At 32.5% G+C, this 121,896-nt stretch overlaps 12 protein-coding genes across 16 annotated transcripts in view; 11 read left to right on the forward strand and 1 right to left on the reverse strand.

Moving 5' to 3' along the window:
* Positions 1 to 5,133, forward strand: part of LOC134232876 (MRG/MORF4L-binding protein-like) — a 9,553-nt gene extending 4,420 nt beyond the window's left edge. Inside the window, exons 2-4 of the mRNA XM_062714850.1 lie at positions 1 to 103; positions 3,598 to 3,736; positions 4,721 to 5,133. The exon at positions 1 to 103 is cut by the window's left edge and continues 19 nt beyond it. Of these exons, the coding sequence (XP_062570834.1) occupies positions 1 to 103; positions 3,598 to 3,736; positions 4,721 to 4,902 (424 nt within the window). The 3' untranslated portion in view covers positions 4,903 to 5,133. The remainder of the gene's footprint in view (positions 104 to 3,597; positions 3,737 to 4,720) is intronic.
* Positions 5,134 to 9,033: 3,900 nt separating this feature from the next.
* Positions 9,034 to 18,991, forward strand: LOC134232897 (elongator complex protein 3-like). Its single transcript, XM_062714892.1, has 17 exons — positions 9,034 to 9,133; positions 9,287 to 9,395; positions 11,040 to 11,130; positions 11,648 to 11,695; positions 13,102 to 13,172; positions 14,618 to 14,639; positions 15,139 to 15,207; positions 15,505 to 15,659; positions 15,787 to 15,867; positions 16,019 to 16,099; positions 16,348 to 16,474; positions 16,799 to 16,871; positions 16,980 to 17,100; positions 17,284 to 17,440; positions 17,713 to 17,940; positions 18,369 to 18,450; positions 18,897 to 18,991. Exons 1-17 carry the CDS (start codon positions 9,112 to 9,114, stop codon positions 18,971 to 18,973), a joined length of 1,614 nt encoding a protein of 537 aa, XP_062570876.1. The 5' UTR covers positions 9,034 to 9,111; the 3' UTR covers positions 18,974 to 18,991.
* A 2,030-nt stretch (positions 18,992 to 21,021) lies between these two features.
* On the reverse strand, positions 21,022 to 30,308 carry LOC134232877 (nuclear transcription factor Y subunit gamma-like). Of its 4 annotated transcripts, none has more exons than XM_062714851.1 (10): positions 30,058 to 30,307; positions 29,572 to 29,710; positions 29,186 to 29,257; positions 28,815 to 28,928; positions 28,492 to 28,587; positions 28,152 to 28,377; positions 27,941 to 28,006; positions 27,617 to 27,765; positions 23,447 to 23,596; positions 21,022 to 22,056 (listed from the first exon to the last, which is right to left on the reverse strand). In XM_062714851.1, the coding sequence occupies exons 2-10, from the start codon at positions 29,698 to 29,700 to the stop codon at positions 21,964 to 21,966; spliced, it is 1,095 nt and encodes a 364-aa protein (XP_062570835.1). In that variant the 5' UTR covers positions 29,701 to 29,710; positions 30,058 to 30,307; the 3' UTR covers positions 21,022 to 21,963. The 4 variants fall into 4 exon arrangements, with proteins under 4 accessions (XP_062570835.1, XP_062570837.1, XP_062570836.1 ...); XM_062714853.1 differs by having other exon boundaries at positions 30,054 to 30,307; XM_062714852.1 differs by lacking the exon at positions 30,058 to 30,307 and adding an exon at positions 29,812 to 29,949.
* Positions 30,309 to 31,115: 807 nt separating this feature from the next.
* LOC134232898 (mediator of RNA polymerase II transcription subunit 8-A-like) lies at positions 31,116 to 35,744 on the forward strand. Its single transcript, XM_062714893.1, has 6 exons — positions 31,116 to 31,252; positions 31,897 to 32,041; positions 32,869 to 33,009; positions 33,300 to 33,384; positions 34,851 to 35,018; positions 35,418 to 35,744. Exons 1-6 carry the CDS (start codon positions 31,116 to 31,118, stop codon positions 35,498 to 35,500), a joined length of 759 nt encoding a protein of 252 aa, XP_062570877.1. The 3' UTR covers positions 35,501 to 35,744.
* Positions 35,745 to 38,060: 2,316 nt separating this feature from the next.
* On the forward strand, positions 38,061 to 42,584 carry LOC134232879 (uncharacterized). 2 transcript variants are annotated; one of them, XM_062714857.1, is made up of 3 exons: positions 38,061 to 38,107; positions 40,947 to 41,092; positions 41,221 to 42,584. In XM_062714857.1, exons 2-3 carry the CDS (start codon positions 40,993 to 40,995, stop codon positions 42,414 to 42,416), a joined length of 1,296 nt encoding a protein of 431 aa, XP_062570841.1. In that variant the 5' UTR covers positions 38,061 to 38,107; positions 40,947 to 40,992; the 3' UTR covers positions 42,417 to 42,584. The 2 variants fall into 2 exon arrangements, with proteins under 2 accessions (XP_062570841.1, XP_062570840.1); XM_062714856.1 differs by lacking the exon at positions 38,061 to 38,107 and having other exon boundaries at positions 40,908 to 41,092.
* Positions 42,585 to 43,527: 943 nt separating this feature from the next.
* LOC134232903 (uncharacterized) lies at positions 43,528 to 45,561 on the forward strand. The gene is made up of 3 exons (XM_062714897.1): positions 43,528 to 43,683; positions 44,140 to 44,365; positions 44,461 to 45,561. The coding sequence occupies exons 1-3, from the start codon at positions 43,660 to 43,662 to the stop codon at positions 45,528 to 45,530; spliced, it is 1,320 nt and encodes a 439-aa protein (XP_062570881.1). The 5' UTR covers positions 43,528 to 43,659; the 3' UTR covers positions 45,531 to 45,561.
* A 14,628-nt stretch (positions 45,562 to 60,189) lies between these two features.
* LOC134232878 (uncharacterized) lies at positions 60,190 to 72,595 on the forward strand. Its single transcript, XM_062714855.1, has 21 exons — positions 60,190 to 60,551; positions 61,880 to 62,043; positions 63,986 to 64,082; positions 64,395 to 64,549; positions 64,647 to 64,834; positions 64,993 to 65,194; positions 65,402 to 67,413; positions 67,601 to 67,658; positions 67,842 to 68,092; positions 68,230 to 68,287; positions 68,400 to 68,668; positions 68,755 to 68,833; positions 68,971 to 69,176; positions 69,643 to 69,691; positions 69,788 to 70,032; positions 70,137 to 70,203; positions 70,294 to 70,517; positions 70,700 to 70,763; positions 70,862 to 71,036; positions 71,735 to 71,826; positions 72,056 to 72,595. Exons 1-21 carry the CDS (start codon positions 60,483 to 60,485, stop codon positions 72,243 to 72,245), a joined length of 4,914 nt encoding a protein of 1,637 aa, XP_062570839.1. The 5' UTR covers positions 60,190 to 60,482; the 3' UTR covers positions 72,246 to 72,595.
* A 1,253-nt stretch (positions 72,596 to 73,848) lies between these two features.
* LOC134232881 (uncharacterized) lies at positions 73,849 to 99,795 on the forward strand. The gene is made up of 31 exons (XM_062714858.1): positions 73,849 to 74,035; positions 77,839 to 77,932; positions 78,129 to 78,326; positions 79,229 to 79,359; positions 79,941 to 80,049; positions 80,153 to 80,313; positions 80,441 to 80,569; positions 80,678 to 80,789; positions 80,953 to 81,143; positions 81,361 to 81,471; positions 81,773 to 81,856; positions 81,942 to 82,077; positions 82,714 to 82,878; positions 82,966 to 83,193; positions 83,640 to 83,749; positions 84,530 to 84,569; positions 84,672 to 84,769; positions 86,634 to 86,745; positions 86,886 to 87,064; positions 87,396 to 87,506; positions 89,827 to 89,907; positions 91,137 to 91,260; positions 91,447 to 91,626; positions 94,172 to 94,396; positions 97,117 to 97,235; positions 97,359 to 97,419; positions 97,606 to 97,842; positions 97,945 to 98,187; positions 98,359 to 98,595; positions 98,941 to 99,030; positions 99,412 to 99,795. Exons 1-31 carry the CDS (start codon positions 74,030 to 74,032, stop codon positions 99,621 to 99,623), a joined length of 4,314 nt encoding a protein of 1,437 aa, XP_062570842.1. The 5' UTR covers positions 73,849 to 74,029; the 3' UTR covers positions 99,624 to 99,795.
* Positions 99,796 to 101,431: 1,636 nt separating this feature from the next.
* On the forward strand, positions 101,432 to 103,065 carry LOC134232904 (uncharacterized). Its single transcript, XM_062714898.1, has 3 exons — positions 101,432 to 101,615; positions 101,921 to 102,233; positions 102,687 to 103,065. Exons 1-3 carry the CDS (start codon positions 101,480 to 101,482, stop codon positions 102,829 to 102,831), a joined length of 594 nt encoding a protein of 197 aa, XP_062570882.1. The 5' UTR covers positions 101,432 to 101,479; the 3' UTR covers positions 102,832 to 103,065.
* Positions 103,066 to 105,725: 2,660 nt separating this feature from the next.
* Positions 105,726 to 107,106, forward strand: LOC134232882 (uncharacterized). The gene is made up of 4 exons (XM_062714859.1): positions 105,726 to 105,896; positions 105,982 to 106,137; positions 106,332 to 106,629; positions 106,755 to 107,106. Exons 1-4 carry the CDS (start codon positions 105,785 to 105,787, stop codon positions 106,945 to 106,947), a joined length of 759 nt encoding a protein of 252 aa, XP_062570843.1. The 5' UTR covers positions 105,726 to 105,784; the 3' UTR covers positions 106,948 to 107,106.
* A 1,224-nt stretch (positions 107,107 to 108,330) lies between these two features.
* LOC134232905 (uncharacterized) lies at positions 108,331 to 109,737 on the forward strand. Its single transcript, XM_062714899.1, has 4 exons — positions 108,331 to 108,499; positions 108,731 to 108,889; positions 108,976 to 109,159; positions 109,362 to 109,737. The coding sequence occupies exons 1-4, from the start codon at positions 108,445 to 108,447 to the stop codon at positions 109,639 to 109,641; spliced, it is 678 nt and encodes a 225-aa protein (XP_062570883.1). The 5' UTR covers positions 108,331 to 108,444; the 3' UTR covers positions 109,642 to 109,737.
* A 7,631-nt stretch (positions 109,738 to 117,368) lies between these two features.
* LOC134232899 (uncharacterized) lies at positions 117,369 to 120,337 on the forward strand. The gene is made up of 5 exons (XM_062714894.1): positions 117,369 to 117,447; positions 118,929 to 118,955; positions 119,349 to 119,486; positions 119,588 to 119,738; positions 119,934 to 120,337. Exons 1-5 carry the CDS (start codon positions 117,369 to 117,371, stop codon positions 120,136 to 120,138), a joined length of 600 nt encoding a protein of 199 aa, XP_062570878.1. The 3' UTR covers positions 120,139 to 120,337.
* The last annotated feature ends 1,559 nt before the right edge of the window (positions 120,338 to 121,896 follow it).

Here is a 121,896-nt window from a genome sequence, read left to right on the forward strand (position 1 = left end):
AATGTTGTTCATTCATGAAAAGCTGAACAGCTCTTCCAGTAGAAAAATTTCATCAAAAGACATCTGGGATCACCTTAGTTCTATGTACGACTTACAGGCACTGGTAAGACATTACTTCTATGCATGACTTACATGTATAGGCACTGGTAAGACACTACAACTATGTATGACTTATAGGCACTGGTAAGACATTACTTCTATGCATGACTTACATGTATAGGCAATGGTAAGACACTACAACTATGTATGACTTATAGGCACTGGTAAGACATTACATTTACAACAGTTACTATGTACCTATGACTTACAGGCACTTGTAAGACATTACTTCTATGCATGACTTACATGTATAGGCAATGGTAAGACACTACAACTATGTAGGACTTACAGGCACTTGTAAGACATTACTTCTATGCATGACTTATATGTACAGGCACTGGTAAGAAAATACATATACAAGTAAATATGAGTTACAGGCAATGGTAAAAATGTTCTTGGGTTCACAGTTTAAGATTTCTATTAAGATCAAGGATTGTGAATTTGATTGTTTGAATTTTGGAATGATAAGTCATATGTTCTCCCTTGATATTTGTCTTATTGTGCGATGTTTAATTTTGTTAGCTCTTCTGAGCCAAAGGCTCAAAGAGCTAATGCTATGGCCATTTGTGCGGTGTGCGTCGTGCGGTGTGCGTTAACTTTTTAGAAAATGGGCCATAACTCAAGAACGCCTTGGCCAATCAGTGTCAAATTTGTCACAGGGTATTCTTGGTCCAAGGGCTACCATTTATACTAAAATAAGGGTTGGGACCCTTAATGACGTTCGATCCTGATATTTAAAGTCTTAAACTTTTTTTGCCAAGTATATTTTAAGTTTCTACATACATAGCTTAATTAAAATTCAAATCAAAAAATGGGGGTCAATATGCTTCTTTTGGCGCTACAGTACATTTGATATGACCTTCTTGCACTGAAATTTGTGTCTAAGTTAAAAATTACACCTTCGACGTTTTCCCTGCAATATTTTTATCCAATTAAAGCAATAAACAAAATGAACTCTAAGTCTGTTTATAAAAAGACATTTTAAAATTGTAACTAAGAAAAAGTTTCAACTTACTTCGCATAATCAATTATTTGACCTTTCTGCACTAATAAATTGTAGTTTTTCTGGCATTGAAAATTTAATAAGCAAGAAAATTATTTTAAAGTCTTAAACTTTTTCTGATTTTAAGCAAATAGGTCAAAGTTACCTTGAATATTTAGAAAAGAACATCAAAAGTGGGGGTATATGATGTTAATTTTCAGTTATTACTAAAAAAGTGTAAATTTTACGTTAAAATTGACTAAATTTTTTCCCCGGTTTTCAGAATATATTTACTATATTTGTCAAACTCTGTTGAAAGAATTCATACGAAATGATTTAATAGATATTTCGGAACCAGCATGACACATTTTGTTGCAAAAAACAGCTTTGTGTGCAACCAGCATGGAAAAATAGGAATCCAAAATATAGGGTACTGTTTTAGTTCAAAAGGGAAAAACTGATGATTTTCGTCTAAAAAACCTTCCGCCACAAAATATAGTCCCTAGTTTAATTCAACTTGAACGAATTTAATCGCGGTTTTTTCATTAAATATACTTCAATATGCATTGTAGAATTCAGATTTTATGTTAGAATTTAAAAATGATGCAGAATTTTATAAATAAAGGACATGACCAAAATCCACTAAAAAACTCAGGATCGAACGTCCTTAAATAAGGGGAGATAATCAGGAAAACAAAACCAAAAGTACTGGTTGCTAAAAAATCTTCTTCTCCAGAACCACCTGGCAGATTTTCACCAAACTTACACACAAGGATTAGAATATGTTGAAGATTAAAAATTGTTCAAGGCATGACCCTGGGGCAAAGGGCGTGGTCTCAAGGTCACTTCAAAGTTGACCTAAATTTACAATTGATAAAAACGTTTATATTTTGCTTACTATAAGGACTAGGATCATCAAATCTTGTAAGTTGATGCATCTTAAGACTTCACATCATATTAAATCAAAAGTAGATCACAGTGACCTACTTTTCTAATTTTGCGGGCATTTGTTTTCAAATTGATTTGAAGGCATATTTTGGACACTTTAAGGCCTATGATCATCAAACTTTGTTAGTTGATGCATCTTGGGTCCTTGAACAACGTCAACTTAAAAGTAGGTCACCTTGACCTACTTTTTGAACTTGATGACTTATCCTTTTTAAAACATTTAATCCCATTATTGCAGACACTGAGAGGGTTAGATTCATCAAATCTTGTAAATTGCTGCATCTTGGGACCTTAAAACATATTTATGAAAAAGAAGGTCACTGTGACCTACTTTTTGAATTTTGCAGGCATATGTTTTCATATTGTTTAAAAGGCATATTTTGATTACCTTCAGACCTATGATCATCAAACTTGGTCAGCAGATGCATCTTGGGACTTTGAAAAATGTTGACTAAAATGTAGGTCACGGTGACCTACTTTTGACATTTTATGGCATTATTTAAATATCTTCGGTATTTATTGGCTAAGAATCATCAAACTTTGTGAGTTGATGCTTGGGCTTTCGGAGAGTGACGACCAAAAAGTAGGTCACGATGACCTACTTTTGACATTTTATAGCTTTATTTAAGTATCTTAGGTATTTATAAGGTTAGAAGCATCAAACTTTGTGAGTTGATGCATCTTGGGTTTTCGGAGAGTGACAACCAAAAAGTAGGTCATGGTGACCTACTTTTGACATTTTGTACTTAGAATCATCAAACTTTGTGGGTTGATGCATCTTGGGTTTTCGGAGAGTGATGACCAAAAAGTAGGTCACGGTGACCTACTTTTGAATATCTCAGATACATATTGGCTGAGAATCATCAAACTTTGTCAGTTGATGTATTTTGGGCTTTCGAAAATCGCCTACTAAAAATTAAGTCACAGTGACCTACTTTTAACATTTTATGGCTATAATTAAGTATCTACAGTACTTATTGGCTTGAAATAATCAAACTTTGTCAGTTGATGCATTTTGGTTTTTCCAAGAATGTGGATGAAAAAGTAGGTCAAGGTGACTTACTTTTGAATATCTCACATACTTATTGGCTTAGAATCTTCAATCTTTGTCTATAGCTTTATTAAAATATCTTCAGTCATAATTGGCTAAGAATCATCAAACTTTGTCAGTTGATGCAACTTGGCTCTTAGAATACTTAGGGTTAGAGGCTTCAAATAGAAATGATAGGTTGTACAATTTATCAGAAGAGCGATTCAAGGCCCTTGGGCCTCTTGTTTGAAACAAAACCTTTTTATATAAGGTCCTCAAAGTGAAAATCTCCACTAAAATGATAGGAGTCCTGGAACATCATCAGTGTCAATGACCATTTAGAGCTTGTGTATTTAATCCTATGAAAGAATATACATGTATATGAAGGGTGAAAAAAAATCTAAGAGTACACAAAATGGTTGGGTGAAATTTTGATTTTGACAGACATATTTTATGTGTAGCAATGTTATTGATCAATAAATATAAATTTAGGATTCATTTGAATTTGGAACTGTACCCAGATTTTATTTATTTTCAGAATGAATCAGAAATAATACCATTTCCAAACAAAGAGTCTGATTTTGACCTGCCTGGAGATGATTTCAAGGTTAAAGACAGTTCCAGAGTCACCACAGAATCCTCGCAAGAAGAGAAATCCGATTCAAAGTCTGAGTCAGGTAAATGTTTACTTCTGAATCAAAGTTTAACTCAAGTAAATGTTAAATCTGAATAAGTTTAACTCAGGTAAATGTTAAATCTGAATCAAAGTTTGACTCAGGTAAATGTTAAATCTGAATCAAAGTTTGACTCAGGTAAATGTTAAATCTGAATCAAAGTTTAACTCAGGTAAATGTGAAATCTGAATCAAAGTTTGACTCAGGTAATATTAAATCTGAATCAAAGTTTAACTCATGTAAATGTTAAATCTGAATCAAAGTTTAACTCAGGTAAATGTTAAATCTGAATCAAAGTTTGACTCAGGTAAATGTTAAATCTGAATCAAAGTTTGACTCAGGTAAATGTTTACTTCTGAATCAAAGTTTAACTCAGGTAAATCAAAGTGTAATTTAGATAAATGTTTGAATCTGAATGTCTGAAATGGCTTGGTTCAAGCTCCTGATGATAGCAGATAACCTGGCAGCTAGGTGATAAATATCAATTTCTATTGAACAAACAGCTAGCCTAACCTTTAAGACTGCTAAGTCTAACATTTGGGATAAAAATATATCGCTAAAAACTTATTTTGAAGCCAGAAAAGTTTATTTCAAGCAAAAATATATACATGTATATAAATTTACATTTCATTTACTTATAATTCACATAGAAATAATTCCCTTTTTGCTTTAAATCAACGGTGCTGTGAAGTTGTAACTTAGGAGGCAATCTTCCATTGGGTATTTAGCACTAAATATTTATGCTAGCTCTCCCTATGTAGCGGCTAGGCTAGCCAGCATAGTTTCAAAAAAGCAACCACTCTTTTGAATGCACTCCTGGTAAATGTTTAAATCAGCATCAAAGTCTGGCTCATGGAAATGTTTGAATCAGAATTCTCACTCAGAATTTATGTCTTTTTCCCTCAAATTTAATGTATTGAAATTGAATATTATCATTGAATTATTAATTGTGTTACCAACTTATTGCATTATTTATTACTTTAATAGGAACAAAACATGGAAAATCGGACAAAAATGAATCCAAGCAAATTGAAAACAAACACACGAGCAATGTACTTCATGCCAACACACCAGAAAACTCCCCAAAGAGGAAACGAACGAGAAATACTCCATCAGCCAATGCCAGTCCTGCTACTCCCGATGTCCCGCCTCCAAAGCGAAGACGATAACAAATAACTGTGTTCTGACAAACGTGAAAGTGGCAGCTGAAAAGATAGACTTAATTTCATTAGTTAGGGGTTATAATCTCTTAGCATGAAGTTACATGAAGTATATAATTGTAGAGCTAACAGAGTTTCAATGCAATTTTCATCTCCCATTCCAGTTCACTAGATGTCAATTTAGGCTTTTTTATCATGATTTTCTGTTTCTCTTTTTACTGATAATGAAATTTTGCTTATTTTCTGACTTGGGGTTGTTTCTGGTAGATAACACACCAAAAGATACGTTATATGTGTACAAGAAAGAATGATGCAGTCTGTATGTACAACCCTTAATATACTGGGCAGAAAAATATCAAGATTTTTAGGAAGTCATACTTCTTGGGAATTTGATACCCCCTGTATGTAAAAGGAAAATAGTACATGTGTATTAAATGTATATTGTTGTTACATATTTCACAGGTACTGGTTATACCTTGAATTATGTTAATGTTCCAACTACAGTAAAATAAATTTATAAAAAAAAAAATTTGTGTCTCACATTTTTTAGAACCCATTTCCTAATGAAAAAGAGAACCAAACAAATGACAAGAAAAAAACAGAGCAGATAATTTACTAATGTACAGCACTTTTTCCTAAAGCGGCTCTTAGTGTTAAAGGAACATAAACACAGTTTCAAATGAAAGTAAAGCAAAATTTATGAATTTCACCATCTTTTCTTGTATGGACATGAGTCAAAATTATCAAAATTTGTGTAATGTCCAAATGTTTTTAGAGAGAGGGACTTTAAACAATAATGAATTACAACATTATTATAAACACCTCATTTTAGATGTCAGTGCATGCGCGGATCTAGAGGGGGGGTTGGGGGGAGGGTCAGGACCCCCCCTGGAATTTACCAGGTTAAAAAATGTATATACTAAAACAAGAAAAAAGTTACCATGGACCCCCCCCCCCCTGGAAAAAGCTGACCCTGCCTGGTAAATGCGAATATGTGTGAAATGGGTATGAAAAGTGAGATCTGAGGTAATAGAAGTCACCACTACCCCACTACAAAATTCCAAACTATTACTTCATTTGGCCATATCTTTTCAACAGTTGATACCGGAACTTTTGTACTTCGTATATGTATTCTTTGTGGAAAGACCTTTCATTAGATACCAACAATTTTGACCTTGACCCTGGATATTTACATACTAATGAAAAAACTTTAACCATAGCCATAACTTTTGAATGTTAAAGGCTAGTGCTTTCATACTTCACATATGTAATCCTTGTAAAAAGACCCTTCATAAAATATTAGAACTTTGACCCTTTAACTTTGGAGTTTGACCTAATTTTATAAAACAAGCCTTGGCGATAACTTTTAAAGGGACAGAGCTAGTGCTTTCATACTTTACATATTTAATCCTTGTGACATGACCTTGCATTTGATATCAAGAACACTGACCCTTTGACCATGACCTTGGAGTCTGACTTACATTTAAAAAACAAACCTCAACCATAGTTTGGAGTTTGACCTACTTTTTAAAATTTTCAACCTTGGTCATAACTGTTGAATGGTTAGGGCTAGGGCTTCCATACTTCACATAACTTTTAAACGCTAAGGGCTAGTGCTCTCATACTTCACATATGTAATCCTTGTGAGAAGGCCCTTCATTGGATAATAAGAACTTTAATCCTTTGACCTTGTAGGTTGACCTACTTTTATTTTTTTAACCTTGGCTATAACTTTTGAAGGGCTAGGACTTCACAAATGTATTCTTTGTGGCAAGTGACTTTTCATTGGATACCAAATTAAATTGACCTTTTGACCTTGGAGATTTCCATACTTATGAAAAAACTTTAACCTTGGCCATAACTTGAACGCTAAGGGTTAGTGCTCTCTGATGCCTCACACATGTAATCCTTGTGAGAAGGCCCTTCATTGGATACCAAGAACTTTGACCCTAAAATTGACAATGACCTTGGAGTCTGACTTACATTTAAAAAACAAACCTCAACCATAACTTTGAAGGGTTAGAGCTAGTGCTTTCATACTTTTCATATTTAATCCTTGTGACAGGATCTTTCATTTGATATCAAGAACTTTGACCTTGGATTTTGACCTACTTTTAAAAACTTTTAACCTTGACCATAACTATTGAAGGGTTAGGGCTGGGGCTTCCATACTTCACATATGTTTACGTGTGTGGCAAGACCTTCATTGGATACCAATTAAATTGACCTTTTGACCTTGGAGTTTTCTGCACTTATGAAAAAACTTTAACTTTGACCTACTTTCATATTTCACAATGGCATGCATTTCAAGAGAATACCCTTCTTTGGATACAAATATATCAAATTGACATATAGGGGCATCAGTGTTTCACAAACACATCTTGTATTTAATAACATTTTGCTTAAAATTCCAGGAAAGTTTCTTGATTTCTCTTTTGTCATCTTTATTCACTTTGCAACAGTGGCAATTATATTGCATTTCTGAGCAAGAATAAAAAGAACAAACTGGAAAAGGTAGGTATTTATTTTGAATATAACTCTCAACCCCCAAAAATATGTTAGTTATATTACAGAATCGACATATTTTTTCAACATGTTAAAAATTTGATGTTGATATTCAAGTATATATAATTTATAGCATGGGGTCAAATAATAGGAACATATCATTCCACCCACACTGAAATATTTACAACCCGATTTGCTGGAAGTACTAGCATCTGGCAAAACATACCAAAGAAAATAGGAGAAAAAATGTGAAACCCAGCAAATATTTGATGCTACAACATTATTGCAATTAAATTAAATGTATATGCATGATATAGAAAATGATTTGCTACAATCTGACAGTGGTTGTACATTATATGTGCATTATTTTTAGAGAAAAATTTATAAATTGTAAATTATACATCTTGATTATTGATAGAAAATTTCTCAATGATAATCACAGCTTAAATTGCATTGGTTTTAATGATGTATTATGAACAAATCACCAACATGACCACAATGGTTGGCATAAGCAAAGAACTGGCAATGAAAAAATGGTACAAAAATGACAACCCTTCACACATCAGATGCGATCAAAACCATAGCAATGGGAGATGTCAAATGCATGAGATGTGCAGTGATAACTTTGAAAAAAAAAATCAGGTATCCTTTATGGCAAGTGGCTTTTTCATGATATTACAAGCAGGAAGCAGTCATAAAGTCTTCAAAAAAAGTTACAGGAAGAAAAAATATGTTGCATACATTTCTGTAGCAGCTTTATGCCATAACTGATAAAATTTTAGAAACTTTATCATGCATTGAATAAAGATGTTTTCAACATCTGTAAAACTAAACAAAATTCAGCATAAGATAAATGTATAGTTTCTCCAGTTTTGAAATGCTGGAACATCTCTTCATATCCCCACACTTGTACACTCTGTATCCCCACACTCCTCCTCTGGACACCCCCAGAAGATGCAGTTCCCCACACAGTTATAACAGATAAGGAACACAGCAGCAATGAAGACGATGCTGCATATCGTGCAGGGTTTTCTCTCCAAGAAGAACCCTGTCAGATATAGAACCAAGAACATGGCATGATTATGAAGCAGTGCTGGATTCAGGGGTTTGGGAATAAGTAACACGGGAATCAACCACTGAAGACAATACATTTTTGTGCTTCTTTAAGTGATGATATTTGATTTCATGATGATCTTCTTTGCAATCATGGAATTTCCCTCATATTACGCATTACGCCATATTATTTACACAGCTGTGGTACAATGTCGTTTGGAATATCAATATTTCTCAAAGTAATATTTCTTAAAAAGTTATTCTTTCTACACAGTACTGTTTTTTCCGTTGTTAAATGTACGAAACAGCAATATTTTCTGTCATTTCCCAAGATAAATAAAGAATTTTCACAAAGCTGTCAAACAAGAAATCTACTTTCGGTTTATGACGCATCACTCATATTTTCGTATTTTGACGAAATTAAAATAATATCATTTATCAAAGTTTATCAAAGTTAAAAATTATTAAATTAAAAGATGTGTATTTTATTACAGCATTTAGGTGTTGAAAAGATTAATGTAACTATTAAAAATTAAAAATACGAAATCATGAGTATAGCTTTATTTGAAGAATAGGGAAGGTGAAGGACATGGGACATGATAACACGATGATGAATGAAACGTGAAATATATTTGTGAAGAGGATAAAATAAGAGAAAACATGGGGAAGAATAAACCCAAAAGTAAGTAATAGAACGTTGTAATTATTTAAAGTTTATTTAATTATGCAACCTAAATTATTTTTGATCATGTTGATTAAATCTTTTTAAAAACAAACAGACTGACAGAGCTAGACCTTACCTGCTCAATAAAATTAAATAAACCATGTGTTTCAGCAATTATCCCCGGATCTACGCGTGAAGAGTTGCTTGTAATGACAGTTACAGAAATTGTCAACCAATTAATCCAAGCTCACAAACAAGGAAAAGATGTTAACCTTAACAGGTAAATTTAGGTATTTTAAATCATGATCAAGGCAAAGGTAAAGATTCTGAATGGTAATCAACATAGTAAAACAACAAACTAATCAAAGTAAACTAACATCAACAAATACAGTGCTAACCTCAGTGAGAGATCGATTGAGACTAAAAATATTCAAATTGGACCAGCGTCCTCTTCCCGAATCTCAAACAAGTGCCTCTGAAAGTGATTCTGGAAATCTTGTCCAGGCTTTGACTGTTTCAGTGTTTGTTTCAATCAATACAAGCTGAAATGAATTCTCTGCCTGCTTTAATTTTTCACTTTACTCCCACATGACCTACTACTATGAAACTCATTTCCTACCTTTATGAGGTTTTAAATTCAACCAAAATCAAAGTTGTTGAAATGCACTGACATAAACATTAATACCTCTGAAACAGAAGTCTTTTTCAAATACTTCACAACATGGTTCATTTCTGTAGGAAATAAAAGTAGAATGAAGTTTTTGATACTCTGCCCATCCAAAATTTTTAGCCTTGAAAAAAAGCCAACACCATCAAGTGAAAATTGTCAAAAGCCAAAAGGGGGGAAATATGTATCAACTTAAATTAATATATCTGATCAACTCAATCAAGAAAAAGATGTCAACCTCAACATTAATGTCCAAAGAACAGATGAAAAATGGAATCTGCATTTATTTTCTACAATTTTGGACATCTGCTTTTGCCTTTGGTCATTGTATGAAATGCAAGTCTTGTTTCAAAGAAGTACAAACTAGTATTAGAACTGAATAATATCATGATCATCTTCTGCAATTATAGTGCTTCCTGGCTGTGACAATAAAGATTATATTGTTTAAAGGGATAAGCAACTATTGAAAGCTTTATTTATGAACATTAAAATATTCTTTGTATAATTCATGTTTCTGTCTACTTCATTGCAGTTTATATCGGTTTTGACTAGTCTATTGGTCATTAGATGGCATACCGTATAATCCCTATTAACGGCCCCTACCCCTATTAGCACCCCCTTAGGTCTTTTTCAATTGTCAGGAAATAAGGGCCCACTGTACAGTGATGAAAATCAACTAGAATCATATCAACAAATTGAAGAAAGTGAAAATGAAACTTGTCTATTATCCAATTTCTCAGTGGAAAATGAATAATTTAGTACATATGGGTGGATTATCTTCACTTTAAGTTAGACATTATTTTAGTGGTTCCTTGTATTTTTTTTTTCAAAATATTTTTTGAAGTTAAAATATGACATTAAATATCAAAAAGAGAATACAAAAATAACCGCCCCCTTTTTGCTATTATCTAGGCGCCTGGGGCGGTTACTAGGGATTATACGGTATATGGTATTTACATTACAAAATCAAATTGTAAACTAACTGCAAAGCTCAGTTTACCATTTTTGATGTCTTAGTCTTCCTCTTCTTTTTGTCACAGTAGGTTACCTTCATAAAACTTAATGTTTAAAGTAAAATGAACAAAAGTAATTCACATTGTCCTCAAAATTTATTTTTGTCAGCATGACCATTATTAACATATTGTGATTTTAAAAAATATGCCAAATCTTAAAATAGTACATACCATTTACATTATGCAAATGCTCCTTTAAAATTAAGTTTGTAAAATCTATTTCTTTAAATTAAATTCTTTACAGAATCAAAAGCAAAGTTTCCAGTAAATATGGACTATCTAGTCAGCCTCGATTGGTGGATATTATAGCAGCTGTCCCACAGGAGTACAAAAAGGTCAGCAGGACAATAAGACTTGTATATTGGTCACCTCATGATTATGGGTTTTTGCAGAATACAGAAAATTAAATTATTCCTTTATTATTTAAGATATTTTTCACTGATTGACATGATTAATCTTTTGAATCTAATGACAGAAAACATTTAATAAATGTACCTTCAACTTTAAACAATTACTTGTTCTTACCTCATGTAAACAAACATCATGGCTGCTAGATCTATGTATCAATTATTACCTCCCCTCGCTTCAAGTCACTTCTGTTACTACGGTTGTATTACTGCGCGGTAAATTTAAACTTATAAAAAGCAACACAATTTTACATCAAAAGTTATTTAATTATTTTAAAATCAAATTATTATATTGAGGGTGGTGGGTTTACGCCTTTTTTTCCGTCGGTGATTATGTGAATTTGTTATTATAAATACATGTCATTCCTTAAATCATTTGAGATATTTTTCACTGATTGACATGATTAATCTTTTGAATCTAATGACAGACATTTATTTATTCTAGATTCTTCTGCCAAAGCTGAAAGCTAAGCCTGTTCGCACAGCCAGTGGGGTAATTATCTATATAAACTTAGCTTATATTGAGGGTGGTGGGTAGGTTTTTGTTTTTGTCTATTTGTCATTATAAATACATGTGTACATGTGTACATGTGTACAAAATACAGAAGTTGGAGAATATTTGGCAGAGGTTTAGATATACTTGCATATCAGAGCACTCACCATTATTATTTTTTTTTTATCAAATTTTCAAATCATATAATTTTCTGAGGGGAAAAATGTAAATCAAAATTAAATGAATCGTGATGGGTATTCTTGAATTCTATTAAAATTATACACAATGATAGGAAAGGTACGGATGTGTTAGTTCAGTGGCATAGTAGATTAGTACAAATGAGTTGAAATTACAAACAATCATGTTCTTGATTTCAATCATTCACCTCACCACTGAGTGCCTGTTACTATGAGCATGTAAGTGGTATACCAGTATAAATAACATTTTTGAAGAAGTTTTCCCATAATATCACAAATATAATATTTTTATCAATATGCCCTGAAAAACTGCTTAATCACGCCGGATATAGTTATATTTCACCGGAAACAGTTATATTGCCCTCCTGAACACAGTTATGTTCCCTCACGTACAATCATTCTGCATATTAAATACGTCAGGTTCGAAATTCACAGAGGCAGTTGCTAAGCAAATGTAAACAGTTCCACAAAAATTAAAAAGTTGGGACAACGTCTGTGATTTGTTTGTTTGAATTCAGAGGAAATAAATGATTAAATTGTGGAGAAAAAATCCTTAAATACAACAAAGGTTATCAACACAAGTGTCAGTATACTGAATGCCATGAAACAGGATGGGATATTTCGGAATTATACTCAGCGTACATGTGTACAGCTGTGAGCATAGTGTTCAATAAATATGTTCAATGATCGATTAGGGTTCAATGTTAAAAAATATACCATATATTACATGACTTAATTCTCGGGCAGCAATACCAGAATATTTGCCCCTCGGTAACAGGAAAGCCTTCGGCATCGGGCGACATAACACTCCAGGGCTTTCCTGTTACCTTGGGGCAAATATTCTGTATGCTGCCCATGAAGCCATATAATATATGTATAATACTGTACACAAAGAAGTTTTTGCCCAATTAATTTTCACCCCTTTTGTATATGTCTCATAAGGCAAATTAAAAACAAGTGAATTCAAGGAAGACATCGTGATCTTTTTAATACAACTGTGCCTGCATGGGCAAATTTAAAGTGGGGACACGGGCAAAATCATTTCCCAGAATAACAAGACAAAAATAAGGTGGGGAAAAAATAACCATGTATATACTATACAGTAATGTTTGTTCTGTGGAATTTGTACATTGAAGAAACCTAATGAGACTGCTATGAACATGTTGCTGGTATACTGGTATATAATGTATATTCTGTTGTTTATTGTAGATAGCTGTTGTGGCTGTGATGTGTAAACCACATAGATGTCCACACATTGCCATGACAGGAAACATCTGTGTGTAAGTATTTAGCTGTAAATTTTTTATAAAAGCATATGTCTTTTTAATATATCAAGACGATTTGTAAAGCAAAGATCGGAAAAGGAAAAACCAAAAGTTTCTTAAACAGTACTTGCAAGCATTTTTCTGTAGGTATATATTGTGTGAACTGCTATTTCCCGTGTCTATAGTATATTAAGAAAGTCTGTAATCATGTATATCGCGCATATCAGACAGAATAGTAGTCTATATATTGTGTCGATTATTTGAATAATAACAAAATCCTGTCTGTCAAAATAATGGTTTATTTCCGGGTCCAAATAGAAAATATATACCGTAGTAAAAATGTTGAATTTTTTCATATAATTGGAATTAATTAATTGTTTACCCTGTTTAGCTAAGTAAATGCCTTGATTAAAGGTAATGACTCACTGAATTGAATATTGCTGAAATTAAAAAATGTTTTATTGTATTACATTATAGATGGCAAAATTAGTTTAGCTATCGAAATGAATTAAACAATTAATAAGCTTTAAAAACAGCAACAACTGTTTTGTAATTGATCCATGCACTCGCATAATTACAAAGACAGTCTACATCTAATCACAGAAAATAATAAAATTTCAATTTATCTTTATAAAACTTTTTAAAAGAATTATTCACTGTATGTTCTTAATTATATAATTAACTGATTTCCTGCTGTACAGTATGTCATTTTAATATATCAAGACAGTAAAGAAGATCAGCCAATTTATCCAGCCTGTCTATATTTGTTAATACTGTAAATGTTTTATATATTCAGGAGTATAATACGAACATTATTTGAATTTCCTGTTTGTGTAAGGTTTAGTAGATTACCGTATAAGCAGAATTTTTAGTGAGGATTTAATTTTGGCATTATCAGCGAGGGTCATGAGATTGCACAAATTGAATATTGCTAAACATTTATTGTGTTTTATTTGTACATGTAATAACTTCTTTTGTGAGCATTTTGAAATTGCTAAAATTACATCTTGTTAAATCGCTAAACTTGTGTCTCATTAAAAATTCCAAAGATATGGTATTAGTTATATATTAATGAGATACAAAATTCAGGTGGTCCAGAGATTTTGTTCCACACAGCTTATACAGGATATAGGTAATTTTTTTAGACAAATGTTCAAATATATCATCTGTTAAACATAAAAATCAGTGAATTAAGACCCTTGGCTAGTAAAGATGCACACCAGACAAACTGGACTAAAATCTTCACTGATATTGAAAAAAATTATGCAAATTACGGAGAAAAATTAAAAGCAATTACTTCTTGCTAATTATTTTCCTGATAATGGTTTTAATGATATTTACATAAACAAGAGATCCATGTGTTTACTGTAAAACTGTGTCCTAGAATACAAGCTGATTGTATGTACTGGACACTATTATACCACTAATTAAGTGAACAAATGAATAAATTACTTTAATAGATACACTTTTCACACCTATAAGGTAATCCAAGAGGACTGTCTTTTAATTTTGTACAAACTTGATTCAATTTCTAATAAAACTTGCCAGGTTTTTCTCTCTTTTAAATGCTTGTACACTTAAAAACGAAATTTTTATTTATCTAAAGGACATGCTTCTATTAGACTGTAAGATGACATCAGTGAATTAAGACCCTTGGCTAGTAAAGATGCACACCAGACAAACTGAACATTCCTTATTTTATGCAATTACTTAGTATGTAAATTAAATAAGGTGAACAGGATTAACATATTTCAGGAATATAAAATATATATCTAAAGTAATGCTTCTTGTTCAATTTTCTGATAATAAATTCCTCACTTATATGTAGGAATTTACATTAAATATATCTTCTTCTAATATCCACATGAATATTTGGCTTACCATTTACACAAGATAGATTTTCAACAAGTCAAAAGAAAATTAGGTATATTTTAGTATTGACATTGATTAATTTATACTTACTTGATCTATTGAATTGTAGCCTACTTCTATGCGAGCAATCAGAGCCAGGTACAATCCCTATTTACAGACAAGACACAGAGTGGAACAGGTACTTATTGGTTTACAATTAATTATAAAAGCAACATAAAAACTAATCTTTAAATTTCTGTCTTCAGATTTTTACATACACGTGTATGTAGATTGCAAAATCTGAAGGTGGATGCTGTTAAATCAAAAACTTCTTTATTCACATTACAATGAAGATATTTCATATTAACTGTTGTCCGTTTGCTGATATACAAGTAAATGTGTGTGCTAAATGCTTAAATTGATTTGTTCAGTAATATGAGTTGTTTCATTTTGTGTAAAATTCTTGAAGCTTCAAGCTGGTAAATTTTTTTAACAGTTAAAACAACTGGGACACAGTGTGGACAAAGTGGAGTTTATAGTGATGGGTGGCACATTCATGAGTTTGGCGGATGAATACAGGGACTACTTTATTAGGAACTTACATGACGCATTATCTGGCCATACAAGCAGCTGTGTAGATGAGGCAGTCAAGTAGGATGATGATTATGATTATGATTACATTTGTATTACATAACATTTAATCTATTTGTTTCAGGAATGGATAATGAACATTAAGAATGAAAGTTTGCATTTACAATTAGCTTGATTCTAATTTCAGATATTCAGAGAAAAGTATGACAAAATGCATTGGTATAACCATAGAAACTCGTCCAGACTATTGTCTTCGTAAACACATCAGGTAGTATCATAATGCATCATTTTTATAAACAGTGTTTGAGTTTCACATGTAGAAATATACATACATGTATATATTTCTTCACTTTGATGATTTATCTTTTTCCTTTACGGTTCTTATTAACTTTGTACGACATAATTTTTTTTGGTTTTAGTGACATGCTTCGTTATGGTTGTACGAGATTAGAGATAGGAGTTCAGAGTGTGTATGAAGATGTAGCCAGAGACACAAACAGGTAAACAAAACTTGGCTATAAAAAAAAGGAATTAGTCTATAAGTGGCAGAAAACAGAATATCTATAGATAAAGTTGATGATATGAAATATTTCAAACATTACTCCATTTGGGCATTTCATACAAGAGATTTCAATTGCAAATAGAACCACATAGTCATTTAGTAGTTAACAGTATATTGGCTCTTGTATCTGAAATATTAATGCATGCATTACAGAAAAGATCCTAAGTGTTGTGTTTTATCTTATAGAGGCCACACAGTAAAAGCAGTAACAGAGTCTTTCCAGATGGCTAAAGATGCTGGATTTAAAGTGGTAGCTCATATGATGCCTGACCTTCCTAATGTGGGCTGGGAGAGGGATGTGGAACAGTTCATTGTAAGTCAACTGAGAAAAAAAATATAGGAGGTTATAATGAGTTTTGGAAAGCAGAGTTAATGAGAGTATTGCTATTGCTTTCTGAAAAGATTTGTAGAGTTATTCTGATATTCGTGATTAACATACATGTACCATGTATCATTACTGAGAAAGTAAAATGAGTTGTAAATAATTGAATAATTCACTAATGATCACAAGTTTGCTTGATTTTAGCTGTGTAAAATTTTATCTATGACTTCTAAAGAAAGTTGTTGTCACAAGCTAAATGTTATATAGAATGGTGTAAATTTAAGTAAAAAATCACATGAATTTAATTTCCTCCAGGAGTTCTTTGAAAATCCTGCATTCCGAGCAGATGGTCTCAAAATTTACCCTACCCTAGTCATCAGAGGGACTGGTATGCTCATTGTAATGATAGCATCCTATTTGTTGATCAAATTGAATTTTTGTTTTTCCAAGTTCTAAAACGTTTGTCAAGCAAACCTTTTGGTTTTATATACTTCAGGTTTATATGAATTATGGAAAACTGGTCGCTACAAGAGTTATCCCCCTAGTGGTTTGATAGATTTGATTGCCAGAATTCTAGCTCTGGTTCCACCATGGACCCGGGTTTATAGAGTTCAGAGGTAAGTCATTCTCAATGATTAATGCCAAAAAAAAAGAAACAATGGAAGGAAAAATGAAACTAAATCTAATTTAATTTAGAAATTAAAAAAAAGTAAAACTAATAAGTACAAGTTAATACATTTTTGTGTGTGTTCTTATGATATGAAATACTTTGTAAATAGTGGAGGTTTTGCTGATTTCAGAGATATTCCTATGCCATTAGTAAGTTCTGGGGTAGAACATGGAAATTTACGAGAGCTTGCTTTGGCTCGCATGAAAGATCTGGGGACAAGTAGTCGTGACGTCAGAACACGAGAAGTGGGGATTCAGGAAATTCACAACAAAGTCAGGCCATATGAGGTGAGATTGTCAGTTTCTTTCTTTTTGGCTAGCAATCATAAACTTAATGTCTGTAATACACTTTTCCTGATTGTGGTTATAAATTCAAAAAGACTGAGTTTGGAGTCTTGCACAATTATGACCAACCAACATTAGATATGATAAGTGACTTGTAAAAATGTATGATCTTTTGAAATGTTGTTAATAGTAACATGAGTTATAAGGTTTCTTGTTGAAGTTCCTCTACCAGTTCAGAAATTGTACTGAAATATTAACAAAAATGTAAATCGTAGGCGGAGTTAATCAGAAGAGATTATTGTGCTAACGGCGGCTGGGAGACATTTTTATCGTACGAGGATCCAGAGCAGGACATTTTGATTGGGTTACTGAGATTACGCAAGTGTTCCCCTGACACGTTTAGACCAGAACTCCGATCTGGCTGCTCCATCGTTAGAGAGCTCCACGTCTACGGCAGTGTGGTACCAGTCCATGCCAGGGATCCCACCAAATTCCAGCATCAGGTAAAGTTACAGTAAAACTCGTTTCAAGCGATATCCAATATTGCGAATTCACAGATATAGCGAAGTTATCTTGGATCCCCAGCTATATAAATATAACAAATTCCTTATACGGATATAACAAATTACGGATATAGCGAAGCAATTTCATAGGTGACTTCGTTATAAACAAGTTTTACTGTAAACAAGTGGAATGCAATAAAATTGAGAAAACTTGATAAACAGTTGTAAACTTCTCTTTAAAAAAATATTTCACCAGTTGATAAAGGGTAGGGATTAGTTATTGCAGAAAAATAGGGTTCATTTTCATGAGAATTTCCACTTCCATTTCGACCTTTCAACATAAAGATGAATTATTTCTTTTCTAAAAATTTCAGTTTTGTTATGAAATTCCAGAGCTTTGAATCCATCATACTAAAACTTGTTTGCAGGGTTTTGGTATGTTACTTATGGAAGAAGCAGAAAGAATAGCCAGAGAGGAACATGGTTCCTCCAAAATAGCTGTAATATCTGGTAGGTTAATGATCTCTAACGGTGAATAGAGAATTTCAGTATTGGTGTATTAATAAACAAAAGTTTGATGAACTGAATGATTTTTATATAAAAAAAAAAACAAAAAACTAAACCTGAAAAATTTAATAGAAAAATATATTAGATTTAGTAGATCTCTTAGGTTAATTACTTTCAACAAAAACCTTGCAAAAGAGGTTGTTTATGCAAGAATACACAAATGGTTTGAGATTCATTAATGTGCATGTGCATGTGCATATATTATAAATACTCTGTATTAAAAATAGTTCTGTATCTACCACAACTGGTGTAAGTTACATGTAAATTGTATGTACAGCTAAGTGTACAATCTCTGCTATAGTTCTGTATCTATCACAACTTCACAAGTGAATTTATTTACATGCTCTTTAGTGTACATAATAAAATCATCTCCTCTCTCTCTATTGTAGGGGTTGGAACAAGGAATTACTACAGAAAGATTGGATATGAACTGGATGGGCCATACATGTCTAAATCACTTGTCTAAATAAACCATGAAATTATTTGTAATTTTTCAGTTTGTACAAAGAAATACCTGTATCTCTGAAAATACTGAATATAAACAGATACATTCAGAAAAAAAGTAATTTTAAATTCTCCTTACACCCTCAAGGAAAAAAAAAATTAAATTAAGATTCATATAGAGTTCAGGTATGTCAATGAGGGAGTCAGCAAGAATCCAGTTCCCCTTGAGGAAGTGCGGGGACCAATTTGGTCATATATGGTTGAATTTGCTGTCTCAAATACATGTACAATATTGAGAATCTCATGGATATTTTTAAGCGATTGTGAGGTCCAAATCCCATATTCTCAAAGTATTTTTGAGATGCTACGGACACGTGTATCTTAAATTCTCAAGTATCTGAAGTTCTTTCCTCAGTCCGACTGTATTCAAGAAAACCTTAGATTTGACTTTTTTGTCTGTTAATGTTCTTAATGTGTCGCCTGTTGTTCATTTGAAACTATAAATGTTATTACAATGAGTAAACCAACATCCTTTCTCAGTAAATTATGCTACATTATGAAATTAATAATTTGCCATTCTTTGGATCCTTTATAGGGTTTTTACAGTATCTTTAGTTGAGCATAAAGACCATTAAATCTAGAGTTTATCCCACCCAGTACAAACATTTGCTGCAACAAGAGATGTTTGTAAAACACTTATGCCCCCCTCCCCCAAGAATTTTTCTAAGTCCAAGGGACATAACTGTCAAAAATGGCTGGTACCCATAGCAGAACTTGACTGATATTCAATGGATAAATCTGTGTATAAAATTTCATTTCAATATATGCAACCTCTGCAAAGAGAATGAATGGAAACTGCAAATAATTGGAAATTTTTGGAAGTCCAATGGACATTCATTGTCTCAAGCCACCGTTCGGAGTCCGCATATAGCTCTCTCCTACCCGTGGCTGCTCACAAAAAGTGTCATAATCTTGAATATTTACGCCTCTCTGTTGTGACATCATATTCACTCAGTGGCAAGTTTTGTTTCCATCGCAATTGAAATCAACAACTGACGTCAACAGTATACAATAAATATTTCCTATACTGTGATTGGACATTGAAAGGTTGCGATAAAGTTCATTATCCGACTATGCTTTACTCGCATTGGTCAATTTTTTGATGAACTACGAAGAAATCTCCCCTCGTTCAACCACGGCCAGCGTGGGAGAGGATCGTACATTTTGGCCGTGGTTTGCACCGAGGAGGGACATTACTCTGTTAAAAATGGTCTGATAATACTCAAAACAGAACTTGAGCTAGATATTCTTAAGATTAATCTGTATACCAAATTTCACTCCAATATGTGCAACCTTTGCAAAAAAAATAAAAAATAAACCAAAACTGCAAATAATTGGTATTTTTCCGAGTCAAAGGGGCATAACTCTGTCCAAAATGGTAAGATCATACCCAAAATAGAACTTGACCTAGATATTCTCTTGATAAACCGACCTGTATACCAAATTTTATTTCAGTACCAGGGTATGTGCAACCTCTGTGAAGAAAATGAATGGATGGTGGACTGACAGACAGCAGCAAATTAAAGGAATATATCCTTTCTTCAAAGATGGCATAAATATCTCCCATTTTATAATTATCTACACGTTCTTCAAAGTCATTCAACTATATACAACTGGTTGCCCATGGTGGTCAGGCAGTTTAAAGATTTTCAGTTCATATTACAGTGTATTACTCATTCAGAAAATTGTCTGATCAATATCTTGGAAACCCTTTGCTGTACTTCATCTGTAGACCGACTTATCATAAGTACAGTAGATAACTTATATCAGATAATACATTGCTTTTGATTGATCAAATAATCTTGCTAGTGATAAAAATGATCCAACTCACACCACCTTATTAATATGGATTTGTAAATTTGCAACATAATTTTATAGCCCAATGAGAGATTTTGGAAATTTTTAAGTTCTTTAAACTTAAGATTAAATTTCAGCATTAACTGAGTCGGACAGTATTTTTTTTTTATTCCAAAAAATTTGAAATTCTATCTCAATATAACAACAAATGCATCTTCTGCAACGGTCTTTATTAACATTAATTTAATACAATAAATAATCTTATGGGCTTATGAGAGAGTGAGGGGGTCATTTTGCTGCAAAACATTTTCAAACTTCTATTTCAAACTTAGAAGTTAGAATATATTGAATATTGTAATTTGTAAAATCTAAAATTATAATATATATAGTTCACATCAAACAAATGCATAAAAAAAATTCTCAGCAGAAATGAAAAAATGGATTAACTGGCTGACTTTACAAATGACTCATTGAAAATTGCATTTTCCATGACATCTACAATGTATTTAATGTAGGATCTACAATTTACAATGCAGGATCTACAATGTATTTCGGTAATCCTAAATAGGACAATGCAACCTATCAAATGATCTACCTGAGCCAATAACTTTGTATAACTTCTCAACATACAAGGAACACATACATTAAATTTAAACATGATTAAAAACAATCATTAATGAGTTTTTCTTTTTCAAAATGAATGAACAGACTTTTCTTTAGTGACACTTGGAAAATATCAGCTTTACATTTTGACTGTGTACCAGTATACCAATAACAAAGGACCATAGTATATGGTCTTACTCATGTAATCAAGGACATGTTTAAGAAAAGCTTTAAACAGCTTAAAACAATCTCAACCACTTAAACACGAAATTAACTTTTATCAAGAAATATTCATTGAAAGACTGCACAAATGCAACTAAAATGCATATTGTTGAAAATGCAGCACTAAAATGACTGTGAAAGGTTCCCATAAAATAATGAACACACATTTGTCAAGCTTGCCCTTGTGTATCTAACAACCTTTCACACATTAGTTAAAAAACACCAGATTAGATCTGGAGTTATAAAATATGTAGATTAGATATGAAACTCAGTCTTTGCTTGAGTAGACCAGGAGATCCTTTAAAACAGTAATCCTGTATTTGTCCAGTGCTAGGATCCGTCCTGTCCATCTGTGTGGTCGCCCTCCGTCTGTTGTATATACACTTGCTGTCCATTTGGTAACTGTTGTATCTGATAAACACCCTGTCAACAATAAAAATACAATGCCTTCTAATAACTGTAGATTTAGATATTTTTTTATACGTAAAGTCACTACAGTGTATTTCTTTCAAAATTGTGGAACCCCTTTGCATCCAATCTGTCAAAAATGAGAGGTTCACGGGCCACAAGGCTCACATAAGTAACTTTGGCCTTGCTGTTCTCCACCAGATTTTTTTTCTTTTTACTCTTGTAGAACCTAATGTTGCCACGTCCTAAACATCCCCCCCCCCCCCCCCCCGAACATGATTTGAACAATTTAAATCCACACTACTGCAAGATGCTTTCACATAAGTTTCAGCTTTTCTGGCCCAGTGGTTTGTGGGAAGATTTTTTTTATATACTAGTACATGTATTTCAGTGTACAATTTTGATTCCCTGTTATGACTCCACCCTACTCCAAGGGGTCAAAAATTGAACAATTAATAATCTACATTATTCCAGGATGCTTCATATAACACATATGTTTCAGCTTTTCTTTTTAAAGAGTTTTACCTATACATTGTCTATTTCTCTATTTTTGTGGACACTTGGTACTTTCATTTTCTATAATAAAATTTGAGAATCCACATATTGGAAAACAGGTTTGAGAAATTGCAATGTTCTTGAAATTTGCTGAAAACATGCGTATTTGACTACCTTCAGCAAAGAATTAAAATATGAGCACAGCCCACGATCCAAAAAATAAAACATGTTTTTCCCTGACTTTCAAAAGAATTTAAAGGATGTGGCCCCATCCTACCCCCAGGGAACATGTTTTGGACAATTTAGAATCTACACTACCAAAGGATGCTTCCACATAAGTTTCAGCTTTTCTGGTGCAGTAGTTTTTGAGAAGAAGATTTTTAAAGATTTTTTCAATGTAAAACTTGGATTTCCTATTGTTGCCCCGCCCTACCCCAGGGGACATGATTTGAAGAATCTTTAACAACACCATCCTTTCTTTTTCTTTTATTAATCATCTCCCTTGTAAGGGGGCTTGGCCCTTCATTTTAAAAATTTAAACTCTTCTTCACAAAAGGATGCTTTGTACCAGCTTTGGTTAAAACTGACAAGTTGGTTCTTGAGAACAAGTTGAAAATCAAAAATTTACCACGGGACGGATGAAAGACAACAAGTGATCAGAAAAGCTCACTTCAGCTTTCAGCTCAGGTGAGCTAACAAGAGACCCATGGATCACAATATTCCTTGAATAGCATTAGCCCTGCTGTTCTTAAGCTTTTTACAAGAGAAATCTTTCATGTAAATTTGTGACCCAATATTAAACAAATCCACGTTACAAGGGGATTCTTCATTATCAATATGAGTAACATTGCTTCATGAAATATTTAGTCTATCCTTAAGATAACTTGGACTATTTCTGTGGTTTTTGTACCTGTCCAAACTGGGACTGGTCTGCCTGTGTGACTGTCTGTATCGTCTGGACAGCTGGCTGCTCTGAGGACTGGATGATGATGGGCTGATTTCCCTGCTTTCCTTGTAGCTGCATCTGAATGGCTTGTAACTGGGCTGGTGTCAGCTGAATCTACAACACACAGTTATCATCAGATTGCATGTGTCTTAGTGACCAACTAGGAGATCCTCATCTACTATATGTAGTACAAATTATTATACTACATTCAAATCATTTACATGTAAATAAAAATAGCTATGTTCTAAACAATTTGCATCTTAATATTTATACTGTGTTCAAACTTTTTCAAGAAAATAATTACTATTCCAAACATTAAAATGTAAATATTATTCCAATCATTTCCATATAATTTTTGTATGCTATAATAATGATGTAAATAATCATACCATTACATGTGAACAGGGTACCAAGTATTAATGAAGAAATAAATGACAAATTTCAAAAACTTCACTGAACTAGAATATGTACTGTTTCACTTCATTTCCTAGTAAAGTTGTTCAACTTATTTATGTCACAAGTGGTGAAAAGTCAAAACCGATACTCAAACTCAGGGCCTCTGGCATACCGTGCTAGCGCTCTAACCAATTGAGCTATTGAGACCCGGTATATTGACTGACTTTCATGCACCTGTGAACCTGGTGACATATCCCCCCTCTTTGTAGAAATTTGTCTTCGAATTTTATGAGTTAAGGAAATGTGTGAAGCATATTCCAAGGGAACAGTGGGTTTTCTACATTGGGTACCAAATGTCAAAGGTGGGGAAAAGTCAAGTCTCAATCGGGACTCGAACCCAGGGCCTCTGGCGTACCGTGCCAGCGCTCTATCCAGTTGAGCTATTGAGACCTGTTATATTGACTGACTTCACGCAGAGAATCCTGTGAACCCGATGACATTAATCTTATTTAATATACAGTGAAATCAATAATTTTGTTGGGGTTTAATATCCGTCAATTTCGTAGTACGGAGAGAACAACAAATTTAAACCACCCTTGAAATGTTTAACATTTGGTACTACAGTACTGTGGTTCTCCTTTAACCATGAATTTAAATCCCATAGAATCGGTAATTTTTCCTTAAACTACAAAAATCTGACCCCTCAAAAATAAGTGATTTTACAGTATACATTTGAGAAAGACAATTGTCTATGAATATTGCACTAATTGCTCATCATAGATTTGGACCAAAATGTGCCAGGTAATTAGGTAAGAGGTAACACATATTTATCAGCTATGTTTAAATTTGATATTTAGAACATGATTTAATGCAACTCATTTTGAAATTCACACTTCAGTTTCTTTTACAAATTAAGATTTGGCTCAAAATGTTTAAAAATCATGTCAATACAAAAATAATTTCTCATCTTGGAATGTATTCTGTTGACAACTGATAAGCAAAATATCAATGTTACTTATAACAGCAACATTATGTTTCCTACTGTAAGAGTGCTGTCCATAAAGTTAAAGGACTATGGCGTTAGGAATCAGGCTGCGAGTCTTGTACATGTAAATATACAAAGTATTTATGCCAAAATCACTTGTAAAATAGTGCATTGCTCTGACTTTTTTACATTTACTTATCAGGGTCTATATATAATGAATTTAATCAAATGGTAGTGTAATTACACAAAATTCCAGCAAACCGATATTTTTTCCTCCATTGAAACACAACTAAAATATTAAAGGTAGGTGTTTTTTCACAGCATTATGAATTTTGGCTTTATGTCAGACTGGGTCATGCATCTTGTAAATCTACTTAATGTTTATGCTGATAATATTAATTTCTAATCTACATTCATCTAATTTTTATGCATTTAAGTGATATATTTTTTATCATAATTGCACATATTAGGCAAGGTCTTGAATGCAAACAAAAAAATAGCATGTACATGTATCTACTTTTTTTGACAACCCTTGCATATGCCGTAGTATGGAGCTTAACTGACATTTCAAACTTAATCAATATTTCTAATTTGGATATGCTTCCAAATTTTCTGCTCCTATAGAATTATACAGGGGTAAGATGCACTATGCCATACACCCCTTTACATCTCAAGTCTCAACTAGTATAATGCTTCTGGTCCCTAAAGCTACATAATCTTCTTGCACTGTGTATTTTTAATTGTGTTGTCTTTATTATTCAGTGCAACTGACATGAAACTATCAACAAACAACAGTGTACAGGAAAAGAAATAAACTAAATTATAAGTCAAAAAACTTTTATTTGAATTTTTATTTCAAGTCTGGTTCTTAATGTCACATTGCAACTTTAATGCAAGAACACATAGACAGAATGTTACTCGGTTTCCTTGGAGTCTTGCATTGTTGGAATAGTTATTAACTTGATATTATACATTTAATACATGTATATATGGGCAATGACCTTTATTTATTTATGTATGTTCAGTGAAATGCTTTTTGTGAAAACTGATCCATTTTCAATATTTCACGTTTTTGTACTTTCATTCTTTACTTAAACTAATTTTCTTTATTTCAGATATTCTTCAGACATGTTTCTGCATAGATAACACATATACCTGGTCTAGACTTGTGTTTCCACAGAACACTGGTTATTATGTTATCTTTATTGTCAATCATGTTTGGCCAACACAAGAAGTACTGTCCTTAACATATACAGACACATAAGATTCAAATAACATAAATTCCGTCTCTTAAGGTCAGAAAAGACGTTCCTCTGTATCTGTTTTGTATATCTTCGTGATGTGTGAAAAATATTCAAAATTTTAATTACATTCTGATTTCTAAACCAGTTTCTTAATGTCTTTAAAAAAATCCAAGCACTAAAAAATTTGAAATAGAAAAATTATTTTTCTTCCCAAAAGGATTATATAAGAAAAGCTACCCCCTGGTATCTTGCACAAATGCCTGGTAAGGTACCTCAATTTTTTGTGAGTAAACATGTATAAATAGCAAAACTTCAATTACAGAATCTTGGAAAAATTTATATAATGTATTATCAAGGAATGTATCGTCTGTCCTTAAAGCTTCTTGTATATGTTTTATGTTGGCTTTAATTTTCATTTTATTTTATTTATATGTAAATTTAGAAACATTTCAAAAACCAATTTTTGTGTTTTGATACCCCCATGAAATATGATCAATCAGGAGGAATTGTCTGAAATATCTCTTATTCACGATCATATATTAACGTTCTTTAAAATGGTTGAAGTTGCGAAGCACACAAAATCTGCTTAAATATACTTTGTCTAAGATAAAATAAAATTTATTCAAAGTCGGTTAGGCCAAAAAAAAAATAAAAAATAGTTTCTCAGGCACCGCCGCATCAGTTCAAAAACGGCCACATTGATCAATTTTATTGACATAATGAAAAGGGAAATAACTCTATTTTCTATTTTTGCAAGTTGAAAAAGAAAATCGAGTTATTCCCCTTTTCATAAATGCTAAGAAAAACGTTTTTATTAGAAAAACAGTACATTTCTTCTAAATCTAAAGTATTTTATCAGTTAACTTTTAAATAAATGTTTGGAATAACATTATTTAACCTTGAATACATATCATAACTAATTTCAGAGAACAAACTTAAGAATTAGTAGATACATGTATTATCATTTTACTGCACAAACGACTTGCAAAAAAAATGTGTAAAATCACATTGAATCTGTAATTATTTTCAACAAAAAACATTTGTTTATTTTAGGAGGGTGGAAGACATCAAGTGATTTGGCCCTGAATATACTCTTTATATTGAATAATAATAAAATAATATTTACATTTTATTTCAAAGTACCAAAGATCAAGCAATTTTAAAAATAGTTAGTGGGAAGCTATTTTAATTCATGTGTCAGTATACCCATGAAACTCTGCAGGTTTTAAAATACAGTGCATCATATACATGTAAAAGATCAAAATTTCTACTGGCTCAAGGATAACCATTTGATACACTTTAAATCCTTGTGTCAATTCACCCATGGAAATTTGTAGCTGTCTGATTGCCACCTAAACTCATGGTTTACACAGCTAGATCAGTATTTCTTAGGACAGCGGCATCACAGTGATCTATGATCTACCTGACTTGATTTGGACTTGGTCAGATTTATTTTGCTGAGGGAGCTACCTGACCCAATCAATATTTCCTTGGGTAGAGTAAACTTACAGGGACGTTTTGGACTCCGTTGGGTGTGATGACCTGTTGATACACTTGTGTCTGTTGTTGGGGTTGCTGAATTTGAACTTGTTGCACTTGAGCTTGGCTTGTCTGTATTTGTTGATGAGGAGCTTGGATTTGTATCACCTGAGGCTGTGCTACCTGAAATTGTGAATACTTTTCCTTTTAATCTGGTTAAGGTATGTTTACAGGTGATTACTCTAGACAAATTTAATATTTACATCATAATATTTATAAATCTTGTAATTTATATCAGGATGAGGTACCATAGAAAAACTTCAGAATTACAAAAATGCATTGAAATGTTAAAACCTACCACTGGATTTGGAGCAGACACAGGCTGATGGATCTGGAAGGGCTGCTGAATAATCTGACCTCCTGGAACATTGAAAATAAACATTTAATGCCTCAAATGACCAAGACTATCCAGATAGTGACCTTATAAATTAATTTTCAATTCTTTACAAAATACAAGTGAATCTGATCCTCAAAAAAACAGAATTGAATTTGTTAAAAAATGTACCAGGCAGTTGAATCTGTGTTGCTTGGGGTTGCTGTTGTGTGATTTGTGTCTGGACAGGTTGTGTCTGTTGCACTGTTTGTTGCGGTGTGGCTGTCTGCTGGACTGGTTGCTGCTGCTGTTGCTGTTGTTGTTGCTGCTGCTGCTGTTGCTGAGCCTGTTGACTGGCAAGTTGAAGATAATACTGTATCTGATCTGGCAGCATTGAGGTACTTCTTGTACTGTCATCCTGTTCATATAGAGAGAAGATATGACAGTAAATCAGGGCATATGCATTAAACCTGCATGTCGTAACATTTGTAATGACTTTACATAGCATACTGATTTTAAAACAGTAGTTTACCTGTCTCTTTGCAGGTTTGAGTTCATCTCTTGGTACTATGTCAATGAGGAAATCAAACTGGTCGAATTTGGTAATGGCCATGGCAATATCATTTCTCTGCAAAATGCAGTCATATATGCACAAATGGACATTCAGTGTTAAAAATAGGTAAGAGTCATTTCAATTTCTAACATATTTTTTTTTTCTATTTTATTTTTAGTATATGTTGTGGTAAACAAACAAATTATTATAACAAGCTACTTAATGTGTGAACAAAAATTAAATGTATGCAGAACAAAAAGTTTATTTCTTTAAGACACTTCCAAATTCTATTTTAAGAATACCTGTAGCGTTCTCCTCTTGTTGTCCTCTGTGTGGATCCAGGCTCTGAGAGACAGCTCACTTATAAAGATTTCAGCAGCCTTGGCAAATAACACTGGTGCTTCTGCACTGATCATCTACAGAAACAAAAGCCATAAGTATGATAGGGAATCAATGAAAATGTGCATACTGCTAGTTAAGTTCATACAAATTGATAAAATAAAGAAATATAGTGCAACTTTACCTTGAACACATTTAAATGAAATTAAAATGTCTTGTACAAGGTTATAAAAATGTAAACTTTTTTAATCTATTACTATCTTCACTAGCCAAGGGTTTACGACCCACTCCACTCTAGACGTCAACCCTACTCTAGCAAAGAGTATATACCCACCTTCACATCCTCATCAAGTTTCATTATTTTCTTAATTCTGGCCAAGGGTAACTCTTGTTGCTTAAAATCATCCTGAAATATTTAAAATCATTACTGCAGAGAACATGTATCATCATCAGCGTAATCAAATACTGTAATTTGTACTGCGTGTGATTTATAATGAGTATGTATAAAAGGAAAAATATGAAGTGGTCCAATCATTAGATATAAAACACATCAAAAAATAGTTGAAAATTGTCATTCTACAATCAGTTAGCTTTTTAATAGGCTTTATCATCCTTAAATTAAATGATTTTATCTAAAATGCCACCGATGAACTGACAAGTCACAACCACATTATTTTTACATCACATGGCCTAAATACAATATGTACAGTGAATAGCTACCTGCTTAAGACCTCTAATGTTGCTGATTGTCTTGGGCCAGAATTGCTGGAGCATCATGTTTGCCTCCCCACTGATAGTAACTCCCCCTGAGGGAGAGGATCCACCTGGGGTGTAGTTAGGATCAGACATTCCTCAAAACCTAAAAATATACAATAAACTTTTTTTCACTCTGATTGTTTATTTAAATTAATATACAACAGAGTTATTACATTCCAACAACTAAAATAAAATGATACTAACCATACTTATTAAGTGTATAATGTCTAAAGACACACTTTTCAACAGTGCTTAAATCTTTTAAAACAAATTATTTTTATACTATCATTTTTCAATTAAACTATTGTGTGACATTTTATAGTTTTGTAAATTGCAACAGAGTAAAACTACTGGCTGGCCATCTACAATACGATTGATTGTGGCATTTGGACCAATAATTTGGTCAGAATTTACATACCCAATCAACACATGAACCAATGACCTACCCACCAATGAGAGTGAAGAACTATCTAGTCCAAATACAGGTGCGCGAACACTGGAAATGGGATTAAAAAGATGACTTTTGAGAATAACTGGCACTTATTAACAAAAGTTTTATATTATTTTTCAGAGGATTAGAATAGAAAACATAAATATTGTTTTGTTTCCTTCTTTATGGGAAGAGAAAAATGGCGGATTCTGATTGGAGAAGTAGTGCGCATGCGTCACATACATAAACGGAGCACACAGTTTCCGGTAGTTCTGTAAGATGAAAAAATGCAGGTAGGCCCCTAAATGTGAAATGAGATCGATGAATTTACAAAGTTGAATTTGTTAAGTGTAAATGCATTTATTCATATGAATTCGAAAATATATTTTCTGTCAAACTATTCAAGACGGGTCTTCAAGACAATCAATGACGCGACATAATGGAAGATCCGAGTCTGACTCTGACAGGTCTAGCACAATACCCTGATAAAGGTACCTTGATCAAGGTATTTTATGTAATGAAAATTCAAAAAAAAATCTTTAAAAATTAGATACTGAAAGTCGAGTTCTGAGTTGTTGTCAGTACATTCACTCATGCATGTAAAGTACTCAAACACAAAGAAATCAGTATAAAAGCATGTCCTGTGAGGAGACGTTCTTTTGTGCTTTCTTTTCCATACCAGGTGCTTTTCATGCACGAGTGGACACACTGACAACAACTCAGAATTCGACTTTCAGTATCTAATTTTTAAAGAATTTTTAAAAAAATTTTCATTACATAAAATACCTTGATCAAGGTATTTGTAATACCTTGATAAAGCTATATAGTTTTATCAAGCTATATACCTTTATCAGGGTGTTGTGCTGGACCTGTCTGAATCAACATGAATACTTCAATAGCTTGATATATTGAAAATATTAATATAGAATGATTTGGGATGGATATTATATGGTTGTCCGTCCAATTTTTTACCAGTCAACTTAAGATTCGTAACTGGATGCCAAGTCGACTGTTTATTAAAATAAATATAAAATAAAAATGTTTAAAAAGCACACTATTCAGATTTCAATAACATTTTATGCATTCTAAATTTCAGAAAGAAGAAAAACAACTGGAACAAACTGTGGAATCTCTTATCCAGAGGGTCCAAGATATAAAGAATTCCATTGCAAATTTTCTATTGAAACTGGAAAATGAATACAACACTTTACATTGGTATGAAACATGTTTTAAAAGAGATTGATACATTTCATTTGTAATGGTTTGGATATTGGCCCGGGTAGCCTAGTGTTAGAGCACCTGACTAGTGATGCAAGGGTCCCGGGTTGAATGGTCTAGCCATACATTTTCTCCTTTCCTGTTACAGACTTGTTATTGCTGACCACCCCTGAAATTTCAGGTGAAAGTCCTGCCAGGGTACTTTAATAATGTGGAGGTCAGTCGGGCTTGATCGCCGTTGGCCAGATAGTTCAGTCTGTAGAGCACTGGTGATTCAGGGGGCCTGGGTTTGAATCCCAGTGTGCTTTGCTTGATTTTTCTCCTCTCCCATTACAATAAGCACTAAGGCCAATAAAGGCTAATAAGAACTTGGGTTGTGTCTTAGAGGGTAAAGACAATTCAAGTAGGGAGGAATGCAATGGTTTGGGTCATAGATACTTGCCTGGATAGCTCAGTCAGTAGAGAACCTGACTAGTGATGAAGGGACCCTGGATGGATTTTTGGTCCAGATATTCATTTTCTCCTTTCCTGTTACACATTATACTCATATATTTATAAGCTTAACTTATGAAATTGAATGTACTTGTATTATTGCAACTTTGGAATTAAATGCTAATCTTTTTATATTGCTTTTTAAATAGGCCCACAATGCTTGATAACTTTGCTCTTCTGTCGGGGCAGCTGAATACTCTTGGGAAACTTCTCAGAAATGAAAAAGTTCCACCTTTGAGAAATTCTGTGCTTCTCCCAATAGCTTTATCTGGTGACAGAGACCAAGAGCTAGAGGTGAGTGGAGTTAGTTATTTTATGTAATAAATGTATTCATTGTGATCATCTTTGAAAAAAAAATGTTTGCTTCTCTCTCCTGACAGACTGGCCAAAATGACACAACTGCTTTCACAAAACATGTCTGGTTTTGTTCATCTCACAACACCCTGAAAATTAAAAGTTCTTTACCAAGATAAGATAGCTAGATGAAAAGTTAATTAAATTAGTATAAAACATGCAGAACAGCAATAAACATTGCTGAAATACTGTATCTGATAGTGACACTTAAGATTGTCTCCTCAGAAAATATAAGTCAAAAGAACTGCAGCAGCTGATAATACAGATCATGACAGATATCTAGATCTATACTGTAGATTCCCTTTTTTTCGCGAGTACTTGTTATTGCGAATGAGCTCTTCAACGTCAAATTGTGAGATTAATAATTCGCGTATGGAAGGTTGGTTAAGAGATTTTACATAGATTTCAGCACCATAAAAATAAAGGCGAGTAATTTTATTTCGCTTGTGGTGCTTCTGGCGAAATTGCGCGATAATTAATTCCATGCGTACATTTAGGATTCTACAGTAATCATAGACAATATTCCATCTTTAGGATAAAAACATTAATTCATACAGAGCGTTCTGTAAACCTATGATATCTAAACTAACAGATAAGCTGATAGCTACACACAACCCAGATCATTTTGAATTGAGTAGCATAGACAGTTTACTTTGTTCAGCAACATATAATGTCTAAGGTAGAATGAAACTTGGATTCCAAAAAAATATTCTGTGTAATTGACAATAGTAATTCAACAGAAATTTTGAACTTGTTTTTATTTTTAGAAAGTAACAGAGAGAAGAGTAATTGCTTTCAATGCCGATGTTGTGCCCCATTATCTGAGAACCAAACCAGAGCCTGACGTAGAGGAACGGTTACAACCGGTGTTAAGCCGGGCCTCCACCATGTCACCTGAAATGGCTCAGGTATAGAGTTACTATCATTATCACCTGAAATGGCCCAGGTATAGAGCTACTTAGAGTTTTAATTAGATGTCATTCAGAGCAATTCTGCTTGTTTGTAACATTTCATGAACAGAAAAGAATTTATTTCAATGAATTGTAAACTTTTTTATTAAAAAAATGTACACACTTAAAGCTGCATTTTGGCCTATTAATATTAGCTGCAGTAATGTAGCCCTCTCCAATTTTTTTTTATCTGAAAATTCCTTGAGGTGTGGCTTGAACTGAAAAATGTGACTATATACATTATACAGAAACAGATCAATAATATGAATAAGATGACTAGTAACATTGTGGACATCATCAAGTCTCACCAGGAAACCATGGAAAAAGAAGCCAGTGAGTCACAGATCCTCAAGCTTTCATTTCTGAATCAGTGCTAACATTGTATCCATTATAAATTAGATTATCATTTGACTGAATGTGTGCACATAGATGTACATGTATATAACATAGAAAAATAATTCTATGCACATAACGCACTAAAATAAGATAGAAAATTCTTTCATTTATGTTTTTCTTTTGAAAAATTTACTTACTTTGCCATATTTATTATAGATTTAATGTGCAGTGTCCTGCTTTAACATACATGCCAACTTTTGAAAATTCTCATGGGGGATTTTGCGCGTGACGACAATTTTCAAAGCTTTAAATTCGCGACATTTTGTCGTGAAAATAAATGATTATGAAATACTTTTTTTTTTAAATTATAATATTGATAGCACTTATTAATACAGCACAAATAAAACAATACAAATTAAAGTTTTATTTTTCCAAATTTAAATATCTTTGCTTAATAGTTGTCACTCTGTTCTATCAATTTACATTTTGTTTCTGGTATGTACCCTTAAAATCAAGTGTCACTTTATTCCCTAAAAGTAAGTATATAGACAGTGCATGATTAATTTTATCTCACACACAAAACAATTTGGAGAAATAGGCCTAATTAAATCATGATTTTTTTAACACAAGCTCCACCCCCCACCCATCCCAAAGAAAATTAAAATTGTAAAAGACTACATCATGAACATGATGAACCTTTTGCAGTCTTGGTAATGCCATATGGGTCTCTGGTATTTCCTTGACATATATGTAACAAAGAAATACAATGTACAATATGAGTATGATCTATGGGAGAATGGGGGGGGGGGGGGGAGAAATTCAGTGTACCTAACATGAGAGTATTATTTAATCTAAATTATTTTCAATATTTTTTTAAATTGACAAATTATACAGTATTTTTATTATTAGCAGTTAAAATCAGCAGCTATATATGCTTTGAAATTTTCTACTTTCGTTTTCAAAAAAACGATCTTTTTGGATTCCAATTTTATTGTTTGATTATCATTTTATTGACTTTAATTTTTTTTTTTAATAAAATGACTACTAATTAAGCCCTTAATCTATGTGTTTCACTTCGCATACCCCTTCAAACTAGTCCCCTAACTGCTCCAGGCTATAAGCTAACCTGGACAGCAGCCTGTGCGTTCAAGCGAGAAGTGATTTCCTGTGGCTAATTAACTCTGCATGCTATGTAAACAATGAGACTTGTCTGTGTGCATTGAATAAACAACTCTGATATTCTTAACTGACAAAATTGCAGGGAAACTGAAAATCTGAATTTTTTCAAATCGGGAAATTGGGGCAATTTTTCTCTCCCGATCGGGAAGGCGGGATGAAAGGGTAAAATCGGGAGAATCCCGCCTAAATCGGGAAAGTTGGCATGTATGCTTTAAGAGTTTTTGATACATACAAACTCATCATTATCTGTTGAAGTTGCCCCATGTCAAAATTTTCTTCCACAGATCAAAAATCTTCACTCTCACAAACCTCATCACAGGCAGATACAAATACTCTTCTGTCAGCTGTTCTAACGGGGAAGGGGTTCAAGTCGGCCAGTATGCGACGAGCAGAGATGTCACAGCAACAGAGCATGCAACCTCAGCAACAGGCAGCACAGCAGAAACCACAAGGTGCTTGTACATTTCTACATATTACAAATACTGTAAATCACTTTTTATTCACGAGAACTTTATTTTCACGTAATTACGCGAGACGGTATGCTCGCGAAAATTTCATTCTCGCGTATTATCTAATTCCTTAAGATTATATAGAGCAATGACCACAATTCGTGAAAATTTTGTCTCGCTAATAAGGTGTCAATGACTATTTCGTGAAAATAAGGTGTTTAAGGAAAATTAAGTGATCTACAGTAGTCTGAGCCTATTTAGATCAATATCAGCAGGTGTTTTTCCCCTTTGAATGTTTTGTAATGTTTTTTTTTTTGGCGGATTTATTGAATACTTTATATTTTCATTTCATTGATTAATTCTGAAATTTTGTCTATATACTTAAATATGTTTTAATTTTAGGGAACAACTTAGGAAAAGTTCACAGTTCAATAAAGACTAACATTAAACAGGGCTCAAGTTCTCATCCTTACCAGAGAAACTAAGAACTGTGAATCTGATGAGTGGTGACACTATTGTAATTTCTGCTGGTGTTGCTTGCTTGTTAAATCGATGAACACTAAGAAAGCAAACAAAGGAAAATTCTAAGTGAAAGTAGGACACATGGAAATGGAAGATATTGATGTATGGTTGATCAAAAAGTTAAACAAAAGGATGGAAAAAAGGAAAACATAACCTAAATGTATTTCTAGTGGATACTAAAATAAAAGCCTGAGAAAATACGAGTAATATGAAGTACTTCTAAAATACTTCAAAAAATAGAAATTTAGATGCTGTCATTCAGCAGTAATACATGTGACTCATGTTATCTCTAAATGCAATCTCCATCGGGTATCTGCAAATTGGTATTACCTCATAAGTACTAGGATTCCACAAGGCAAAGGTTTGTTTATAATTTGCTAAAGAAAATATTTTATTAATTTATTATGTGGTTAACTACTGGTGCAGATAAGAGTTGATACACCTGTAAAATATGTTTAAAATTAAATGAGGAACAGCACTCTGAAGATATCAAATGAAACTAGAGGTACTGTGAGCACTGAGCTTATAAAATGATACCCATGCCTCCCTTATGATTACTATGAAAATAGGAGTAGAATAATTGCTTTAGGTATAAAAAATTTGTAAAAGTATCAATTTTTATAGTCCCTGCTCGAAAAGCAGGAGAGTATACAGTGATGGAGAATCCCTCTGTCTGTACGTCAGTCCGTTATGCTTTGGGGTACCCATCTCTTTTATTGAACTCCTCTTATAATGAGACTTTCACAGTATCTTTTTTACATAGTGCCATTGTGCACCTCCTATTTTACTTTTTGATCAGACACGTATTTTGGGTTTCCCATAGCAAAACATTAAGACTGTCATTCTTTTGATAATAATGAGGGGTACCCATCTCTTATTTGCAACTCTTCCTATACCACTGAATAAAATTTAATGATACTTTTACAGATTCTTTATTACAGAATGCCATTATCATGCACCTTCTATTTTACTTTCTGATATTTGACATTTTTCAAGTCTTCCAGAACGAAACATGGAATTTGACATTATAATCATATGGGAGGCGGGGGTATCATTTAGTGGGCTCAGTGCTCACAGTACCTCTAGTTTTTCAGTGGTCTAGGAGGAGTTGCAAATAAGAGATGGATACCCCTCAATAATGTAGAAAAATGGCAATGCCCATTATTTGCTATTATATATCTATTCAAAAAGTAAAGTAGGAGTGCACAATGACACTATGCAACAAAGATTCTTTGAAAGTCTCATTAAATTTCATTCAGTGGTGAGGACCTACGGATAAGAGATGGGTACCCCAAAGCGTAACAGACAAATCTACGGATACCCCAATCACTATTTACCCTCCCAAATTTCAAGCAGGGGGTATACTTGGGTCACAATGGCATTGTGTTATAAAAAATCTCTGAAAGTTATAATTTTTTATTCAGTGTTTGCATGGGAGTAGTTGCGGATAAGTGATGGGTACCCTTCAGTATTATAGAATGAAAGACAGTGTCCATGTTTTGGTCTGGGAATTTCCAAAATATGTGTCGGATTAACAAGTAAATAGGAGAAGCACAATGGCACAATGTAATACAAATTCTGTGAAAGTCTCATTAAATTTAAATCAGTGGTGTAAGAGGAGTTGTGGATAAGAGATGGATGCCTTAAAGCATTATAATATATGGACGGACGGATGTACATGTACTCTTATACCAATGAATGAAATTTATTGAGGCTTTTAAGGAATCTTTTGCCATTATGCACATCCTATTTTACTTTTGGATTGGACACATTTCGTATTTCCTATAACAAAACATGGACACTGCTATTCTTTCTGTAATATTGAAGGGTACCCATCTCTTATTTGCAACTTCTCTCATACCACTGAATCATATTTAATGATACTTTCACAGATTCTTTATTACATAATGCCAGGTCTCCCAGAGCAAAACATGGACTTTGCCATTATAATCATATAGGAGGCGGGGTGTCATTAAGTGTGTCCAGTGCTCACAGTACGTCTCGTAACATAATGCCATTGTGCATCTCCTATTTTACTTTTTGATCTGACACTTTTTCGGGTCTCCCAGAGCAAAACATGGACTTTACCATTATAATCATATGAGAGCGGGGGAGGGGTATGTTTCGGGTCAAAAAGTAAAATAGAAGGTATGTAACAACGATTCTTCAAAATTCTCATTAAAATTTTATTCAGTGGTATAAGAGGAGTTCAATAAAAGAGATAACGGGTACCCCAAAGCGTAACGGACACGTACAGACAGACGGACGGATTCTCGATCACTATATACCCTCCCACTTTTCAAGAGGTTGTATAAGAAGTAAATAAAGTGAGAGAACCTTTTGCCTCGAAGGAGACCTTTCAATTAAATACAGTAGTGTTATATTTGCAACGTACCACAATGTACAGATTATCAAGAATTCCGATTACAGTGAAGATGTGATAACCGTATTTGTTTTGTTAGTCAACGTTCAAAATAGCATCATGCATAACTGTACATGCATATCAATGTTTAACAAATGTAAAACCAGTTCATTAGAGGCAGAAAATTAAAAAGCCAACGATATTTCAGGTAAGATACGAAGAGAAAAAATAGAACATTATCTCTTATATAGGCTCAGAAAAAAGTTAACGTAGCCTATATGCATGTTCTGTTCATATTTTGATAGAGAAATGTGTATATATTGACGATAATTGACGATGCATCCTTGACAGAAGGAAATTTAACTCCGGGGAGACCTGGGAAACGGCGGGAGGATTATACTCAGGGAGTATATGATTTGACCCCCTCCCCTCCTCTCATTCCTCCACTAAAAATGCATCAAGTTAATCTTCTATACGGAATGTCACAGCTGGCTTTACGATAGCTATGTTTTGTTCTGCTGCAAAATGGTGGTTATACTATAATTATAACACTGATACCCTCGTATGACGTACAAACAAGCCGAGGGACAAGGTTAAAGTTTTTAATAAAGGGTCGATCAACAAGGTCAATAAATCAAAATCTTTGTTACGAAAATAAAAGCCTTGACACAAGGACTACCTGTACATGTCGAAAGTCCTTGCTACAGTCATTCAGATTATATAGTAAAGGTTTTTTTGTTTTCAAAAGAAGTTATACTTCAATGTTAAAGTGAGGAAAAAAATACCAAAAGCAAAGATCTAGTCACAAAGAATGTATAAGAATGCATAAAAAAAAAAGCAAATCACACAAAAGTTATATGCAAGATTAAAATATAGGTCAAACATAACGTGAAAAGCGAGGAAGACAGAAATGTTAGTACTCAAAGAGAACTTGTATAACCGGTATAAAAGAGCACTAACTCCGACCGTTCAAAAGTTATGGTCAAATTTAAAGTTGTACAAAAGTAGATCAAACTCCAAGATATGCAAAGAAGCAAAGGTTTGGTCACAAGGAATACACTTGGTAAAAAAAAATCAACTGATATGAATAAGATTAGTATTTTTTGAAGAAGTAGTTCAAACTCCAAAGTCAATATGAAATATAATGGTACCCAAATAAAGATGACCGTCTTATTACAAAGAATACTGACTGAAATATGAAAGTCCTATCACCAACCATTCCAAAGTTATAGGCAAGATTAAAAGACGGATGGACATACCAAAAATAAATGTAAATGTTTCTCAAATGCAAGTCAAGAGATCAAAACTAATACAGGTAGGTTCCAAAGAAAGTTCTTGTCACAAAAAAGCAATATGTGAACTGAAAAACCCTACATCCAACTGTTTAATTGCAATGTCCAAGTTTTTCAAAAGTAGGCCAACCACAGAGTTAAACAAAATGTGTGTGTGAAACACTATGCGCCCGGCGGCAACAAAATTCGAAAAAAGCTATTTTTAGAACATAGGTCAAGGTCACAAGGTCATTGACTCTTGTGTCATTTGAAAAAAAAACTTAATTAGTGGAGTATGCATACCAAATATGAAGTCTCTATCTCCTATGGTTCAAAAGTTATGGCAAAAGTTCGAAAAAGTTATTTTTAACATATAGGTCATAGTCAAGGTCAAAAGGTCATTAACCTTGGTGTCATTTGAAAGAACTTAATTAGTGGAGTATGCATACCAAATATGAAGTCTGTATTTCTTATGGTTCAAAAGTTATGGCAAAGGTTATAGTTGACAACATACAGACAGGACAAAAACAATATACGCCTCGGATCTATCGATCTGGGCGCATAATAAAATGAAGCCGAACGAAAGATCTTATCACAAGAAAATAATAAATGTGAAATTTGAAAGCCTTAGTACGAACTGTTCAAAAGATATTGCCAGGTTTAAAAATTTTTAGAAGTAGGTCAAAGTACAAGGTCAATGTCAAAGGTTAAAAATTGTTGAAACCTAAGGGATGAAACTGTCACGAGAAATAAACATGTGAAGCACAAATGCTCGAGAACTAAACATTAAAGATAAAAGCTTTTAAAATGTGGGTAAAACTCTAAGGTCTGGTTCAAAAGAACCAAAATTTGAATCTCAAGGAAAAATCTTGTCACAATGAATTTACATGTATACTTGTAAAATATGAAAGCTCTAGAACTAACCATTCAGAAGTTATGGCCAAGGTTAAAGTTTTAAAAATGTCGTTCACACTCAAAGAACAAGTCAAAGGGTCTTGTCACAAGAAAAACATACATTTAAAGTAGAAACTATAGCTCCAGCTATTCAGAAGTAATGGCAAAGATTAAATTTTTCCAAAAGTAGGTCAAACTTCAAGGCCAAAAAGTAAAAAAAAATTACATGTACCCAAATAATGGTTTGTACATGTGAAGAATAAAATGCCTGGCACCTACAGTTTAAAACTTTTGGACAACGTTAAAAATTGGTAAAATTTTGCAAAAATTGGTAATACTGAAATGTTAAATATGTTGGTTACCAAAGAGATTTCCTTTCGAAGGAATTGTAGTATACCTTTGAAATATTAAAGCCATACTCCAACCAGATAATGTTACAGGCAAGGTTAATGTTTTGTGGACAAAAAGACAGGCAGATGGACAAATAGGGCAAAACACTACATGCACTGAATTTTTTTTGTTACAGATCATTATAAAATGGCCACGCCAAATAATGCAAAACACTATTGTAAGTAGTCCTCAAAGATTATGATATCATGGTGATTACGATACGGTGATTATAATGCACTGATGAGGATTCTTATTATTGACAGGAATTAAAACATAAAAACTTAACTTGAACCTAATCTCGTCTGTGCTTTTCTTACTTGATTTGCTTGTACATATGATCCATTATTTACAAACAGAACTATGATTTTATAAATTAATTTATATTTCCGATGAATGACCTTAAAGTTTACTTATTTTACATGACCCAAACAGCAATGGAAATACTTTAAATTGATTTATTAACCATAAAATCATGATTATGTTTTATTTCAGTGTTTTACATGTACAGTCTTAGATTTGCTACCGTTGAACAAAGAAAATGGATTCCGCTTTAGAGGAAAGACTGGCGAGAATAGAAATGAAACTGGATAACCTTCTGTCACAAAGAAAGAGTATTTCCAAGCCAAAAAGGGTACATGGTAGGCAAATTGTATTACTATTTACTGTGTAAAATGTTTTTTTTAAAAAAAGGTGAGCTAATATATAAACCTGTCCTGTGGAATTTGTAACAAGAAACAAGTCATATATATTTTTTTCTTTTCCAAAGCTCAATTTTCGTCACAACACAAACACGCCCTCAGAAAAGTCCACAAGAGACTGATGGAAGATTTTCACCTTGAATCAGAAATAGACAATCTTGTTCAACACGATGTGATTGGATTGGAAACATGGCACGAAATAAAATGCTTAGGAAGCAGAGCCAACCAGTTGAGAATGTTCTTACTTAAACTGGGGTCCTACGATACAACGAAATTTGAAGCCTTTCTTGACGTTCTAAAAGAATCGCACATTCACATAGCAGAGGAGCTGATGAGTTATATGACCGAAACAAAAGAAAATGATGATATATTGTATGAGGAGGACCGAGTGGACATATTCTGTATAAGATGTGAAATTTCAAGACGAGTTCAACCTGAAGAGGTCATCGATGAGTTGTTTTCAAGTGGAATTATTGGTGCCACAGCACTTCGAAAATACATCGAACCGAAATCGGAGTTCAAAGGCAGTAAGGTGTGGAAGTACGTCTTTGATAATTTGAAAAAATTACAGAAAAACGATATCAATGTTTCCAAAATGATGCAAGAAGTTCTCGCAAAGAAATATTCTAATATCGCAAGAAGTCTTCAGTTTCGTATGAAGTGTTCTTGGGATTGCACTTGCGAGGCAGTGGATCCGCCTACGCAAGGGCGTCTCCACTCTATAAGTGATGCTAGCTCTGTCATCGCTCGAAAATGCGATACCCGTTCGAATACCCCCGAGATTTTGTTTGAGACTCCATTTTCTAACCAGAAATCGGAAGGACAATCAACACAACCAGAAGTTAAGATAGTGTCACCTCTCCAAATCCAAAATCCAGAAATTGTAGTCACTGCAGAAGAAAGTGTGCCGGATAATTGGAGCAGGACGGAGTCAGGGTATTTCGATGTAGACAATGAGGATCCCTCATTAACCATTGCACCAAAAACAATTACATGTACAAAAAAGAACACGGAACAACTACTAAGACCTCCCCAACCTGAATGCAACACAGAAAGCATCGTTCATATTTCAAATACTGGTCAACGAAAAGAAGACAGACACGATGGAATCATTTACAAAAACCCATGCTTTGATGATTTTATAGATTCAATTGCTGGCCATGCTGAAATACACACAAAAATTGACCCTGAAAACGGAAAAATTTTGAAGAAGTTCTTCTCTAAAAGACAGATGGATGGTGAATCGAGCGAGTCTATGGTTTGATTGTACGTTTAAGTTACCTCTGCTGACTCATTAAATGAAACTTCTAAAAGAAAGAATCATGGCAATCGGGCAAAATCGGATATAAAAGTCATCATAAAGGAATGATTGATGTCATTTATGTTTAACTTATTGAATTATTTCTCTTATTTTATCCATTCTGTGGAAATATTGTCTACGCATTTTGAAAATGGACATGTTACTAGAAATATTGCTTTATGGTAATAACAATTATTTAAACTTTTTTTTTTCGCATGGAAGTGTTGTTTGTTTAACATATAAGAATTTGAATGCTTTGAACAAATTACCTTTGTATTTGATATGAGGAAATTCCACCCCAATTCTATTCACTTTATTGGTATCGGCGAAATATTGACGTCCTTTTCAAGCGAATAGCGCAGGGTAGCAGCAGGTTATCTGTACTTGCATGTGAAGAACACTGTGCTATCTGGATAGTGGTCTGCTTGAACGTTGATTTTAAAAGCATATATGTAATTAACATGGTTATATTAGTATATCCAACCTCTATCGTATGTCAAGTTGCATTAAAAATTATAATTCACTGAATATTTTATAAAAACTATATGTTTGTTTTCAATATGAATTTGAAACAAAGAAAGTTTCTATATGATTTTTAAAGAATATTTTACAAATGGAATGAAAGAAAATCAGATGTGGCTGATTGTGTATTGGGAACCAAAATGAAAATTTTCTTTGTGAAGTCCAAAAAGAAAATGCTCTGTGAAGTCTAACTTCCTTTGATATATCAATCATAGTAATCGTCCCGGAGCGATTTCTCGTATAACCACCATGCACACTTGTGTATCATCAAAAATGTTTTGCACGACAGAATTCCTTGAAAAATTGTGACCAATATCTGCTGATTAACATAATAAATTATAATAAAAGTAAAAGTAAAGTCATAAAACCCAAAGTACACGTAGTTTAAGTTGTCTGTTAGTTAAAACCTTCTCTCTCCTCTTTTTATATATACTGGGGAGTATGAAACATACATAATTACATATTGGCCTTGAGAGTAATAGTTGGATATCAGTAATTTCCGTTGGCAGAACATGAATTTGAAAAAATGTCACTTCCCCATAGTTGATGCAGTTATACCTTCCGGATCTTGGTTCGTTGGTGTGTATAAAGTATGTCATTGCATATAAATACTGTAAAGAGGAAGCCTATTAAAACAGTCGTGTTTTTATGAAGGCAGAGTGCATTGCTTTTTTCCGCGTTAAACATGGCTATCGCGGTACATCTCCAAGTAAGTGCTCTTTCACATATTTAAACACAAGGAAAGATTGCAGTTTGATGCTTGAATTATTAGATATATATTTTTTTGGTTGTTGTGTTGTCATGTATTTCTGGTTGAATTGAAACAAATATCTTAAAATTTGAAAATTAACGATATAACTTTATTATTAAAACAATCTTTTTATGCGATGATATGACGCGCAAATCGTTTGCTAGAGTATCATGGGCAGGAATCCTAACCTCGGGAGTTTGTTGGAGATTTCTTCACAAATTATATATCGTATTATGCTTATTTGTCTTGTTTACCATAGTAAAAGTCGAGGAAAACTAATTAAGAAATTGTTTCTACACACACAAACGCGCACACAAAATTACCCCAGTATATACCTTATAGTATTAAAGTACATCATACATGCAATATTGAACCACAAAATATATATCTTTTCCTATATTCTATCTTTTACAGAAAATTTATGAAAAGCTTGAATGCATGGAAGAAAAGTTGATAAGAATACTTTCCTTCGAGGAGAAATTGGAAAAGATTTTGAACATCACGGAATTCCTTCGTGGATACCGGCCTTGTAAGGATGGAACTGAAGACAGCTGTCAGAAAAAGAGACACAACTTCAAAGCAAATGGAAAACTGGATTACAACCAACAAAATTTTGAGAAGAAGAAAAGATATATGCCCGGTACTACTTTTTTCACGTTTTAATGTAAAACAATATTGATAATTCTTTCCAATATTACATTTAATAATAAACAAAATATTTCATTTCACCCTCAGATTTCCATGTCAAAGTTTTACAGAAGAACCACAAAGTGCTTGTCAATGAACTGTGTATTCGAGGGCACGTTATTGACGATCTTATTGAAAACGAGGCCATATATCAATCAGATCAGGAAGCCATAATGTCATGCAGCTCTCAGAAGGATCAAATCAGGAATCTTCTGATGTGTCTTTCTCATTACGGCGAGGATAACTTTCTGAAGTTCGTAACCGCGCTAGATTCAGAACGGCCAGATCTCGCCCAAAATCTCCAGAGCGACTACCAAAGACAAAAGTCTGAACATTCAGAGGAGAACGTACCGTGTCTAAGATGCTGCATTTACCATCAAGTGGATATCAAAGACGCGGTTGATGACCTCTATACCGAGGGTCTTGTAGATGAATCATTCTTGCAACGAGCGGTTGGGACCTTTTGTCGTCATGATAGAAAACATCTTTGGAATGAGGTCTTCTCAAAAATGCAATATGCTTCAGCTGAAGATCAAGATAAGTATTGCGAGGCATTGCAAAATGTTATTCAAAGGAAATACATGAGTATTTTTTCTAACTTTTCTGATTTTGACTGTAACGAACACACAGTGAAATGCATTTGTAAAGAAAAACAGAATGCTGAACACATTTCTTCTGACCAAGACAGTTCGGAGCAAACAGCGACTTCGTCAATAGACGCTCGAGAAGCTTCTATGGGAATGGAACAAAGCCAGTTAAAAAAATCCCAACCTTCTAACTCAATCCCCGAAGTTCGCCGTAGACCAAAGCTAAGAAAGAGGCGAAATGGGGATGTCAAAACTAAGAGCAAAACGGCCAATCTTCTTATCGCAAATGTGTTACACCACTGGTACAAAACCTTCCAGCACCAACAAAATAAAGACCAGTCAAGTACAGATTCAAGCTTTGGGCTCAGTGAGGACGCACGGTACCGTTGTTTTATTCGGGGGCATGATGGGAATTTTCAGAAAGCGTGTTTTTGTAAGTACCGAACTGATAGCTGCTTTGCGTCCAGTGAAATGAATTCAACCGATTTTTCCCAGGAATCGAAAGATGAAGATTTAACAACATCTAAATAGAATACATTTCAATGCTCACACATGTACAAGTTCACTTTACTTGCTTTAGACATACATTCTTACAACATGCATAGAAAAATCAGAATTATGTGGTAGTGCGCTTATAATATATACATGAAAAAACAGCACCATAAGTGCCTGCTTTGGTTCTATACATCTATGCATCTGTATACATCGATGCTCGTTAAAAATATCTGCCAGTGTTAGCAAATATATACGAGGGATGATCAAAAAGTTCGCGAACTATCTCTAAATCAACGAAACCACTTCAGATCAGAAAAAAATTGTTGAACGAGGAGAATATTCTTCGTAGCTCATTAAAATTTTGACCAATGCGAGTAAAGCATAGTCGGAAGATGAACTTTATCGCGACCTTTCAATATCCAATCGCAGTAAAGGAAATATTTCTTGTATACTGTTGACATCAGTTGTTGATTTCAATTGCGATGGAAACAAAACTTGCCACTGACTGAATATGACGTCACAATAGAGAGGCGTAAATATTCAAGATCACGACACTTTTTGTGATCAAGCAGCCACGGGTAGGAGAGAGCTATATGCGGACTCCGGACCGTGGCTTGAGACGATGGGTTGTCCAAGTCGTACTCCTTTAACGAACGACTGTTAACTTCATGAAATTTCTAGGAAACGCCTCCGCAGTAGCGTATAATAGGCCTAATTTGTACACAGTTTATTACGACAAAAGACTTCCTAAAAATTCAATCAATGATTAGATTGATCGTTTTCAAGAAGGAAGGCAGATGGTTAAAAATGATATTTTGTAATGTTGCCCAGTGAAAGCAGGTTTGAAAATAGATGCATTTTTAGGTCACCTGAGTAAATTGCTAGGGAGGGGCTAAATAAGTATATGGTGAAAATGCATTATTTCTTTAAAAATTTTCTTCTCTGCTCCTGAGTATTAAATACTAAGTACATAGTTATGATGAGCAAGAGTGCCTCTACCAAAATTGTGAATTTTATGGCCCCAGGGTCAGGGGTTCTGGTGTTAGGGTGGGATTCTATTGATTATATACCCAGCAGGCATTTCAACGTTGATTCAACGTTGAATCAACGTTGCACTTCAACGTTGAATCAACGTTGAATTTTGGTTGCATATGAAAGTTGAGGCAACGTTGAGACATAACGTTGTTTCAACGTCAATTTTCAACGTTGAATAAACGTTGAAAATGGGTTGAACTTTTGGTTGATTTATGGTTGATATTTGGTTGCAAATGAAAGTTGAGGCAACGTTGAAGCTTCAACGTTGTTTCAACGTCAAATATCAACATTGAACAAAAGTGAACATTTGTTGAAATTAGGTTGAGATTTGGTTGAAATTTTCCGGATGTACAAACGTTGATATTTGGTTGAAATCACGTTGCATTCATATTACATTTTGCTTTATTAACAAATACATTTCAAATTCTAATAAAAAATTTTATTCAAGTTGTGTAATATGTATATCAGTTGTAATCAAGTATTATGATTGTGAGAGAATTAATTTTACATGTATTTTTATTCAATCACTGAATCTCAAAAATCACTGCTTGACAAAATTTATATTCCTTGGGAAAAGTGGGTCACAATAATCACATCCAGGTCCTTCAAATTACACGTATGCCTTACACAAAGTGGCAGATCCATTGATTTTAATCACGCATAGAGTTAAGTCCCACGAATGAAAGAAATGAACAGGGGAATCCACCCTCTAAAGCAAAAGCCTATTGATAAAAGAAATAAAGATGTTAAAGCCATTTGTTCGATAAAATGTACGTACACATGTAACACGTTATATCAAATGATAAAAATAAATATACATGAATGATTTAAAAAGTCAGACAAAGGAATATATTCCGGTACTTGGATTTAATTAACATGATTAAAAGAATTAATGTTGCCTTTATGTTAAAATTCGTATGAGTATGCTTTTAAATAATTATTACTAAAGAAAAATGTTATAGACATACATCATGTACATATACATAGTGTACTTACAAAATGTTGCATTCCTTTGTATATATAATTTTCACGGGAGAAGAATCTGATGCAATCAAGGCTGACTATACATTCAATATTCCCTGCATAACTGGTTGATTGAACCATACGGCGAACTACAATCAGTTTAATTGTATAATTTATTAGTATACTAGCTTATATTTCATAACCAAATGAATATCAATAAAACACATAACACAACCAAGGATGTGCATTTCACGCAGATTTCAAATATACTTATAAAACAAGAATTAAATGAGGGACAGATACTAAAAAACTGAATTTCTTAAATTCATGAAAAGGACATAATACTTACTGAGCAGAAGTTGATATTCCAGCCTTAATCCTTGTGTATATAGCTTGAAAAACACATGAAATATGAACAGCAAAGAAACGCACACTTCTTGTCCATCAGTTGAATTCAAATTTTGACCTAGATAAGCTGCAAACAGCTATACTCTGACCAGCAAGAAAATTGCATAACAAGGTTATCCTGACACTGAAACTGACCAACTAAGCGAGAGGCACTCCTTATCTGATACATGTATCTCGAAGGTTTTTGAGGAGTGGATCTTAAGTAATGCAACTTGACTGGGGTTAATTGTCAGTGTGAAAATTCTTATGTTTTTATTTGATTTTTTTTTTATATTTTGTGAAAAGAATGATTATAGAATTAATACACAGAAAACACAATCTAATAAAATAAGCTTTAACACTTCTTAGATTCGCTCTGTATACGTATAATCTGTGCAAGAGTATACGGCACGGATCCATATGAGTCTTAATTTAACAACATTAATTCTGAATAATTATTATTATTACTTTTATAGTAACATGGAATTACAGTGAGATGTTGGATAAAGATGTTAAATTATTTATTAAAAGCTTATATTTGACATATTTTTTAAATATATGTCAAAAAATAGCATTCACAATTTATTGAAACATAATTATAATGAAGTGTTAAATGTATATGCCATGCTTCATTTAAACTCATATTTAAAATTTTATAATGGTAATAGCTATTGGCACAACTCTTTTGAGTAAATCAATTTATAATGCATGCGTTTCATTTATTAAGTATCATTATTATTATATATATAAAATTTTCTAACAATGCATACAGCTTTGTGTATATTGCGAAAAATCGCATGGATTAGAGTTAAATTAGGCACCTTTATATTTTGAACTTAAAAACTAAAGTGCTCAATATTCGTTACCCCTTATTTTTTTCAACGCTAAATTTTCCTAACTTTCCTAAAGTTGAAAATATGTTGCATCTTGCACGTTGTTTCAACGTTGAAATCAAGTCAGTCAACTTTGCATCTTTAAACCTTGTTTTAACTTTACAATATCAGAAAATACTCAACGTTGAAAACATGTTGAATCTTCAACGTTGTTTCAACGTTGAAATATCGACGAACATTCAACGTTGAAAATATGTTGCAGCCTTAACGTTGTTTCAACGTTGAAATATCGACGAACATTCAACGTTGAAAATATGTTACAGCTTCAACGTTGTTTCAACGTTGAAATACCGACGAACATTCAACGTTGAAAATATGTTGCAGCCTCAACGTTGTTTCAACGTTGAAATATCGACGAACATTCAACGTTGAAAATATGTTGCAGCTTCAACGTTGTTTCAACGTTGAAAAAAGGTTGAGGATTCAACGTTGAAACCTCAACGTTGAAACAACGTTGAAATATAGTTGATCAACGTTGCAACCTATATTCCACCTCCTTTCAACGTTGAAACAACGTTGCGTGCCTGCTGGGTATAGTGAAAATACATGATTTCTTTAAAGATCTTCTTCTCTGCCCCTGGATATTAAATTAACTAACTAAGTGCATAGTTATGATGAGCAAGAGTGCCTCTACCAAAATTGTGAATTTTTATGGCCCCAGGGTCAAGGGTTCTGGTGTTTAGGGGGGGGGACTCTATTGATTATAATAGTGAAAATACATGAATTCTTTGAAAATCTTCTTCTCTGCTCCTAGGTATTAAATAAATTAAGTAAGTGCATAGTTATGATGAGCAAGAGTGCCTCAACGTAAATTGTGAATTTTATGGCCGCAGGGTTAATGGTTCTGGTGTTAGGGGGGCTCTATTGATTATAAAGTGAAATACATGAATTGTTTGAAAATCCTCTTCTCTGTTCCTAGGTATTAAATAAACTAACTGAGTGCATAGTTATGATGTGCAAGAGTGTCTCAACCAACATTGTGAATTTTATGGCCCCAGGGTCAAGGGTTCTGGTGGGGGGGGGGGGCTCTATTGATTATATAGTGAAAATACATGAATTGTTTGAAAATCTTCTTCTCTGTCCTTAGGTATTAAATAACTAACTGAGTACATAGTTATGATGAGCAAGAGTGCCTCAACCAAAATTGTGAATTTTATGGCCCTAGGATCAAAATCTATTGATTATATAGTGAAAATACATGAACTGTTTGAAAATCTCTTTCTCTGCTCGTAGGTATTAAATAAACTAACTGAGTGCATAGTTATGATGAGCAAGAGTGCCTCAACCAATATTGTGAATTGAATGGTCCCAGGGTCAGGGGTTTTGGTGTTAGGGCGGGGCTCTATAGAATATATAGTAAAAGTACATGAATTCTTTGAAAATCTTCTTCTCTGCTCCTAGGTATTAAATAAACTAACTGAGTGCATAGTTATGATGACCAAGAGTGCCTCTACCAAAATTGTGAATTTTATGGTCCCAGGGTCAAGGGTTCTGTTGTTAGGGCAGGGCTCGTTTGATTTTATTGAAAATACATGAATTCTTTGAAAATCTTCTTCTCTGGTCCTAGGAATTAAATAAACTAACTAAGTACATAGTTATGATGAGCAAGAATTCCTTTTCTAAAATAATGAATTTTATGGCCCCAGGGTCAGGGGTTCTGGTGTTAGGGCGGGGCTCTATTGATTATATAGTGAAAATACATTAAATTTTTGAATTTTTTTTGTCTGTCTCTGGGTATGAAGCAGACTAAGTACCTATATAGGTATGATGAACAAGGGCCCTAATCTTGCAGAATTGTGAATTTCAAGGGTTCTACTTATATACTGAAAATGAATTAATTTTTGAAATCTGCTCCTTTGTATTTATAAAACATTTATTTATTTTTTTGATAGGCAATTTTAAGGGTGTCTTTTTAAAATTTGTGCAATGTGTGGACCTAGGGTCAGGGGTTTATGTCACAGTGTTAGGGGCACTACTGATTATTGCTGAACATTACTGATTAGTTGGAATGCATTTTTGTTCCCCTACACTGCATATGGGTATTCAGTAACCAAGCTAAGCAACTGCTAAGTGTATTGTTATGATGATCAATGGTGCCTCTTTCAAATTTGTGAATGCCATATAGCATCTGGCTTAAACATGAATCAAATTCAATAACTGGAAAGTTGTTGCATAATGCTCAGGTGACCTATAAGGCCCGTGGGCCTCTTGTTAATTAAGCAATTTGTTTTCAAAGACCTCCAAATTTTACTGTTTGAACTTGAGATTGAATACTGTTCGTTATCTCCATATCCTTCTTCCGACAAAAGTATTGTTCTTGTAATAAAAATTAACGTACATGTAAAGAAATATAAAACTCGGAAAAAAATTTCAGTTTTTGTGACAGAACGCTTCGGAAGGGGTCACGTGATCGCATATAGAAGAACAGAACAAAGGCAGATGTCATTAAATCTAAAATATAATCAATATTGAAACCAAATTGTTTCTTTTTGGAAGTTATTCAATCAGTTCGCGAACTTTTTGATCACCCCTCGTACCCTATCATTGGACCCTATTTTGGCTTACTTGTTTTATACTTATGTTAGGCAAGAAATGTAACCATTGAGTATATTTTGGTGCCATTAGACATGCAAAATGTAAATAGGTCCTATAAGGAAAGTTTTTAAGTTTATTGTGAGTTATTGATGTGTAAATCACACAAGGACTTGCACGTAGGCATTTTTTTCGTAAAGCGCTTGACTATGCAATACATCATGGTCAATTTATATATAGGGCTCACGTTGGGCGTGACTGGTCAACAGGGGATGCTTTCCTCTCCTACGCACCTGATCCCTCCTCTGGAATTCCCAGGGATTCGTGTTTTATGCTGTCTTCATGGATATTTATTTTTAAGAGAATTTTTAAAGATAGATTACTGTTCATTAATTTTCTTAACCTTATACATACTGTAAATAAAAAGGCATAGAAATTCTAAAATAACCATACAAAGGCACTTAAGGCTGTTATAAATTTAAGATTAATTTTACCTGGAGAAGTTATTTGATAGTTTAAAAATAATTGAATAATTATTCAGAATGTCAGATGCAGAAAGATTATCACCGATACATGGTGGGAAATTTCTTGTTCTAATCGTTATGTATTTTTTCATGTTAAACATGGAGAGGACTATCTCCGCATTCTTTACATACATGTATGTGCTATGATTTGATAAATTCTTTAAAAATACATGAAGATTTTGTGAAGTAACAAGTAATGTTATTTTAATATGCATAGAATTGTAAAAATAAGAGCAATTCATTTAAACAGACGCAAATTAGTTTCTCAAAAGGTCTCAGTAATTGCTGTTGATATTTTGTTGCAAAAAAACTTTCACTATTATTCAAATTCATTGCTAATTCGTAATACTTTGCTTTTAAATTTAATTTAACTTAATTAAAAGATAAGTTAAACATTTTATTAAAGGAAAAATAGAAAAAAAGAAAGGATGTTACAATACGGATGTACATACTTATTAAACCTGTAAGATGTTGTATTAGATAGACGACAATGATTCTTTGTGATAAGAATAAGTCAAGTGTTTTTATAATCTTTCTGAAATTAATTCAAGGACAAACCAATATAAATTAGACATACGTGTACATGTATTTCGTTCTCGAATATGAATTTACACATTTGTCTGAAACGATTGGAAATATTGTAATAAACATTTTTTTTTTAAATCAACAGCACTCTTAATGCAATATGAGCTGCATTTTGGAAGAAAAAAATTTTGCTGTTAAAGTATGCTGTTATGATAAATCTGTATATGTAATTTTAACCAGTTTATTTAATTAGACTGAAAAAAAAAAGAATAATTTTGCCTTTCAGAAGAAAGGTTTCTACAAAGGAATGTAATGAATTATATAAGAAATCAATAGGAACATGGTGACAATTATGTAATGTTGCTTCAATCAAAGCATACGACAATGATGTAATTTTGATTCAATCAAAGCATAGTGAATGATAAAGAGATAACGAACAGTAACAGTATTCAAGATCAAAGTCCAAAAAAATCAATACAAAATAGGAGCAGAGCAAACAAGGACCTCCGAAACATCAGAGGTGGGATCAGGTGCCATGGAGGAATGAGCATCCCCTGCTGACCGGTCACACACGCCGTGTGCTCCTTGTCAAAATCGGGAAATGACGGAAAAATCGGTCGTCAATTCAGTGTTTAAATAATGAACTAACAATTAGTATGAAAAACGTCAGTCAGCATTTGACTCAATGAAAATTTGAATTTGCTGACACGTCATTGTATCGACCATGGAACTTACAAAATCATGACTCTAAACGAGACTGCAAATATTTTTCTCATCAACTTGTTTGTCAATAATTTATCTCGTTTAAGAAGTTGCCCATACGTAGAGCATGCTCTTGCATATGCGTCTTCATATGAGTGAAAAATTCTCAAGAGGGACGTAAAACAACAACAATCAATCAATCAAAGCATAATAACAGTTCTTTCGTCGGAAAAATAAAGAATAGAAGTTTATAAATGTTATTTTCTTTCATTTAAATCGTTGATTACAATATAGCAAAGATGCAGCTTATGTTACGTTAAGTAAAACATTTTATAAGTTTTGCTTCTTCGGAATCATACCATTCTCATTCTTCTTTGTATATTGTAAGATAATTGTGATAAAATACATGCATGTTTTAAGCAAATAAAGAAAAAAAACTATTGTGTGGGTTTTTTATTAATGGTTAAAGTATTTTGATGTTGTTTGATTGATTTCTGACAGAATGAAGGCAAGGTATAGACTACTGATTATAAAATAATATATACTAGTAAAACCTCAAAATGGAAGCACGAATGTAGCTGTACTTTCATTCATTATTGAATACAAAGAGATCAGTCTGTATATGTTCCTTCAGATAGCTATTATAAAACTGAACTCTGAATTAGCTTCCTGGTCATTTATTCCAAAGCAAGCAAAAATTGTGTGTGCAGATGACATATTTTACTAAGAAAAATTAAACATATAAGATAATAATAAATGCAAATAACTATTGTATATCAAGAAAAAGCTTGTATTTTCAAACCTTTTTATACCAGCATATCATAGAAAAAATAATGTTAAATCAGGTGTTTTATTTTACATTTTAACAGTCTTCATTGTTTGTCTATTGCAAACAAGAAGTAAAAATCTGAAGTGAGATCAGGTGCCGTGGAGGAGTGAACATCCCTTGCCGACCGGCCACGACCGCCGCGTGTCACCTGTTATGATCGTGAAAACCGGAAAATAGGCAGATAATTTAGCGTGTTAATAATGGCTCAACAATTTGTATGAAAAACATCAATCAGTTTTGATTTAACTAAATAGAGATTTTGCTGACGAGATTTTTTATCAACCATCAAGCATGCTAAATGACTTTAAACGAGACCATGGATATCCGTGTTTCATTAACTTCAAGAATTTTTATAGATTTTTTGTTGGAAAATAATTAGAAAAAAGTTTTATACAATAATATTATTTTATCTAATAATTAGATTTTAAAAACTGATTAAAAGATTATTCAATTTTAAGCACACGCTTTTAGTAAAGATGTGAATTCTTAATAAAGCTGTTTGATTTTGTATTAAGTACGGTGATTTTCATTATCTTATAAAAATCTTTTTAAAAGCCTAAAATTAATTGATGAACAAACACTTTAAATTAAACATGCAAATATGTTGTACTCAAATATAAATGTTTACACCTGTCTGGAATGGTTGGAAATATTGAAATAAACATTTTCAAAAGATCAAAAGCAATTTTAAAAAAAAAGTTTTCACTCAGTTTTGCTTTTTTTGAATCACCCTTATTTTAAGGTTATAGGCATTGAGTAAAGTTCGTACAATGTAAAAGCTATTGCAAAGTTGTAGGTAAGTCGACCTTTAAAGTTGGCTTTTTGTCTTTTTCGAGTTTAAAGATGTCAATTTCAACGTTGATTTTGGTTTTTATACATACGTTTATTTGAGCTTTTCTTACCTTTTCTATAGTTTTTCTTTCATTCAATGTTATCAACTTTATTGCAAACTTATTACACCGAAATAAATGTTTTAGCAATTTCCCTATACATGACAATTCTCATGTAAATTTTGAATTGACTGCCACATAGTAAATTTAAAACATAATGATACAAGGCAATATATTTCAACTTGATAATTTAAGGTCATTCTATATCCATGTAAGTATATTGAGATACACGAATAATGTAAATAATCATGATTGTGGGCTTGTGGCACTGTCGGATCGACTTTGCATGGTTTTTGGAATTGACTTTGTTTTGTAAGCAATGTTCATGTATTTTTTTATTTTGAAAACTTTGTCTTTTTTTGACAGTTGATTCTTTGATATTTTTTAAAATGTTAAATGGTGCACTTATTTCATTAGTTTTAATTATATCCCATTGTATAGGGATATTTCAGAGGGAATACTCTAGTACAGCTGTATGCATGCGGAATACATAACAATACGTTCATTAATTAAGTTTGGGTATCCCAGTTTATCTATGAGTATAAGCATCAAATTGTTGAAACATCGACAAAGAACATGTACATGCATTAATAAAAATTGTATGATTTGATGCATGATATTGTTCTGTTATCATATGCAGTGTACATGTACATTTGGTAGAATGCTGTACTTCAGTATACATAATCAAAATAATGTCGCCATGAAACTGCAAATAAATGCTTTATTTAGAATTAGGAAAGAAAATGATTTTTCACTTAATACTGATATTAATTAACTTTATAAAAATACGCCGAGAGGTCGATCTATGTTAAAAGAAGAGTTTGTTTATATATTTCTTTAATTGATTAGACATATAGTACTCTAACCCCCCGTTCACACATAGACACCGCTTCTACTACGATCAAAGCGTGGCCAAAAGCGTAGCCGATCGTGTCAAATCGCAGGAGAAACGTCGTGGAGTCGTCATAAGCGTAGTATGATCGCAGTAGGGTCTTCATCGGAGAGCTCTAGGCTCTCACCACGCTTATTTTGAACATGTTCAAAACAAGCGTAGCGGGATCGTGGCCAACAAGAATCGGGGTTAAGTCGTAAAAAGAGCGTAGTAGAAGCGCCGCAATCGTACAAGCAGCGCGGAAGCATAGTAGAGAGACCTTCGTGATCGTAGTAAAAGCTCCGTAAGAGCGTAGGAACTTACCAAGTACGCTCATACAACGCTCCTTCTACGTTCAAACTACGTTCTCACTACGATCTCTCTACGTTCCTGAAGATCCTACAAAGACCTACAATGACCTTACGCCGATCATATCACGACCTAGTAGAAATGAGTTTGTTCTTATAGCGCTGATATTTGACCAGTCATCATCTATAAACTACATGTAAAGGGTGACACTATACTTAATGATAATTTGCCACTGAGACTTTTCACATCTTGTTACAGTTACAATTGAAAATGCCCGTAAAACATGTCGTAAAGCCCGCAAAAAAAAAAAAAAAAAAAAAAAAAAAAACTGCGGTCGCAAGATATGTATCATCGCTAAAATAGTACTACAAAAATCTGCGGTTGCAAGATATATTTACATCATCGCCAAAATCGTACTAGAAGCGTAATGCAATCTTAATATGTTCGGCAACACCGTAGCGACATAGCGGTACGGTCATAAAGGTCTGTGTAGCGTCGTAGTATGGTCTTCAGTGTCGTAGTGGCAACGTAGCGTAAACGCAGTAAACACGGCTGCTTGTCGGCAACGGTCTGCGTAACATCGTAGTAGAAGCGTGTTAGCAGCGCGTTTGACGTAGGGACATCGTAGTGCGGTCGTAACGAAGACCATAATTTGCCAAATTGCTCTATTTAGACGCCGATCGGCTGCGATCTGCCCCGATCCAAAAAATTTTCAGATCGTGGCTTGATCGGGATGATCGTAGAGTCGCAGCTCTGTGTGAACGGGGGGTAAAGAAGATATTAAAGGGATACGAAAGTTTCCTATTTATCTATGTAGTATTTCAAGACCTGATCTCTTGAATATTAATTTTTATTCTGTATCAACCAACGGACTTTAATATATTTCTGAGGAAGAATTTATTCAAACCCTTCCGAATGAGGAGAAAAAAATGTAGCTTTAAATTAATCGACAACATTAATCAATTGAGAAAATCATTATAATTATATTATAAGATTGAGGGGCAATATGAAAACCATGTATCCTTCTGTATTAAATAATCCAGAGTTGAAAAAAGAATTAGATAGATAACATGATCAGTACGTACTGGTCCCTGCTGAAAAAGCAGGTAACAAAATACTAGTAGTCCTTGTTTGAAGGCTCATTTTATAAATTGTAGTTAAGAAGAACAAAAGTTTAATTCTACATGTGCTTATTCAACTTAGCTGCTTTTTTTCAAATGAAAGTGGAACTTGTAAATTTACTTACCTTGTCATTGGTCATTTGCCAAATTATATATATTATAAAATGTATTTATATTATAAAAACGACATTCTGATTGTACTCTGAAGTTGACATCGAAAAAATGCTTGGGTTTCTTATTGACAATATATGTTTAGTTTTTGGGGACCTGCAGGTCTTCCAACTACATATTGGAATTCTCGTGGGTACCAATTGTGCCCCATTATTAGCAGTTTTCTTTTTGTATTCATATGAAGCAGAATTTATCCAAAATCTTATACGTGAAAAGAAGAAATCACTTGTTGTAGCCTTCAACTCAAGATTTAGATTTATCGACGACGTATTGTGAATTAACAATGATTATTTCCATTTTTATGCCGATACGATATGTTCTGGTGAGCTTGAGAAAAAAAGATACTACAGAGTCTGATACAACTGTTTCATATTTAGATATTTTACTTGAAACCAAGCTCTATGATAAAAGTGAAGACAAACTTTTCAATCGTCAACATCCCTTGCTTTATGGATCTTTATCATTTGCATTTGGGGTTTATATCTCTCTGTTCATTCGATACGCAATAGCATGCTCTACGAATGAAGATTTCTATATGGAGGTACATTATTGACAAACAAGTTGATAAAACAAGAGTATCAGCAGTCTCGTTTAAAGTCATCATTTCTTAAGTTCTATGGTCGATGCAATGACATTGCAGCAAGTTCAATTTATTGTTGAGTCAAATGCTGACAGACGTTTTTCATACTTATTGTTAAACCATTATTTACACACTGAATTGACGATTGATTTTTCCGTTTTTTCTGACAAAAAGCACACGTCGGGTTTTGATCGGTCAGCAGGGTATGCTCACTCCTCCATGGCACCTGATCCAAACGTTGATGCTTTAGAGGTCCTAGTGTGCTGTGCTCCAAAATTTGTATCGTTTAATGGGCAGTGAGCTTGAACATTATTTCATAGAGGGTTAATTTAACAATCTAAATATAATGTGCCCTCTCGATGATAAATTGCATTGTATCGATCTTATAATTTACGACTTAAGATGAGACTACTGTTATTTTCTTGTATCATCTACTTACTTTCATCACTTACCTCGTTTTAAAAATTGTTCATACGTAGCTCATGCTCTTGCTTATCGAATAAGCTAAGAGATATAAAACCCGAATGCAGGTTATAAAGGTATATTGCTACATGTAAAGAATGTTGACGATTGAAAAATTTAAATCATCAGGTTTATCATTAAGGCTGGTTGTTAAATCATCATTAACTTATTTTTCTAGTAAAATATCCAAATATGAAACAGATGCGTCATGCTCTGTGATATCTTTTATTTTGAGCTCACTGGGATATACCGTGTCGACATAAGAATGGAAATAAATATCCTACTAATATTTTAGACAGATAATCCGTGCGTATTTGAAGAACGTACTATTCCATCCCATTAAAAACAAAATCACTGATAACAATAGAGAGTAAACAAAAGTGAAGAGCCGGGTGTGTTCAGTTCTAATATGTTACGCCCTTCTATTGATTTTTAGAGTTTCACATTTGTTTGTTTTTATAAGAAGCAACGGTGTTGTGTATTGGATTGTAACGTTTGTGTGTTTTCTGAGCCAAGTATGTTATTAGTACAACTAGTACACAAAATATAAATTATATCATTTGAAAAAAAAATGTTATAATAAGTTTTTGGTCCATTGTTAACAATTACAACCTTGTTGTTATATTGTTAATGAAATGGAGAAGATGCCCGTTGTCCTATCCAATCCGATTTTCTGAAATAAAGCAAGTTTACAATAAGTGACTTAGCTCCACAAAGAAGTGATAATTTTTGAATGAATCAAATGTAAGTATAGAACATCGAAATTAAAATTGGAAAATTTTACATTTTTCTTGAGAAGTTTAATAAAATGCCACGTGAAGCGTTGTTGTTGTTCTATTTTAAAACTGGAGGAAAATTTGAGGAATTCAATTCTAGCTTATTTTCAATTTATACTGTGATAATAATTTCTAAGAATAAAAAAGTTATTAGTATAAAGTTATTATTATTTTTTGTATTTTTTTTACAAAATATTTTTTTCACAGCAGATGAAGATATACAGAAGTTGTAAACAAAATATAAAATGCCATAAGAAATAAGCCTTAAAATATTCCCCAAAAATCAATATATTGTTGACGTTTTAATTTAATGGAAACTATACTTATGCATATGTATGTTGTTGACTTCACGTACATATTTTGTTTAAAATTGAAAAAAAATGTACGGAAAATCGTAAAAGGATATAGGATAATTGGAATTTCTTAACCCGAAAAGTGCTTATTTTCAATATATAAAATTTAGCCGGCTTTTGATATAATTTATGTGCATATATACACTATACGCATTGAAGAAATGTAAAACTATGGAAAAACTCAACAGCGCACAACTTGCTCCCAGCACTTTTCAAAATAGTAGGGACAATAAAGTTATTATTATTTACGTTTTTGTATAAAAGTGCTTGAATTATAAGAGACCTAATAGTTATCAATTAAATAAGACTGTGAACTATTGATAAATGCATTCAAAAATATTAATCAATTATAGTCATATCATGCTTACTTAGATTTAATTTTTATTTTTTCAGTTCAGCTAATAGCTTTATCTGCGTCTCAAGTACAGAGAAACTGCGTGTCAAACAAAAATATACAGCGAGATCAAGTTGGCTTTGATTTTACTAATAGTGTTGTAATGACAAATATACACATTGATTAATATTCACAATAATCATGAGAAATCAAAGTATGTAGGAGTATATGAAAAAGAAAATAATTATTAAGTCGCCGAGATTCATAATTGTACAATTTCACCGTGACGTCATAATCAAACAAAATATTTTGCCCTTAACCCAGTTGCGAAGTTTGTTTAGGTTTTAATTATGTCACACATAATGAGGAACTATTAGTCTGCAAGTGACACATCATTATCCAAACTGGAGATAACAAACTCTCGTCATAAGGCACGGTACCGGTGGTAGAAAGCGCCCGGCTTATCAGGTCCTCAGCACCTCTGCAACAGTAGTCCCAGAGATTAGGAAACCTAAACTCATTGTTTAAAAGAATTTAAGCGGGCTTGATTCATTATTTACATTTGTTTATGCCATAAAAGGGCTAGCTGGAATAAAGTTCGTGTCTGAATTACTAGGCGGGTACCGCCTCCCCCTGAAATTGGTCAGATCTTATGTTAAAATAACTTTACTATGGATTATAAATCTTAGAACTGATATCAATAGAGTTTTTTTGTTTTGAATGTGAAGAATATGGATCTCAGAAGAAATGCTTTAGGAATTGTTCTTCTTGTTTGTATTTTTGTTTCTCTATCACGGCAGGTAAGTTGATTTTTTTTAGATATTTTATTTTCAATAAGTAAATGCTCTATATTATTTTTTTTAATTGATTTTGGAAAAATAATGTATTTTGAGGAAAAACGTGGGATGCTTTCAATGAGTATATTATTTTTGTCATTTACTCCAAAGTGAAAAAATTAATCCGGAGACATAGCAAGTAAATTACAAAGAATACAAAAAAGAAAAAGAAAGAAAGGTACTGTTAATAAGAGTATTCTTGTCTGGTGATTGATGGAGTTTAGACATTATCCGAAACACAGGATGTATAGAACCAGAAGGGGCTAGGAATGGGACTTAATGTTATGTATCTAGGAGAAAATAAACTTCCACAGATACTTAGATGTCCGATGTCTGGTCAGATTTATAAAAGAAGTTAAAATAATGACATTTACTTAGAAACACGAGCATGTGTTCAGTGGAATAGGGAATTCTTTACATAAAGTGGCTAAACATCCTCACAAAGGACGATAAAAAGGATGCAAGAAAGTTTAAAACTGAATTTTTATGAACATAATATACTACCTAGTTAGATCTGTTAGAAAAAACGGTATAAATTTGTTAACTTGTTTTGTTAGACATCAAAAATTTTGTTAACTTTGTCACAAAAAACATCATTAAGTTTGTTAATTTGATTTGTTAAAAAAATATATAACTTTGTTTTAAAATCTTTATAAGTTTTGTTATCTGATGGACATACGATGCTGAAAACGTGTTGTTTTTTAAATTTACAAACAATTTGTAGAGACATTTTCCTTTAGAAACATTATTCTTCAATATACATGTATACTTGAGAATATTTCGAAAGATCGATTGAAGCATTAATATAACTGTTATTGTTTTGCATTGAATTGATTTCAGCATGATGTACAAATATCTAATCAGAAGGGGGAATGCAATATTTTTAGACAAATTTCGTGATAGATGTGTCTATGCAATAAATAGCCTGTCCATTTTTACGAATATACATGTATTATCCCATGTACCTAAACATTTGTGACTCATATTTTATTTCACAGACCATTATTGGAATTTGTTAAAAGTTTTAGGCAAAAAGAAAAATATTCATAACAATAATTTTCCATAATCCAGAAAACGGACCAATGCGCTAAAATGTGATTTAATTGGCTAGACTTTATTGATATGCGATTTTGTACATACTTTATATAGATACATTTTACACTAAAATGATCCAAAAAGAATTTGTTTTTAACTTGTGTTTACTTAAGTCTTTTATTATTTTCAACACCAATTACTCAATTTCAAGCATTAATGAAATAAAACTTTTTTTCATTCTTTTTTTCGTTTTTGAGGAGAGCACCAGGGCGACTTTGTTTATCACTCTAAGGGAATACAACAACACAAACAGCGAACTGTTTGATGGAAACTGTTGTGATGGACTCGCCGTGTCAAACAAGTGCAGCTCAGACAGGTGTGATTACGTCATCAAAATATGTGTATCTCCAGATGAAAATGGGTGAGTAAAATCTTTATCTATGTCAAGAGTAGTTAAAATTGAGTGATAAAGCAACCTCTGGTTAAGAGTTATAAATGCTAAAATGAAATGCCAAGTCCCTTTGCAAGGGGAGATTAAAAAAAAGACAAGAAAAGGTTGGATTATTAAAAACTCTTCTCAAGAACCACTGGGCCAGAAATTCTGAAAAGCTGATGCTTCCTGTGAAAGCATCCTACTGTAGTGTAGATTGTTAATTGTTAACATCATGACCCCGGGTGTAGGGCAGAGTCACAATATGGAATCCAAATTTTATATATTGGGATCTTTAAAAATCTTCTGCTTAAGCACCACTAGACCAGAAAAACTTAAACTTATGTGGAAGCATCTTGGGGTGTTTAGATTTTAAATTATCTAACAACCAAGCTATGATAAACGTGATGACTTTTACTTTTCAATCGCCAAGAATATCAGCAGTCTCGTTTAAAGTAATCATTTGATACGTTCTATGGTCGATACAATGACCTTGTCGGCAAATGCAATTTATCATTGAGTCAAATGCTGACTGACATTTTTCATACTAATTGTTTCGAGGACCGTGTTTGCTCTGCTCCTATTTTTTGTATTGTTTTATAGACTTCTGATCTTGAAAACTGTTCGTTATCTCCATATATTTCATCCAAAGCATGATCCCTGGTGGTAGGGTGGAGTTACAAAACTATTACAATAGGTATTACAAGGTAGGGAATCTGGTTAAGAACAGCATGGCCGAAGTTACACAGGCAGCGATTTGGCCAATACCTATCATAACTTTAGAAATTTACTCAATTTATAAATGAATATCTGTTTCAAAAAAGCAACCAAATGGAATTATATTATTATTATTTTCATGTTGACCTAAAAGTGTTCATCTATTTCTTTCAAAAATATTCCTTCAATTCAAGAAATAATGAAATTATTAGAAAGTCTTTCTATGCAATTTTACATAGTCTATGAACAAATATTATGAATACTTACACCAACATTATCAAAATATTGCAATGAAGAAAACAATTTGGAATTTTCTGTAAAATGCAAAACTTGTCACATTTGTTTGAGTTGCCTGAAAGTCATACAACACACTGTTTACAAAAACAGTAAAAGGAATTTGTTTCCTTGTTATGAATGCCTGCACTTTTATTCATTGTTTGGACAAACAGACAGAACAAGGAAGTGTATTTCTTTTATCGAATTTATTTCTCAAAATATATATGTTTGACAGCAAATCGCCATACGTTAGTCTTTTTTTCATTTTATCTCAATTAACTCCATTAAAAAAATATTGAAAATAAAAAAAATCCCCAAACATTAGCATTAGAAAGGAAAAAAGAACAAAATATGTTTTCGCTAAACTTTCCCGAATTTTTGAAACTTTCTTTTCCTTTGAAATGCTCAAATGCAAAATCTCCTGTTCCGACAATTTAAGACATCAACCTCAAAACTCAAAACATTTTAATAAATATGAACCATATAGGCCCTAAATTCATCTTCATTCTTAATGAATGAATCCACATCGACATGAAATGTACATATTAAGATATTTTCAATTTCTAAAAGGAAATTGCGAATAATCTTGCATTTTAGGATGTTATATCCATAAACATTGAGCTGCAAATAACGTTACAATATCTTTTTTCAAAAAGACATTTTTCAATGATAGTGAGAAAAATAACTTATGATTCACTTCCGACTAAATATTGTAGGTACAGTTGATTGAGAACATAGAAATGATATATATTACATACTTAATTTTGTCTAAACACTGGCATTGTCATTACACAGACATTCGTAGTATTAATCATCAGAATGATTGTACACGTATTCAAACTTCAAATATATAATACTAACAGTCTATTGTTTCCCTTTATTTATTCCCAGTGTTTGCTTTCTTTCTTTTTTTATCTTTATAAAAACATTTTCCCAACAGAAAGTGGTGTCAGTCTACAGAATTAAACGCAGATCAACCCCCGGATCTGGTGTTCCTGGATCAGACACCAAGAGAGCTGCCTATTGCAGAATGGAAGGTTGTTTATTTAAAAAATGGATGAAAAATTAAAAAAACAACAATTTTTTCCAAAACGTTTAAGAGAGTCTAATAGCAGTGCCTGATAAGACCACTGTTTAACACACATTGTTTTGTACTATTTTCAACTTACATATAAAATGCATTCAATTCAGAATGTTGGTAAACTCCAGGTTTATGAAAAGTAATTACGTTTCCTCCTCATTTCTAAAGCATCATTGTTGAAAAAAGGGTTGGTCGTTCTTCGAAAGTTTAATGATAGTCATCTCTTTCTGCTTTCAGATACACTTGAATAGATTTTTTTTATTTATAGGGGAGTGCACGTGTGGACATCAGTATAACAGACATTGATGGTCCTTCCACACAGCAACTGGTCGATAGGTTCTCCTTCAATTACACAGAAAAAGGAAGTAAGATTCCCAAACCCCGGGAACTTCTATTGAAAGGGAAACGCCCAAAGCCATCAAGGTATATCAAATACCAGTACTTCATACAATTTACAATTGACGTACAGATTTCTCTGTGTTAAGGTAATCATTTTAAGTTGATCCATAACTGTATTTAGACTGAGACTGTCAATGGCGATACAGTGCCAGACCTACTACTATGGTGACGAATGCTCCGTGTTCTGTATCCCCTCTGTGGATTGTAAAGGTCACTACAGGTGTGACGAGAATACCGGGGCCAAAATCTGTGACCAGGGCTGGGAGGGAAAGGACTGTACCAGACCAATAGGAGATGGCAGCTGTCCAGGTATAGCACTAAAATACGGTTACAGGAAGCTATGTTCCAATACAAATTATTAATAGTAACAGTCAGAGATTTCATTTTGATAATTAAGATATGCTCTTTTTATATGATTAAATTAAGGAGTTCTTGTTACTTTTCATTAAAACAAACAAAAATTGCAGGACAACATTGTGAAAATGGTGGGACTTGCTCTATGGATAAATTCAGCAACACAACTAACGATGTCTTTTTCTGCTGTTGTCCTCCTGGTTATACCGGTAACAGGTGTGAAATAGATCTAGACGAATGTAGACAAAACCCCTGCCAGTATGGTGGAACTTGTCGAAACACTCCAGGGAGCTACATCTGTAACTGTCACCCAAGGTATCAGCATCTCAAAAGATATAGTTGAAATATATTTTATCTGATTTAACTTATAAAGTCATTAACATTCCAGACCAAGGTTTCAGTTTCTTTTTCTTTAAAGTATTATTAATGCAACAACTGTACTTAATATAGAATCAGAGGAAATGTGTAAAAAATTTGCTTTCTCAAAATATAAGTATTTTGTTTTTTGACACACATTATTAGATATCGCGGAATGAATTGTGAAATTCCAACAACATGTAGAGACAACCCATGTGTTCATGGAAAATGCTCTGATGCAACAAACGGTACCTTTACCTGTCATTGTGGTTCAGAATTTTCTGGAATGTTCTGTGAAAATGTAATAACAACCACAACCAGAAGCACCTCTACCACATCAACAACAACAGAATCCACGACAACCACAAGCACAACGACAACACCAAGAACAACGACAACACCAAGCACAACAACTACAACGATACCAACGACAACAAAAGCAACACCAACGACAACACACACCACTGAAACTTTTACAAGCACCACAACTTCTGTTACAGCAAAAACATTGCTAACGACGAAACCCTCGAGCACCATAGATACTACAAAACACATGACATCAAATATAGTCACACCATCTTCCGGAAAGGTATCATATAACTGTTCAGAGAATGCATGCAGGAACAATGGTAAATGTATTAATAGTGCATGTCAGTGTTTATTAGGTTTTTCTGGACAGCTTTGCCAGAAGGAAGTAATCGAATGCCAAAATGACACGTGTTTGAATGGAGGGTATTGTAATGATGTTGTTGGGAATTATTCATGTGATTGTCTTCATGGCTTTGCGGGGTCTAGATGTGAAAAGCATGCTGGTAGTAGTACGGTTTCTCCAACAGTTAATGCATGTGGGTTTTGTGGAAATGGTTCTTGTTTAGTGCTGGGAAATGGGACTGCATTTTGTGTTTGTAAACAAGGGTTTAGCGGAAAGACATGTGCCCATTCCAATAATTTATGTCGTCCTTATTCAGATGCTTTATGTTTTAGTGGCAGTCAATGTATGTTAAAATCATTTAGAACAAACACAGACATTTGCCCGCATGGTTGGGCGGGTCCAATTTGTAGAAATGGATCAATTGCTTTGTCAAGAGATCTGGAGTGTCCACGAGTTGTATGTAAGAACGATGGTCATTGCTTCAATGGAAAGTGCTGTTGTAGACCTGGATATAAAGGGGAGTTCTGTGAGGAAGAAATACTGCATTGTGATAGCAGTCCATGTAAGAATAATGCAACATGTATAAATATATACAACGATTTTGAGTGTCACTGCCAAATGGGATTCACTGGACGATCTTGTGAAGTATCTTTATTTTATCCGCTATTCCCCACTACATCACAGTCATCTGAAGTGACGACACAGCCAAACAAACCGACCATATCTCAGCAAATAACGTCCACATCCTCCATAGATTCATCATCTAAAGAAACGTTATCTATTAACCCCACAACATACGTTTCCCATAATGTACCAACGGAATCATCAACATCTAAAACAACAACTTTAACAGAGACAACAGAAAAACAAACAACAGGTTTGATCCATAAACAAACATCGTTTCCTGTTTCCAAAAATGTACCAGTGACGACAGAAGCTTCGTCATCGTCAGTTACTCAAACCATAACACAAAAGTCCACCCAAGTTTCATCTACTGACTCTGCAACACTTTCTTCAAGGACCACGAAACATAATTTAAGTACAATTAAAACTCAAAGGTCTACCACAACTGACTCTGTGTTTGCTCGCTGTTATGGTGATCAATGCTTCTTGAATGGAACCTGCTTAAATACATCATTTGGTAGAACTGAATGTAATTGCATGAAAGTAGATATGGCAAAATTATTAATAGTAGATTGCAAGGTTGTAGATACTTCATTGACAACTGTAACGTATAGCATAGCTTCAAGTTCGTCATTTCAGACGACCACACCCTCGGGTGGCTCCCACACGACATCTCAGGTAACTTCCTCCTACACTAGTTCAACGCCAATATTATCAACAACGAACTCTAAATCCAGCCTCAAAATATCTCCATCTACCGTGATGACTGTGACGAAGGTACGCTCGACCCCTTCACAAAATAGAGGAAATATGTCTGTGACACTCAGCGGAAAAATTCCCGATAATGAAATCCCGGCGATCAAACAGGTGATAACAAATGCCGTCAAAAACACTTCCAAAGGTAAACAGTTACTTGTCATTTATACAAACATTCATGTTTAAATCTGCTTTTGTTCTTGTCAAAAAGGCATTTAACAATTAATTTTATTTGAATCCAGTTTGAATAACTACCTGAAATTATCCTTATATTTGACAACCTCTAAAATAATAAATTGCAAATAAATCCCAACCACTTTTTTCTTATATAGGAGAGAACTGTACGGACATCAACATTTTGGACAAAGAGTATCTGTACAGTATCTCCAGGTAAACCATTTTATTTCTAAGCTTTGGAAGCCACTGTCTACATCAAAATTATACACATCAAACTTAAAGATATGGTATTGAGTTTCATTTAGTATCATTTCGTATTCACAAAACGCAAAAAGTGGACTGCTATGAATGTGATGTCCCAAATTATTCATTTTGTTATATTTATTTTTATTTTAGAGACGTATACACAAAAGTCATCTACAACAGCTCAGATTGTCCAAACGCAGCAGATTTGCATAAAAATCCAAATCTCACGGATTCTATAAACAACCAACTTGCTAACTCTGGTCAGCTTAGTAATTATGGCGTGTTCAGTGGTAAAACAACAGGACTGGGACGAAGTTACCACGTCCCTCTCATTGGATACGTGTACAATATTTACAGGAGCGGCATCAAGACTGCCATTAAACAAGCATGGTCGAACGCAGGTAATGTACATGTATTAAATATTATTAATATTATAAATATATTTTTCTATTTATTTAAAATACATACATATATCTAGTTTGATAAAAGAGATTCATTACAAGGGGACTGCAAATTATACATAGCTTTCATTTCATAGGAAATAAGCTTGTTGATGTTCTCATTGTTGATGCTGCGTACAAAATTGGAGATTATGGGTAAGTTTCACCAGCATTTAGTCACTACAAAATTTCTAAAACTTTTCAGTTATTTGATATAGCTATTTAAGGGAAGAGCGAGGGAACATTTTTTTTAAAATTCTTCTTACAGAATATATGTAACGGATATATCATACCTAGTCACAAGTGGTCTAACATTCCTACAAGCTAAACCGGAGAACATTCCCAAAGATCAGGCGTTTTATAAGGAGTTCCAAACAGAATTTCCAGATATGCAAGTCATGATGTATACTGGAAACGAGAGTTACGGATATGAATCAGGACTTCGACTGTCTCTACAACAAAGAAAAAGAACCACATCTCTCACTGCTGCTGATATTTACAAGAAAACTCTTGCAGTTTATAAAAACGCCCTAAAAGGTACATTTATAAATTTAACTAGCATATAAACGTTTTTTTTTAACCAGAATAAGTAGATTGATACCGAATCTCATATTTGTTTGTAGATAATGGGCTCTGTCTGCAGCAAGCATGTAATGTTGGATTGAAGCTTTCTCCGTTAGAGGACACCCCTACAAAAGAAAGGTCATTCTTCAAATACTCATTTTAACAGACCTTAATATAAAAATATTCAATTCTAACAACATTTAATGCTAAAGTCACTCAATTTGAACACCCTTTCATGGTTAAGCAAAATGGTTAACAATTCGTTACCTTTACAGATCAGTTGATGTCATGCTGTACCCAACGTTAGACGGACATCTCAACACAGAGCCAACGGTGCTTAAAGCACTGATAACCAAACTATCGACACATTATCAGATTTGTAATGTCTGTAAAAACCCAAGGCTCCATTATGTGGACATAGCCGGGCGTGTGAAGCTCAAAGATGAAAATAATATTAGAAATGCAATAAATACAGTTTTTGGTGAGATTTCTTTTTATTTCACAATTTTATGCAATGCCCGATTCAAATCAAAGTTATATTTATTCATTAACCTTTTCCACCTGTTTACACTTTTCAAGGTCTATATTCTTGGTAGATTTCTTTTATTTATGCTGTTTGAGACATAAAATTAAGGTTCAGTTTCGAGATGAACGTTTTTTGATTCAGTTCTTGAATCCTGGAATAAAGTATATTTAAAAATGCATCTTGTTGGATAGAATTAGAGAAATCGCTCAGATTTTCAAATCTTATAGGGTGCTTTGTCTATAAGTCCTTAAGTCGATACTGAAGGAAAACATGACTTGATTTTGTAAAAAAAAAAAAGGGGGGGGGAATGGAATTTTCATGAACAGATCTAGAATATGTCTAATGCTTGTTTGATATTTTTCATTAGTAAGGCATTATTGGTATCTCTATCTTTGTTAATGATACATTTTTTGTTTACTAGAAACCATTGATACTTCCTGGAGGAAACAATCCTTTTTAAGCAGACAAAAGTAAGTTAGAAGAAATTGCTACATATCTGATATAATTTCTCGACTACTATTTCATAATAATATCCGAGTACTGATCATACTGTATTACTGATTTAGTTCAATTGCCACGAGACTGTACTATCTACCGAGTCAGCCCAATGACACAAGGACCGAGTGGCCAAGACCAAATATGGAGGGAAAGTTAGATCTCATTAACAATTCTCTGAGTAGTTTAAACCGGAGGTTGGCAGTAGATAGGATGAAACGGTTACATCAGCTGGTACTGAAAGAAGCTGTTCCAGAATCAGAACAAAAGCGAACTTCTCTTTCATTGAGCACTGCATGGGCCACAGCAAATAAACGTATGGTATATTAGAAAGTTGTAAAGAGTTTCTTCCCTTAAACGTGTTGTTCTCTTCAGATGTAATATTTGACGACTGATATTGAAACCTTTATCACTTTTCAGATGTTTCCCAGCGTGCTTTGACCACAGACATCCAATCATGGAACAATTTTTATGTTTCCTCAAAAGGGTAAAGGCATGCATTCTACAAATATAGATATTAATGTCTGTAAACCTTAACCAGAATGTGTTGTTCATGAATACTAACCCTCTCTCCTAGGGAGACCGTGACCCAGATAAAGTATACGGTGAATGTCATGAATGCCGATTCCAGTCTAGCAGCGGTGTCCTCTCCCAGCGTTAGCGTCATGGGTAACGTTCTGAAATCAGTGTGTGACTGCAGAGCCTATAGGGTCAGAATGTTGTGGACAAAGGACACGCAGGGATTCAATTCGACAGTTATACAGAAAGCTGTATCAAATGCATGGATCCTCGCCAATAATGGTAAAAAATTCTACATGGCACTTTTTGTTGCGTAGACGTACGTAATTCTTCGTAGTAATATAGATTCCAATAATGATTCTTTTGATATAATAAAGATTGGAAGAAGATATAAAGCAAAGCGAAAATTAATATTGAGGTGTCTGGATAATCAGATTTTCAAAGCAATCGTTTCGCATATTTAGGTCTTGGTCTAACAATTCCAGTTAAAGTACTCAACACAGAGTCTGGATACGTCGCTGGATCTGGGTATGCAAATAAAAGTAGCATTATAAAAGAGAATGCATAACATGTAAATATTCTTTCGTATCACATCTTAAAAATAAATGATGTACAATACTTTCCAGAGACAATGTACGTATGTACACATATTTCATACAGCCAAGGAAAGGGCTAATGGAAGTTGAGGAGGACGATTTGGACGAACCCTCCTCTGTACAGTTAGAGCAGGAGTTGTCTAACCTGGTTCCCGGGTCACGTGTGTTTTCTACAGCCTCTAAAAAGTCAGAACCAGAGGGAACAGTAAGTTTCGATTGAAGTACGATAAAATCTGGACAGCATAACTTATTCTTAAAGGAGGAGCCATTTAGTTAACGTTGATTAAATACTTGATATACCGTCATTCTCATTATGTTTTATCTTGTACAAACACAAGTATGATCAAGACACTGATTTTGTATTTACAAATTAGATGATAAAACTGGAACGAATATGAAAGCCTCAGTTGAATATATTTCAATTTGATTAATAAGCACTTACAATTAAATTGCTGTTTAGATTGTCATATTGAAAATTTGAATTTTAATCAGTGGCAGTTAATAAAAATTTACAATGTGATGATAAAATTATGAACAACAGTGTTTCAAGAGGGAAATTTTTAGAAACGATACATTTTATATATGGAGCGTTTTGAGGCTTACAAAAGTCATTTTTCAAAAGGATTAAGTCATTACAATAATTTTTTTTTTAAATACATGTAAGGAAAAACAATCTTTTGCATTTTTTAAAACAGGATAACATGCTGAAACCAAACAGTGAACAATGAAATTCATTTTCTAGTGTTGTTCATCGATGATTATGTTCGCTGCAAAAGTACAAATTAACTTGCAAAAAATATTACTGGTAAATTGGAAATATTTTTTTATATTTTAAAGGTTGAGCTGTGATATAAACAATATTTGACCTTTAAATTCACTTTGTATTAAAATAATTCTTCCCAGGAATGGTGGGTTTACGTCGTGATAGCTGTAGGATGCTTAGCACTGGTCATCATACTAGCCACGCTCATTATCTCAGCCGTGAGAGCTCGAAAGTATGTACACACATACCTACCTTATATCATTATATGACAAATGTATATGGTAAAAGTAATGTTTCACAATTTTTACAAAACTGATTTTACAAAACTCTTTTCTATTCTTATATAGTTACTAGTAAAATTAAAAATTCAAGAGCAATCAAAGCTATATCATGTCAAAAGTCCTATCCTGAAGTGCTTTAGATCGTGGATAAGTACTTAATCGTAACTGCTTATCTTTAAGTCATCGTCAGTCGAGAACGCTGAAACAGGACCCAAAGCAGATGAATGGTTACGATAAGGAACACTTTTCTAAGGAACCGGTGATGGAGAAGAATTCCAATGGACTATATGCAGTGGAGGACGAAGATACGGACTATTCCAAAACTACCTATATAGTGAATGACGCTTTTACCGACAGTTATCGAGAGTAGGCGACATAGCAAGGGCCAGCTTTTATTTGTAGAGGTGTTGCAATAAGTTCTTTAACATGTTCATTGAGAAGAAAAGTATGCAAAGACTATATTTATGCTTTTTAAGTGAAGGGACTGATATGTTTGCGGTATGATAACGTACTAATTGCCAGAAGACACGTGAATGTGTGTGCGTGTGTATATGTGTGTTGAATGAAATGATAAAGAAGAGATAATGATATTAGATTTATTTTAATCAGTTGTGTTCAAATATTCTTTTCAAATATCTAAGAAGAGATAAGACTGCATTAATTGTACATACTTTAAATACATTGTACATATTTCATCCATCTTTTTGTACTATATTGTTTAAAAAATACATTGAATATTGAACTTAATCATTTAGATTTACATTTATTAATAAAATAGGCAACAGTCTCACAAAAACTGCAACACGTGTATATTATATATGTAAGACTCTAAAGTGCGATGGTGACGCCAAAGTCCGATGGTCTCGCCAAACTCCGATGGCCTGCGCCAAACCCCGATGGCTGTGTGTTGACGGTCACGCCAAAGTCCGATGGCTTGTTTCCTATGAGACACGCGACGCTAAAATGCGATGGTCTGACACGCCAAAGTCCGATGGTGCGAAGGTACAATCAACGTTTATGATGATACGTCATGACGTTGTCCTGCAATCAAAATCCAATATTTACATTCGCTGTGTTTTTCTAGTAAGCTTACTGTGAAATTGATTTGAAAAACATTTTCGTGTATACTCACGCGTAGAAATATACACGGAGAAACATGCGTTAACGTGACGTCACAATGAGACTGCAGCGACTTTAGTAAAATGCAACAATATAAGGCAGCGAGAAATTCAAATATTAAGTATATTTTAGTTGCCTCCAAACAGATTAAATGTAAAGATAAGGAATGTTTTTTAGTTTCGTGTGAGTTAGCGCGCTACATGAAATATGCCTACGTGACAAGTGTGTGTGATTCACACACCAATAACTCACACAAAACTAAAAAACATTCCTTAAATGATTTTGTATTTGTCCCGCTTACAATTTTACTGATTTTGCTTATTGTTTTTGCCCACCAGAGCTATAAGGGTTAGTCCTTGTACACCATTCGACTGATTGGGTTAGTTCTTGAACACCAATGTGTTTCTTCGAACTCACCCAAGGGGTTTTATGGTCAGTCCTCGCACACTATTGGACTGACTTGGATTAGTCATGCACCCATCCAAGATACCTATGGCTTATGGTTGTTACACATTTTTCGACTGATAAGTGTTAGTCTCCCACCTAAATCCAAAAGATTAGGGTTAGTCTTTGCATTTAATACTTATTAGTATTTATTTCAAACAATCGGGCCTTGGCATGGCGCAGCATCGCATTTTTGCGCAATATTACTATGACGTCATACACGTTAATTGTTTTCTGCACCATCGGACTTTGGCGTGTCAAACCATCGGGGTTTGGCGCAGACCATCGGACTTTGGCGTGACCATCGGACTTTGGAGTCCCATCGCATTTTGGAGTCCTACATATATATTATTATTTGATTCAATAGCCAACTCTTTATGCTGATAATATATGCCTTTTTAACGAAGACTCACCGCTACTTAGTCGATGATTTACAAGTTTGTTTGATTAGAGATGAAATACAATGATACAGGGCTGATAAGATTACCTTGTATCACATCAGTACGTGTTACAATATAGGCCATAATTATGACCGGTTAATTTCCAATAATTGAAATAGCACGTGCTGAATGAGGCAACCATTCTATTAATATGCAGGTAAGTAAAAAAGTAATCATACTCTAAACAAACATTGAAGGGAAAAGGAATTTCCTTTTACTTCTCATAAAGAAAAGAAGAGGTGTGAGCTTGAGAAATCATACTTATAAATATTTATGTTTTTATTGATACATTTTATTTTATATTGCTAATATAAAGTCGTTACTTTTTCTCTTTAATTATACTTTTGTTAGCTCGGTTTCATTCAGGTTTTTCGCTGAACTGGTACACCTGTGTTAAGAAAGGAAATACATCATAGAATTAAGTAAAAAATGCCATATTTATCACACCCAATCTTATGACGTATATCTCATATCAGGCAAACATTATACTAGTAGTTGCTTTTTCGGGATTATGAAGACAGCATCCTTTAAATAAAAATAAAAAGCATTTTTAAACCTCAGAGTCCTGAGTTTTGCAGCAAGGAAACAGTGGTAGTGCCTGTTTTTAAAAGTAAAATACTTCTTGTATTGTAATAATGATGAAGATGTTCCAGAAACAAGTATAACATACATTGAAAACAAAGCAATAAGTTTACACTTATTGCGATAACTTGTAGTACTTTCCAAAATAAAAGTAATTATTAGTTTATATGTACCCAAATAACAAAGAAAGAACGATTTTTAAAGTAATAAGCACATGTGTGTATAAATATCATATCGAAAAGTGAATAAATTCTTTATTTCTCTTGGTATATTATGATCGGTTTTTATCTTTAATAGAGCATATTTCTATATAGATGGAATATTAATAGTGTTAGATGTCTTAATATCCACATTTCAGAAAACATTAAAATGAATTTAAATACAGAATGTTGCTTTAGGCATACACTGATAAAGTAGTTAGTTTCCTTGGATATATATCCTGGTATGAAAATTTTCAAAAAGCTTTGAAATTGTATGACAGCAATAAACAACTACAATTTCTTTTAATGCTAATAACAATTTTATCCATTGGAATTTTATATAAATGGACCTTTTTATAAACATAATTCAAATTACAGGGTATAAATATCGACTTTAAAGGAGTTTATGTTGAGAAAGAGTAATACATGGACCCTCCAGTAAAAGTGACATGCACATCATCAAACCATACCGGTATTTAATACCAAAAGAATATAACAGTAATTTTCTAAACTTGATGAAATGATGAAAAGTTAAAAAAAACCCTGAAAAGCATTAAAATAAATACATACAAAGAAAGGATTGAGAGGGACTTGTGAAAGATTTTGAAATTCTTTTGTTTTGGTCTTATCGAAAGAAAAACCCACCGGACAGCAAATCATTTTTTTCTCCTTTGTTTTTATTTGATCTATGATCTAGCAGTATCAACTAAGATAGCTTCCAAATTCCCTTCATTTGGTCAGTATCCCGTTGATAATGACCATTAACTAAAATGCGGAACTGATCAAAGACAAAAAGCTTTTGCAGGTTACTTCAACTAATAGAGTTGCAAAGCGAGATACTTTTGGCGCAGGAGTATAAGGAGCATTGGGAATATAAATTTCGTTACATCATCACATTTTGAAAAACTACGTACTGAATGCATTTAAATAACACTTCACGACTCTTTTGAACAAATAACCTCTTTCTGACTCATCTTAAAAAATTGAAAATGAACTTAATTCAGCTGAACATATATGTATGCATTTGCGAGCCATCACTGCTTAGAAAACACAATGAAACATATGGAGATAACGAACAGTATTCAAGCTCAAAAGTCCATAAAACAATACAAATTGGGAGCGAACAAATACGGACCTTTAAAACATCTCAGGTACCATGGAGGAGTGAGCAACCCCTGCTGATTGGTCCCACCCATCGTATGCTCCTTGTCATAATCGGGAAATAACGGAAAAAGCCATCGTCAATTCAGTGTATAAATAATGTCCTTACAATTAGTAAGAAAACATCAGTCGACAGCGTTTGATTCAGTGTTCAATTGTATTTGCTGACATGATCATTGTATTGACCATAGAACTTACTAAATGATGACTTTAAACGAGACTGCTGATATTCTTGTTTCATCAACTTGTTTGTCAATAATTTACCTCGTTTTAGAAATTGTTCATACGTAGAGCATGCTATTGCGTATCGAATCAACTGAGCTATATAAACGCCGTATGCAGGTAATGAAGGTATAATGCTGCATAAGTAAGGGAAGTTGGCGAAGGAAAAGTTAAAGTTACGTTTATCATCGAGCTTGGTTGTTAGATTATCATTAACTTTTTTTTTTCAAGTAAAATACCCTAGTATGAAACATGTGTCAGACTCTGTGGTATCTTTTATCTCAAGCTCACCAGGTATATCGTATCGATATAAGAATGGAAATTACATTGTTAATTGACAATGCGTCGTCGATATATCTAAATGTCGAGTTGAAGCCCACAGCAAGTGTTTTTTTCTTCTTTTCACACATAAGATTTTGCCCAAATTCTGCTTAATTCATATGAATACAAAAATAGGTCTGCAAGAAAGGGGTGGGGGGGGGTACCCATGGGAATTCCAATAGATTGTTGGAAGAAGTGGTCTCCAAAAACAGCATAGATATTTTCAATCAGTAACTCAAGCATCTTTTTGATGTCAACTTCAGAGTACTTGTGTGTACAATCAGAAGGTTTTTAACAAAATAATTTTGTAAATGACCAATGACAAGGTAAGTAAATTTACGAGTTCCATTTTCATTGAAAAAGCAGCTATCAATGAAATCGAAAGGCCTGGATTTTAATTTATCGTGGGGATTGTTGTGTATAAAGTTGAAAAGTGGTAGGTATTTAAGCTGTTGATTTTGATAAAATCTTGTGATTTCAAATTCTCATAAAGTTCCTTGGAATTTTAAAGTATCCACATCTGATTTACACCACTTCTTTAATATATTGTTACACAGTACTCTTGAAGTTTCTCTTTTACTTCTGTTAAAATTTTTAGTGAGGAGTAAAGAAAGAGGCTTGGTTGAACATTTACTGGAACCAGCTATGCATCTTTATAAGGATTCTTATAAAGTTTCGAAATCCAATATATATATATATATATATGTGGTAGTTCAAAATCCCCTTTGTTCTAAGTTGAGGTCGTATTTCCATGAAACATAAAAATAATAATGACATAAGAAGATTTTTGATTGACTTTCAATTGAAAATCAAACAAAGAATGAAAACAAATAAATGAAATTCATGCTACGTGCTTGAAATTGTTATATATATATTTTCTGATAAGGGTAAAAAGCTTTAACATTAATGTTCAATTTATCTTTTGGAGAAACTTAAAATTACAAGAAAAATTCAACAGTCGTAGCTTTTTGCAATATCTAGGCATATACGACAAGTATTATAAAAACTGTATCAAAATAAACATGTCAAGGTTATAAGAAGAGGTTTGACGTTTATATACCCATCAAATAAAGCATTCCAAAGAAAAAGGCTGAGAAAATTTTCTTCATGGCATAATCATTTTGAGCAAAAATGATTTGTCAACCTTTTGTAGAAGACATATAATCCAAAATTATAGAAAGGCAAAAAAGGTTACAAGAACTTGTCCATACATTAGAAATTGTATAAAAAAAAACAGTTGCATGCAAAAACTAAAAGGAAGCATATTAACATATTTTTGGAAGATGGAAAATATCACCAAACCAAAAATTGCAACCAAATTCTTACCGATTTAAAAAATAAAGAGCACAAAACCACACAGGTTGTGAATAAAGTATCCTTTATATTATTTAATCTCTGCATAAAGACCGGTGTTATTCTCATCATGAAAGTCATTGTTCTATTTTCAAGCTGTATTATTTCTTTTTTTTTTAAGGTCAATCAGATATTTTTCGTGCTGCAGCTGATCTCGGTCGCAGTTGCTACCCCATTCTGTATTCCCAACACCACTGTTACTCCAGCTCCTAATGGTGAGTATACAAAACAATCTATAAACTATGTCTAAATACTTTCACAATTTGCATTCAGAGTAAAGAGTAAAACAATTCATGGTCAAGATATTGAAAGAAATATTGATAGCAATATACGATACTATACCAAGAGATATGTTTTTTCTGTCCTCTTTTATTCTATATCGGTAAATGATTTATCTTTGGTCGACATTAGCTCCACCCTTTCCGAACTTGCCCGGAGTATTTCAGACCCGAGTTGAGGCCACCATTATTGATAAGAAAATGACAGTGTCAGCCCAGGAATACTTCAGCAGTCTAAAAGACAGAGCAACTCTGATAATGGCGTCAGAAGGCAACACGCCAGACACACTTGTATATGACTATTCCAACGATCAACTCTTCTACGTTCACGGTAAACGTGGTTTTATGCTCTTAAAGGTACTTGGACACAGATTTGAAGTCAATATTTTCTCTATAATATTACGACTTATATATTTTAATAGCATTTCACACAAAAATTAATTAAAAATCTTATTTCCTTTAAAAGTTATTAAAAATTAAAATTTTTTGGCGGGTTTGATTGACACATCCTTGCACTATCACAAATTTTAACCTTATATTTCTCATTAAAACTTTAATCCAGAGAAATAATTTTATTCAGAGTAGAAATGTTAGAAAGCAAAACTCCTTCACAAGTATCGTCATTCCGAACTACATGTAAGAGTTGCGTACAGAGTTTAGCAAATCGAGCACACTCGTGTTTATATACACAGTTTTGGTAAACAGGGCCGAGTTCTGTTTTTTTTTTATATGTTTACAATTCACCGGGTGCGTTTAATTGTCACAGTCTGCTTACCACAACTGCACGGACTAACAATGTATTGTGTGTTTGTTTTGCTATCGAACATGTCTACTCTGAATTTTCTGGATTATAGTATTAATATTTTTCATATATACACAACGAGATTGCCACTTTTCCTAAGGTTTAATAAGAATAAAATTAATATGTGAAAGTGCAAGGATGTGTCAATCAAACCCGCCAAAAAAATTAAAATTTTAATATCTTTTATATGAAACAATATTTTTAATTAATTTTTGTGTGAAATGCTATTAAAATATATAAGTTGTAATATTATAAAGAAAATAATAACTTCAAATCTGTGTCCAAGTACCTTTAAATCCCAATTCTGTGATATAATACCTATGAAGATCGTAAATTTTAACATATATTATAAATATTTTTTCCATTAGAATTTATTTTGTATTTTTACACAAAACTCTGGCAACAAATTAGTTACCTTTGACTGTCTTTAGGTGGAAGATGTCAAGTGAATGATTTATTACACGACCCAAACAGCTTTTTATTTGGAAATAAAATACAGAATGGAGTTCCACATACGTTTACTACCAACGGTGCTCTGCATTTTATGAAGACCTTTGGCCAGGTAAGAACAACATTCAATTGTTCTCAACAATATTAAAATTATAGATGATATAACATATTCGTTTTATATCTGGAACTTTAGATTTAATGGCCAACTAGCAAAAAAAACTTATGACAGATGTCGCATTATCTGCTTTACTGTTTTCGATTATTTGTCTTTTGAGTAACTTACGCAAAATACGATCAATTTTGAAACCGAGGCAGTTTACTGACTAGTAAATTGACATCACAGGGCTACCAAGAATCTCATTTTAAAGTCATATTGCTAATTCTTTTGTCCTAGTGACCTATATTACAAAATAAAAAATAAAAAAGAGTATTTCGACAATTATTTCTTACCAAGTATTAGGCCATTGTTTTTTAACATGCTAAGTTTGACTTCTGATCTGTTTACCTAAACAATACAAAGAGCGGATGGTCCAGTCAGAAGGAGATGTTTTCTCCTCCTAGGCTAATGATCCCAACGGGGTTTCCAGGAGTCCTGTTTTTTGATTTACAAGTAATATTTTCAATAGGATTAAGAGATCGTTATATTCACTCCTTTACTTTCATTATTGACTGTGATTTTTTTTTCTTCTCTAGACATATATGGGGAAATCAGTCGTAAGAGGAATAAATGCCGATCATTGGAGAGCATGTTTATCATGGCCGAATCCTAATGCTACGTTTTATTTGGATTATTACTTTACGGGTAAGATTGTCAATCCACAAGAATCATAAAAACCATACCTTATGATATAATAACTTCCTGGGTTTTTTTTTTTTTTTTATAAAAAATTTTTTGGTAATGTCAGCTATGGATTGGGTGAATCCAGTTTCCTTCCAACAACTTCCGCTCCGTGCCGAAGCTACCGGGGTTCAGGTGGTACAAAACTCCACACAACGGATGTTCCACCACATTTATGACTACTTTGAGTTCCGACTGGACTTAACTGTTGATGATACAATTTTTGAGGTTTGTCATTTTTTATCAGAATAAAGAACATTTTCAATTCTCCAATGCCTTTTATTATACCCTTTATTATTTATTTTCATGATTCAAAACACCTGAAAGTTTACTTTAAAAATAAATGTTCTTGCAGACACCTGCAGGGGTATATTGTGCAAACAGAAAACCGACAAAGAAGATGGCGGGGATAGTTGATTCTAAGGCTTACCATTACCGACTGGAAACCGTGTCGGAGTACGATGGGAACGTTCAAACCAGCATAGTGAGTACATTTTATCTACAAGTCGAGGGTCTTCAAAGGGTTTGTCATCCTGACTTGTCCATTACTATTGCAGATAGCCTAAAGAATTCTTCATATTTATTGTTTTAGGTATATTACAATGAGAACTACAAGCTTGTGCGGTATGACTACAAAAATCTAGCCAACCTACCACCCACTTATTCCCAGAACCCCCTCTCTGAGATACACGATTACAACGCAGGTAAAGAGCCTGTTATCCTATGTACTTTGAATGCATTAGCTGTAAAATTATTATGTAACATTCATAAAATTTCAAAATCACATCTCCTTTTCGAAATATTCCTACAAAATTATATTATGTAAATCAAATACCTTTCTTATAAATAAACTACATATTTATTCAGGTGTTCGGTATATTAAGGATCTTGTGATCGGTAACTGTTCAGTACTTCCTCTGAGTAATGGTTCCATAGACAGCGTAGAATCACATGAAACCTTTTACGGGAACGGAACTGAGAAATCCGGATATTCACTCCATATGAAGAACCCACTTCAGTTTCTAAAACTAGACACCAATTATGATTATGTTGGTCAGGTATGTGGAATTTAATAGATTTTTCTTTCTGATCATGGATATTCAAAATTATTGATTTAAAGCCTCCATCTATATACAAAAAAGCAAACATAATATTTATAAGAATTTTTAGGAATCTTTTAATTCTTAAATTCAAAGATGTTGCAAGAAAAAAAAACCGATTTATTGAAATAGAAAAAAATGTTATTCCTCTGATATAATCTATTTTTTTTCCTAGAGGCGTTGTCGTGGTAATGCCATGTGCGATGTTTTCAGTGGTATTCGATCTGATTACCTAGACACTAATGGGTTCATTAAGAATGCTACTTATGACTATTACTTTCTCTCAGTAAGATTAGTGAACTTTATTATATTGCTTTTTAATTCGAATGTTGTTAATTTGATTGTTTTTTGTTTTTGTTTGGAAGACATTGTTTTATGTTTTAATGATTTTCCTTTATATGCTTAAATACAAGGTGTTCTTTAGTTGAAAATTTAATTGTTATACATTTTCATACAAATCACTTACTTTTTGCCACATTTATTGCATATTAAAAAAGACGGTATTTTTAATTATTCCCATGGTTATCTCATTTAGAATATAGAACAATATATGAATTTGTTTAATACGTAATTTAATCAATTTACAGGAAGATTTTTCGGAGATTTCAATAGATAGTTCTAGTTATGACCCTGCCGATGTACCATATCAACTACTGGTCACACTTCTAGGTGTAAGTTTAAACGTCTACGTCAATAACTCAATAAATAAAATGTAATCTGGTTCTACCTCATTAAGTGTTGCCCTCTTCTTTGTAGACGGACGGTTCCCCACAGTACTCTGTGACCTATAACTTTGTGGACTACGTGTTCGAGGACCAAGACATCAGTTTGTTCGATGTGTCTTCTTGTTACTCTTCAGCAGCAAACCTACAGTTCCAAGTCAGAATACCCGGTAAGGTAGCCACTGCAACTCACACATAATAAACCTACAATTACAGTCAGAATACCCGGTAATTTAGCCATTGCAACTCACACATAAAACACCTACAATTACAGGTCAGAATATCCGGAAACATGCAATTCGCACAAAGCAAACCTTTAATTTCAAGTATAAATAGAACTTATACACAATAGACATATAATATGAGACATATGATACTAGTATATGATATAACCTATTGTAAGAGTAAATTTATAATAGTGTTAATAAATCTATTTGATTTCACTTTGGTTTTATTGAATATCAATTAAAGAATCATTTAATTGATTTAATAATGTTAAAAAAATCTATTTGATTTCACTTTGGTTTTATTGAACATCAGTTATAGACTGATTTAAGAGACGGACAAAGGCAATGAAAGATAGATACAATTAAAATATATATAGTTAATATAGTTAATTTAATCACACCTACGTTCAATTCAATTGTACGTACCTTTACATAATGGAGTAAGTGATATCGCTAGAAAAAACGCTTTCAAATCAACTTCATTTATGTATAGTTTTTCCTGATAAAGAACGTGATATTAAAGTATTTAGTCATATTCTAGTATTTTTTTCATTATCCCGATTTTTTGGTCCAAAATAGGAGTCTTCTACAAAACAGACGAGAACCTGATGAAAATCAAGGCCCAGGCAAAGTTTGCTGAGATGCTTCAGGTGTCATACATTCGAGTACAGGACGTACGCCTAGATTATGATAACTCCAATGTGTACATATCAGCTACTGTCCTGGACAGGACACCAGCATCAGGTCCGTTATTTTACGTATAGCGATTAATCATCTGTATTGTTATATTAGAAAGTACATATAGGCAATGTGTCTTTGTGTTTCTTGTAGCTCAGTTTACGTACATACCGGGAAAAGAGCTCAGCAGATCTGGTGACCAGGTATACAGCAATATCCTCAGTCCTCAGGACTGTGCTAAAAACTGCATCACTAATTATGATTTTACCTGCAACAGCTTTGAGTTCTGTCCCGTTGGTACCGGAAATTGTAGACTGAACAGACGACACAAAGAAGATGGGACAGTATCACTTTCATCAAGCCAGTGCGATCATTACTCAAGTAGCGTATCTTAAATTGCTTAATTCTTCTGAGTGAAAATTTCTGTTCATGTATTATGTGTTATTTGTAGTATGGAATGTCATAAATCAATAAAATCACATATTTTCGTTGGGTCAAATTTTAGCGGTTTGAGGAAAATCTAAGGGTTCGTGGGGATTTGATATAGTGGATGAAGAATTGTTGAGAGCCATGTATATGACATTTTACTTTTCATGGTGAACATGAATTCGTGGGTCTCTTAATACATCAAAAACAACGAAAATTAACCCCCACGAAAAAATTAGTGCTTTCACAGTAATACAACTACAGCAATTTAGGAAATATAATTTTGGATGAGAAAACATTAAGAGTTTAAGAAAAAAGATGTGATAAGTTTCGTTGTTAAGCAGCATCTCTAATCTGATTTGTACTGATACCTGCATTTTAATCTTAGCACTTTTTTCCAGGAAATATAAATGGACCCACAGTCCAAGAAACACCTGTAGATGAGGCATATGATAAATTGAAGACGGCTGTTTATCAAAAGAAATTCAGACTTCAAATCTTCGGGCAACAGGTATAATACAGGCTATGAAGCAACCAGGAGAGGTCAAAATTAGATTATATTAACCTTTGAAAACTTCAGCATAAAGATAAGAAAAATCTTAGAAGAAGTAAGATCAAAGTTACAAGAGCTCAACAAAGAAGATTAGCCTAATGACAATAGGCGAGCTTTATTTCAGAAAAAAACTAAAGGTACTGTGAGCACTGAGCTCACAAAATGATACCCCCACCTCCCTTATGTTTATAATGGCAAAGTCCATAATTTGCTCTCAGAATCCCAAAATTAGTGTCATAAAAAAAAATAAAATAGGAGGTGCACAATGGCACAATGTAACAATATTATTTTTAAAAAATGGCAGTGTCCATATTTGCTGTGGAAAACACAAAATATATGTCAGGTCAAAAAGTAGAAATAGGAGGTGCATAATGGCACAATGTAACAAAGATTCTGTGAAAGTATCAATAAATTTCATTCAGAGGTTTAAGAGAAGTTGCGGATAAAAGATGGGTACCCTAAAGCTTAACAGACGGCGGACGTATAGATGGACGGACATCTCGATCACTATATACCCTCCCACTTTTCAAATGGGGGAGTTTAATCAAAAAGAAATCACTTACCTTAAAAAGGAAAAGGGTCATCATTAAATTAGAAATTATATAAATATTCAGCCTTAAAATAGGTTTAATAGATATACTGGCAAATAACAGCTTTTCCATGTAGCAAATATACATTGTATATATCATATAATAAAGTTTGTTTGGCACAATAATTTATTAATTTCTTTTCATGTAGACCTTTGACTCCTATGCAGTAGACATTAGAATCTTATTTGGTGAGTAAATGCATTAAATTATGTAGTGTAATGGTATTAAATAAACGGAATATTTTTGTTTTCATTTGAGTGTGTTTATTTAGACAAATTTGGATTTTGAAGGTTGGATGGAAAACGTATCGTTACCCTCTATAACAGGACAATTTTCCTACGGATTAGAAATAGTGGATCCAGCCACACAAAATGTTATAGCCTCTAATGTAAGCTATAAAGAGTTTCCTTGAAATCCATAGTAGTGATATCAACTAATGTAAGCTTACAAAAAGTTCATCAAATGTTTACTGTAGTTACTAAAGCGAATCAGAGTATATTCAGAGTATACTAACCATGAAATTAAAATTGTTATAAAACTTATATTTTTATTTAAGTATTACATGCAATTTTTGATATAAAAATACGGAAGCGTATTAGTGCCACTTGCACACTTTATTTTTTTTTAATTTCTACACTTTAATCTGTAAATTTTACACTTTAATCTGTAAATTTTACACCTTAATCTTTAAAATTTACACTATAAAGTGTAAAATTTACACTTTAATCTGTAAAATTTACACTTTAATCTGTAAAATTTACACTTTAATCTGTAAAATTTACACTTTAATCTGTAAAATTTACACTTTAATCTGTAAATTTTACACTTTAAAGTGTAAATTTTACACTTTAATCTGTAAAATTTACACTTTAATCTGTAAAATTTACACTTTAAAGTGTAAATTTTACTCTTTAAAGTGTAAATTTTACACTTTAATCTGTAAAATTTACACTTTAATCTGTAAATTTTACACTTTAATCTGTAAAATTTACACTTAATTTCTACCCCACTCTCTATATATAAATGCATTTTTATATATAAAATGTAGGATAGATTTTATAGAATGTTTGCTTTAGGTAATTTTTCTATTTGTTGGTATAGATCTTATCTAAATAGAAAATATCGTATAGAAATTTTAATAAAATGTTAGTTTAAGCAAATTTTCTGAATTTAGGATAGATTATATCACAATTGTGTCATCCATATATTATTTATTTGAAAAAAGTCTAACAGGCCCTGGAATCTATATTGGAGGGGGGGGGTCCTCAAGCACCTGTGATCGGGAATATGTGCATGTATGTTTGATACGCTCTTCACTTTATATTTAAAGAAAAGTTTTACTTTAAAATAAAACATCTGAATTAAATTTTATCATGCACGAAACATGGTCTGTTGGCATAAAAATGTGTTACTGAGGATGTGTGAAGATGCTAAATTGACTGTGAATAACAAATAAAGTGTAACATTTACAGATTAAAGTGTAAATTTTACAGATTAATGTGTAAAATTTACACTTTGAAGTGTAAAATTTACAGATTAAAGTGTAAAATTTACAGATTAAATTGTAAATTTTACAGATTAAAGTGTAAAATTAACAGATTAATGTGTAAATTTTACAGATTAAAGTGTAAATTTTACAGATTAATGTGTAAATTTTACAGATTAAAGTGTAAATTTTACAGATTAAAGTGTAAATTTTACAGATTAAAGTGTAAATTTTACAGATTAATGTGTAAAATTTACAGATTAATGTGTAAATTTTACAGATTAAAATGTAAATTTTACAGATTAAAGTGTAAATTTTACAGATTAAAGTGTAAAATTTACAGATTAAAATGTAAAATTTACAGATTAAATTATAAATTTTACAGATTAAAGTGTAAAATTTACACATTAAAGTGTAAATTTTACAGATTAAAGTGTAAAATTTACAGATTAAAGTGTAAAATTTACAGATTAAAGTGTAGAAATAAAAAAAAATAAAGTGTGCAAGTGGCACTAATACGCTTCCGTATAAAAAGGAAATACTGCATGTAAATTTTTATATAATTTCGAAAGTTGAAACGTGTAATTAAAGAGGACGAAAACATTCCAAAATCTTCAAAAATAGCTCTAGATCAAGGTTTCATCATGAATTAATGTATTAAAGTACATGTACTTACTTCAGTATAAATTGTTTAACGATCCGATGATACCTTTTTAAGTTCATGAATTAAAAAAAAATGTAAGAATTTAAAATACAATGTTTAAAGGTTTGGTACGATATGACTTACGGATTGGTAAGGTTTGATCTGACGAATACAGAGCCCACTCCGCCATTTTACACCACGAATCCCACCACCACCATAGAAGATTTCAATACAGGTAAAAGATACATTCTATTTCTCTTTGATTATTCAATTAATAAAAATGTCATCTAAACAAAGTTTTTTTTCTTGTGGTAATCTTCTTCTTTTTTGACTAAAACGTATTTTTTAATTATTATGAGTTAACTGGTATTGAAGGTATAGCATACACAATTGATCGGACTCTTGGAAACTGTTCCGTCAACTCTATACAGCTTGGATCCTTTGGAACCGAACAAGACAAATCGGCTCTGATGAGGAATGGAGCGTTTGTAATAAAGATGAAGGGACCACTCGATATATTCTCCCTAAACGAGTCATACCGATGGGCTGGACAAGTAGGTTTATCTTTTTGCTATCATTCAATGCTGCAAACAATCTAGCTTATGTTCTCCATCACCAGAAATTTACGCTTTTCTTGCACACTTCATACCAATAGTAAAAACATTGATATTTGGTTATTTCTTCCATTTGAAACAATATTTTAATTGAGATATTGTTTTTTATAGCCATTCAATTTTGTAAACATCATCTTTATATAAACAAATCCCAGAAATGAAACAAAAACATAGTGTAAATCAAAAGTTAATGCTAACAAATGAAAAAAATATAGAAAATAGTAATACATGTACTTTGTAAACATTAATATTGATTGGTTTACATTGTTAGAGAACAGTACGGGGTATGCTTTGTGACGTGTTTGAAGCGCAAACCACGGACTTTAAAGTCCCATCCATCACACAAACATTCACCAGTGTTCTGCAGTTCTTTTTCATGACGGTGAGTGACCACTTACAAATTAATCTATTAATTTTGTCGCAAAATTGTATTTATTTCAGTATTATTTCTGATTTTATACAATTTTAGGTTAACTAAGCTTCTAAGAAAAAATTTAAAAACCAAAAAATATCTGCTGATCAGAAAATGTCGTAGACGCTGATAGTTAAAGGGACATGGACACAGTTTCATTTTTAAACCAGTTTTAATGTTTACAATTGTGTTAATGTTTACTACGTAAGGCATCATCTAATGGTTAGCAAAACATTGAACACCATTTATTGATTAACAAACGAGATACAGAACTTAAAGTTCTTCATAATGTAAACAAGACTCGTGCCTTGTTTTTAGTTTAAGAAGTATTTTATTCAAAATATACAGAAAAGTATACAGTGAAAATGGATTGAACAGCAGGCCAACGGCCTATATTAGTTCTTTCCATTGGAGATCAAGGTACAGATTACATATTTGAGTTCTACAAAGATATATATTATAATCTAATATTAAAAGAATTAAACAGTACATAATTGAAGGAAAATTGAGAGAAAACAGAGGGTAAAGAAAACAATAAAATTTAATTTAAAAAAATGGAAAAAACGAAGAACAAAACAAAACAAACAAACAAAAAAAATTGGAAAAAAACAAAGAACAAACCAAAAAAAAAAAAAAACAAAAACAAAAAAAAAAAAAAAAAAAAACAACAAAAAAACCAAATAGAAAAAAAAAATTATAATCATAATAATTAGAAGAAAAATAAGAATATGTAGGGGAAGGCTCAGAACCAGACTTGAATTTTTTGTGTACTTTCAACCTGAATGTCAAGATTGAAAGACATGCTGCACAATACTTAATATATTTTCTAATTCTAAAATCTTTTAGTGTTTTTTATAAGATTATGAATTTGGTCAAAAAACAACATATTTTCTCTAAGGGGTAGACAATTATAACCAGATAATACAATATTGACATCTTGTTTTTGTTTACATACAGAAAATAATATATTTATATCAAACTGAAATTCAGTAAATCAGTAGAAACTGTCGAATCGTTTAAAATTAACTTTTTTATTGACATCATCTACTTTGAACTAATATATATTAGTATATTAACCTATGTAAACAAAAACATGCACGAACCTTGTTTACATAACAAAGGTTTGGAGCTCTACATCTCTCTTTCATCTCGACAACTGACGTTCAAATTTTTGATGATCATTAGAAAGACCCTGGTTAAATATTTGTAAAAATAGAAAAATAAATTTTGAAATTTTAGCTAAAACTGTGTCCATGCCCCTTTAAAGGAAGTAAAGCAATAATATATACATCGTCAGTAATACCAATGGAATATATGAAGAGATCGAACAGAATTCAAGCTCAAAAGTTCATTAAAACAATACAAATCAGGGGCAAAGTAAACACGAATTTATTAAACATCAGAGATGTGATAAGGTGTCATCGAGGAGTGAGCATCCCCTGTCGACTGGTAAAACCTGCTGTGTGCTCCTTTTCATGTTTGGGGAGTAACAGAAAAATGGTTCACAATTTGATTGTTTGGGGAATAACAGAAAAAGGGTTCACAGTTTAGTTGTTTGGGGAATAACACAAAAAAGGTTCACAATTTGATACGTACATAATATTTTAACAATAAGAATAAAAAGGTTAATCAGCGTTAGACTTGATGAGAGATTGTATTTGCTGACAAGGTCATTGTATCGACCATAGAACTAAAAAAAATTGATGACTTTAAACGAGAATGCTGATTCATCTTTCATCAACTTGTTCGTCTATGAAATACCTCGTTTAAGAAATTGTTCATACGTCGAGATTCCTCTTGTGTATCAAATTAATTGAGAGAAAAAAACCATCTGCAGGTGATGTTATATGGGTATATTGCTGCAGTGGTAAGTTGACAATTGAAAAGTTAAAATCATCACGTTTTTCATAAAGATTGATTATTTGATTTCTATTAACGTCTTTTTTCTGGTAAAGTGTCCAGATATAAAACAGATGTGGTCGACTTTGTGTTATCTTTTATTTCAAGCTCACTGGAATATATAGTGTCGACATATGAATTGAAATAACCATTTTTTGTTGTTAGTACGTCGTCAATATATCTACATGTCGAGTTGAAGGCCATAGCAAGCGTTTTCTTCTTCTCATGTATAAGATTTTGCACAAATTCTGATTCATATGACTGCAAAAAAAGTCTGTTAATAAAAGGGGTCAATTGATATCCATGAGTTTTTCAAAACTTTTCTGAAAATTTTAATATGGTGGAAAATAGATACATGTTTTAAGTAATTTTAATTTTGTATCATTTTTAGGACAGCTGGTCACAAACCTCTGATACAGATCCCAATCCAGTAAACTCAGAGCCCGTCAAACTGACTATATCTTCAGCAGAGGTATGTAAACTCACAGCCAGTGTCAAACTGACTATATCTTCAGCAGAGGTATGTAAACTCCCAGCCCGTCAAACTGACTATATCTTCAGCAGAGGTATGTAAACTCCCAGCCCGTCAAACTGACTATATCTTCAGCAGAGGTATGTAAACTCCCAGCCCGTCAAACTGACTATATCTTCAGCAGAGGTATGTAAACTCACAGCCCGTCAAACTGACTATATCTTCAGCAGAGGTATGTAAACTCACAGCCCGTCAAACTGACTATATCTTCAACAGAGGTATGTAAACTCACAGCCCGTCAAACTGACTATATCTTCAACAGAGATGTGTAAACTCAGTATCAATCAAATTAAAGATAAATGATACAAACATTCTTTTCTTTGGAGGAAACTTAATATCATGTCACAAGTTTAGAAAATTGGATAATTCTTAGAATTTTTTCTCAAAAGAACTGGACAATGTAATAGACTTGGAAAATATTAACATTATTTCCATAAAGTTACAAATATGGACAAAACAAACTTAATAAAGGTTTACAGATAAAAAATGTTAAAATATGTTACACATGTACCTTGGTGCTAAAAGTATAAACTTTTGAAAAGTATACCAAACCAGTTGAATTTTATCAGGAAAAGCAAAATGGTAAAAATTAGCCCATATGATATTGCTGAATTCTTGTCATTTTGTTTTTCCTGATAAAATTCACCTGGCTTGGTATATTTTTCTTAAGTTTATATTACACTTTTAGCACCAAGGTAACACATTCTAACATTTGTTTTCATCTGAAAACCTTTACTGAGTTTGTTTTGTCCATATTTGTTCTTTTATTGAAACTAATATTTTAGTCTATTTCATTTTCCAGTTCTTGGCAAAAAAAAAATTTATAAGAATTATCCACTTTTCTAAAAGTATCACATGGTATTATATCTCTTCCAGTGAAAGAAATTGTTTGTATCATCTGTCCTTAAGATTATCCTTGGTCAATGTCTATCAACTCAGAACCAGAAGCTCTATGATAAGTACATACCATTAGAGGTAAAATCTTTGGGAGAGAGTTTCTTTAACTTTGAGTATGAACTAAGAACATGAATAGGATTAAACTCAAAATCTGGTGTTGTTAAACATCTACCGAAATCGATGCTAAAAAGAGATACACGACAGTTAAACTGTTTCAATTTTATTATTTAAAAAAATCAAAATTCTTTATATTATTTGCAAATTACTTATAGGTTGGACTCTTCATGACTTATAATTTCTACAACTTTAATGAACAAGACCCGGATTTGAAGAATTTTGATATCACGCCATGCTTCACTGCGGACAAACAAGAAAACTTTGTCATGGTATTCAATGGTCTGTATATTTGTACAAAAGGCATTTGTTTTGAAAATCTTTATACAATGTATCATAATAACACAAAATAAAAGACTCATTGTTTGAAGAGGAAGTGTTATTTTTCCTTCTGATTTCTGTTGAAGTGGATATATTGTTACATTACCCCATTACCTATCTTTTAATTCTTTTTGTTACGCGGTTTAGGTAGTTATCATCCTTACTTAGACACCAATCTTAAAACCTTTGAGAAGGCGGTCAGAATTATGATGGCGGAATCATCTAAAGCTTCACCTCTAAGGTTTCAAAACTTGGAGGTTTCTTACGATAGCTACGCGCCATACACATTTCTTATCGGAACGCTTGTTGATCCAGCTCCAAGCATTGGTTTGTCTATTATTTATATTGGCATTAGATAATAAAAAACTTAACCCCCGCCAAAATAATTAATCTTGAAGAATTGTCCATACTCCAAAAAATATACTTCAATTAGATGCACTTTCTTTGTAATTCAAAAGCGATACAATTACATGTAGTGGACACGATAAATAGTAGGTTTTTAGAAAAATATTTAGAGTTCTTGACAATACATTTGTCAGTAAACAAGTAACTTAAGGACAGATGATACAAACAATTTTTTTCTTTGGAAGAGACTTAATATCATGTCACAAGTTTAGAAAAGTGGATAATTCTTAGAATGTTTTCTCCTAATAACTGGAAACTGAAATAGACTTGGAAAATATTAGTAATATTTCAGTAAAAAAACAAATATAGACAAATTACACTCAGTAAAATTCCCCCAGGTGAATTTTATGAGGAAAAACAAAATGACAAGAATTCAGCAATATTATATAGGCTAATTTTTACCATTTTGTGTAAAATTTGGTGAAATAAAGTTTAAAAAAGCACCAATTTAACATTATCTAAAAGAATGGGTGGACTTAACTGTCCAGGAAAAAAATGCCGTAAATTTAAGTTCCATAAAATATTAATTTTTTCCATATAAACCCTCCATATCTTAAAATTTAAAATGCTCTTTTCGAGATAAACTAAATAAATATCGAAGGCATGGTGCCTGAAGATTTCTTGAATATCAATAGATATCAGGGTCACGCATTTTTCATCGTCTGAATACATAATCAGCGCATGTTTGTCGGTTGTTCTTACGAAAACTATAATTGTATATTGAACAGAATAATGTCATATCAAAAGGAGAAGAGCCGACAAACGTGCGCTCACACTTAATTTAACAAAAAGCATGTTCAAAACAAACTTCTCGCTTCCATTGTTACGACTTCAATCGACCTGTTAAATATTACAATTCATCACGTGATGTCCACCTGCGAGTGTACTCGTGGAAACAGGTACATCGTATTCTTCAACCTGACCTCGATCTAAATCACTATGTTTGGTTGCCGTTTTCAGAATATAGCACATTGTGTTGTTTTAATTTTGCATGTCCTCACATTTTAAAAAAATCATAATGACATCGCTGTATATAAATATGCCAAACACGGGATTAATTTCACGGGTTGTAATTTTCACGTTTTTCTCTCATCTGACACGATCGCGGTTTCTTGAATTCGCGGAATCGGTTTATAATAAAAGTTACCTCCCTTGTCTATATACATTTAATCCATACCATAGCTACATGTAAACGGCATTAATCAGCGTTACGTCTTTATTTCACGAACAACAGGGTAGGTTAATATAAAATTGTTAGACATAAAAAATACATGCAATTGACAATTAATTAAAACAAGTACTGTTTTCAAACGTCCTTGACTGTAAAAGCAAATGATAATATATCACGATGACAACACATCTTCAATACAACGCGGCGAAAAACCACTGGACAGTAATAAATGTATCAATGTGGTCCGACGATCGAAATAATATCCTTCCACATCTTCAGTAAGTTCGATAGTCATTTGAATGATTTAAAAAACCAAATTGTCGATAAAAATTAATATGCATGATATTAAATGCGGGTAACAAATACACGTGGTAACATTCAAATCTATGGCCCACGTGTTTCGATTGGTGAAACAAGTAGCGCTGGCTATTAAAACAACTTTTTAACAAATACAGGTTATTGTCTGCTGATTGGAATTAAAGTAAAGCGTGATGATTAAAATAATTGAATGACAAGTACTACTCGTAATTACTGAAATGGCCATGAACTGCACGTACATGTATATAAACCTACCGTAGTCTATATATTCTCAAATTTCCAAATAAGACATGGAGATTTTCTAAAATTTATTCACCGTTTGGATTTATCAACACCGTGAATATAGCGAATATTAACACCGCGAGTTATTTTCCCCCAAAACAGTATTCGAATTTCTAGAGAGAGAGAGAGAGAGAGAGATGGAGAGAGAGAAATGTCAACAATGGCACCGATCGATAGCCCCGCCTCCTATTAATATTGATAGTGTGACCTAAAAACAACTCCGGGTACATGTCAAATTCCGGAAGACGACACTAATGTATCGTTGCTGCAATTTTGATTCATGGCAACAAGGCATTGCTTTTGTACATTTGTTCTAGCTAAAATAAACATGTATACGTTGCTCTTGCTATTGCTTGCAATATATTTTGGATTCACTTTATTTTCACCTTGTTAGAATAGTCGCAAAAAGATCCAAAATAGGGCGTTAAGTCCACCCATTCTTTGTTTTAATCTGTAAACCTTTACTGAGTGTGTTTTGTCCATAATTGTAATTTTATTGAAATATTACTAATATTTTCAAAGTCCATTTCATTTTCCAGTTCTTTGGAGAAAAAATTCTAAGAATTATTCACTTTGCTAAACTTGTGGCATGTTTCCTCCAAAGAAAAAAAATGTTTGTATCATCTGTGCTTAATTAATAGACATTTCAGAAATGTGGTGAAATAAAAATACCCGCTAGTTCCTATATTTTATCAGATGATTTTACACTAACTGAAAAAGGCATGCATCCGCCAAAGAGCGCTACCACAATCTCCAAGATTACGTCAGCGGCAGCGTGTGCCAATAAGTGTCGGCAAAATCAGAATTTCCTCTGCCAAGGATTCTACTTCTGTGTTTCTAGCTCAGCATGTGTAATCAGTCAATCTCACGTCGACTCCGGTCCTTTAATCTACACTGCATTATCATGTGACCATTACTCAAGTATGAATTTCATATCATTTACTGATTTTGTAATACCATCACAAATGTAAAATATAATATTTACAACACATATCTCAAAATTATCAAATTTAACTTTAGAAAACTGTTATGTATTATCATTCATTACAAACTTTACACTTAAATCTCTGTTTTTACGGTGGTATATTTAGGACACGCAATTATTTTTTTTTTTTGAATACCAGAAAAAAATTATCTTGTGAAAACGACATAATAATCTTGTGAAAACGACTTATTATCTTGTGAAAACGAGATATTATCTTGTAAAAACGAGATATTATCTTGTGAAAAAGAGATATTATCTTGTGAAAACGACTTATTTTCTTGTGAAAACGACATATTATCTTGTGAAAACGACTTATTATCTTGTGAAAACGAAATATTATCTTGGGAAAATGAGATATTATCTTGTGAAAACGACATAATATCTTGTGAAAACGAGATATTATCTTGTGCAAACGAGATAATATGTTGTGAAAACGACTTATTATATTGTGAAAACGAGATAATATCTTGTGAAAACGACATAATTATCTTGTGAAAACGAGATATTATCTTGTGAAAACGACTTATTATCTTGTGAAAACGACTTATTATCTTGTGAAAACGAGATATTATCTCGGGAAAACGAGATATTATCTCGGGAAAACGACATATTATCTTGTGAAATCGAGATATTATCTTGTGAAAACGACATAATTATCTTGTGAAACGAGATATTATTTTGGAAAAACGACTTATTATCTTGTGAAAACGAGATATTATCTTGTGAAAACGAGGTATTATCTTGGGAAAACGAGAAATTATCTTGGGAAAACGACATATTATCTTGGGAAAACGAGAAATTATCTTGTGAAAACGAGATATTATCTTGGGAAAACGAGAAATTATCTTGGGAAAACGAGATATTATCTTGTGAAAACGACTTATTATCTTGTGAAAACGACTTATTATCTTGTGAAAACGAGATATTATCTCGGGAAAACGAGATATTATCTCGGGAAAACGACATATTATCTTGTGAAATCGAGATATTATCTTGTGAAAACGACATAATTATCTTGTGAAACGAGATATTATTTTGGAAAAACGACTTATTATTTGAGGTATATATTAAAGATATTTGAAAACGACATATTGGGAAAACGAGAAATTATCTTGTGAAAACGAGATATTATCTTGGGAAAACGAGAAATTATCTTGGGAAAACGAGATATTATCTTGTGAATACGGGATATTATCTTGTGAAAACGACATATTATCTTGTGAAAACGAGATATTATGTTGTGAAAACGACATAATTATCTTGTGAAACGAGATATTATCTTGTGAAAACGACATAATTATCTTGTGAAAACGAGATATTATCTTGGAAAAACGACTTATTATCTTGTGAAAACGAAATATTATCTTGGGAAAACGACATATATTTTCGGCTTTAAAATATGTTACATACGTTAAACTAGCTTATTTAGTATTTTGCTATTCTTTGTCAAATAGGCATATGGATGAAGAGTATACAAGAGCTAGATGATACATATATCATTAAGGAATGCTTGAAATTACATATAAATGTTCTACAATACAATGATGTAATTGGGACATCTCTGTTTTTATGAACATTCCTTCAACGTTAACGGATGCTAAAGCGAAAAATGTACATTGTATTCTTACATTTAAACATTTCAGATGGTATTTCATTCAAATACAGGAGGCCCAAGGACCTTATAGGTCACCTGAGTATCATGTAACAACTTTCCAAAAATTGAATTTGGTTCATGTTTTAAACCAGAGGCCATGAAATTCACATTTCGCGGTCTTTAAAGCGTAAACTGCCCCAAGTTATGTTATATCGCATAACAAAAGTTGAAATAACCTTCATTCCTTAATTTAAGGTCATATCTGCAAAATATCTGCTTGTATTAATTATTTTCATGTATTAATTTGATTAAAAATGTACTTTCTTGGGCCCTAAAACGAAATAAAACATCCTTAAACTTTATGTCCACAGTTATGTAATATATTCTGTAGAAAAACAGTTTTACTGCCTCCTGTAAAGTACCAAAATTCCATATACGACCTTTCATTTCAACGGTGTCGATAATATCTCGTTTTCACAAAATAATATCTTGTTTTCACAAGATAATATTCCTTTTTCACAAGATAATATTCCGTTTTCACAAGATAATATCTCGTTTTCACAAGACAATAATCCGTTTTCACAAGATAATAACTCGTTTTCACAAGATGTTTTCACAAGGTAATATCTCGTTTTCACAAGATAATATCTCGTTTTCACAAGATATTATCTCGTTTTCACAATATAATAAGTCGTTTTCACAAGATATTATGTCGTTTTCACAAGATAATATGTCGTTTTCACAAGATAATATATCGTTTTCACAAGATATTATCTCGTTTTCACAAGATAATATCTCGTTTTTACAAGATAATATGTCGTTTTCACAAGATAATATGTCGTTTTCACAAGATAATATGTCGTTTTCACAAGATAATATCTCGTTTTCACAAGATAATAAGTCGTTTTCACAAGATAATATCTCGTTTTCACAAGATAATTATGTTGTTTTCACAAGATAATTTTTTTGTGGTATTTTAAAAAAATAATTGCGTGTCCTAAATATACCACCATAGTTTTTTTTCAAGTAATAAAGTAATGTTTTCTTTGACTTTTGAAATAGAAACCGTCAATTCTACAATCGCTGTTCAGCCTTCCGTCGATGAAGCTCTTTCCAGAATCTCAAACGCGGTGTATGGTGGAGAATACCAATTCCCCGTTAGTTATGGGACATCTGTCTACGTACGTATCAGTAACAGATTGATAACAATGTTAATATTACTGTCAAATATGTATACTGTTACACGTCACCTGGTACCCATAGTTTTATAGCATAAATGTTCCAATGAATTATATTTGTTCCAGAACTATAATGCAACAATGGTCCGAACTAGTGTTTTAAGAAATGGAAGACCAAACGAGTCAAGTAATGAGTATTCATTTTATTCTTCTTGCATAACTAAAGTGCATTTCCTATAATGACGAAAGTGATCATTTCTTGAAAAAAAAAATACGTCACTGCATTTGTTAAAGGAAAAATTCCGTCACAAAAAGCAATTTAAAGTCGTTTTTAGTAAATGCTGTCTTTTACTATCTATCCTTTATATTTCAGATCTACTACTAACACATTTCTACATATATAGACAATACTTTATTTCTACTAACACGGACACGTCGTTTAGCGGAATTTCGGTGGAGGACTGCGCGAGGCGCTGTATATCGAACTTGGAATATGAATGTCTCTCCTTCAGTTACTGCTTCGATCTCGGGGATTGCTTTCTTAGTCATATTCACGCCGATAACTCGTCTGGTATAGTCCAACGTCAAGAATTCTGTGATTTGTACTCACGTAAGTCACTTGGTTTAATTATCTTAATATTTTAAATATAGTTGATGATTAATGAAGAAAATCATATTCAAACACATGAGGTGTTTAACTTTGATATTTTAGGTTACTTCTTGGATCAGTACACAATATCGTCTGGAATGACGTATTCTGTTAAAGCAGACGCAGCCATTCCCAAAGTACCCACAGCAAACCTGTGTGCTAAAGTGTGTTCACAGTATACCAAATTCCCCTGCAAGTCTTTTGAATACTGTACAAGCACAAATAACTGTCTTCTGTTTAAGTTACATGAGCTCGATCTGGAGGCCACAGCAGCTTCAACAAGTCTAACATGTAGTTTCTATAGTAGTAAGTATACAAGTAGAAATTGCGTTACAACATCTTTTGCCATTTTTACTAATCGCTTTTACTTGATAAAATGTATGTACATACAACATTGTAAATAGCTGTGTTGTTTTATCACACATTCATTGCTGCAATTTTTGGATGCATTAAAGATACAAAATATTTTTTTCACAGGAAACTTTATTCATGATTTCAAATTATTGCAAAGAAAGACAATGACATTTGAAAATGTGTTGGAGTTTTCGAATGTATCAAGTTCTCAATGTGCCAAATTGTGTGTGGAACAAGAAGGATCAGCTTGTAGAAGCTTTGCCTACTGTAATATGATGTCATTATGTAGACTGACGTCATCCCATCCAAGACAAACTGGGAACTCTGTGTCCCAGAGTGACACTTGTGACTTATATTCCAGTAAGTTTAGATAAATTATCTTGGTATTAATTTTTCTTCAATTAAAAATTTAACTGAAATAAACTTTGATTTGTCTTTAAAAAAAACTGAAAAAAATTATACAAATTTGCAAAGTGACATTAAAAAAGAATTCTATGAAGAATATCTATGAATCTATGAAGATGTTTTGTTTTGTATGAAATAGACAGATAATGTTTTCTTATACCAGTTTCATGTCCTTATGACGAAATCTCATACTTTATAATAACCATACTAAATCTTAAAACTGGCCTCAACTTGTAATTTTCTTTTACTGGATTTTACTGACGTTGCAAGAATAAATAAATAATTACAATTTTATAATAGGGAGATTCTACAATCCGTCCTCCTATTCTGGGCCAAGTTTCAGCAAAGCTCAAATTTCCACAAGAAGCCAAGCCAATGGATACAGTCCAGGTAATGTTGATCTCTAATGTTACCAAATCTAAAAAAAATTATGATACAAAACGAATATAACTGGATGTAAACGATGGTGATAAAAATTATTATATTGGTGGCCTTTCCAAAATGTATATGTATAAGATAAATGAAGTGAGTTCAAAACCTACTAACCTCTCTACTGCTTTATAATTTATATTTTTTATTTGGCTTTTTGAGCTGATAACTATGAAAAGTTGAAAACAACTTTTGAGGCTCTGTATGTATTAAATACTTTATGAACGCGACTTGGACATTCAAATTCGAAATGGTGAAAAGTGAATTCACTTTTGTCACCATCCTTTATTTCTTGTTTTAAATAATTTTTAAACTGTTTTAAAACTGTTTTAACTGTTTTAGGAGCGATGGCGGCCGTTGCCCTTTGCCTCTTCATCGCTGGATTAGCTATCGGAATATTAGGACTTTATTTTTATAATTATAGAAAAGCAATCAAATCAGGTGACAATATTGATCTAGTAGAACAATATGGAAATAATCCAAATTATGATTATATACAATCTGAATCGGAAAACAATATTGAAAATACTCCAGAGGAAGATGCCGATTCATAACATGGGATCAAATGACCTAATTTCTCCTAGGAAACCGATGGAAGGGTCTCTTCGTATGGGTGTCATATGAGTGAACGAAATCTCAACCGTTGTAGAAGGATGGAAAGAATGAGTAAATGTATAATGAGTAAATGATAATAACATATTTATGACATGCATGTACATTGTTAAATAAAGCTATGTAAGAAAAAATGAAATCTCCTTGTATGAAAATGATAAGATTTATTGCCATTTCTTTTAAGTTTATGAGAATATATATATATATATACATACAATATATATATATATATATATATATATATATATATATATATATATATATATATATATACACTAAAAACAAAAGAGTGATTTAAAAGAATTGCTACTTACACAAAAAAAATGCAAAAATTCAGAAGTTGTTTTTTTTTTATTTTGATGTTAACATTTAACTATTGATACATAATAAAACATCGTATGTAGAATATTAATTGTTTTAAAAAATTGATTAAGTTTTTACAAGTTCAAGAAAACAATATTACTAAATGATGGTATCAGTCAGATTAAAATCAATTTTAATTAGGTGCAAAGTCAGGTGAAAGTTATATCTTTTTCCTTGATATAAGAAATTAAACATTGGATGCCTACTTCTATTACAAAAGATTAGTTTTTTTTTCTTTATGGACAATAAAAACATGATCACAGGTCTATCAGATGATGATATCGAATTAAGAAGAAAAGAAGTAAATTAAATATTTGCCCATTCGATTTTCCCCTAGCTTTCTAAAATATTTTGGAAATATAGGTTCTCTCATACATTTATTTGCTTTTCTTATTTAAAACGGGATGACTTTAACTTTTCAATCGTCAACTTCTCGTACCTACCGGGGTTTAGATTCGATAAGCAAAAGCATAACTATTCTTAGGATCTCCATTATCAGTGATATCACTGGAATACCAAACAAACTCATTACCAACAAAATAGTAATTCCTCATATTTATATGAAATACAAATATAAATACATCAAAATAATGTCAATAAAAATAAAATGAAATACACAAGACATTCCATACATTTATTTCTATTTGACATATCATCAGACATAAACACAAAGGCAGTTCGGGAGCTTAACATTCATTTTAGACACTGGACCTTTCACCGTGTGAGATATATCAAAATCTTTGCGATTTTGACAGAGAATATTACACGTCTTTGTAATATAAATGGATGGTCATTCTTGGAAAGATTTGTTTAAACCAATATTGATTTCAAAAACCTGTAACAGTATCTGACAGATAATTTACTGCTAGACGTTTCTTCTTACATTTCAAATAAATATCCATGTAACAGAAAAGACGGTTGCCTGGTAACGAAATGTGCAAAATGTGCAAAATGACACTTACTTTCAATGAAACTCAAATTAAACACAAAAATATAAAGTAAGTATCAAATTAAAATCGACTTAATCTGGTAATTCTAATATGAAATATTTGTTTTAAAATATACGCATTAAAGATATTACTCCTTCAAATCGCTACATTTGCTATCGATCCAATCTTGCTGTATGTAGCGTTCAGAAAGAATTTAATACTGTGTGAGAATAAGGAAAAGTTGCATTGATAACGAAGAGGGAAAACAAACACGTAATAAGACTGTGATATTATACCGGGTAGTCTGAAGAATGAGCAATCACCAGTGCTTTGTCTTATATACTTTTGTCTTTGCTGTACTCGGATTTGCAGGTAAACGTTCAATTTTGTAAATTAACAATTTGCTTTATTTTACATGTATTTATTGAAAGTTAGTTTATTCTGATTTCCATGATTTACATACAGTGACTGAATATGATATTTGTCCTGTTGGATTTCCTGGTTCTATGAGTCCACGCCCTATCAGGCCGTCATCCTCTATCAGAAGAAAACACAATGGGATGCTATGCGAGACGGATTCTGATTGTCCTTCCGGTAAATGTTGCGGAGTATTGGGCCAAAACATGTGTGTTTATCGTCATGGTAAGATATATTTTCTTCAAAGTTTATAACATGTATCTGAATAAGATATGATGGAATAATCGTTTGAAAATACAAAATTGTCTTAATCAGATTCTTAATCCTTTGTGCATCTATAAACATCTAAGTGGGAATCTTTATAATGTTTTTGTGCACAACTTAAGGCAAATATGAACCGTAAGCAAAGGAATGAATTATTTTTTTACAGCAATTTTAATTGCTGATTCCAAATTTGGACATACTAATTCTGGAACAGAATTTTATGATCTACATATTTATTATGTTCAAATTACATTGTGTATTAATAGATCATCATAAACCCCGCCACAGACTTTCCGACAAGAGCGAAGATGGTCGGAAAAGTAAAGCAATGCGACAACTGTCAAAGTTTACCAACGTCATCGACCAATCAAAATTACAGAAATCTGCAGAGAACATGACTGCGCACTCCATTTCTATTGAGAAAACCGAGAGATACGGAAAAGGTGGAAACTGTAAGAACGCAGAAGAAAGTGGGTCTACAAGGGGGTGTGGCAGGGTGTCCAGGTGGAGACACCTGTTCTTCATCATCTGTCTGGGTGTCGTTTGCGCAGCTATCAGTTTCATTACTTTATCAGTCTTGTAAGTAGTCACACAACTAATCTTAAGTTCTTTTTATCGCCTCTGATGTTCAAACCGAAACCTTTTAAAAATAGGGAAACTATTAATTTTAAACTTGCATTAACGGTAATTTTAAGAAAAGTATTTTGGCAATCTATGATAGGCTGTGAAATCCTTTTCTAAAGGAATAAATGCAAAAAAAATTGTATTATTCGTCTGTAATTTTATTGAATATGAACGAAGATTTCTTAAAAATATTAGCAATAGCAGGTCTTTAAATTTGCTGAAAATTAAATACATAGCCTAGATTTGGCTGATGCTTAAACAATCACTGGTTTTGTAACATTGTGGGAATTTAAATAAAAAACTAAACTTTTAATTTTGAAAGTATTAACTTTTACAAGAAAAGCTGGGACGAGTTTAATTTTGATTGCATATCTACAGCAAATTACAGTTCATTTTGTTTCAAAAAAGTTGTAGGAAACGGAAGGATGCCAGCCCTAAGAAAGTTGTCGTAAAACAGGATGTTGTCCCAGTTGCTGCGCTTCGTAATCCTGATGTCTCAGTAGCAACTGATTCCAAGAAAATGGTTGTCAATTTGGACGACTGCCAATTGTAACCTATAACCATCAAGTAAAAAAATATCATGGCTTTGAAAGGACATCGATACAAATGAAAAGTTAAAACTTGAAAAGGTTACACTGAAACAAAATCTAAATCCATATCTTTTTTTCATAGTTTTAAACTATAGAATCACCGGTCTTTTCTCACATAAAAATTATACAATTGATTTTCATTATAAAAGAAACTAAAGAGATTCAGATTGGGAACCGTTAGTCATGAATAAGAATTAAACGAGAAAATTATTTAACTCGTAAAATTAATTAAGATATTGTTAAAATGAACAGTAGTTCGAAAACTCAAATTTGTACATCTATCAAGCATACAAGCACAGTTTTGAGACCGAATGACCCTTTTAATGTTCATTTATGTATGTGGGTATGAAGAGAAAAAAAATTAAGCATTAATGTAATAATGCTTGATAATTAATGTTAAGATGCATTCATGTTTTAACAATATGGTATATAATTGATTCACAATTTTGGTAAACAGATTAAGGTTAATGATTAAAAAATGAACAAAAATTATCTATTATAACACATTTATTGTTATCTGCTTATTGGTAAATTACAACTCTTTGGGTATGAATTCTTTACCAAACTTTTAAAAAAAATATTTTTTTTATTAAATAAACGATTTTTTCTATTTTCTTTTAATTAATGTTTATTTGTAAAGTGTGTGCCTTATATAGAAGAATGTATATTAGCGATATAGTTAGAATAGTGTAGTAAAAGTATGAGAGTGATATTTTCACCGTTTAATTTTTAAATTATGTATTCAAACAACCTAAAATTATATCCTATTTTCCTTTTTTGATTATTTAATGATTAAATTCTACTTGTAACACGTCATTTAATTGAATAAAAGATTTATTTGATATTCTATCACAAGTTGCCTACTTCGCAATGGGCTTCTGTAGTAATAAAAAAAACAACAACGTAAAACTTCGCTTAATTGGCGCCAATTTGAAGCCAATTGTGGAGGAAAAAATAGTTTATTGTCTACACTGAAATAAAATTATAAGGAATGAAACTTATTTTAACCTTGGCGGTTTATAAAGCGTAAACTGCCCCAAGTTATGTTATATTGTATAACATAGGTTAAAACAAGCTTAATTCCTTAAATGATATTTCAATGTAAAACGCTTCTGTTGTCTCATTTATCAACTTGTTTCTGGTTGTGTTAGGATAATGATATTTTCCTTTTTAAATATTACAAAGAAAGTTGTGAAACTATATATGTCTCACGAAGCATCGCTAAAAGAGAGTAACTTATTGGATATATTCTGACTGTGCACACAATACTGACTATCAATAGCAAACCATCATTAGAAGAACTATTACTGTATTAAGTGAGGCAGAATATTCATTCCAAAACTTTTAATACCGTGCAACAATATGTTCGAGAAGTGATGTAAAGCAGATGTGGATGCTTAAAAATTCGAAGGAACTTTTGTAAAATTTGAAATCACATGATTTTACCATAATCATCAGCTTAAAAGATTACGACTTTTCAACTTTATACACAATTCATTCCCCGCTAACTAATTGTTAGTCCATTATTTACACTGAAATGACGACGGATTTTACGTTATTTCCCGATCATTCGGCGGATGTGACCGGTCGGCAGGATATACTCAATCCTCCATGACACCTGATCCCACCTTTAATGTTTTGGAGGTCCGTGTTTTCTCTGCTCCTATTTTGAATTCGATTAAGATTAAGTTATCTATTTATTTATAATATTTCAACTTTTAAATCTTCAATCCCTCATAATTATTTAGAAAAACAACCATCACCTGCATTTATATTCTACTAATTGATTCGATACAATAACATACTCTGTGTACAAAATATTTCTGAAATGCAGCAAATTGTTGACAAATAAGTTGATGAAACAATGATATCAACAATCTAGTTGACAGGTATCTTTTTTGTCAAGTTCTTTGTTAGAAACAACAACACCCCTGCTAATGTTATTGTGATTTAAATTCTAGACACGTGGTTTAGATTTACCTATTCAAAGGTTACAGGGTAGAACCGGTTTTATAAATAAAGTTGGCAGTAAACAGGAAATTGCTATAGTCTGTTTCTTCTGAAAACATATCTGTGAAAAATGTGTTTCCACACCTTTCTGAGACTTTCATGATTTTCAACAGAAATTAATGGGTGGCTTAAAAAGGGGAGAATATCTGCACCAAGGGTTCGGGGGACTTCAAATGTTCGTGATTGTATTGTTTTACAATTAATACATCTTATCTTTCTATAGTTTACTGCAAAAATTGCAGCAAAATCTTCTACAGCTATAAATAAGATATACGCTGGTAAAAAATGTATATATATCATCTACACTGACAAACCTAATATTCTAGCCTTTCATTTGTTAATTTTTGTTAATTCAAAGACACATTTCACATTTAAAGTAATTTAGACATCACAGATTTGTCCAGAAACCAGGTTTATCTTTCAATTTTTTTTAAATACATATTAGATGGATTTGAATATTTGCTTTCAAGGTAATTTAAAACTCACAATTAGAAGTACATTTAATTTCTGATTTATGTTCTGATTTATGTTCTGATTTTAGCTACGATCCAAATTTAAGAATATACAAACGTATTCCCTCACAGTTAATAGTTAGCAATATTAGGTGCACAATATAAAATTATATGAAAACGTGTATCGAAGTAAGATTATATATTTCTGTAATTATCAACTGTGGATGATAAAGCCTCTGAGGTTTTAGTAATTTATAATGCATTAAAAGAAAACGGCCTAATTTTTGATTCCTTTGCACTTTTTACCTCAATCCTTTTAAAGGTAGAGTGCATTGTTCATGGATCATGACTAAGTGTATATTTAGCCCCTTGTCACGGGACTCCTGTTCTGTTCGGCTGCACACAGCTGGGTATTGAGCGGGTGCCTGTAAATTAATATAAAGCTGCGCGGTCGATGATCAGACGACTAGAGGCTGCCGCCATGAAGACCGCTCTATCTGTCCTCGTTCTCGTAGTTTTCGCGGGACTGTGCTTCGCACAGGATTACCAAGATACACCAACACCAGGTAAGGAACGAATTAATTCTCTATTTGATCTCATTTTGATGGCATATCTTCAATGAATTTACATTTTATTTTGTTATCATTTTAGAGCCATCTCTGGGAAAATGTCCCAAAGAATTTTCGATGATAGAGTACTTTAGACCTAAACCATGTCGTAGAGAAAAACCCTACTGTCCCAGGGGTCTCATCTGCTGTCCTTGTCCTAAAACAGGAAAGAAATACTGCATCCGACCCAGGTTGGATGGTAAGTGTAAATCAACAGAGTTGTCAGAAGCTAACACGTACACTTTATACTTACCTATTTCAAAGTGTTGGATCAACTCAAATCTCCTAACATTTACAGAGCATAAACCATTTTTTCGTTAACCTTCAAGATATCCCCTTACTAGTGATGTTTCCTCAAATTTGTTTATTAACAACCCCTTTTATTTTCATCAGATGAACAATCCGTCGATGACAGTGAATCTTTCTGGGAAGAAATGAAGAGGGAATTTATGGGTAAGCATGATGATTACGATTGTAAGGATGATGATGATGATGACGACGATAGAAAGGAGGACGATGATAGAGTTTATGAGATGGATCGTCTGGCCGAGGAAGAAAAGGGACACACGGGCACCGGGAAACACCGCATGCGGTGTCATCACAAACACCACAGATTCCACAGAATTCTCAGGATCGCCGCCCCAGTCGTCGGAGTGATCATCTTGGTTGTTATTGCTGTTACAGTGGCATGGTATGTCATAGTTAACGAATAAAATGAAAATATATTTCATAAAAAATGTAATAAAAAAAATAATATTAGTTGCAAGTTTTTCATACAAATATTTCATATATTACTTTGTTTATATCCTTTTATAGCTGCATCCGGCGCAGGCGCAATAGGCAAGCTGCTGATAGAGCCAGAAAATCCGTTTACACACCGGAAAACATCGCTCCTGTTACCGAGAAGGCGACAATGAAAGGAATGCTGGGCCTGGAATTTTCACCGGAAGTCTTTGTTTCTTCTGAGCCTCCGTACAAGAAACTGGAGGAAGAGAAAGAACGCATTTAAATCAAAGTTCTGTTCTTTTTTTGGGATTACCTTGAAAGAATATGTAGACTTTGCGTGATTTTTTTGTAAATGATTATTCATGTGTACTGTTTGGACACCTTTTGTAATCTTATTTTGACACATTGTATATATTTATCATATCATATTTTTTAACACTGAATGACATGTATATTGAATGAAATTTTTTTTTCCAAATATAAGCATGCATATCATTGAAATAGTGAAATACTCTGTTTTCTTGCTGTTTTACTATAAAGGTACTGTATTTGTTTTGAATGAACTCCAAAATGTACTTTTACTCTTATTTACAAGAGATTAACGAGAGGATTTGTAGACCTTCAGGGTCATTTAAGATTTAATTTACCTGCAGGACAGGAAAAATCTTCCTAGAATTGTTGATTTTTAATAAAAAAATAAATATTTCTAAAAATCAATTGTCTTATGATTTCTTTCAATGAGAATAACTATAGAACTTTTTGCAGTATGTCTTTTGAGGGTATTTGTAACAATATACCTGAGTATGAAGATGGAATATTCAATATTTGTGATGTATTGATATTCTCAACAAGGAATTCAAGAAGTTGAGACTATTCAATAAAAAAAAGAAGGAATGCTTGCGTGCTGTGAAGAGAAGGCAGTTTATGGTTTATGAAGTAGAAAGATTTTCTCTGTCTTTCCAAAGTATCATCTGATAAACGGATAGGAAGGAACCAATGTTTCACATATTTTTAAAAGATGTTAACTATATAAAACTTTTTGGTGAAAAAATAAATTAACAATATGAAGGAAAATAAAACTTTATTTCGATTTGGCCGTTAATTGTCTTCAAAGGGCCCTATCAACAAGAAGTCTTTGATATTTATGATTATTGTAATGGAACAAAATTTTAATTTGTGAGCTGTACCTATATTAAAACTATAAAGTATCTATTTAAAGACTTTAAGGAATATTTTATGATGCGGTATACATTCATAACATGTATACCAGGTAAAGAGATTACCCAGAAGTATTTTAAAGGGAGAAAAATATGACCAGAGAGTTCAAGCCCGTAAGTACTGTGTAATTTCAATAGAAATCATTAAGGAGAACGACCTATCTGTGTCACTTGATATGAATGACAATATAAACAAGAAAAAAAGTCTGCATTGCGGGTATGATAATCCGTCACGTTTTTTGGCAAAGTGCCAAGAAATATCTTACACAACTACTACTGGTTGGGTGCAAAAAGTATTGATATACGAGATGCGTTTTTTTCTCTTTTTTTTAAAAACGTGACAAATACGCTATTAAATGACCAGAAAAGTATATATCAAAGCTACACACATTGCACAAAATAAGGTTTAATATCGATCGTGCTTGTCATATCGATCTATCTTTTAACTACTATCGTAGGCCTTTTAAATTTTTCATATGTAGTTAATTGCTTAACGTCTTTGAGATTCAGCCAATATTATGGTACAAAAAACATTGTAAACGTTTTCAATGAATTGATTTGAAATGAAAACCATTGTATTCGGAGTTGTTTTCGCCGTTTCTCTTGTTTTATCACAAGGTAGGTTATTCCTTTTAATAATTTCCATCACAGAAAAATGTAACTTGAAGAGTTTTTTTTTCAAACACATTACATTGTATTTCAAATTCCACCTCTGAAATAACTGAAAAATTTAATTATGACAATGTGTACACAAAAGAACGTTTGGCAAACACTAATTTGAAGAAATGGTGATCGAATAAAATCAATCTAAATGTAGTAAAATAGGCTTTGAATTTTAACTCATTATAGCCCATAAGGAGGAATGTCCCTCCAGGGAAGAAGTGCGCAAGATGGATCTAATATCCCTGGCTACGGCGCAAAGTTGTTACTGGGATACGGACTGTCAAAAGGAGGAGCGGTGCTGTAAAACACCGAAAGGGAAAAAATGTCTCAGCACCAAGGATGCAGGTTTGTCAAAGAAGAAACGAGGGGTGATAGTTTCTATTTTAAAGTGAAAGGAAGGTCAGTAATTGAGTCATAACTGTCTTTTTCAGACAAAGAATACTCACTAAAAGAGAAAAATGATGACAATGACGATGAATGTAATGATGATGATAATGATACAAAAAGGGACGGTAAAAATCATCATTCTAAATGTCACAAACATGGGTTTAGAGGTGCATTGATTGTCACAGCTGCAGTACTAGGGGTGGTTTTGTCGATTGTTGTTTCCATAACGTAAGTCACTTTTTGTTTATAACTAGAGTATCTTTTTCATGTCATTGCTGTCTCTATAGTTAAATTTATTTTGTAAAATGAAAAATGAATCTACTTTTTTTTCATTTGCCCACTATAACCTCTCTCTCTCTCTCTTTATATATATAGACAGTGTCTGGGAATTTGAGATTAATTAATGATGAATTTTCTAATTCCTTTCAAGCTTGGTGAAAAAGTTTTGTGTTCGGAGCAAAATAGGGAATTCACAAATTGATATACGTGGAAAAGATCCATCTGGACGTTCATCTAACTACATCGTCAAACCAAAAAGCACATGTGTATATGATTCTACAGAAATCGCCAGAAAAGAAGAATGCTGGAGGGTAGATACTCCACCGCCTCCTTACTTCATCTCCCCTACCGCTCCTCCTGCTTATTCAGTAGATCCGCCACCCAGCTATTCACATCAAGCAAAAATGAGTGGACATATGGATAAATATTAATATTTTTATGAAATTTGGGACGATTTCATTACTGTTACTTGTTTCTTATAAATATAACACATTGTTATTGTTTAATAAACTTTATCATATCAATAAGTACTTTTGTCGGTCAATTTTCCATCAAATATTTGCTTCTTAATTAAGGTCAAGATCTATAGTAAATAACTTTAGACTATTTTTTTGGTGCTAGATCCATTGTGACGTCATAATCAATTTCAACTTTCTTTTTCCCGTACTTTACGGCTTTAGCAGAATTATGTAAAAAATAAAAAAATTAGGGTATTTTCATGACATTCAATTTGAAATCAATGAAAAGTAAACCGGATACCAATATCAAATGTGATATCAGTTTAAAGAAGAGGCCATGAACATACTAATTACCGTTTTCTGAGAGACTGTAGGCAATCTGGATACATTTCCTTTGTCGAATATGAAAAAAAAAACCATATTCCTGACTGGTTTTCTTAAGGTAGGATTCTTCTCACATTTCTTATAATTAAAAATTAATGAAATTTTCACAGAATCAAAAGGACAATATCACTAAGTGAGGGTATCAGTGCGATTATTTGAAATATTAGAGGCAAGGTCAGGTCAAGGTCAACCTTTTTACACACAAGAATAAAAAATTATCAATCATGGATTTGTAATTAAAAAATCAATGTTTTTCAGCATAAAAAGATCTACCAAATAGGGCCTATAAATGAAATTTAAATTGACATTGATATTTAAATAAAAGTATACACAACCTTAATTTTCATTAATTTTTTGGGATATATTAGTTATTTTTAACTAGTATTTAACTTTTTTTATTTTCACATATAGTAAAGTTGTCACATAAAGGTACATAATGATACAAAAACTAAAAGTTTTGATCGTTTACTTAGAGAGAAATAACACTTTTTACGGATTTTTGGCTCAAATTTGAACTTAGATTTGAAGCACTTAAAAGCCAACATAACTCTAGTATGTGTGAAAAATCTAGTTTATTTGATATATTTTGAAACTTTAGTCCCTTATAATAAATATGACTAACATTTGAAAATTTCGTCTCGTCTTTTATTGCGTAAAAATTATAACTAAATTCAATATTTTTCTATAATAATTTTGAGAGGCAGAAAAGAAGATATTTACCTACGCCACCATTCCGCCAAAAATATAGTCCCTGCTAGTTTTCAAACACAATTTACCATTTCCATCTAAAGTTGTATAATTGTGATGAGGAAAGAAAAATATGGTCTTTTAAATCTTTTAAAGGTAGGATTCTTCTCTGGTTTCTGACTAGATGGAATATTCAAAGTACACTTGTTGATATGTCATATATTTAGATGCAAGAGATTTAAAAGACCATATTTTTCTTTCCTCATCACAATTACACAACTTTAAATAGAAATTGTAAACTGTGTTTGAAAACTAGCACTATATTTTTGAATGGTGGCTTATGAAAATATCTTTTTACTTGAAAATTATTTAGAACATTAAATTTGGTAATTTTTATGCAATAAAGAACCGAAATTTTCAAATGTAATATATTTAAATTAAAGTTTCAAAATTTTAAATCAATTTTTCACACATAGTAACTTGTTGGCTTTTCTGTGCTTATCCAAGTACAAATTTTTGCCAAAAATCCGTAAAAAGTGTTATTTTTCTCTTAGTAAACGATCAAAACTTTTAGTTTTTATATCCTTTTGTACCTTTATGTGACAACTTTACTATATGTGAAAATTAGAAAAAGTTAAATATAGGAATCATATAAAAATAACTAATAAATCCTAAAAATTTATGATTTCGTAGATGAAATTCGGATTACAAATATCCATTTTATTTAAATTATCATGTCAATGGTAATATCATCTTAAAGGCCCTATATGGTAGTATCTTTTTAAGCAAAAAGGAAAACATTCAATCTTTTGAATTACAAGTAGGGATCGTATAATTAAGAACAGTAATTTTTTATTCTTAATGTCCAGGAAAAAGGTAATGACATTGACCTGACTTTGCCTCTAATATCAAACGGTCAAATTTAATCTCACTGATTCGATCACATAGTGATGTTGTCCTCTTGATTCTGTGAAAATTTCATTAATTTCTAAATACAAGAAATATGAAAAGAATCCTACCTTAACAATGACAGTTGTAGGGTACTTAGTAAAATATAATATCATATATATAATGTAATATTGAAATTTTCATCTACGCATTCTAACTAAGTCTCAGCTCATAATGAATAACGGTTTTCTTAAATGATAATCGTTTCACTATCATTTTTTTTGCTTAGTTAAATGTTTTTCCTCCATATATTAGTCCTTATTTTCACATGCTTAAAAATTCCAAGGAACTTTTGGGCAATTTGAAATCATAGGATTTTACCAAAATCAACAGCTTAAAATCTTAGAAATTTTCAACTTTATACACAAGTTACACAACCATTTCCTACGATAAATTAAAAGCCAGGCTTTTTGATATCATTGACAGCTGCCTTTTCAAATAAATGGATCTTGTAATTTTACTTACCCTTTCATTGGTTATTTGCAAAATAACTTAGTTTAAAAACACTCTGATTGTACACACAAGTACTCAAAATTTGACATCAAAAATATGTTTGAGTTTCTAATTGATAATTTCTATGGATTTTGGTGACCAGATCTTCAAAACATCTATTATAATTTCCATGGATACCTTCCGCCCCATTATAGGCAGACCTATTTTTGTATTCATATGAATACATGAAAAGAAGAAAACACTTGCTTCGGCCTTCAACCCGTCATTTCGATATATCGACGACGTATTGTCAATTAACAGTTGTTATTTCCATTCTTATGTCGATACGATATATCCTGGTGAGCTTGAGATAAAAGGTACCACAGAGTCTGACACATATGTTTCATATATTTGGATATTTTACTTCATAAAGACCTTAATGGTAATCTAACAACCTAGCTCCTTGGTAAACTTGATTACTTTAACTTTTCAATCGTCAACTTCCCTTAATTATACAGCAAGAGCATTCCCTACATATGTACAATTTCTAAAACGAGGTAAATTATAGACAAGCAAGTTGATGAAGCAAGGATATCAGCAGTCATCATTTCGTAAGTTCTATGGTGGATACAATGACCTTGTCAGCAAATACAATTTATCATTGAGTTAAATGCTGATTGAACCTTTTTCATACCAATTGTTAGTCCATTATTTATACACTGAATTGACGGCGGATTTTTCCGTTATTTCCCGATCTTAACAAGGAGCACACGGCTCGTATGACCGGTCGGCAAGGGATGCTAACTCCTCCATGGCAACTGATCCCACCTCTGATGTTTTGTAGGTTTTGTGTTTGCTATGCTCCGATTTGGTATTGTTTAACAGACTTTTGAGCTAAAAAAATGTTTGTTAACTCCATATATTTCATACATTGACGACATTTTATCAATCAACAGTAATTGTTTCCATTCTGTGTTAACAAATCTCAGTGAACTCGAAATAATTTAATTCTGGTTGTAACGCTGTATTTGATTGGATAAAAAATTTATTTCATATCGTATAAAATGGGTTGCCTACGTCACAATGACTTGCGTCAAAAACGTATCAATCCGCCTGACGTTACATTCAAATTTTGTAAAAAATGAAGTCATTTGTAAGAACAATCATCTTTTTTTCTTACATCAAATGAAAGAAAATTAAATTATAAGCAATGAAATTAATAGCTACCCATTTTATACGGTATAAACTGGGTTGGAACAGTTTACGCTTTTTTATAAACCGAATCTGTCACAATTGCTGCATGCTTAATAATATCCTACTTTCTGTATATAAAAGTGAACTCACAACTAAATTATTTCTAATAAAACCATGATTATTAAGATCCTTAAAATATAAGATCCACGTCTTGATGTTTAATGTGAATAAATAAGGAAATTGAACAGTGATGAAACTCAAATCAAATGAGAAACATGAATCGCGAACAGAGTCTAATACGTCCCCTGACTCGGAAGAGTCAGTAATCGGTCTAAACCGTCACGGTTTCTTTAAATTATTAAGGAATATATTTGCATATATTTATGTTTATTAGTATATATGTATATAGAAGGGGTTTATAAAAAAAAACGTAAACTTCTCTAACCCCAGGTTATACAAGACTAGTATAACTTGCTTTGCTATTTAATTCATTCCTTATAATTTAATTTTCAATCTTTAAGCATAGAAAGCAAGACAATTTCTCCCTTATGGTAGGATTCTTCTCTAGTTTCTGACTAGATGAAATATTCGAAGTATATTTGCTTATTTTTTTTCTTTCCTCGTCAAAGTTGTTGAAATGGTAAACTGTGTTTGAAAACTAGTAGGGACTATATTTTTGGCGGAATGGTGGCTTATGAAAATATCTTCTTTTCTGCCTCTCAAATATATCATAGAACATTGAATTTAGTTATAATTTTTATGCAATCAAAGACCAGACGAAATTTTCAAAAGTAAGTTAAATTAATAATAAGGGACTAAAGTTTCAAAATATATCAAATAGATAAGATTTTTCATACACACTAGAACTATTTTGGCTTTTAAATATTAATGCTTCAAATCCAAGTACAAATTTGTGACCTTGACCTGACCTTGGCTCTAATATTAAACGGTCAAATTTAATCTCACTGAAACCATCATGTAGTGATATTGTCCTCTTGATTCTGTGAAAATTTCATTGATTTTTAAATACGAGAAATGTGAGAAGATCCTACCTTAAAACGCCTTCAAATTGTTCATATTTTAAACTTTATTTTACATATTTTAAACTTTACGTCGAGCGCAGTGATACGTTTTTGACGTAAGTAATTTTGACGTAGGCAACACAGGTTACACAGTATAGATCAATTTTTTATCCAATCAAATGACGCGTTACAACCAAAATTAAATTATTTATGGAATAAACAAAATAATATGTAGTCAAAATAGCGTAAAAACAATGACCAATAACAATTTGCGGGAAGTGTAGATGAGGATTTACAAAATAATAAGATCAATACATGTATAATGATCATATGGATGTGAAATGGTTCCGTAAAAACAGAAAATAGTAAACATGGTGACATCAACTTATTTGTTAGTTGCCTTCATAGATTATTGATTACATTCATAACGTTCCCAATCATTTGGAACACATAAACAACATGTGTAGAATATAGTAATTTATAAGCAGGAAAAGATATGAGATCCTGATGCCAAATAAAAAAGAAGCATGTACAGAAAGACTAAGTCTTTTGTTACAGAATGAGTCTTTCTGTAAAGAAAATTTAACATTTTTCTATTCTAAAAAAATCAAATAAATACGATGAATTTAAAGTTATCTTTAACAAAAAATATAGTATATATATATATATATATATATATATATATATATATATATATATATATATATATATATATATATATATATATATATATATATATAAAAATACCAACGACATATACAATAAAAATTGTCAAATTTAGGGTACGCCCTGTCCCTTCCTCAGGACAAAGAAAAGAGTTAAAAAGTCATAAGAACAAAGGAAAATGTGAATGAAAAAACAACTAGCACTACTACTAAACTACTAAACACTATATATTTACATACTAAGTTACATGTTGATTTGGAAATTTTTAAGAACACTATTTAAGAAAGAATCCGGACCGCTATGAAATGCGTTGAAAATCGGGTATACTTGGGTGAAGTGCGATTTACATAATTGAACGAATTAATTAGCATAATTAATTAATTCGTTCAATTATGTAAATCGCACTTCACCCGAGTATACCCGATAGACCGGACGCATTTCATAGCGGTCCGGATTCTTTCTTTAATAGTGTTCTTAAAAATTTCCAAATCAACATGTAAGTTAGTATGTAAAGATATAGTGTTTAGTAGTTTAGTAGTAGTGCTAGTTGTTTTTTGTTTCGCTTTTTCCTTTGTTCTTATGACTTTTTAACTCTTTTCTTTGTCCTGAGGAAGGGACAGGGCGTCCCGAAAATTTGACAATTTTTATTGTTCGTGTCGTTGGTCATTTTAGTGCTTTTTATAAATTTCCATCCGTGACCTTGTATCTACTTGATAGATCCGACATTTTTGATATACAGTGTTGTTGGTTTTTTTAGTGCTTTATTATATATATATATATATATATATATATATATATATATATATATATATATATATATATATATATATATATATATATATATATATATATATATATATATATATATATATATATATATATATATATATATATATATATATATATATATATATATATATATATATATATATATTATAAGAAATGAATGTAATATTTTTTTCTTTGATCGATGTATCAAAGAAAAATTTGGACATAAAACTTCATCAATGCGCGTAGCGCATTGATGAAAAAGTTTTCCGTCCAAATTTTTCTTTGATACATCGATCAAAGGAAAAAATATTACATTCATTTCAAAAAATGTTTATCATTTAATTATGCTTTTAAATTAATAAAATGAATCTTTCTTTCACCTTTCTATTAAATTTACGCATCAAAAACAGTGCGCACGAATACATCACAACAACGTTAACGTTGCTGGAAATCAAAATGGCTCAAACGATCGAAGAAACGTTCTCAAATATTGTCGTGGCATTACCAACATTCTCTGAAATAATTTACAGTTCTTTAACACAAAAAAACTTACCTGTTGTGTTATCCCAATCGGTATATTTTCCCTGGTAAGTTATCTAAGTTCGCGTTCGTAAATGTAAAGGGAAGCTACTCAAATATCCTAACAGTTCCAACGTTTGGTCACAGAAATTTTGGATTTCATTTGCACATCTTTTCATCTGAATTCCAAACCGAACATATAAATACGTATCACAACCTGTCAATGCTGTAAAACCTGAAAGATTCTGCTGCCGACTGTTTAAGAATAAAAGAATCTGTCCTCATTCATGCAGTGTCGTTTTTCTCGATCATTCGTTTCCCAAGTTTTAACAGACTAACGGTTTTTCCTCTCTTTGGTAGCATAAAAAAAAGTTTCTTCAGAATTCTATTGTTCATACCAGACATATCAAAGCCAAACATTTAACAAAAGTATGTCGATTTCTTTCCTTCTTTCCCAGAACTGTAGTGTTCACTGTTGTTATGCAGACGATTTGATTTGTTTAGCAAAGGGAGATAATTCAAAAAGAAACGAAAGTAGAAAATAAGTCGGGGACGTAACGGACAGGTTTCGAAATTCAGGAAAATATTTATTAAAGTAAAAGTATTTAATTATTCCTCCAAGAAGTAACCTGGAAGCGGGAAATATACATGTAGAGACTGCCAAAGTAGTTCCGGCTGCTTAGTGCAAGCGAACTCTAGATTTTATTGATGCAGGTATCAAAAGAATTTTTAAACCAATCAGAATCAAGTATTTTATAGAAATTAAATGATATATATATACACTCAACCAAAAAAGAAACGCATATTGTTTTACTCGTCAAAGAAATTTTTAAAATGTACATGAAACAACTATTTTTTATATCATTGGATACCTGTGACCTATTTAAAGGACAACATGGGGTTTTAAAACCCAAGTGTTGAATTATCTCCCTTGATAAAACATGTTTATGAAAGTAGTGTTTTTCATGATTTCTTCTAAATCAGATGTCTATTTTCATTGATATTTTGGATTTAGAGAAACTTTTAACACTTCTATTAAACCCATATTTAAGATTTGATTGCAGTGTTAATACTGCAATGCCACGCCCAAACAAAGATGAATACAACCAGGCTAACGATGATACTAAATGGAGCTACGCAACAGGAAGTTGCAACTGTATTTGAAATAAATCAATGGGCTTTGCAACCTTAAAACTAACGTCTGAAGACCACTATCTGGCCATCCGCAGGTAACCACAACCAGGCAGGACCGTCAGACACCCCTCCCCCTTCATCACCTCATGCGATTCAGAACTTAATGTAAAAACTGCTGCTACAATTGCTGGATGAAAAAATCAGCATAAAAATGCATAAATTGTTTGCATGAGACTAAAATGAGATGATATTCCCCCCCCGATATCCGTACATTGGAAACCCACTAACATTGAGACATTGCACAGACAATATTGTTATGCCCCTTGAATTTGGGGGCAATGAAAATGACCTCAACTTGACTTTTCAATTTGCAACATTGATTTTTATCACAACAAACTCTAAAATCGCTTAAATAATACAAGGATTAAACTGAAAACTTAGAATTTCAAATTATCCTGATTATGCGTTTCTTTTTTTGTTCAGTAAATGTATATATATATATATATATATATATATATATATATATATATATATATATATATATATATATATATATATATATATATATTTTTTCAAGCTTTACAAAATTACTGTTTTAAAATTTTGAGTGGACTTGTAAACCAATGAAGAGGCTTTTGTTGATTATAGTGCTTCTCTCTATTTTTTCATTAAATATCTGAACAACTGCATTGCAAAAAGTAGTCCCTGGGTCAAGTGTGTTTACAAGAACTTATAATAAGACTTTCTTCGTTACCAGGAGGAGAGACGAATATCTCTATTATTGGTTGTCTTTTTATTTTAACCTCATACAGACACTTTCTACGATAAAGTTTGATTCCTATAGATGAAAATATGTCATCTTTCTATTCTATTTGGAATATGGTATATTAGTGTTTCATAAAGATATTTACCCAAGTTCTTTAAGTGATCAAGACATTTCAAGGTCACATTCTTTATTTGCATAAAGGTTTTGGATTTTTAAAAGTCACGATTTCTATTTATTTAAAATGTGCATTTGATGTATACACGTATATAAAGACTTTAAAAGATGCAATCATAATTAGGTACTTCTGCACGGAATTGTCCAACATGTCCAATGATCCACAGATAGCGAACGGAAGGCATGATAATTAAACAATATCTATTGTTAACCAACCTTATAGTTTAAGTATATTAAGCCGACAACAGCAGAGGCCTAGACAGTGTCGGGAGACGGACCTTTAAGTTAATTTACTAGCATGAATAGTAAAGCCATAATCTTCTGTTTCCTTACCTTTCTCGCAGGTAATAATTATGTTCAAATTTTACTTTTTATTAATTCATTTCTTTGCATTTTATAAGATTTTTTAAACAATGATATTGTAAATTATTTAACAAATTAAAGGTATTTTTAAAACAATATTTTCTAGCATTCTTAATGTACTATTATTAACTAATAAATTCATAGTAATTAAAACTGATAAAAAGATAAAAGACACTAACTTTATGTTTAATTCATTACAGGTGAAATCGCTGCTTCTTCCCACGAAGGTAAAACAATTCAACGTATCAATTTTTATTATACAGCGGTTGCTTTTTGAATCTCCACTTTTTTCATTTTTTTTTCAGAGTAATTACTGGTATTTATATGTAAAGGATTTTCTAGCAACTGTCAATTAATTAAATAAATTTTATCCTAAAAATGGCATTTATGAAAAGCATATATAGTTCTAGTGATTTAAGGAACATTTACCAAAGTTCAATTGATATTGAATTACATTGTATTACCAACATAAACGAACTTTTACTTTGATAATTGATTTCTTTTCTTTCCAAAAATATAACTTTTTTTAAAATTTGTAATCCAAAATTTTGTTAAGCTTTGTTAAAAAAAAGAAAAAATATCAAGTTTCATTTTCATGTTTATTATAATATTTATACATGTAGTATGTCCAGCTACAGTACCTTCTACCGGAGGGGGCGGGGCATTGCTAACATGCACGGATGATTCCCAGTGTACCTTAACGGGAGAAAAATGCTGCAACGTCACTAGTGGCTCCGGAAAAGTCTGCATCAAAGCAGGTGAACACTACCTTAATTTGACAACTCTTACTAACTCCACGCATGCAAAAAAATTAAAGAAATTCAGAGTTACTTATCATAATGTTTAAACGTATGTGTAGTGAGTCTGAAACATCATGATGACGAGGATTGTGATAAAAAGTCACACAAGAAGGACAAAGATGATTGTCACAAAAGAAAACATGGCAAGAAACTGGTTATAATCATCGTGGCGGTCGTCGTTGTCGTCGTCGTTGCTATCGTTGTTGGATGGTGAGTTGATCTCATTCAGCATATTTATACATTATTTTTCAACATTAAAACGCAGTAGTCAAGTTGTCCTTCACATGTTCACCAATTCTTTTTAAATTAATTTTTCCAAAGTACTATATTACTAGTATTTATATTTATATTTTTGTGTAATGGTATAAAAATGATTTCGGATCCATTGATAAAATCATTTTACAGTGTAATCAGAGTGAAGTGTTTCAAAAAGAAGATCAGCGATTCCCAAATAGACCTGCATAGTGAGAAGAATGAAAGCAAACTGGGCAAGGATTACACCCCCACTGTAGTCATCTCAGGGGGAGGAAAACTGAAGGAAGAGGGGTGGCTCTCTGTGGCCCCGACCCCTTACATCAGCAGTCCTCCCCCCGTGTACACAAAGACATAATCCATTTCTCCAAGGAACCACTCTGCCGAGTATGGAAAAAAAAAACTCCGGCAGATGTAGAGACTTTTTAGACAAAACCTTTTTTTTTTTCTCTTTAAATTTTTTAAAAGAATTTTTGTCAAATAATTTTCACTGTAAATTACTTGCACTCAATTTTTATTTTAAAAGCCTTCAATAAAGCTTTGAATTTATTTTTGAATCACAGACTGTAACATGTACCTGAGGAATGTTGAAAAACTTTATAGAAAGGTATTCCACAAAATGCAAAAATCCGTCAAGCAAGGGTGGATACACGGTTTGCAGATAAACTTGAAGAGATTAATTTCTCTGTTATTTTGGATATATTACAGATAGAGGAGAGGATGGTTTAAAAGTCCAAGAAAATCTGTGTGAAGGAAATAAAGTCAAGGTCGTGAGACATTCACAATTTGATGCTAAGATATATATGTGAAGTTATAACTCTGCCGCGTGTCATTTTCTTCCAGGCGGGTTTCGAAGGGAACAATCCATCCTCCAAAATGTTCAATATTGAAATAATGGGTAACAAAATGTATGATTGGAGAGGCCTTGTAATATTAGGGAAAAAACAAAACGAATATCCAAGAGGTCATAAAGATTGGAAAAAAGTCTTGCAAGTGATTCTATTTTTAATTGTTATTAATATCTTTGAATTCGATGAAATATATGGAGATAGCAAACAGTATTCAAGATCAAAAGTCCATAACACAATACAAAATAGGAGCGGACCTCCAAAACATCAGAGGTTGGATCAGTTGCCATGGAGGAGTAAGCATCCCCTGCCGACCGGCCACACCCGCCGTGTGCTCCTTGTCATGATCAGGAAATAACGGAAAAATCCGTCGTCAATTTAGTGTATAAATAATGGACTAACAATTAGTATGAAAAACATCAGTCAGCATTTGACTCAATGATAAATTGTATTTGCTGACAAGGTCATTGTATCGACCATATAACTTTCCAAATGATGACTTTAAACGAGACTGCTGAAATTCTTGTTTCACCAACTTGTTTGTCAATAATTTACCTCGTTTTAGAAATTGTTCATGCGTAGAGCATGCTCTTGCGTATCAAATCAACTGAGATATATAAACTCCGCACGCAGATGATGAAGGTATATTGCTGTATAAGTAAGGGAAGTTGATGATAGAAAAGTTAAAAGTCGTCACTTTTATCATAGAGCTTGGTTGTTAGATTACCATTAACGTCTTTCAAGTAAAATATCTAAAATGAAACAAATTTGTCAGACTCTGTGGTATCTTTTATTTCAAGCTTATCAGGATGATCGACATAAGAATGGAAATTACTATTGTTAATGGACAATGCGTCGTCGATATATCTTAATGTCGAGTTGAAGGCCACAGCAAGTGTTTTCTTCTTTTCACGCCTAGAAGATTCTCAGTGAAATTTAATGAAACTTTCACAAAATCTTTATTACAAGGCACCTCCTATTTTACTTTCTAATTTTGTGCACAAATTCTGCTTCACATGAATACAAAAATAGATCTGCTAATAACGTGTTCCATTTTTATTCATAAAGCAGCTGTTAATGATATCGAAAAGCCTGGACTTTAGTTCATCGTGGGGAATGGTTGTGTATAAAGATGAAAAGTTTTTTATGCTGTTGATTTTGGTCAAATCTTGTGATTTCAAATTGTCCAAAAGTTCCTTGGAATTTTTAAGTATCCACATCTGATTTACACCACTTCTTGACTGTATTGTTGCACAGTATTCTTGAAT

Source organism: Saccostrea cucullata, unplaced genomic scaffold, assembly GCF_032062105.1.
Source record: "Saccostrea cucullata isolate Sc308-1 unplaced genomic scaffold, CSIRO_AGI_Scuc_v1 ctg52, whole genome shotgun sequence".
Classification (NCBI taxonomy): domain Eukaryota; kingdom Metazoa; phylum Mollusca; class Bivalvia; order Ostreida; family Ostreidae; genus Saccostrea; species Saccostrea cuccullata.

Excerpts from the sequence above, each read along its gene's own strand:
- LOC134232897 (XM_062714892.1), top strand. The coding sequence starts at position 9,112 with ATGGGGAAGAATAAACCCAAAA. Across the intron at positions 11,131-11,647 it reads TCCCACAGGAGTACAAAAAG|ATTCTTCTGCCAAAGCTGAA; the intron begins GTCAGCAGGACA and ends TATTTATTCTAG. Across the intron at positions 17,101-17,283 it reads CGGGTTTATAGAGTTCAGAG|AGATATTCCTATGCCATTAG; the intron begins GTAAGTCATTCT and ends TGCTGATTTCAG.
- LOC134232877 (XM_062714851.1), bottom strand. The coding sequence starts at position 29,700 with ATGTCTGATCCTAACTACACCCCAGGTGGATCCTCTCCCTCAGGGGGA. Across the intron at positions 28,588-28,814 it reads ACAAGAGGAGAACGCTACAG|AGAAATGATATTGCCATGGC; the intron begins GTATTCTTAAAA and ends TGCATTTTGCAG. Across the intron at positions 28,378-28,491 it reads TCAAACCTGCAAAGAGACAG|GATGACAGTACAAGAAGTAC; the intron begins GTAAACTACTGT and ends CTATATGAACAG.
- LOC134232898 (XM_062714893.1), top strand. The coding sequence starts at position 31,116 with ATGCATTCTAAATTTCAGAAAGAAGAAAAACAACTGGAACAAACTGTG. Across the intron at positions 32,042-32,868 it reads ACAGAGACCAAGAGCTAGAG|AAAGTAACAGAGAGAAGAGT; the intron begins GTGAGTGGAGTT and ends TTTTATTTTTAG. Across the intron at positions 33,385-34,850 it reads AACCATGGAAAAAGAAGCCA|ATCAAAAATCTTCACTCTCA; the intron begins GTGAGTCACAGA and ends TTTCTTCCACAG.
- LOC134232879 (XM_062714857.1), top strand. The coding sequence starts at position 40,993 with ATGGATTCCGCTTTAGAGGAAAGACTGGCGAGAATAGAAATGAAACTG. Across the intron at positions 41,093-41,220 it reads CAAGCCAAAAAGGGTACATG|CTCAATTTTCGTCACAACAC; the intron begins GTAGGCAAATTG and ends TCTTTTCCAAAG.
- LOC134232903 (XM_062714897.1), top strand. The coding sequence starts at position 43,660 with ATGGCTATCGCGGTACATCTCCAA. Across the intron at positions 43,684-44,139 it reads CTATCGCGGTACATCTCCAA|AAAATTTATGAAAAGCTTGA; the intron begins GTAAGTGCTCTT and ends TATCTTTTACAG. Across the intron at positions 44,366-44,460 it reads GAAGAAAAGATATATGCCCG|ATTTCCATGTCAAAGTTTTA; the intron begins GTACTACTTTTT and ends TTTCACCCTCAG.
- LOC134232878 (XM_062714855.1), top strand. The coding sequence starts at position 60,483 with ATGGATCTCAGAAGAAATGCTTTAGGAATTGTTCTTCTTGTTTGTATT. Across the intron at positions 70,204-70,293 it reads TTTTATGTTTCCTCAAAAGG|GGAGACCGTGACCCAGATAA; the intron begins GTAAAGGCATGC and ends CCTCTCTCCTAG. Across the intron at positions 70,518-70,699 it reads ATGGATCCTCGCCAATAATG|GTCTTGGTCTAACAATTCCA; the intron begins GTAAAAAATTCT and ends TCGCATATTTAG.
- LOC134232881 (XM_062714858.1), top strand. Across the intron at positions 81,144-81,360 it reads ATTATGATTATGTTGGTCAG|AGGCGTTGTCGTGGTAATGC; the intron begins GTATGTGGAATT and ends TTTTTTTCCTAG. Across the intron at positions 86,746-86,885 it reads CATAGAAGATTTCAATACAG|GTATAGCATACACAATTGAT; the intron begins GTAAAAGATACA and ends CTGGTATTGAAG.
- LOC134232904 (XM_062714898.1), top strand. The coding sequence starts at position 101,480 with ATGAGTCCACGCCCTATCAGGCCGTCATCCTCTATCAGAAGAAAACAC. Across the intron at positions 101,616-101,920 it reads CATGTGTGTTTATCGTCATG|ATCATCATAAACCCCGCCAC; the intron begins GTAAGATATATT and ends GTGTATTAATAG. Across the intron at positions 102,234-102,686 it reads TTCATTACTTTATCAGTCTT|TTGTAGGAAACGGAAGGATG; the intron begins GTAAGTAGTCAC and ends GTTTCAAAAAAG.
- LOC134232882 (XM_062714859.1), top strand. The coding sequence starts at position 105,785 with ATGATCAGACGACTAGAGGCTGCCGCCATGAAGACCGCTCTATCTGTC. Across the intron at positions 105,897-105,981 it reads CCAAGATACACCAACACCAG|AGCCATCTCTGGGAAAATGT; the intron begins GTAAGGAACGAA and ends TTATCATTTTAG. Across the intron at positions 106,138-106,331 it reads CATCCGACCCAGGTTGGATG|ATGAACAATCCGTCGATGAC; the intron begins GTAAGTGTAAAT and ends TATTTTCATCAG.
- LOC134232905 (XM_062714899.1), top strand. The coding sequence starts at position 108,445 with ATGAAAACCATTGTATTCGGAGTTGTTTTCGCCGTTTCTCTTGTTTTA. Across the intron at positions 108,500-108,730 it reads TTCTCTTGTTTTATCACAAG|CCCATAAGGAGGAATGTCCC; the intron begins GTAGGTTATTCC and ends AACTCATTATAG. Across the intron at positions 109,160-109,361 it reads TCGATTGTTGTTTCCATAAC|CTTGGTGAAAAAGTTTTGTG; the intron begins GTAAGTCACTTT and ends ATTCCTTTCAAG.
- LOC134232899 (XM_062714894.1), top strand. The coding sequence starts at position 117,369 with ATGCCACGCCCAAACAAAGATGAATACAACCAGGCTAACGATGATACT. Across the intron at positions 117,448-118,928 it reads CGCAACAGGAAGTTGCAACT|GTGAAATCGCTGCTTCTTCC; the intron begins GTATTTGAAATA and ends AATTCATTACAG. Across the intron at positions 119,487-119,587 it reads AAAAGTCTGCATCAAAGCAG|TGAGTCTGAAACATCATGAT; the intron begins GTGAACACTACC and ends ACGTATGTGTAG.